The 121,896-nt window shown below is 44.9% G+C and overlaps 1 protein-coding gene across 3 annotated transcripts; it reads right to left on the bottom strand.

The window, feature by feature from the left end:
- Nucleotides 1-291: 291 nt before the first annotated feature.
- On the bottom strand, nt 292-74,481 carry ZHX2 (zinc fingers and homeoboxes 2). Of its 3 annotated transcripts, XM_059481109.1 has the most exons (4): nt 71,616-71,765; nt 71,480-71,520; nt 6,638-9,331; nt 292-1,543 (listed from the first exon to the last, which is right to left on the bottom strand). In XM_059481109.1, exon 3 carries the CDS (start codon nt 9,144-9,146, stop codon nt 6,642-6,644), a length of 2,505 nt encoding a protein of 834 aa, XP_059337092.1. In that variant the 5' UTR covers nt 9,147-9,331; nt 71,480-71,520; nt 71,616-71,765; the 3' UTR covers nt 292-1,543; nt 6,638-6,641. The 3 variants fall into 3 exon arrangements, with proteins under 3 accessions (XP_059337092.1, XP_059337106.1, XP_059337100.1); XM_059481123.1 differs by lacking the exons at nt 71,480-71,520; nt 71,616-71,765 and adding an exon at nt 74,440-74,481; XM_059481117.1 differs by lacking the exon at nt 71,616-71,765 and having other exon boundaries at nt 71,480-71,562.
- Nucleotides 74,482-121,896: the final 47,415 nt, after the last annotated feature.

Raw genomic sequence — 121,896 nt, 5'->3', positions numbered from 1 at the left:
CAATCAAAATAAAAGGTGTTCCCCAAAGGCTCATTCCCAGGCACTGTCTGCATCCTTCCTGCAGGAAACAGCTCACTGACAGGGGGGAATACACATTAGTATTCATGGAGTTCACTTTAATACAGTTAGTATTTGCCAAATTCTGCAAACCCAGTAAAACCCTCATTGCAGCTCTAAAGACAAAGTCCTGTGCACAAAGTTTGGGCTGAGGTTGGGTGGGGTCTGGTTTTCTTGGGTTTTATTTATTTATTTTAGAGTAAAACAAAAGAGTTGAGAAAAAAGTTACCAAAATTTTTAGCCTTTGTTTTATTGAGTTACAACAAATGAGCAACAAGTTAGAAAAGTTGGATTTATTCAAACTCCCTACATCCTGTTTGTGCAGCACAATGAAAGGTGGGCAAGTTCTCCAACCCCTCAGAGGAACTCACTGGGCAGCTCTTGCACCCAGGCTCCTGCTCCCCTCCGCTCCCTCCTCACACATGCACAGACAGACATCCCCACACAAATCCAAATTAGCAGTATTTGAAAAAAAGTGCACTCAGGAACCTAAGAGTGATCTAAAAATTTAGTGGCAAGGGTTAATAAGAAAGTTCTGTTGTGCACTACAACGTCTAAAGCTGGAGGGCAGCTGCTGGTTATGGTGTCCATCACTGCACCAGCCAAAGAAACACAAATAAATTTGGATTATGAAGCATCTTCATTTCCTCATTCCAACCCCTCTGGGAGTTGGAATGCATGTTTAAACAAAAAGTGCTAAAAAAACCCCAAAACCAAACCAACGATCAAAAAAAGGCATTCTAGCCAAATCTTCAGAGACCCACAGCTGGGGCTGGCTGGTGAAAAGTGAAGTACAGGAGCTGGAGAAGACTTGCCTTGTAGGAGCATGGAAAAGCAGAGATTTAAATATTTCAATCAATAGCAGGTGGCCATAGAACAAAACAAAAAAGTCAAAACAACAAGAGAAAAAACAAAAACAACAAACCCCACTGCTCCAGAACATGTTTAACTGGTCTGAAATGTAAACTGGAGTGGGGATCTGGGCTCAGGTGTTGATCTGCACCAAGACAACTCCAAAAGATTGCAACTCTTTCTTAAAACACTTCAGGAAAAAAAATCTCCCTCCTCCACAAAAGACACTTCCCTCCCCCCAACCAACACAAAATTTCTCAATTGCATTATATGCAAGAATAACTTGCACCTATTAAAAAAATTAACAAAATTTTTATGTTGTACAAATCTGTTCCAGTAGAGGAAGAGGCTGGGCAGGAAAGTGGGTGGGAGAGAAACTAAGAGAAAACTATGTACAAGGACCCTTTCCTCTTTCTTTCCTCTCTTTTGTAATGCAGTAGTAGGACTTTGGCACTATCAACAATTCCATGGTGATGCTCCATGAGAATATTTCTTCCCACTGTGCCTCCACAAGCGCGGTTTGAGACTCAGAGTCACAACACACTCTCTCACCCAGGCAGGAAAATAGAGTTGTCTTCTATTTTCAGAGAGCATTTCCCCTTCAACATCAGGACAGTGCAGCTGAGGAGTACCCCTGCAAAAATCACAACAGCAGCAGATTATTTTTTAAAGCACTATGAACTGTTTGAGCTGTTAACTATGATGAGACCTGGTTCACATCCCGGCATATGTGGTAACCCTGTTTTGTGTTAACTGCACCCAAGGCCTTATCACAGCCTCACCTGGTAGGGTGCTGCATTTTTGCTGCATGTAACATCCAGCTAACAACCCCCTAGAGACTTCCAACAGGGATATATGGTCCAGCCTTGGCTCAGGCAGATTCTCACACTGACTCAAGTGATGCCTGCACGTGTTTGGAGCAACCACTTTGCAACCACAGGACAGACAGTGAACCAAGAAGACTTCAGCTCTTTCTCCCCCAGTAAATCCCCTCATAACACTCCATGTTTTACATGATTTTAGAAAATGATACAAACTAAAAGACAATGGAAGAAGTTGGATGTGCCTGTGCTCTGCAGAGCAGCTTCCTGGTTCTGCTGTCACTCCTGTACCTACATAAAGGCTGCACAACTGGACCAGAGATTAAAAGATGACCCCTCAAAACCCAACCTTCAAACAGGCACCAGTTCACACCTATCGCCAGTTCCTAGCAAAAAGCAAGGGCTCTCTGACAGGGATTATGCTCAGTTTTTCCACACTGAGGTGTGAACGTGCAAGAAGTGCAAACATCCTCTTCAGCCACCCTGCAAGCAGTGCTCACTGAAACCTGAGCTGACTGGTTATCTCACACCTCTCAGGGATGTTGCTACCTGCTCTGTTATTTCCCACAAAAGCAGTGGGCTCTCTCTATCTGGCATCTGCAATGCAGTCAAGCCCAGGGACAGCCACAGGCTTGCACCAACATCAAGGGGAAAAGTCCTTTCCCCACCCTTGAGACCTTCCCACACAGGCCCCTGTTCATCCTGACTCACTGGAAAATTTTAATTGCTGCACTGGGTTTTGCTTCTCCCTCTGAAATCCTTCATTATATTAGAGCTTGAGTCTCTAATGCATCTCACTCATTTCAGGGGAAAAAACATGTCCTCCCTACTTCAGCCTCATTCCCTCCAAGTTTTAGGGTGACCTGAATTCTGCAAAAAACACTGGTCAAGGTCAATCCCTTGCTGAGTTACTTCAGGATGCTGACTTGGAGCCCAGCACCAGTGGCAGACACTACTGTGAGCTTTCTAAATGAAACCCTAAACCCCAAGAAAAGTGAGAACTTGGGCAGGAAGTGAGAAACCCCAGTGATGTTCACTATTGGTGGTTTTGAACACTGAGGAACGCACTGGGTCCCTGGCCAGCAGGTCATCTGAGCTCCTGCAGCAGGGCACAGGGGGCTGGAGATGCCAGGAGGACCCAGACCAGCTCTGATGCTCAATCATTGATGATCACGCATTCAGCAGATGCAATGGATCACTGCCTTCAGACTTTTTTCCTACTGTGCAACCTTCACACATGGTTTGACTTTGGCAAATCTCCACAGAGCAGTGGTCACAGCCACCAAGATCTGGGGTGTTCAGCCACCTCATTCCCACCATGAGCTACAGGCTCTGGTGCCCACATCTTGCAGGGCTCATACTTAAAAAAGGAGGTCATGAAATAACTCCAAAAAAAGTTTACTGTGGAAAGGTGGTGATGGGGAAAAAACCAGATCATTCTGAGAAAAAACAAAAGCTCTGATCTTGGGAAAACCCCACAGGGAGACAACACTAAAGAAAGCCAGCAGAACTGGCCCTCTCTGGTCCTGCTCTGCTGTCTGAGCTGTAGTTTGCTGTGTTTAACTCAGAACAGTTTCTGTTTGTCAGTTTGTGCACAGCAGGAGGACAAGGGACCCAGTTCTGACCTGTGCTGTGGGAAGGGAAGGCAGGAACCTCTCTGCTGATGGAAAGGGAGCTACAGCTCTCTCTTGACAGAGCAGCTGGGCCTCACTACAGGAGGGACACAAAGCTTCAAGACAGTCTCAGGACACTTCCAGAGATGGCTTTAGTGCACCCTGCAGCAGCCCCTCAGCATCTGGGAGGCCTGGTACCCTATGGGCACAGGTCTCCCAGCCTCACTGTTCAAGAAAGCTGACCTGCTCCATGGAATAAATCCAATTCTGCCAAAAGCTTCAGATACAGACTTAGGAACAGAGCCTCTCCTTAGTCCTGGGATGGCATTGCAGAGCCTGGCATGCATCCTGCTCTCACAAAGGCCCAGTCCCTTGTGAAATTCCCTCTAGCTGCAGCAGCAGCAGAATCTGTCAAACATGGATCAGTTTGGGAAAATCTCAGTTTTTTAAGGCATAAGGTCTGTGTAGGCTGTGACACAAATGCTCTCTAACAGTTCCAAAATCTCCTAAAGCTCCACACTGGAAAAGAGTGACTGAGATGGTCTGGAAGAGCTGAGGTTTTACAAAAGCCACACACGAATTCAGTCAAGAAGGGTATGGAGGTCAATTGTCACAAACCATTCATTTTAGACCACGTAGATCAAGCTGGCAGCAACCCCAGGAGTATGCAAGGAGCAGCTCCTGCCTGGTGCATGGCTCAGCAGTGAGAGACTCACCCAGCAAGTGCGGCTGAGTGAGAGACAAGAGCAACCCCCTGTCAGCTCTTCATTCCACCTCTTACACGTGGTACCTGAGGAGCCTGTTAGGAAAAATCAAGCTTTTATGACAACTGACAGAAACAAGCTCTCTGTCAGGTCAGACAAAAGTCTCTGCTTTTGAGTCATACCCTGGATGTCACTCGGGATAACACCTTGTTAATTTAACACCAAAATTTTAGCTGAAAATTCCTAAGATTGGCTGCCCAATGAAAGCTTAGAAAAAGTAGTTGAGATTATTCCCCGAGTCCCATCAGTGTGGGGTATAAAGATTCCAAATTTTGCGTCACAATGGCTGTGGCAATGCCTCCATGTGTGCACCACAGAGCAGCACTTGCATTCCTCAGCTGAGACTTACAGGCAGAATACAGGAAAATTAAAGACTTTTTTAAGTCCCCAGACCAGCACACTGAGAAAGTGGCATGAAGCAGAGGACAAAAGGGCCCTCTGACCATTACTGCACACTCTGCAGCAGAACTCCTGCTCCAGTGCACCTTTTCTCAGCAGGTGTATTGAACACACAACAACCTGAAAGCTCCTCATGAAAATGATCACTCAGCAACCATTTAACTGAGATCAAAGTTCTTATAAAAATTCCTCTCTGATAACACTTGAGCACTTCCAGAGCCCTGAAGTTTTATAGTCAACACCTGTACCAGGGCACAGAGGCAGGAGGGTCACTCCATCCCTGGCACTGCTCACAAGCACAAAACCCAGGCTGCTGCAAGGAGCTGGTGCAGATCTTGGTTTCATAGTACAAGAGGTTTGTAAGGAACAGGGGTTTCAGGCAACTCCCCCTGCTCCTGCCTTCTTTTCTACTGCCCCTCTAAGCCCCTGATCTGATCCCTCTCCTCAGAATCAAAATTTGTAGCTGGAAGGGGGGAAAGTTCTGGAATAACAACCCAGAGAAAAAGAATCCCACAATGCATTTATTCCTCACACATTTGACTTTAAAAGGCAGATCAGATCCTGGCTCTCCCCTCTTATGTGGCTGCACAACAGTGGCACCCCAGTGTGCCTCTGGCTGATGTTCCCACATCCTTCTTCCTTTAATCCCTGCCTTTGACACACAGGTAACACCTGCTCCTCACATCCCTAATTACCAACTTTTCCAAGGATAATGCAAGACAGTGCCTTGCAATGCAGTCTGAATCTGTAAGATTTTGTTATAAAGGTGCTGTCATAACATTTCTCAAGATTAGCTAACAGAATTCACAGGTAAAAAAATACCACTGCAGGGTTGTTTTTTTTTCCTGAACTCAGAGAATGTCCAGGAGACTTTGGGACAATACTGCACAGGGAGAAAGTGGTGTGCTAGCCAGCAGGGCTCACTGCCAAAAACTGCACTTCTGCAACAGGTGCTTCAATCCAAGTACTGGTAGCTACAATAGCAGAAGTCTTAAAGACAAGTGTGCAGGCACTTCTATCAGTCCTGGCTTTTGTATTTATTTATTTATTTAAATTCTTATTTTTTCAAGAAATGCTAAAGTATATTTTACTCATTAGATGCCAGATAATTATCAATTTTCTCAAACAGGTTTCTCTCACTACAGTTTTTAATGCAGGATGCTGAGTTTTCTGTAGGATAAGCTCTAAAGTTGTGGTTTAAGGGAACTTCAGATTCAGGTATACTGAGCACAAAATGTTACAGGTTCCAGTGAACTCAATTCAATATGCAGGAATTACTGACAGTGCTTGTTCCAGATTTACACCTGTGCAGCTGTGATCAGAAACAGGTTTCAGCTCTCCAAATGATAAGTCCTTTTGCATTGGGAAAGATCATATAACCCCCCCATCCCCCCCTTAAAGCCAGGCCTTGCAGCTTGCTTTTAAATTCAAGATCCAGTGAAGAAGAGCTGCTAAACACCCACACAGCTTAGTCTGGGGCATTTCCTAAGCCTCTAGTGAGAGCAAGCAGAACAAAGCTAGACTGAAGAGAGTTCTCACTTGCAAGAGGAATAAAACACATTTGCATGAGCCACTTCAGTCCCACTTTTTTTTTTTTTGCTCACTTTTGCATAAAGAGGCATCTGTGTCCTAGGCCCTTCCCCCAGTGACCTTTTGTTTTCAGCATGGCAGGATGCTGCAAAGGAAGGACCTGAGATGCAAAAACAGGCACAGCCTCTGGTCAGTGATCTCTCAGCAAGGGGGTATTAGCAGCTAGTGTTACCTACTATTTCTTCGTGTGGCTCAGCTAGCATGTTTATTATGTAAAGTACATATAGGTTGTTTAAAGACAAAGTTTTAAGCTTTAATCACTTATTGAAAAAATAAAAAAGAATTTTGAAAACCTCCCTTATCCAGGACTTGACCCATAAGGAGACAAATAACAAGGCAAATGGCACTAACCCCTCCTCTATCATGCAGTTGGCTTTAATTTACAGCAGAATGGGTCTCCCTTTTGTTCAGGCATCCAGCAGGCAAAAAAGCATCCGGCAGGGATGGGCTCCAGGGATTTACACTGAACGGGGGCTACAGAATGCTGGAAGCACACCCTGCCAAAGGCAGGCTCAGAGCACCAGGGCACCCTCAGCATTACCTGTCTATACGTGGGAATTGTCTCCAGATATACTTTCAGAGTCCAAGTCTGGCAGCTCTTTGTGGCCCTCTGTGGGGGCTGTTTGGCTCCAGCTGTCCGTACAGTCCGAGGCAGCGTCGTCCTCGCCCACCGTCACCTCCACCCAGTTCACCTCTGCTGGCTCCTCGTTCTCCTCGCTGCCAGGGCCCTCGTGGCTGTTGCTGCACTCCAGCCTCTCCACCCCCTCTGCCTGATTCCCCAGCAAGGAGTCCTTCAGTGGCTCACAGTCTCTTTTTGCTCTCACCACCGGTTTCCCCCCATTCTCTTCATTCAGTTTTTTATGCTCCTGGTAATGCTGCCGAGACACCTCATTACCATTCTTTGGACTCTCAATGTGTTTTGAGCTCTTTTTCTGGCTTTGCTTGTTGTGACCATCACCAGCACACTGCTGCTGATACTGGTCAATCCATTTAAGTGACCCTGTTCTCAGTGAAGACCGGTTTTCCTTGAACCAGCGAACGATTTCAGTTCTCGTGAGCCCAGTCTGAGATGCCAGCTGGTCATACTCCTGGGGTGATGGCCACTGGGTCCTTGCAAATGTGCTTTTCAACAGATGAATTTGCTCTTGTGTTTTCTTCAATGTGGTGGAAGACCCAGATAAAGCACCAGGGAGCTGAGAGCTGGTCAGAAGTTCTGCCTGACTTATTGCACCATTGGGAGTTCCCTGATCCTTAATTTTTCTGTATGATCCCATCGAGTCCAGGACAGCTTGCTCCATGCTGTCCCTTATTTTTCTCCTCTCAGAGAACCATGAATCTATCTCCCTCCTATTCAGCTTGGTCTCCACTCGAAGCCTGTCCAATTCTCCCTGGGTAGGAAAAGAGCATTTTAGGAAACTCTCCTCAAGGGCCCTAAGCTGCTCTTGAGTTTTCTCTTTGAATCTCTGGGGAGGAAGATCTGTGTAGGGGTGAAATGACCGGCCATGTCGACCAGCTGAAGGTGCTATTTGATCTTTCCCTAAAGCATCACCAGGAATTTGCACAATGCCCCTCTGACTTCTGTACCTGTGGTCACTGAACCACTTCTTGATCTCACTCCTGGAAAGCCCTGTTGCCTCTATAAGCCGGTAGACTTCTGCATCATCAGGAAACTGGCTTGCCATGAAACTGGCCTTCAGCTCTGCTATCTGCTCCTTGGTCTTTTTCCTCTCACTGGCTGGGGTCACTGGAACAGCAGTCACCTTGGCAGGAATCTCAGGCACCTGGACTACATGAGGACGCTTGGCCTCTGGGGCACTTGATAATGTCTGTATTGTCCTCTTTTGGCCCTGGTTTGGGGCAACAGCAAGGGTAATTGGTGAACAGGAAACAGTTGAACCATTTGACACGGGAGTCAAAACCAGGCCAGTCTGGCCCAGTATCTGACAAGGCAAAGCTGTCTGGATGATGGGCTGTGGCATTTTTGCAGTTGCCAAAGGAGCTGGCAGGACAGTGATGGTCTGGGGAACTGCCTGGATAGTGCCATTGAACATCTTCTTCCTTGCTTCCTCCACTTCTTCAGGAGACCAACTTATACCGTGCTTCAAGCGCTGCGTAGCAAACCAGATTCGGATTTGTTCTTCAGGATGTTTGGATGCTGCCGTCAACCACGACAGCTCTGCTTGTGTTGGGTAAGGAAACTTATTAAAGGAGTTGATCATGGTTGCATTAGTGTCCAGTGCAGAGTTGTATTTGGTACTGTTCAGAGGGACCGGGACCTTGGGGACAAGGTTGATATTTGGTGGCAGCTGTACAGAGGGCATTACATGGGCTAACACATCATGGAGCAGGTCTCCATTTATACAGGCAATCGCTTCAGTGGCCTCAGTGATGATGCGGGGCAGAGCGCCATCCACGTGGTTTTCTGTAACTCCCTCCTCTGGCTTTTTAGATCCCTTCTTGGCTTCCCCTTTAGACTTTCCCAGCTTCATCACAGGTGCTTTATTTGCACTGACTCCCCCATGAAGTGAATCGTCACACTCTGGGTTCTCCAGCCCACTGCTGGTGACAGTGACATCGCTAGTGGCAGCCTCGATAGACTGCTCCAGGACAGTCTGATTATTGCGTTTAATTAACTTCAGTTTAAAGTTGGTCTCTCCCGGGTGGTACTTTGTGTTGTGGTCAGATAAAGAATCGTATTTTTTGGTTGTGAAGTTGCATTCAGCACAGACATACAGGGGGTTGAGAATGACATTTGGATGCTGGGTGTCAACGTGCTCTGTGAATTCATTTAGGTTTTGTGTCGAGTAAGGGCAGTACTTACACTCATAACCACCCTGGGGTTTCTTAGACTGATTTTCACCTGCGGGCTTCGCCTCCACCACCTCGCAGTCTTTGACTGAGTTTTCTGAAGGCCAGGTTTTTTTGGAGTCCTGCTGTGCTGCCCCGGTCCCTTTGTCTTTGGGAGCCTCTGCACCCTCGGCACCTTCCTGCTCCACGACCTCAGAGGTTCGCACCATACAGGGAGTTGTGGACTTTCTCTTGCTGGCCATGGCAGCTGCTGGCAGGGTGCTGCTGTCCCAGATGGTGGCTTCTTTTGACAGGGGGAGCAACGAACTCAGCAGATCTTGCAAACAGCTCCAAACTTCCCTGATTATTTGACTCTGTTTTGTTTAAAGACTTTCCATCCTGGCTGTGACCCTCAGCTTCGCCAGCAGACCCGTCAGCTGCATGACACCTGTGAAACAAAGCACATGTTGTTAGCCACTGATCAATAAAACACAGATTTAGCAGAAAGCCACAGCTCAAGGTGTGTGCATTTGCAAGGCATCTGCGTCAACATGCAACATTGAGTGCAACATTGTCAAACTCTTCTTCCTCCACATCATCATTTTAAGAGTCAACAATCTCCCCAAAAATGAGAAAAGTCATGGGTAATTTGCAATGAAGTGCACCACAGGAGGAAAATGACTGGAACAAATAAGATGAACAGACAGAGAATTTTAATTTCCACTAGACTCAATGTGTTTACTTAGGAAAAGAAGAAGATAGTACTATAAATACTGCATCTTTTTATAGAAGCTGCAATTCTATTAATTACTATTTTGAAGCCTGCAGATTTGAAATTGAGTGTGATTTATATTAAACTTAATTACTTCCCACTGTCACTTACCTTGTAAATATGACTACTAAATGATTATGGTTACTAATGATGGGTGATTTCTAAATAAAGCTATAGGATCTGCCTTGGTTGTAAAAGTAGTGGCAGAAAGAAGAGTTAATGTAAATCAACAACTTGCAAAGGTCTGTGTTTTGAGAAAAGGTGGGCTCAAAGAAACTGCAGCAGGAAACTACAGCAGATTTGTGGAGGCCTATCAAGTCTTTTCCAGATGAGAAGTTCCCTTAAAACACCATTTCTCACTCAACATTGACAGACACAGCTATCAAAGGCCACAGAAGCCCTCAGATTCCTTTTAAACAGGGTCCCTTTCTGTGACCCCAGATAATGTCCCAACTTGTGCATGTCACTCCCTACAGAATTAAAAAAAAACCAAAACAAAACATTTTAAAGCTTTATTTTTAATGCTGAAGCACTTCTGAAAGTTCCCAAACGCACAATTCTGTAACATGTATTTTCTGAAGGATAGGAGAGTCATCAGTCAGAACAAGCAAAAAAAAATTACACTAGCTTTTTTAGGATCTACACACACTCATCAGGACTGGATGAAGGTAAAAAGAACAATTTACTTGTCAAAAGAACTTAATTAATAAATTAAAAAAAAAGATAAAAAAGGTCACTTCCCTATTTGACAAGATGCTTTTTAAAATTTATCACCAATTCAAATTTGTTATTCTTCCTGGTCAGATGGTCTCTGGTTTCATAATATGTCTACAGATGTAGAAAGTATTGACAGAAAACTCAGATTTAACAATCAAGAAGCTCTTGGAATTGAGTGGGAGACAACACTGGTGTTCACAAACTGGAGGAGGATGGAAAGGGGAGATTTGCAGAGTGGGTCAGGCCTGCACTGAGTTCTGCAGAAGTGCTCTAAATCGAGAATTTGAACTAGAGATCCAATGTATCCCTATCCCTACTCCTTGCAGGGGGGACAGACTGGATGATCTTTAAAGATAATTTCCAAACCAAACCATGACCTCATGTCTAACCAAATGCACATTTGCTTATTGTGAATATTGTAAATTATAAGCTGAATCCTGAAACAAAGACATGGAGATCTAACAGAATAAAATATCACTGCAGTCACATCTGGACACAGCCAACATCAGCAGAGACTTTATAACCAGCTGAGTGCTGTCCCTGTAGCTGCTCCTCTCACTGGAGCCTTGGCTTCATGACAGAACCTCTGAAAGCAGCCACAGCTCCTTGCTTGTGTTTGCAGCTCAGGAACTCTGCAGCTCTCCAGAGCACAGTGCTGCTGCTCTGCCTGTCACAGAGCACCCCATTCCTGTACACATGGAAACTCAAACCATACCCTGCCAGGGGAAGCAGCCCCAGCTGGGGATAAGAGCAGGGATGGCAGCTCCCAGCTCTACAAACTCAAAATCCAGCAGGAAGCAATTCCCCGTACAGGGAATGCTCAGTGTCTGGATTCACCACGCAGCGCCTTTGGGTAAGGCTCTGGTGACACTCAGGCTGTGAGACAGCACACACCCCCTGGAGAAGATCCCATGCATGTTTCCTACAGTGCAGGTGCCTCTGCATAGCTGCCCACTGCCTTGTGCTCACAGCCACTGCCCCCCCCGCAGCTCCCAGCCCTGCCACACCCAGGCACGCTCCCGCACACCTGGGGAAGCACCAGAGCACCTGGCTGACCTTCGAGGGTGCATCTGAGCTCCAGGAGCTTCCCTGGGCAACAGAGCACATCTGCTGAGCTCTGTGAAACAGGCATGGGGCTGCCCACAGGCTTGCTTATGGCTCTGCCTTGGTCAGGGTGACCCAGTGCCACTCTCCCTAACCTAGGTCCACCAACATTGTCACCACCATTCCTCAAAGCATTTGCCTCTGAGCTAACATTTCCTTTTCTGCTTCCTTTTTTTTTTCCCTTCTGCCTTTGAATGATAAACAAACAGAAGAACAGTGAAAGCAATGATGCCTGGTTTTCTGTACATTTGTGCCTATTTACCCTTGAACTGGATCACACTGAACATTCTCTATCATTTCCACATATTCCTTCAAAATTCCCCTTCTACTTCGCCTCACAACTGTCCTTCCACAGCTATTCTGGCTGTGATCTGTGACTCGCTGTGTCCCACTGCAGGTGGGATCCCAAGCTAGAGACAAACACACGCCTGTCCAGTGCCCATCTTCCTGATCACTTATTTTCAACTGTGCTTGCAGAAAATTAATTTGCTTTGAGGCTTCTTCCCTTACACCAAATTTGGCTGAAACAGACCAAAAGATGAGAGAGACAGGGCCAGAATGGGCTCTGCAAGCCCAGCTGGTGCTGTGAACAGGGTGAAGGTGATCAGGTCATCTCACTCTCCTCTGTAGATCCCACACTTGTGATACTGACTTTCTGAGAGGAGGGAAGGGAGGTGCAAGGCAGTGTCCTGGCCAAGGTAATGAAGATGGAGCATGGCTCCTGAGATGCTCCTCTGAGTCTTGCTCTGCCTCCCAGGCCACAGCTGCACCTAATGGTCTGCTCCTGATTTAATGCATGACCTCGTGCAAAATTCATGTGGCAACATCAGCAAAAGGAAGAAAATTCAAAGGACATCAAAGACAGAGCAAGGCTTATTTATATTTCACTGAACTCCCCCCACCTCCACAGGAAGAAAAAGCTAGGAACATAAAGGAATGTGATGGAAGACAAAGAGTGGAGAAGGAGAAACATCTAGGTTACAGCTTTGAATCAATCAAAGGTTTCTTAAAAGTCAGACTAAATGTTTTGAATTCCTCAGTCTCTGGAAGCTCAGCAAACTCTCTGCTGCACCAAGCTCTCATCTCTCATGAGGACAGGAGAACTGTCCTCAAACAAGGATGCTCTGATACAGAGGAAGGGCCAAGGTCCCTTCAAAACATATCTAAGTGCGTGGAAAGATGAAAAAATCAGTCTTCTACAGTTTTTCCAGAAAATTTCACAGATTATTTCTTCTCTTCCTTCTTCCTTTCCACAGAGTGGTTTTCTGCATGTCTAATTGCTGGCTTTCTAACCCTACACTTTGGGTAGGTTTTTCTGCCACATGAGAATCATGCTGCACCACAGAAATCAAGCACAAGTCAAATGCTTCTTTTGAGAGGTCAATAAAAGAAACAAATGACTTTTAGTCTACAATGTGTAGTCTTGGGCACTCATAACTAGCTACAGTCTTTGTCCCTTTGACCCACACCCTGAATGATGGGGAGGAGGAGAAGATCAACAGGTCAGGTCTCCTTTCCTGAGCAAGGAGAGTTCATTGGGATCTCCAAGCAGTAGCTCCTGCAGGACCTCAGTAAGGATGTCATTTGGGATAAAGCAAGAGAAAGCTCCAAAAGAGGACTGGACCTCCACACCCAAAGCCACGTCCTTAGGAGATGCATCATGTACATTTGCAGGGACTGCCACAGCACATCCCAGAACGTTAGAGAAAGCAGCAAGAGCATCTCACAGCTTTCAAACATGAGCCACTTGCCAGAAAATCAAAGGCCCAGCACACAGCTTTAAATATGCAGTGTGGCTCCTGACAAAACTGATAAAGGATGCCACCTCAGCTCCTCCAATGCAAGGCTCAGCCACTGGCACAGCCTGGTGGCAACCAGAGCTGCAGCTCCCCCCCACCCCGAGCCCTGTCCTCAGGAATGCATCCTCCCAGGGCCAAACCCACATCTGATATTCAGTGCAGGGCTGCACCATGGCCAGGTCAACCTCATCCCTAAAGCTGGCCCTGTTCTCCTTATATTTTGTTATGGACAGGACTGTGGACAAGTAACCTGTATTTTTGGGCTGCTGCCACTGTGGAGAGTCCGCAGCAGTGAGGTGCAGGGCGATGTCAGCAGCTGCCTTGGGAGCTCACTGTGTCCTCAGGGGGCATGGCGAGGGAAGAGTTGTCATCCCTCCAGCTCACCTGCCACATCTCTTGTCTCCCCATACTGAAGGGTGTTGGAAGAAAAAAAAAAATCTCATTTTTTGAATTTTCTTTTTAAATTAACAAATGCACAAAGCAGCAGAAGGCAACTAGGTGAAAAAACAAAAGTGCTTGGCTCCAAGTAGAATCTGTCATTGTGAATGAGGTTTAAACCAAACCACAGCGAACCTGTGTGCAGGAACAAAACCTTTCAATCTGCTCTGCTTCAGCAAAGCCATCCAGGACAGGAGCACACAAGTTAGAAGCAATGCCTTCTTTTACACTTATCTCTCCACAAAGTGTGTCACAGCACTTATGACTGAGGGCCTAACCTGTCTTCTTTTAATTTCTGAAATTTGTTTAAATAATGAAATAATCCAGCCAGAGTCCTCTGATCAATGGAACTCCTGTTAAAACAGCTACAGAGCATTTGACAAGAGAATGAAGTGAGATCTTAATGGCAACTCTGTCCTTGACTGAGGAAATGCCAGATTTCCTATCCTGGCCCCAGACTGGGGAAACTGCAGAGAATCACACAGGAAAAACAAACAGGGTTTTTAGGCCTGGCTGGCACTGGAAAATGCTTGCCTCTGTAGCAATGCCACCTTCCATCAGCATAAGGGAACTGTACAGTGCAAGCTAAGGGATGATAAAAACAAATCCAAAAGGTTTCTCTTGCTGAATATTGAAATGTTTTCACTTTCTCACATCTTTACCTTGTGCACATAGCTAAATTTTACACCCGACTTCCACCACAACAAAAGGCAAATATTTGGGTAGAAACTGAACTCCTTTATCTGCACTGCTGTTCCCACAGGCTCCTCCAAGGTGGTGGCAGAGCAGGAATTTTCCATGGCACCTGGACACAGCTCCGTTGTAGAAAGCATCATTTAAAACCCTGTGAGCTCAAGAAGTGGTAGGGCAGGGGGGAGATAGGCAGAGATGCTGCTTGTTTTCCCTTACACCACAAAACATGAATGAGTCTGGAAAAGGCTGTCTAAAGAGAACCAGATTTGAAAGTATGTCTAATTCAAAAGCATGAAAAACTTTAATTTTAGCAGAAAGGAAAAAGCACATCAGAATTATCACTGCTTTGTGCTGCACCTTGCTTTCAGCCAAGGGCTGGAGTAAAGAAAGAGGTTGAACCTCCCAGGCAGTGCAAATGGATCTTTACTTTTCACAGATAAACCTCACTTTTAAGAACAAAGAGAAAAAACCCAAACACTTTAGGGACACTTGTGTAATTTGCCAATAAAATCTTTCTTTGTTTTTTCATCTTGCTGTGTTGTTTGCTCTGCCCTGTGCTGGCAGAGAGTTCCCAGCACCTGGCCTCATTTGAAAATGAACAGTGGGAAAACCACCAGCATGAGGATAACTGCAAATAAGCACACAAATATATAGCAGAGCTCATTTGCAAGGGCTGGCTGATGTTTGAAGACGGTGGAAACATTTTATTTTACTGCTCAGGAGCTCAGTCTCCACAATCAGCATCCTCTCTGCTACACAGGACAAGCAATAGCAAATTACACCCTTGTAATTTAACACCCACACCCCCCTTGTCTGAAGACGACATTTTATATCACAAAGGTAAAAACTCCTCCTTGGAGCTTTCCCACACCCCTTCCCCAGCTTGAGGACACAGCAGCAGTAGGAGAGGAGGAGCACAGAGCTCACCAGCAAGGACTTGTTGGGCACAAACTGTTCAGTCCCTGGCTTCTTGTGGAATACCACCCCACTTCATTTCACAGCAAGTGGATCTGAGCAAAGCTCAACAGAGATGCCAGGCTGTGCCCTGGGACAGCAGGCAGTGTCCACCTGCTGTTCCCCACCTTGCAAACACTGCAGGCTGCTTTTAAGGCACAGACACCTTGCAAACACTGCAGGCTGCTTTGAAGGCACACACACCACCTGCACCATCCTTTTTCCTGAGCTGAAGGATTTGTCACCCCTTCCAGGACGTGTGACCAACCACACCATGAGGGACCCCAGTGACTCTGCTCATTCCTGGATACCTTCAGCCATCTCCTCTCACAACTTTCCAAACCTGGGGGTCCTTGGATGCAAATGGTGTGTCCCTCTGTGTGCCTCAGACTTTAACACTGTGTGGCTGCCCAGAACTCACACTCAAGTTCAGAGCAGAACAGAAACTACCTGATATTACCTGACAGCACCATGAATCCCCCTTGACCACCTGCTCTTTGTCCAGGAAGGGGCTGCAGCAATGCAAACAGAGGCAGCACAGGGCAGAGCTGCCATCCTGCTCCCCCCCTGAGATGCTGAACTCACGTTCATTAAAGCTGTGGTAACGTTTTTCTCCTACAAGCACAAGAATGAGAGGGGAGATTCACATTTCACAGTGCAAAAAAAGAAACATGCCTAGGGTGATGTTCCTCCTTCCTTACAACTGCTTTCAGCATGCAGCTGCTACAGTAATATCAAAAAGCACATCAGCAAGCACAGCAAAAAACATGCTGTTGCTCTCCTCTGTGATAAAACACTTAAGAACATTGCTTAATTACATACAGAAGAATAAGTGGAAGCAAACCAGGGCAAATAATTCCTGCATGATTGTGACTGTAATGATTCACAAAAAAACCCAACAAACCCACACAGAAAGAAAGGCAGGGTTTGTGAATTAGGGCAGAGCTTTTAAAACAGCACTTAAGTCAGGCCAGATAGAGTTCCAACATCTCTACAGGTTTTTGTAAGCTGAATAAATCCCCATTAAAGGGGAGGTATGCAGACTGTTATAGTAATAATTTTTGCAGACATGAATAAATAAAATTGAAAGTTTGCATATGTTGGTGTAGACATCTCTAATTATAAAGAAAATCCCACATAGATATCTGTGGAATGCTGTGACCACGAATATTTTTCTACAGGCAAGCAGCAATGGATAATTTTTGTTTCTTTAAAGGATCAGAGACTCACACCTTCCAAAGGTGATCAAGAAACCAAAGTGCCTTTGGGATTCCTGACTTCCCCAGCAACAAGTTCTGTGAAACTGGATGTCAACACATGAATGGGAGCAGGAACAAACCGAGTGCACATCCCACCTCTGCCCTGCACCCCCCTACAGCACAGTCACTGAGAGACTCTGCGAAAACACAAAGATAAAACAAGAATAAAAAGTTTTGGTGGGCTGAGGGTAGAATGAAAGGGGTTTTGAAAGGCACCAACAGCTGTAGAAAATCCCAGAGAACTGCATGGTGAAATTACTCACATAAAAGCTGCCTCTTAACATTAACAGCTCAGCTGTGACATGACCACTATGTAGAGATAGAAAAACTCACTCTGAAAAACACAGGTATTTTGGGGGGAAAAAACGTCTGTGTAGGCTTCACCAGAATAGGATGTGTGGCAGCACCATGAAATAGGCTTATTTCAGTGTACACTGCTAATAGGCTGTTCTTTTGAACTAAAATGTTCTCATTCAAGCTGCTGTTAAGCCAAAGATGTGGGGAAAATGGTGGTATGAACACAAGAGGCCAACCCCTCCCCAGAAAAGGGGAAGTTGAATATTGCATGCTTCGAATTTGCTATATAAGTACCAATCTGCAATCACTGGCTTGTACTTTTTTTGCCTTTTTTTTAAATGCAGGCTTAATTCAGTTGCTAAAAACTAGATTAGGTCTGACCAGCTTTTTTTGCTTTCTGAAAAAAATCTACTCATGATTAGAAACTGCACTTTACAAACTGATTCATGCCCTGAAAAAATACTTATATTGTAGCAACAGTCACTTATTCCACCTAAAACATGGTCATAATCTTAGTGAAGGGCAGGAGATGGTCCTTCTCCAGGAGGGCACACACCAGAGCAGGAGGGAGAGCACTGGAGTGGGGACAAAATCCACATTTCCCTCCTTCCCAGCCACTGCTTTCTCTTCCAGAAAAAGGGCTGGCAACCCACAGCTTGCACACAAAAAGGGACATGTAGGTAACTGTGGTCACTGCAGCTCCCATTTCTTTGTGAGGTTGGTGCAGTCTGGGAAAAGCTTTTATTCCTTGCACTGTGAGCTCCTGCCAGAGGCACCCAGACCTGCTGGACCCCTGGCTTGGCTGCTGCCCTGCTCTGGAGTCACAGATGCTCAGGGACACAAAAGAAGCCCAAATCCCAGCGGCACCTGGCTGTGCCCTCCAAACCCAGAGGGTGATGGTGGAAGCCCTGCTGAGGCCTTGCTCTCTCCTTTGGGAAGGATGAAAACAAACTGAGCTCTTCCAAGCAAGATGATGAACAAACAACCCATGCAAGATACAGCCAGACACATCAGCAAATGTTCTCAACACCCACAGAGGGGCTGATCCTCCGTCCAACACCCTCCACTGGTGGCTTCCAGGGGCAGCAAGCATCAAAATAGCAATCATGTACCTTGTCAAAATTATCTCCTTTAATCAGTGGAGTGTTCAGTGGTTACTCCTAGGGTGGGTACTTGCATGTTCAGAAGAGAGAAATAAAAACCAACAGACTTCTTACAAGAAAAACAGAAAAGCTATAAAAGCATTCATTCTAATAAGTTTAATTACTTGTCTGTGCAACTCATTAAGTTCTCATCATTGGACTAAATTAAAGTCACTGGATATAAATAATTTTTCATACTGAGTTTTCATCCAGCATGATGTGCTAGGAGGACAAGAGACTCACAGACACAAAGTAAAAATTATCTGTTCTGCTTAGTGGGTTAATGTATCTGTCTTTTACTTTATGCAGGAAAAAAAATAATTTATCCTGTTAGAATGTTCAGCTAAACTTATTTTCAGATACACTTTAAAGAGCAATATTTTTTCTAGGAAATGGTGGATATGTTAAAATAAGTATTCTTTGCTTAAAACAGTTTTTATTAATAATTTCTTATTTGTTTAGATCAAATATCTAAACAGCAACATCTGGTCCACTTTCTCCTTCATGTCATCTGTCATTCCATAACACTGCCACCTAGACAAGGAACAGCTGTACACATTTCCAATTTAACTATATATTTTATATATTATCATATATTTTTTCTCCTCAGATTTTATTGTTACTATAGAGACACTCTAAGTTAAATTCTTCCAAAGCAGAAAGAACACGAGCTGTGACAGAATCAAGACATTCGGTTTTTTTACTTTGCTTACAAAACTTAAGCAACAGTGCAAAGTTTTCCTGCTTTAGTAGTTCTTACACTACTTGGCTCTCTTCTCAAATTCTTCTGCTCTGGGAACCACAGCACCCTGCCTTTAGTCAGATGAGTGTCAACTTCTTCCAAAATAAAATTATCAAGGCAAAATTACTCAAACAGGTAAATTGCAATGGGGAAAACAAAATAAAAATCACATGCACATTCTAGGTGTCCTTCTTGCAAGGCTGCAAGATTGAAATGAGCTCTAAATTTCTCCAAAAACACCCCAAGAGCTCTCACTTCTCAAGAAGTAGCCCCTAGAGCCCCGCATGCCTTGGCTCTGACACATACATGGCACACACCACAGCAGAAAATGGGAAAAAGCCCCCAGAGGACCTGATGGAGGGGAAGGAGAGAAGGCTGAGTCCACAAGACTGTTTTGGTGACCACTCCTAAGAAGTGTTTAGATTTGAAGGTAAAAGAGAAGAAACTTGTGTCCCCAGCATGTCATGTCTCAGCAAGACAAGCAGCACACGCACCTCTGGGAGGTTTGGGCCAACTCTTTTTGTCCAATATGGGAAGCAGCCTTTCCATCACCCTCATGCACCACAACTGCAGCACTGAAAGAGTCTATGGAACTCCCAGGAGACAAGAAGGAGCTCAGTAATTAACAGAAAACATTAGTAACCTGCATGTCTATAGCTGCACAGCTCCCTGTTTGACTCACTCACCATGTATTAGAAAAGGCAGATGGTTTGTGATTTGCGCAGCTGATGAATCACTGCACCTCTTTCCTCCCTCCCAGTGGCTTCTCTCTGTATCTTCCCATTCCCCAGTGAGACCTACAGATTGGAGGATAACACACCACAAGCAGAGCAGCATAGCGTCTCCTGCCACAGGATGGTTTTACCTGTGGCCCACAAGCACTGCTGCTCTCTCCTGTCCCATTTCCCTACCCACTCACCTACACACTGGTGAACTTAACAGCTATTGCTTCAAATTGTCTTCACTGACACTGCTTACACAGTCTGAACCTCTGCACTACTGGGAAAAGCTTTGGTACATGGTAATTTTGCCTTTTAAAACATCAAGTCTGGCTGATAAACTGTAACAACCAAAAATACCAATTTCCTGAATGGAAACTCTTGAGCTACAGTACCAGATGCTATTGAAGGAAGAAGCCCAAAAGCTGGGTTTGGGGTACAAAGATGTGTCTTGAAGCCCACCACACTGAGCACTTGCACAGCAATGAAAGGGAAATGTTTCACCTCAACACTTCCACAAGCAGGAGTTCAGACAACACCTCTTTTAAAACAGGACCACTCCTGGAAACTGCCACACGCCTTTTCTCAGGACTGAGCACCCAGTGACCTCCAAACTCAGCCAGGGGGTACCAAACAAATCTGATGTCCAAGGCACTTCAGGGCAGCTCCAATTTTAAGCACAGAGAGTCAGCTGCTGGCCTAACTCACACAGTTCAGTGACCTGCTCTATTAGGAGACAGACACCTATGGTACAGATGAACCCCAATATTTCTAGGAAGACATTTCCTTTCTCAAACCTGACTCAATTTTGTCACTACTATAATCAGACCCCAAGCTCCTAGCCAAGACAGAGACAAAAATCAGCACATGGGAAAGTTGGCTGCTGCTGCTGGTTAAGAGTGAGATGCTTGGAAGAATTCCATAGGCAGTGCTTTGTATCAGTCTGATCTCCTCAGCTTCCTGGTGATGAGCAGATTTGGTTCAACTGAAGGGCACTGCAAATATCTTGCTGTAAATAATTTTCACTCAGTCTCATCTTGCTGCATTTTACATCACCTTTTGTTGTGCTCTGCTTGCTTAAAGAAAAGTCTGTTTTAAAAGTGGCCTGGTGAAAAGTTCTACATTTAGAGGCTTTTCTTCTCTAAAAGCAGTGACATGACTTCTACCCACCATGTAAAACAAGTATTTTTTAGGTCCTATCCCCTCATGTAGGAGCCTGCCTTACATAGTTAATGACCCATGGTGATCAGAGGATCCCACTGCTCCAATATTTGGAGGTTTTACAGCTGTTAAGATACCCATCCTCACAGCAGGATTGTGAGTTAAGGCACTGCTGTTATTCCCATTGCTCAAATGGGCAATTAAGGCATGAAGAGAACATGGCAGAGGCTTTGCTAAATGGCCAAGTCAATTTACAGCTTGCTGCCACCCAAACTGGGTATCAGAGTGCAAAAATCATGCCTTACCCAAGGTCTTCAGCAGGGCTGGAAACTGCATCAAGGTTTTTGGTTACTGCTCCAATCTCCAGTAAATTCAGGTTACTCTCCCAGCTCACAAGTGGAAAACATTTAACAGCTCCTGCAAAAGCAGCTGGTACTCTTAGATTTGGTGCTTTTTTGCTGGGACCTAAGTCACAAAACCACCACAACTTTCATCAGGAGGCTCATGGGAGGAAGCAAAAGTCTAAAGATAAAAGGTCTGAACTTTTCTGTTTTCTCTCAGAAATCACTCATTGGGCCAGGTGCACATACACAAGAGAGAAGCTTCTCAGCCAAGGCTGCTAAACCTCCCCCTGTCCTTACACAAAAGAAAAGCTCCCTTCCTCTGCAGCTGCTGCAAAGCAGATCATAAGCAAACCACACCAACTCCTCCTGCTCTTCCTCTGCTTGAATCTTGAGTTCAAGAACTCTTCCCCTTTATACTTCTTCCCAAAATTCTGGAAAAAACAAGTATTTTAGGGAGGGTTCCCATGTGAAAGAGATCTTCTTGTGACAATCCCATCTCACACAGAGTCTGTGGGCACCATCAATACACTTGTTCCCTTCTCTCTGGAGGCCCTGCATGAGTTGACCCACACCATTTGCAGTCAAGAGCACACATTTGTTTCTGCTTGTTGGTGATACAAGCTGACCATTCCTAGCATGAATCACATTATTCCTTGGTCAGTTCCTCAGTCAGCTCTGAGGTCAAATGCTGAAAAAGTGACCATCTAAAAGATGCTTAGTTACATTGCTTTCTGTCATTTGAATCACATGCTGTGCTTGTGTTTGCTGAAGTTGTGTTACTACATCTCTTGCAATTCCCACTCAGACCACCCCTACATATAATGTCCCCCTCATTACCTTCAAGTTTTATCTCAGTACTTTGTTTTCAAAGTGTATTTCATTATTTCTCCTTCTCTTAGTAAGCACCCAGTCCTGATACACATACAAAGCGCTTTGTTTTAGTGTAACCCTAGGGTAACTGTGTGACAGAGAACCTACCACATGTTCCACAGAAGAGGCTGAGAGACAATAAATAAGGAGTCCAGTAAGATCCTTTTGAAACACTTGCATGATTTCTCTTCACTGCAGATTACATAACACTTTCCTTACTGGGCATTTGAGGCATCTAAGACAAGACCAGGACACCAATTTCTGTCTGCCATCAGAAACCAGAAGCCAGCTGAAGCATCACTGATGTTCCAGATGTCTACACCCTATGAAATGTGAAATCAAAAGCTGTTTGAAGTTATTCACCAAGTGACACTTTCTAATTTCTCCACTCATCCAAACACTCTCCCAATCAAATATTTAATTTCCTTAGGAAAATCGCTGATTATAAGTAAAACTTTTAATTTATCTCACCCCAAAAGCCAAACAAAACCCCCAGAGTTAGAAAGCCTTTCAAAACTGTGCTTACTTATGGGGAAAAGGCCTGTCTGGCCCCACAGGACGCTGAGGTTTCGGGTGGCTATGAACATTTCAGTGTCCCTACAGGCAGGCAGGCACACAAACGCCATTTTCCCCGCAGGTCACGGGACCAAATGAGCTTCCTCTTCCTCCCTGCACACCCTGGCTGCTGCAGTTTGTCACAGGGCAGAGCCAGTGCCCTCTGTGCACAGTAACAGCTCTGCTGCCGGGAGGATTTGGCAGGGCCACAAAGGACCTTTGTCCGCGCCAGAAGTTGAGTGCACAATGCAATCCTTCCCCCTTGTCACACAGAGCTGGCCTTCCCTGCCTGGGCTGGAAACACTGCCCCAGTGACTGCACCTCACAAACCCAAACATGTCCCCTTCCCCAGCACGGAATCCTTCTGCCCCTACCCAGGGCTGCAGGCCAGTGGGGAGCAGCCACTGCTTTTGGGAGCCTTTAATTCTGGTGAATTCTACCCAGACCTGCTGCAAGGATGAGTCTGAGTGAGTGCCACAGCTCTGCCCCTCAGCCTCTCTATACAACTTTTCCACCTAGATACTACAATACCACCTGAATATAAGGGTCTCCAATTTCCAGGTATATTCTTGTCTTCAAGAGGCCAGAAACCTGGCAGACTGATCTCATCTCATCTCACCTAACAGTATGTGATTCCTTTGTGCAACATTCCTCTGTTTGTGTTGGATCTCCCAGCCTGTGTGTGCATATATATGAAACTTTTTTGTCAATGCAGCAGCTCTGAATTCAGCCTGTCCCACCTTTCCCTCAACTGGCCCTTGAAATGGGGATCCCTAGGCCAGGACAGGAGCTGCAGCACCTTGGAGCTCTGGGAAAAGATGCCAACATGGGATGTGGGGGACAGAGGATGAGCACACCCTTACACTATTCTGCTGGAAAAAAGTGGGATTTAGCAGGATGTAAATGTCTCTGCATTTTTGTTTCACTCCAGAAATACAAAGAGGAAATGATTGCTGAATCATTCACAAACTACTTAATATCCCAATTCAAAAGAACCAGGGATTCTTCTGTAAATATACAGTGAAAGAGGGTGAAAAGGATCTTTGGAAGACCTGATATGTATTAAAAAATATTAGGAATTGACACAGTTGTAAATACAGTGAGATTAGCACAATCCAAGCCTTTGGAGACCTTCCACAGTACATGATACAAAGGACATGTTTTGTTTCTTCTACTTCTCATTTCAAGCATCAAGGGATACTGATCAAACCAGTTCCTACTTTCATAACCGAGCTTGATCTGGACCATCCATATCCTAGATGCTTTGGCACAAGATGCCCCTTATAATCCCAAACCCCAAAAGGAATCATGTTTCACATAGAGAAATTGAGGAATTCCGCCTATATTGAAGAATAAAATGCCAAGGAAAACAATGAGAGAAGAACTGGCTAAATCTCCCATTCATTTATTTCTAACCAGTGAAGGATTTGCCATCAGAACACCTAAATGTGACCAAGTACTTGGCAGTTGCCTCCTCCCATCTCCTCCCACAGGTTTTAATCCCAGTGTGCTCACTGTTCCCAGCTCTGGCATCGCCTCTCTGTCTCCCTGGTGCTGGGATTTCCCTGAGGGCTACTTCATACTCCTCCAGATGAAGAAACTGTAACAATGATGCTTGAGCAATACTTGAGAAATGCAGCAGAGGAGGAGAACTGCTCCATAAAACAGTTTCTCAATGAAGCATGTTTGTTTAAATATTTTTTAAAGAATTTTTTAAAACTCTGTTTCTTCTCCTCCTGTTTCTGGGATGCCAGGACCAGGCCTGCAGCAGCATGCCCAGGGCTTATGCTCACCCCACAATCTGCAGCAAACCCTCCTCCTTCCTGCTCTCTCCTCAGAGCTGCAAAACAGGCTCCAACCATCCAGTCACCAAAATCCAGTGTGACACTAATATTCAGTATTTGTTGGCCAAAACACGTGTGCTCCTTCCAAGGGAAGGAACAAAAACAAACAAAAAACCCCCCTTAATGATATAATTTCAAAAGACATTGATTCTGTGACCAGCTTGTGTTAATTTAGATGGTCACCTGGTTTTATAATGTTTGTGAAAATTCTTCTGTCAAAAAGAAACAGCCACCTAACACTCCAGTATGAACTCTGTGCAACGTGGCAGCTCTTTCCATGGCAACCCACCAGCAGCAAGCCTGCTTTTCTCCACAGACTTTGCTGCACAGAAAAGGAGGGCAGGGAAAGAGCTGCTGCAAAGCTCTGGCTGTTGCTGCCACCCTGGCAATCCTGCCACCCCCGGGAACCAAAACTTTGGGGAAAGGCAGCACTTCCACAGCCTCACTGCTGAAACGTGGCTTAGCCCCAGCTGCTGGGTCATTTGCAGGTTGCTTGGTTTGCTTGCTTTGTAAAGCCCAATCAATCTATTTTGTTTCCCAAACAGCATGAAATATTACCTTGGTAGTCCCCAAATCATTCTCCAAGCAGAAGGGAATGGAATTAAGGCAACTAGGCCATGCTCTCAGATGGTCTCCACATGCAACAGCAGGATGCTTACTGAGGGCATCTCCTTCTGGAGAACAGACAGACAGACAGACCTGCCACTGCCCTGGGCAGCCTGGCCAGTGTGGAGGGCAGGCAGGACACCCATGAGCTCCCTGATGTTCTGCTGGGACCAACTGGAAAACAGCAAGGCTCCCAAGCTTGTCTCTGCCACTACACATTTCCCTTCTAAACACAGCCCCTGCCCAATTCAGCACCCTCACACACAGGGGAGCTAAGATCTTGTCTTTGGCTAGTTCTGAAGGCAGCCATGCAGCCAAACCTCTTGTGTCACTACAGGCAACCCAAAACTGAGCCACAAGCTCCCCAGACTTCCTCCCCTCCTCCTCCTCTCCGAAGCACTCCCTCCCTCCCTGTCTCATCACCTGCAAGGATGCCTCAAGCACTGTGACAGCCCACACTGGAGTGGTCCTGGGTTATTTCTCCTGAAGCTTTATGAGATTTAATTACACAGCAGTTTCTGAAGTTTAAAAAAAACCACATTCCACACCAAGAGCTGATGCTATTATTTGAAGTGACCTGACCCCAAAATCCAAATAAGAAGCAGGGAAGGGGACAAACAATAGTGCCATCAGTAAGGCTGGAGATGGCAGAGACTTGAAACCAGATCTCAGAGGAGCATTCATCAGCCATGACCTCTCACATCTACTGTGGATTTTAGACATCTTTCCCACAAAAGCATTGACAAAACAGACACTTATGTGGGAGCTCATTTCCAGCAGATCAGCTGCCTTCTGCCAGGGAAACACTCACCCATGAACATTTCCTGAAGCAATTCCTACCTCAACACTTCTGTGATATTCAGGGAACTAGGTCAAGACTTACTGCAGGCTTCTCACCTGAAAGAGGAGCCTGAGGAAAAAAAAATACTGAATTACTTTTGTCTTTTCTCCCCAAAGTTCCTCTTCTCTTCATGATTTCTTTCCCTTGTGGAAGAGATCTACTTCTCCTCCAACACCTTTTGTCTTCTCTACCCCCATCAAATAATTCACAGAGTGAAGGAAGCTTAGGCAGAAGAAAGCAGACAAACTGTTCACACAGTTCCTGGCTTGTGTGGTCTCCTGAAATGCTCCAGAGAGGCAGTCCCTGCAGAGCAGGGCTGCTTTGGGCTTGCAGGGGAATTGGGCTGTATGTGATCCAGTTCATTCTGCTTCCCTGGTATGTCCTGTGGACTCACAACACTAAATTAAAGGATAAAATCAGAGGGGAGAGAAAGGGAACAAACAAGAAATCCTTAAAATCCCACCCTGCTCATGCAGACCATAGGCCTCTGCTGCCTTTTTGAAAAAAATATAATTTCTAAAGCAAAGTTGTCCCATGTGTGGTACTGCAAGAGGAGGAAAGAGAGCCAGGAAGCAGGAAAAGACTGCAGAGCCTGCAATGGAAAATCCTCACTCTGTCACCAAGCAGTTCTCCTGTAACACTTATTTTAATAAAGTGAATATGATGAAACACAGCCCAGTTGTACACAAGACTGCTGAGAAATTGGATCCGGCTGCTGAAATCAGCTCTGGAACCCCTCCTCTCCCAACCCTGCCAGTTCACATCAGCTAATTCCATCCAAAGCACCCCCAGCCAAGAAGGGACAGGAAGGAGAAATGAGACAGGATGGGTCAACCCCACATTTGATTCATCTTCAGTGCAGGGTCAGCGTGTAAATCTTTACTGGTCTCTTTTGTCACTCGCCAAGGTTCAGATGTGGCATCTCTGGCTGTCCCCTAATGATGAAAGGTGACACTGACAGACTTCAAGGGCAATGTCCATGGAACTTGGCCTTAGCTCTTGCATGAGCAAGTGATAAAATAGCCTTAATATTAGGTATAAGAAAGCAAATTTAAAAAGGGCCTCTTGTTTTTTTCTCATAATTTGCTTTTAATTCTAGATTTTATTCTTTTAAAACTGAATTCAAACAAGAATAGACAGATTCTCCTCCTTTTGTGGAATAAATCAGCCCAGCTGCTGAGGTCAGTGTTTTCAGACCAACACATGAATGCAGAAGATGTGTCTGAGGAAATTCAGTGCCGGCTGATTCATCCTTTAGAAAGGATGAAGAACAACCATCCTGGCACATCAAGTTTGTTCCTTTGAAGTTGAAACAATTCAGTGGTGGTATCAAGATGGCAGGAACTGGAGGGGGAAAAAAAAGGCAACCCTATCCAGACTGCCCTGAAATATCTTTTCAGGCTTTAGGTGCTGAACAATAAAAGATCCTCCATGGTCCATCAAGTTTGCACTGAACACAAGTGAGGTGAAGGGCATCCTTCCTCGTTCACTTCTTGCATGGTGGCTGAGCACTGCTGCCCTCCTCATGTCCCCTGCCACAGACATGCACACAGACACAGGGCAGCAAAGGAAGAGAAACACAATTATATGACCCACTGAAATGTTTCCAGATGGAATCCACACCTCAGGATTTCACAGGAAACAAAGCATAGCCTGAAACTTGTGAAAACAAAACTGCACAGCAAAAATTCACCAAAAGCACAGTAGGAGAGGAAGAGTGAAGACAAAAAGTGCACTCAGATTTAATTCAGATTTGGAGAAATCAAGAGGGTGTTGGTGGAGAAAAAATAAAAAGTCTTTTTTCCTTGGACAGCCCCATTTCAAGATGCAGGTACACATTCACACAATGTGTATCTAGCTATATAAAACCAGCACATACCATCTCTGTTTCCTTAGAGTGTAAATAGCATCAGGAAAAAAACACCTTTCAACCTGTCCCTCTGCTAGCTTTCAGTCCCAAAAGTGAGTTGTACGAAGGGCTGTCTGAAGATGCTCAGTAGCAGGTCAATCTTTCCCAGCAGGTAGGAAAGCTATAAATCAATTGCTTTAAAACAAAAAAAAAGACAAGGAAAAAAAAACAAAAAAACCAAACCAAAAAACCCCTGAGGCTTGCTGGGAAGAAGTAAAATTGGGGGGAAAAAGAGGTAAGATGAAAAGAACCTGTAATCCCTTTAATGCAGCACTGAACTTCTTCTGAAGAGAAAGCACAGTAATGATAAGAAAAGGAAAGAAAAGCAAAGAAGAAAGCAGCCCATTGACACTAGGTACCTATATATTTTTTTAATGGGCATTAGGTCAGCAGGGCATTTTCCATCTGCCCTGCTTAAACCAGAGCTTGATGATGTTACATGTGTGATTTTAATACAACATTTATCCTGGTGGGACTGTAAGTTTGTTCTGTGTGTGTGTGCACATGGGTATTTTGATGGGCTCTCCTGAGGGGAAGGGCAATTTGTAAGCAGATGATGAAAACAACAGATTTTGGGTTGCACTTCTACTGATTCTGGGGTTGCTTGGAAGGGAGAGAGAAATAACTCATCAGCAACAAAGGGCTATGAGGACTTGGAGAGGAAGGGAAGAGGAGAATGAAGAAGAAACAACTTTGCCCTCAGCCTCCCGCAGTCCTTCTGGGTTTAGCTCAAATGGCAAAGGGCAGCCCTGCTGCTCTGGAATCCCCCTGGGCAGGGGCAGCTCCCCTTTACCAGCAGGGCCCTGCTCAGGACTCCAGGCTCTGCTCCCCTGCCAAATGCACAGGAGCTGCCCTGACCCTCACTCCTGCCCAGTTCTAGCCCAACCTCCAGGCCTGCCCATCTCAGCTCAGAATCCTGGTCAAGGCAGCAATGATAAAATACATTTTTCCTATATTTTTGTTAGTCATCTGATGATTCACATGGATAAAGAGATCACAGTCTTCCTCCTTCACAAAGTCTACATTAAAAGGAAAGATCACCATTCCACAATCTGCTTTTCTTTCAAATTCCACAGTGCTTTTCCAATCTAATTCAATAAGGACTATGCAAACTAACTGGAGCCTGCAAGAGTTCCCAGATAGCTGCTTGACTAACACAGTGCAAGTTAAGGAAGATTAGTTAGAAGCTGAAGTCAATGTTTAAAACACAGATTAGAGACAGGTTTGGAAGTTAACTCAGAAAACAATACCCTACAACCTCAGTAATCTCTTCAGTTTAATTACCACAGTTTTAGGATAGGTTGCCATAATTAGATCATACATTCTCTAAAGGTGTAAAAGATCCCTGGAGAACATCACCATCAGTGCCAGCACCAGATCCTTACATACTTAACTACATGCAATGCCTTCTAGTTGCACATATCCTAAATAAACCCAAAACAGGCCTAGACTCTTTTTCTGCCCATTGATAGGCAGCAGTGGTGCTACCATGAATGGTCACCGTTTCTGGAAACCTGAAGACTTGAAAAACATCTGTTAGACCTGAAGAACAAAGCAGAAAACATCCACATCTCTATATGGAACCTCAATCACGTGCACTACAAGTGTTGCTACCATGGATGGTGCAAGGATTCATTTTCTCCTTGGCATGTGAAGCTGGAGTAGGAAAAAGAGACCCAACAAGAAGTTTAATCTTCACAAGCTGCTGTAAGAACCACCAAGGAGTTAACAGTTTCCAGTGGTTTTACTTTACAAGGGGCAAGACAGAAATAGGGATACATTTTCAAATTTAATTTTACAATCCCTGAGGATTATATTCCAGGAAATTACTCTCTTATATGACCATGGTTACTGCATGACATTTTGGTCACATTATCTCAGACTCCTTTTGGGCACATCTGTCAGATGAGATTCACCATATATTTAATGGCATGCAACACTGGTTCAAATATAGTTTGCTAAAAATATAATTTACTACAGCAAGTTAAGAAAACCTTTTTCTTATGCTTCAGGTTACAGCTTAACTCAGAAATGCCTTCACACAATACTCATCCAATTTTAAGATCTCCCATGTAGATTTCTGGAACTTTAAACGAGAAAAGAACACACACCCCCCAAGACAGATAAAACTGCTTTACATAAATTAGAGAAAAACAACATACAGTTTGACTGCACTAAATCATCTCAATCCTAATACCTTCTCCAGCATTTTTGAGTTATTCATGTAAAGCCATTTCTCTGTATGATTCCTAAGCAGGATTTCTGTGGCAAGAAGGTTTACCCAGATCAACAGTTTTTCTCCAATCACAATGTCACTGCTACAAACCCAAACAAGCCCCACTCCTTGTCCCAAAGAGTTTCCACACTATGTCCCTGCTAATGTGGGAGTCAGGAGGACTATTAGATGTAATTTGCTTTGAAGGTAAAACAAAAATGGTGTTAAAATATTGCTCTCTTCACCAGTCAATATACTTCAAAACTCTCTGCTAACACTATGATAAAAAGAGCAATTTTGAGCAACAAGCTACATGTTCTACAATTGGTGGCTCAGGAGTAACAAGCAAAACCAAGCATTACTGTCTCTGACAACAGCCCCACACAGTCAAATTTGTTTTAGGGATAAACTGAACAAATTTCAGCTCATGCAGACAGACAGATTTTGCTCAAACCCTTCAGGCAATGAGCTGGGTGTGCTTGTACCCTGCAGAGGGCAAGGAGCAAGTGGGATCCACCAAAATGACACCAACCTTGCAAAGGGAGGAGCACCCTCCTGGACCTCCAGTGAAACAAGGCTCACCTGTGGTCAATGGTTGCTGTGCTGAAGGAGCACAGAGCAATGTGGCACCACCCTCTGATGAGGAGGGTCTTGGAGAAAGGGATAAGGAGCAGCAGAGGAGCACCAGGCACCTGCAGTAACCCACCCAGGGAAGGATGCACAGACTGGCAGCATGCATGGATCTAGCCATGCTGTCAGCCACCTTTTTGATCAAGTAAAAAAACCAACAAGCCAACAAAAAACCAACTCGCCAAATTCACCCACAGGAATACAAAGCCCTCCCACCCCCAGCTTCCAACTGTCTGGAAAAAAATCCAGCCTTTGTAAAGTAGACACAACCTAATTTCCTTTGTCTTCTGTACTCAAATCTCCAATGTTCTGGGTCTGTGCTGCCATCCCAGCTGAGGCTCCCACCAGCAGGAAGACAGGGAAAGCCCCAAGACACACAATGAGATCTTTACAGAATGCTCTGGCCAGCAAACAGGACAGCTGGCTCCTTGGCTCAAGCAGATTTGGGAGTCTAAGAAGGAAAGTGCAGCTAATTACATGAACTCTTTGAATATCTTGGTTTCCTGTGAGGTGACCCAGGGCTGTCCTGCCTTTCAGAGCTCTCAAGGCTGAGTGTTTGAGGAAGAGCAGAGGCACAGAGTGCTGCCAAGGTTAATCCTGCTAGAGTTCTCTGGAAAGCAAACCAACAGCAACCTGGGAGGCTGCACAGAAGAGGGTGGCTCCTTCTGGAAAAAGACCTGGTGCCCCACAGTTGTGGAGATGACACAAAATGTGAGCAAGTCAATGAACAGCCCAGGAGCCTCCACCTGAGCAGACATTACACCAGGACCAGCTGAGGACACAAACCTGCACTGCATGGGGAAAGAGCTGATGCATTTGAAATTTCATTTCTTGCAGAATTCATAGCATTTGAAAGCAATACAAAACAGCACATGTTAAAGGAGAGGTTCAGTCAGCAGCCAGGTTTGTAGTATCACCTTGGTGCTCAGGGTGTTGAGAAGGGGTCCTGTAAGGAAAAACTTGTGGAAAATTGCAGAGTTGTGCTGTTGGTGCTCATTATGATGATGTTGCCACCACCAAATTTACTGGTGTGTTTCAGCAGCCAAGGCAGAGCACACAACACCTGAGCCCAGTGCTCCATTCCCCTGACACATCCCAACGCACAGCACAGAGTGAGGAGGAGAAGCCACAGTTAACAGGGATCTACCCATGAGCAGCCTCAGACACCTGATGGGCACAACTCTGTGTTTGCTGGCAGGCAAGTGGTGTGTGGCAGAAGCAGGGACTGTGATTTGCAGGGGTAATTCACAGCTATACCTTCCAGTTGCTTTGTTGCATGTTTTTTTGATTTTTTATTTCATATCTGCCAAGTGGGAAGCCCCAGTCACTGGCAGTGGCACAATAAGGCTCCTCTCAAAGACCCAGCACTTTTGAGCAAGGAGAGCAGGGATGCACAAGAAGAGGGAGGTGAGACAGGTATGAAACCAAGCCTGCATGGGCCTGAAGCAAACTAAGATACTGGAATGATCACATGGCTCTCCTAACCCTGGGATGCTGCTGAGAGATGCAGCCTTGAAACTCTCTGCCCTTATAAATTAGATTTTTTCAAGTTTATTACTTTTGCAACCAGTTTATGAAACCCTCAAAATACCTTCTACTTGTTTTGCTATTTAAATGTTCTCTGAAGTCACTCACCCCTCTACCAAGAAGAGCTAAATCACTGCTTCCTTCCCCTCTGCCACCACTGCAGCTTTTTGGAGGTCACCATCTCCCTTCTCTCCATTTATCCTGTCCCTGATTGCACAGTTTGGTGTGTACCAGATCTATCACAACTGCACAGTGCTGCTGGGGCCATCTCAGGGGCTGAGCACAGGGTTGTTTTCTTTTTCCTGGTTAGCTTCAGGCTTAAAGAACACACTGGAGCTGTGCTCTGCTGGGAAAGGAGATGAGCACCACCATCCCCTCGTGCTTGCCAATGCCACCATCAGGGTGAAACATCATAGCACATGCCAGGGGATGCACACCTGACCCCCAGCCTACCCCATCTCCTTCCTATGCTTGAAACCACTCTTAGGAATCCCCAAAGGTTATGGCAGGCTCTGGAAGCTTTACACTACTTCTAACACACAGGGTGTACCTCTGATTTCACTGCCACCTCTGGCAGTCAGGGCTAGCACAAGGCTGATGTATGCATCAGGAGTTTGTCCAAATGACACAATTACTCATCCAGACTCAGCTGGAAAGAGATGCTCAGAGATCCTCATGAATGCACAAAATGCACCCTTCAGATTTTCACACACAGCAAAGGAAGGTGCTTTTGGATCTTCTATTACAAAAAACAGGCAGAATTTCTATAGTAACAGATCAAGACTTACTGCTGCCACAGACAGCCCTACATGTTACACTACCAATGCAGAGATTTCTTTATGAAACATATTCATAAAGAAGCAACACTTACTAATAAGGGTGTGCTCCCTTCCACCCCATAGGCACATAAGGGCTGCTTCTCACCTACTCACAAGGGCTTTCCCCAGTGCCTTGGGAGTATTTTTAGAGGGCTGATCCTGGCTCATTGAAGTCCTCTGAAATTTTGCTACTGACTCCAGCAGTAACAAGATCAAAGAAGAAAGCTGCTTCTCCTCTGCACTCCTCCAGTATCAGAAGGATGGCCTGTCCATGGCCACTCAGAGGGTTCTTTTAATGAAGGTAAAACCATTGGAGATGTTGAGGAATACAATCAGTGGAGGGAGCCCGAGGCAAGAGCTGGCAGTGACCCTTTGCACAACACAAGGCACAGAGGACCCCTGTGCAGGAGCCAAAAACTCAGCAGGAAGAGCCCAGACTTTCATGCACACATAAGACTGTGGGGATGTAAAAGCCCAAGGATTCCTTTGTTTGATGTCCCACCTCCAGAGGCACCAGTTCAAGCTGTTACTCTGTTATTGCACCATGATTATTTTAAGGATCCAGACATCTGAGACTCTGCTGTGGGAAAGCCAGGGTTGAGCTGGTAAGGAAGCCTGGAGTGACTGTCTGAGTGTGGGGAGGCAAGGGGAGCATCCCTCTGCCACTGGAACCACCTGTGGTGAAAGGGCTTTGGTGCTGTAGGTGCAGCTGCCAAAGCAAATCCTGCATGGTCAGACAGGATAACTTCCTCAACAGGACAGCAATGTCACATCAAGTTGGGAATCTACTGAATGCTTTATGGAAGAGCTAAAAAACCCCCAACCAGTTTCTCTTTGCATTCACATATATAATAGTTAATACACACTCACTAGGAAAAATTACATGTATACTGTAAGTAACATAAACCACATTTTAATCCAATATTAATAACAAAGACAATAAATGCAAGGCCATTCCCTGTCCTGCTAGAGCTCCAGTCTCCTCCTGTAGCAGGTGCTCTTTCCAAGCATTGCATCCCCCTTGTCCTTTCCTACACACACTCAGAGCAGCATCTGAAATGCAGCTGCTCCAAGCACAGCAGGGTTTGATTCACTGCTGCAAGCCTGCCTGGGTTTCAGAGCATGGCAAACACAGAGATATCTGGTTTGAGGCATGCAAGAAGAGTGGGCTTGGAGAATGCAGACAGGAAAACGTGCCAGATTGTTTATACCTGAGTCATAACTAATGCTGACAATGAAAACTGAGTCAACTCAGAGACCACCACTGTGCTCAGTGCCTATGGGATGCTCCAGCCTAATGCCACTAACAGGGAAATTGGCACAAATGACCCATACAAAAACATCACAGTTGTTTCTGTGAAACTGTTGGTGATGTGATACCCCCATTGTATTTGCTGCCTTAGGAGACAGAAGCACATTCACACAGCAGATTCACACGTCCAGGTGCTCCTGCTATCAAGACCTTGGGCTCCTGATTTCCAAGAGACATCTCCATGAGTGAGCAGCCACTGAGAAAAAAACACTACCAAAAACTACTGATGGTAGCAAAAAGAAGGAAACATCTGAAACAGGGGGAGATGGAAAGCTTCAGGAAAGTTCATTGCCATTTTTGTCACTTCCAATCTCTCTCCTTCAATTCACTGAACTCTATTCTATCCCTTGATGTTCTTGCTTATCAGGCAGACGTGGAAGCAGCAGTGCACCTTTGAAATCCACTGGGAGCAGTGAAGAGGAAAGCTGGCAAAGCCTGGTTTAGCTTTAAGGGGAGGGGATGAGGGTTTAAGTGAGGGGAGAAGATCCCAGGCTTGGTTACACAGGGATTTGTGACAGACCACAGACTTGCAATGCAAGGTGTGTACATGGATCCCAAATCACATGAAAAAAACCCCAAAATAAAACTCCACAAGCCTTGGGCTTATTTTGGTGGAGTCCTTTTTACTGCTGTATCTATGAGCACTCACTTGGGCAAGACGTGCCCTTTGCTCCCACACAGGGCTTTCTGCACCTTGGATCCACCCTTATCCTCAGGGGAGGGAAAGTCAGACCTGCCTGAGTGCCTGTCACACCTCTCCAGACTACATGCAAGTCCCAAATTACTGTAAATTGAAAATCTGTGCAGCACATTGCACCCATACAGGAAGGCTGAGTAGTTGATGCTGAGCTGAGGACCTGACAGGCAAACTCTCTCACAGCAGTCTGTGTTCACTGCAGAGCATTTATTTCCCCTCATAAATCACATTTCAGCTTTTCCATACAATTCCTTTGCACATCTACCCAAACAGAAATACAGGCTCCCACCTTCTTTTTCCCCCTCCTGATGAACAATCCTGATTTCCCTCCTGGGGAACATCTTTCCAGACCTGCCACCCATCCCAGCACCCAGGAGCATTGACCATCAAGGACTCCCCCAAATCTCTCAGCACCAGGCCTGCTCCACCACACTGACTCCTGGCAGAGCCATCCCTCCCCAACAGCCCACTGGTCCCCTCTGCTCAGGGACAGGGACAGCAGAGCCGGCCTGACCTTCCTGGCTCCCCCATCTGCTGCCCTGTCAGTATTTTCACTATCAGCCACCCATAACCATTTCTCTTAGCATGGAGCTCAAGCAGGACTGCTATTCTGGAGCACTTGTCTCTGTATCCTTTGCAAAATTGGGCCATTTGATGAAAATTTCAGGTAGAAATGTTATTTCTGTACCTTCTTGCAACAAGTCCTATTTCAGGTACTTAACCCACTGCCTTTTAATACTCAAAAGCATCACTGCTCAGACCTCTACCCTTGCCAGTCACCCTCAACCAAAGCCTTCCCAGCTCCCCCCAAGGAACAGTTCCACAAGTTCCCTTTGGTCAGGGCATTTGGTTCAAAGCTCTCAGTCCCCCTTGTCCCCTGAGGCAGCCTGATCACATCTGCTAACAGAGCAGTACTCACCTCCTCCACTCCCCTGGCAATGCCAGCTTCATCCATCTGCTTGTCAGCTTCCCCCACAACAGCCCCTGACTGTCCCCACCCCATGCTGCCCCTCCAGCATGGCAGGAGCTCCCACCTTCCCACTGCAAAGCCTGTCCTGGCTGCTGCCTTGCAAGCCCAATGGAGACCCACATTTGCTCTGAAAGCATGAAAATTTGGGTTTTGCAGTGTGTCAGGTGCTTGGTGGTAGAAAATGAAAAGGATTCCTTCCCAGACCTCTCAGGAAGCAGCAGCTGAGACAGGTGGCTGCAAGCATGTGCTGCTCTGTGGCTGTCACCATCCAGAGACCCTGCCTCCATCACAGCTCCGGCCATATCCTGGGATCACCTTTGGATTAGATGAGTTTGCTATCAGCTAGCAGAGGGATTTAATAAGACATCAAAGAACTTAGCAAGAAGTATGGGATGCAACTCAGAAGGTTTTTTTTAAAGAACTGCCTAACATACCCATAGTACTTGCTGTATTACTGCAGCAGTAATATTCTCACTCTTGTTTTGGTCATGACAACACACCTCCAGTGTAAACAGGAAGGAAAGCTTAATTCTCTTCCTGACTTGCTGGAACAGTTTAGACAAATCTTTAGCACCTTAGTTTACATGCCTGGGGACTGGTTTTGCATATCCTTCTGAGCTGTTAAATCCCAGATGCCCAGCTGTGAGCAATGAGTAGCAGAGATCAGCTGTGCTGCCTTGGAAGGGCCACCTGACACCGTGTGACCAGAGCAGAGTGAAGAGCAAGGACATCCTGCAGCCTGGAACACTGTTATGGACCACTACAGAAACTGGATAGGTCATCTTTGGTCAGGGTGGCATTGCTTTGGTCAGGGTGGCATTCCTCTTGGTTTCTTTTTCCCCATCTAGTTTATGGCTCAGAGTTGAATGGGGAGAGATAGACAAGTGTGAGGGCTATGCCTGTGACCTGCCTCAAACATCTGTCCTAAAGCAGGTGAAACATCTCTGCAAATGGTGCAGTCTTCCAACTGATGCTGGAAGTGGTTAGACAGCTACTATAGAATAACTGCTTAACTTGTAGGCAGCTGGAGTGAAACACATCCTAATCCATCTCTCCAGGTTTACTTTCACTCATTTATAAAATGGGGTAACAGCACCATCCCAGACTCTCAGAGTGAGAGGCTGAGCTCATGGATGCCCAGGCCTGGGCCAGCCACCACAAATGGTACATGATGGAGGTACACATAGCCTCACCCACCTGCACAAGTCACAACCCTCAACACCCTCCCCTGCCCTCAGGAAATAGAGGTGTTACCTTCCAAATAAGGTTTCAGTACAATATTAAGGAATGTGATGTGAATAGAGACTAAGTGTGCAATGCAATACTGAAGTTAATCACAGGAAATAGGGGCTGGAAGGGAATCCCACGAGAGCGACACATTTATTTCATTATTATATCACAGACGACAAAGCATCCACTGAGTCCCTCAAGGCAGAATTCTTGCATAAAAAGCATCCCCATTTACCAAGTATGATAGAACCTGTAACTGTTCTATAAATAAAGGTTATTTACAAAGAGCTGTTAAATATTTATTTTTCTCTGGAGACTGAGTTCTCTGTTCATTTGTCTCTGCTGCAGAATCATTTGGTATCAGGGAGCAGAGGAGCTCACCTAAAAAAAGACTAGGAATCTGTCCAGAGCCTGATCCGGACACAGCACCAGCCTCCTCCACAAGCTGGCAAGGAAAAGCATCCAACCTGACACAGAGGGAACACGAAGCAAACAAAACAGGAATGAGCTCACTGGGGAGGCAGAGGTAGAAGAAGGAACACCAGTGATACAGCAGTGATTAATAAATGCTATCACACTGCTTCGTCCTTACAGAGCTGCCTTGGCACTGCACATTGAAAGAAGTGACAACCTTCAATTGTGAAGAGTAACTGCAGATTTGCATTACATTTGCTTTGTGTCTTAGGAACAAGAATACATCTCTCACAACCAATAAATTAGTGATTTTTTACTTGGGTGTTTTTATTTTTTTAATTTTTTGAAGCTGACAGATCAGGGTGGGGGACACATGACACAGGCTCAACCAAAAAAACCCCATGGCTCTGAAATACACTTCTCTGCTAACCCTTTGTAGTAGTAATTGTAATAGTTCTTACTCCAGCTTGCCAAAAGCTGTTTTAATTAAATATTAAAAAGCTATTTGTTAAAATAACGTTTCCATAGCAACTAGAGAAAGCTAAAATACCCTGGTGCTTCTGACTCACAGCATATTAATCAACCAGCAGCTATTATATAATGAGCACCTCCCTGCAAGCACCAGCAGGAGCCACGGCAGCGAGTGCCTGAATGCAGAGCCGGACTCTGTTCTGTGTTTGCTGCCTGCTCCCAGCACAGACCTGGGGGTTACCTGGGCTCAGCCCAGCAATCACATACCCAGACATTCTGGGGAAGCCATGCTGGAGTCCCCAGGGTCAGTATGTTCCTGTGGGGCACACAGGGGGTGGCACTGGGCAAGGGGAAGCTCTGGTGATGGTCACACAGACAGTGGCTCCCCACAGGCCTGCAGCAGTGAGGGGCTGAGGGGGCTCCTCCCCAGCAAGCCCCAACCACCCACCTCCAGTGCTTGTCTTGCAAATGCAGTGCTCATACCACATCTATTTCTGTCATTTATTTAAATGTTTTTTACATTATTTGCATTATTTTTTGTAGCAAACACCTTCCTACTATTAGGCCAACTGTGCAAAACTGAGTAAGTGATTAAATCTTGCAGGGACAAGCAAGCTCTGCTGCTCAACCAGAAAAGCTTATTTCACAGATTCAAGAAACAAAACAAAACAAAGAACAGCAAACAACCACTCCCCCCTCACATCTGATGCCCCCAAAAGATGAAAAAACCCTTCTGTACTCTATGCATGCAGCACAACAATGGCAGCCTCAGCCATCCAGCAGGCAAAGCTGCCTGACCTGGCCCTCCCTCCCTGCCAGCCTTTGGGAGGCTTTGCCCCAGGACACAGCTTGTGTTAGAGCAGTGCAGAGTCTCCCATTGCCTTGTCCATAGGAGCATCACCTCATGGTCTGAAGGGATGGCAACAACTGCAAAGGGAGTTGAGCAGTTGAGGCCAGAGCAATATTATCTCAGGGGAAGAGGTAATAGAAGAGGTAATATAAGAGGTACTGGGATGGAGGAGTGCAGCTACACTGGTCAGATGGAATTGGAAACCACGTTCCTCCTCCTCAGTGACTCAAGTTTTTGCTTTTAAGCCCCCTTCCTCCTTTCTTTCCAATGGAAAAGAAATACCTAACCACGCAGTTATTAACCAAAGGGAATGTAATGAATATTACAGCATCTGTATGCCAGCTTTGGTTTCCTGCTGCTTTGTTTGGGTGTCACAGACTGTGGCTATGACAACCACAAGCCGTTATTGGACTGATGTCATTTGTGACATCATACTTAATGGAAAAGAAAAGGAAGAAGAGACAGTATCAAAAATAAGAAGAATGGAGCAAGATCCCAAAGGACCACCACACTGGGGCTGCTTGGAGAGCCGGGGAGAAGCAATGCCAACCTTACCAAAGCCCAGGCAGCACTCAGCTCTGGGGAAAACCTGCCCTGGGCTGTGATAGGAACTGCCGATTTGCAGTTACTTGAATGAAATCCTCTCACCCCTTCTCATCTTGGAGCTGTAATGGAGGCTTTTGGCTAAGCCTCATCTCCCCTGACTAAATTTCTCCTGCTCTCCAACCAACTTCTCCCCCAAGTCTTTATCCTTCAGTTACAACAGTATTCCCTTCCTTTTAAAAAATAAAACAGTCTGTCCAAAATTTCCAGACAGTTGCCTGATCAAGCACTGGAGAATGAGGGCTGGTTTTGTGAGGAGGGCACTGCTTGGAGAGCTGGCTTTGCTGGTGACAAGTACAAGTGACAATTTCAGGGCTGCCACAGCTAGAGCCCCATCTCTTGCCCCATGTAAGAGCAAAGAGGTAACACCACTGTTGCATTTGGCAAAGCAGTTTCTGTACACAATTCTGGCACCTCTAACACACTGTTGTCATTTTATCTGCAGAAAATACTTCCAAATTCACTGCTCAAGCTCCAAGAAACAAAAATAACCCCAAATTCATCTAAACCTCATCTGATACGAGAACAGTTTACTGCAACAAGTATGTATTTTTTCGAAGTTATACATCCAGAAGTCTCAACATAAGTGACTTAATTTCTCCAAGCTACTACTGCCCAAAGGACACTTTCTCTGTCCTCCTGCTCCCCCACCAGACCTGCTGTGCCTTTGTAGTCCAATACTGCAGCCTGCCCTGGGCATTCTGTGATCTGCAGCCACCTCACCAACCTGTCCTGACACAGGGCATCCTGGGGAGGGAGAGCAGCCACACAACCACCTGAGGATGCTTCCCCCAAGCACCCACAGCCTGGAGGAACCCTCCGCTGCATCCTCCCAGGGCTTGGCTCTCCACCAAGGGATGACTCTGCCATCTCTGCAGAGAACCAAACTCCATCAGCTGAATTCTGCCCATAATAAAGTGGGTATTGCTTTTAAACAGCAGGACAGAGATGCTGCCTCACAAAGGGATGGTGAATTAAAACCTCATGGGTGAAGCAACCACCACTCACAGCTTGTTCATAACTGTCCCCAGACCCACTGGAAGTGGCAGGAGCTTCCCAAACCTTCCCTAACAGCTCATAACACAGCTCTAGGTCAAGGCCTCTCTGCAAGGATGTCAGTCAGAGCCACCCCAAACCTCTGTTGACACCCACACTGCCACCCCTCACAGGGGACAGGCACCTCTGGGAGCAGCCTCTGGCAAGATCCACCTCCAGCTGCTGGCAGCAAAACAGAGAAAGGGAAATGACAAGAAAGCCTCTTTTTCCTTCTCTCCATCAGTTCCCTCATAGAGCAACTGAAACATTTTGCAGGGCAATACTGCAAGAGGACAGAGAGAGCAGACACAGAGGAGCCAAGTTCTTCTAGCTCTGGGTTTCCTGAGCTTCTAAGCAAGAGGGAAGTTTCTCAGTCAGCATTGTGCCACTGCAGCCACCTCAGGCTCCCCAGGTCCTGTCATGCAGCCAGAACAGAAGACAGGCAAGTGGGAACTTCCAGTCTCCTTTCACTGCTGAGCTGTGACTGTGCCTTGCTGCAGTAACTTCAGAGCCATCTGAGACCCTACACCAGCTGCCTGGGGAGCTTCCAAGGAGGCCACTCTTGGCTTTCTCTCTCTTCCTCTTAACACAGCTATAATGTATCAGAGGCACCTGTGGATTACATGCCTGTATCAGCACTACTGTTTTGCTTTGATTTAATGACACAGACAGCATCTATGTGGGACCAGCAAGTCCTTTTTTCAGGAGCAGAAGCAGGTCCCCATGCTCAACCCCTTTGTGGAACCAACCACCACAGGGGTGCATTGGGATGTAGATTCATTAGGAACTGAGAAAATGATTCCCAGATTTCAACACTGCCTACCTAAAGTTTTGGTTCTGAGATGAGCAAAGAGCTTTTCTAAGATGTGGATATACTTTGAGAGTATATATATACAATGCACACTTCCGATTTTTTTTCACTTAGATTGGTATCTATTCATCACTCTGAAGCCAACACAGCTGTAAAAAACAGAGGCCAGAGCCCACCCTGTGCAATGCTTTGTAAGTGACTCACAAAAAATAAGCCCCACAGCTCAATTAGCAGGTTTTGTGTGGCAGTCTAAACACCAAGGAGTTAGAAGAAAACATTTGTGATTCAAAGGAAGAATATGAACCATGAACCTTCCTGAGGGAGATCAATACAAAACACTGTCATCATTTCACATCCCTTTTTTCTCCAGTTACTGCACTCATTGCCAGTAACCTTCATAAAGGGCTGAAAGAAGGATTCAATTTTTTTTGCTTACCAGTTTCTGAATGCCTGATAGGTGTTTATTAGGGAATTTTCACCAAACCTTTACCAAACATGGATGGACTCAGTTTTTCTCCTTTAACAAAACCAGCCCTTTCTTTTTCAAACTGATCTGAATTTGGGGTTTTATTCTGCTCTAGCCCAAATAGATTTTTGTTGTTGTAACAGAAAACAGGCTTAAGCCACTGAAATGAAAATAAAATCAAAAGTCTGCTGATGTCCAAGTAACCACAGATTGCCATCATCATAGAACAGGCTAAAAACAGGAGTTGAGCTGATTATAAAAGCCTCAAAAACCCCCTTATTCTCCCCCTATGCTAATAAAATTTACTTACAGAAAGCAATGAAGCCCAGAACAACAGCATCCAAATTTCAGCCCTGCTATCAAAGCTCAGAGTAGCTGCCCCAGGAGCCCACACTGTGCCAGGCACACAGCCAAAGGCTCCAACCAGGATTTCCTGAGGTTCCTTTAGACCAGCATGGGCTGGCCCACCTGGAGAGCTGCAGAGGAGCCACAGCTGCTGGGAAATCCCAACCCACACCCTCCAGCAATGCACAGGGAAAGGCTGTAGGGCAGCTGCTCTTCAAATACATATTTTCAGGTTTTTTTTGTTTTTTTTTAAAATATATACAGAAGCTCCTGGCTAAGGTGCTTTGAAGCAAGTGTGCAGGTGTCTCTTGTGATATAGAATTTCCTTCAAAGCTATTTTATCACACAAGGGAAGACACAAATAAGTTTCCTATTGTGATGACAAGGCTGTGGTGCTGTCCATACACACAAAAACAACATCACAGCCAATCTGGGCTCTTTTTCCATTGCAAAAGATGCAAGCTCACTTCCCAAGGAATGCCTCAACTCTTCAGCAAGATTCTGTCTTTCCATAGCTGCTAAAGCTTGAAAAGAACAAACAAGCTTCAGATGGTGCTAATGGTTCATTCTGCTAACCATATTCTGAGTTAAATGCATTCATGTGGTTTGTATCTGTAGTGAGATAATTATTCAGCCTATGTGGTAATACAATGCTGACTTTATTTTGTGGGCTGCAAAGAGGTGCCAAAGGCACTCAACTAGTTCCAACAGACTGGATTTGCTTGCTGTAAACATTTCTTGAAATGTCCTTAAAAGAAAAAAAAGTAGAAGATTCTCCTTCTGTTTGGGCAAGTTTGGATTTCTCATGTAAAGGAAAATGGAAAGAAAAAGCTACTCACTCACAGCACTTGATTTCTTACATCCTGGGACTCTCTCTGAAGATGAACAGTACTTCTGATATTTACAAAAGTGGAAAAAATCATGTAAGTCATGAAGAAAAATAAAAGAGCATAGCAGCCATCCCCTCTCCTTTACAACTGGTGATTTAGTTTTTTCACCAGCACCAGGAATTCCAGCAATTCCCTTTTCCACTGACCACCACTGACAAGCAATTTGAAAGATTTGGTTCTCCAGCCCTTCTACAGTAACATAATGAACCTTGGGACCCTGTCAGGAGGAAAAAAATCCACATTTCTTAGGCCAAGCAGACAGTGCAGAGCGCTCACACTGATATCCTGGGATGCCACCACTGTGGTTTGCACTGGAAATACCCACAAAACATCTGCTGCAGCTGCCATGCTCCAGAACAAACTCTTTGGCTATTGGGAACTTCTACAAAATGCCATCAAAATTGTCCTTCTCCTCATTAAAGGGAGAATCTGCTGAACCTGCTGAATCCCAAAGCTAAAGTAGGCTTTCCTCATTTTTGCTTTATTTTTTTTACCCCTAAGAAAACAGGACAGGAAGGTTTTGCTTCAGCAGCTGCAAGAGCAGAACTGAACAGAAAAATATTCCCCTTTGGCAGTGCCTTGTATACACACCTAAGAAACACAGTGCCTGCAGGTCTGCAAGAATGGCTAAAGACATAATAAACAGCCAAGGGACTGCTCTGAGTAAAAGAAATACAAACAGAAAACCACCTCACAAGCCCCCTGGGAAAAGAGGCAGCAGCTTATTGATTGCCTCAGTAGGACTGTGAGCACAAGCTGCACTTTCAGCTCAAGCTGAAATATTTGGGTTTGAAACTCCAGCCTCCTGTTATCTGGCCTGAGGAAGCTTGGCTGACAAACCCAAAAGAAACCACTTGGAGTCCTTTGCTGCTTCCCAGCAGGTTAGGTTGGTATTTTTTGGATCTTTTGATTTCCTGAAAGAGCACACTGGCTACTGGAGGAGCTGGGGAGCCAGAAACTATTACACAACCATCACCATATTTTAGGAGCTTAGGCTAGAAAAAGCTGCATGTTTATTCACAGATAAAAGGGAAACTGCTTCCCGCTCTGCTCCATCTAAGAGTAAGGCAAAACCTGCTAGTTTCACTGAATTGTAAAAGAGAAATAAAACACATGGGATAGCTGCAGATTTTGTGCTATTTATACCTCCAACACTTTGGGACCCAGCAGGCCACCTTCTGCTGCTCTTCCTCCCTCTTTTGGGTCAAATTCTCCATTCTCACATGGTAAGCTTAGGATGAAGCTGTTTCTGTATTTAATGGGTTTAGTCCAGTCATATTTTACTAAAACTGCTATCTGAAATCCTGCTTTTTCAGTGCTGTGTCCAACACACAAAAGTGACCCTACAGCTTGCCAACAGAACTAAATCCAAACCCATGAATAAAACACTTCTAAATAACAAGGAAAACACCTACAGTCCAACACAGTCCTGTCTTTCCTTGATCTCAAACCTCTGCTTAGAATGTTAAATAAAATAAATATGTATGTGTATGGTGCTGTTGCTTGTTGGGACTGTATATTGACCCTCACAATTTTTGGTACTGCTCCTAAAGACCCAGCTAGTGAAGCTTCTCCAAGGATCTTCTTCACTTTTGGAAAAATAAAGCAGAAAGAAATCTTCAGGGTTATTCCATCCAATCCCTTGCTGTTGTAATCATCCTGCACATTCCTCTTCAGAAAGTATACAAAAAGTTTCTGCCCCTCATGGCTATGAGAATATGATTTGGGTTTAATGTAACAGCCCAGAAACAAGTTGGTAATATATGTGTGTATATATATACACACATACATATTTCAGATCTTTCAAAGTATTTCACACTTCTGGGAGATCTGCTACTGCTTTTGAACGCTTGGAGTCAGGCAACAGTGAAATGAAGGAGTCACAAACATGTTTGATATAGAAACACCAACTTTTTCAACAGGTAGGTAATTACTATTGAAAACTCTTGCCTGAGTTTGCTTGTCTTGAGCATCCCTGCTGTGGGCAGCTCTTGAGCAGCCTCCCTTGGGGATGTGCTTACTCCAAGGCAGCACAAGGCAGGAGAAGCAGCTTTCCTTGCCATGAAAACACCACTTTCCTGGAATGCATCACAATGCTGGGATCAGGCAGATTCAGACCAGACCTCCCCTCTGCACAGGAGGCATTCACACAGCCATCACCATTTCACCCACATGAACTGTGCCACACCAACACCCACAGAGCAATGGACAAGAGCTGGGGAGATCTGTATCTGCTGGCTCCCTGTGTTGTCATGGTGAGTACATGTACAGAACAGTAAATGGTGCTTTCTGAGTTACCACACACTCCTGGTTGACAGGAATTGCCTGTTTGTGTGTTTACGTGGCCCACAGCATGCAGTGAGTAACTCCAGCTATCCCAGCCAATCTTCATTCTCTGCACACTGAGCAGGAGACTCAGCCACCAGCTGCTTCATCATTCTACATTCTTTCCAAAAAAACACCTCATGGCAAAACAAAAGAAAATAAACAAAACAGCTTTTACATACTTTATAAACAGCAGCACTCCACATGGTTTCTGCAACCCAAACACTAGAGCACAAACCACCTGAAAATGGGATTATTTTGCTTTATTCACCATGGAGTTTTTTATAAAAAAGAGATTGTCGAGATATCTTCAGAGAGCTAAAAGGCAAATCTTGAGCTGCTGTTAGACAGGGAAGAGACATAATGGTACTTTTTAGATGCTTGACAGAAAAGTTCCTTTGAGACTCTCTCAACCTACAGAAATTATCAATTTTGCAAAAGCGTATTTTACAGAGAGAAACTGAATTGGAAGCCCTGTAAGCACTTGCTTTCCCAAGCTTGAGATGAAGGGAAATAAACCCCACACTCCTCTCAGTTTCTCTTCCTGAAGATGCAGTTGGGTGGTTTAAATCCTGGGGTCAGCCCAAAGCATGCCCATGGAGCAGGCGTGCCAACTCTGCACAGCTCCACCAGCTCTGGTGTTCTCCCCACAGCACTGCTGATCCATCAAATGGCCTGACTGCCTCAAAGCCCCCAACTGGTGGTACAGGCAATAGGTCAGGAAAAACCTCCTTCACTAAGCTAATGTGCCCAGGATGCTGCTTTCCTTTGCTGCTGGCTCAGCCAGGCAGGAATACAGCAAGGATGCATTCCCAGGAAGCAGGGTGGGGCACTGGCAGCCACCCACCATGTCCCTGCTCCTCATCCCTGGTGTTTGCACCACACTAGGCATTTATTAACTTTTTAGTGTAGCTTACACCTCTATTTCCCTAAAAAACACCATGATCAAAATTACCACCTTAGCAATGTGAATTACTCCTAACAGCAGCCTAGCAATGCTGCTATGGAATTAAACATGCACAGCTGTGCTGGAAATGGGGGGTTTGCAGCCTCTCGACTGCAGACTGTTATTACAGCATGATTAGCAGATACAAATGTTCCTGAAAGTCATCTCTCTCACACACTGAAAATCACAGTTATCCCAGCAGATCCCAAGAGCCCCAACAGCTCCTGGCTGCTGGTTCAGTCCTTGTTAAGCATTCACCAAACCTGGCAGAGCACAGCACCATGGACTAACATGCTCATGAGCCTCCTTGCCTTCAAAACCTCTTCCTAAAGCTATTAAAATTAACCCATCCCTGCCCCCATCCCTACAACAGACAAAATACAACTGAAGGTCTACATCAAAACCCTAAATATGCAGTGAAAAAGCCACTAAAAAAGCCCCAAAGTGCTCTGAGGTCTCTGAGTAAGTGCACACACAGTGCAGACAGTGATGCTTGGACAAACCACAGAGTACCTCCCACAGCACTCCATCCCCAGAGGTCTTGTTCCTGTCCTACTTGGCACTCAGCTGTCCTTCTCCAGCCTTTTGAACAAAGTTTAAGAAGAGGGGAGTATTTCCAACCCACATCAGCTGCTGCTGGCAGCCCCTGAGCTCCCCTGGAAAACCACCAGTGCTGACCTGGAACACACAGAGCAGGAGGCCCCTCCCAAGAGTCATCTTCTCCACCTCATCAGTGTGATGACCACTCACACAAGGTCCTTATCCACACTGCACAATTTTCAGGGATCTGTGAGCAGAAGCTCTCCCAGCCAGTCAATCCAAGGCTGCACCACGCTGCAGCTCTCCAGCCTTAGCTTCCTCCAGGACAATTTCTATAAACTACAGGAATAGACCAAACCCCTCTTTGCAATGCCTTCTGATATTATCAGCTGCTTTTGAAAATATTAGAAAGCATAAAAATAAGGAAAGAGAAAACAACAGCAAAATAAAGAGTAAATAAGATCAAAACCCAAATTAGCTGTCTTAAAAAAAAAAAAAAAGAAGGAAAAATTTCATCGTTTTAGGCACATTTCCACTGTGCAGCACTGTCCCAGAAACTATTCCTCCCCTCTGACAGATTTAGTAGATTTCAGAAAACATGTTCTTCTCTGCCAGCTTGAAACTGATCTCACATTCCTCTGGGGAGAAGCAGATGGCCGAGCCAGGCAGCCTGGGCAGCCATGGAGGCCACCTTTGCCTGGCTGCCACCCCAGGGACTGCTCAGGGCCAGGCTGTGCCCATCCCCAGTTCTGCTGAAGCCGGTGGGAAGTGCTGTGGCTGCTGGCACCAGCTGCAGCTGGCCTTGGCTACAAGGTGAGACAGGGGCTGGCAAGGGTCCTGGCCTGGCTTCCCTGGCACTGAATGGACAGACAGACAGACAGATAGACAGTGATCCTGCCACTTCTCATCTCAGCACCCTGAAAAATATGCACATGAACAAGAACATTAACCCCACAGCCCAGCATGGGGAGGTGACCACCCATTTTGTCCCTGAGCTCCTACAGCCTTTCTGTACCTCCCTGTCCAATGCTAAGTCTGGTTCATGGAGAACCAGAGCCCTGAACCAGAATGAAAGAGAATGGGGAAGCACTGCTCAAAGCAGATTGTATTTGCTTTTCAACACATCCCCCAGTTGCAGATGTCAGCACAGAGAAAGGTAGATAGAAAGGCTTTCTTTCCTCTCTCCTTAACTGTTCCTAACTTCCTTCAACAAATCAAAGTGTTTTCTTGAAGGGTGAGAAATCACAGTCTCATACTATTTTAAATTGGCAGCAAGGGGTTTAGAGCAAGGAGAAGAATGTTTGATTGCATAAGACAATTCAGCCAGATAGAGAAAGTGATGTCCTGTAGGGTTCTGGCTACAAAAAAGTTAATTATTACTACATTTGGCTTTTAGTGAGATTAAACTATTTCACATTATTCCTCTTAACCTTGCATTTCAGACTGTCACCCTCTGGTTAGTTACCTGCAGGCCCATAGTAATGAAGGTGTTGGAAAACACTCTCAGACCCCTCTTCTGCCAGGGCCATGACTGAGAACTGTTTTCCAACACAGTGGTTGCTGCTCTGCTGTCGGACACTTTTTCTGCCCAACATATGTACAGCAGTAACTTTTTACTTTTAAACAACAAATCTGTGGGCTGTTAACCTGCTAATTAATTTTCAACACTATGGGATGTCCCCTTATACAGTCACAGAATAATTTATGTTGGAAAGAACCTTTATACCAAGTCAACCACTAATCCATTTCCCTAAGTACCACATCTGCATGTCTTTTAAATACCTCCAGGCATGGTGACTTCCCTGGACAACCTGAACCAGTGCCTGATCACCCTTTCTGTGCAAAAACGGTTTGCTAATATCCAATCCAAATCTCCCCTGGTGCAACTTGAGGCCACTTCCTCTCATCCTGTCGCTGTTCCCTGGGAGAAGAGACCAACCCCACCTGGCTGCAGCCTCCTTTCAGGGAGCTGTAGGGAATGACAAGGTCTCCCCTGAGCCTCCTTTTCTCCAGGCTGAACACCCCCAGCTCCCTCAGCTGCTCCTCATCTGATGTGTACTTCAGACCCTTCCTCAGCTCCATTGCCCTTCTCTGGACAATCTCCAGCACCTCACTGTCTGTCAAACTGAGGGGCACAGAACTGGACACAGCACTCAAGGTGTGGCCTCACCAGTGCTGAGTACAGGGGACAATCCCTGCCCTGGCCCTGCTGGCCACACTGTTTGTGATCCAGGCCAGGATGCCACTGGCCTTTTTGGCCACCTGGGCACACACTGGCTCATGTTCAGCCACTGTCTATCAGCACTTCCAGGTCCTTTTCCTCTGGGCAACCTTCCAGCCACTCTTCTTGCAGTGTTGCAGTCCCTGTGTTCAGATCCATCCAGGTGCCACACATGGAGATATTTCCATTTGATGGAGATACATGGTGTAAGTTGTATACTGGGGACAGAGCCAAAAATCACTGACTCCTTCCACTACCCACCAAATACCCAAGCTCATAACAACAGCAGTGTTCAGAGCAGGAAAAACCTGCCCTGAAGCCCTCTCTGAAAGAGAGAACTGAAGCAAACACAACAGAAAACATGCTACCCCACATCAGTCCCCATGGTCTAAATGCATGTGCCAACTTGGGAAGGACAGGGGTCATCATTTGAGGTTGCCTGGAAGAGCAGACAGGTGGGGAAAGTGTTGTGAGCAGCAACCCATCAGCACAACTTCCCATGTGGATAATGCCAGACTGCAGCCAGAAACTTCACCAGCTATTGTCACTGCTCAGATCCACTGTCACAGCGACACAATTCAAGGCCTCCCAGTATGACTGTCAGGTCTGGCCCGGTCTCTCCAGTTTCAGCCTGATTTCCTCACCACATGACAGAGCCCAGCAGCAATCACTCTTTTCCCTTGCTCTTTATTCATTCCCTCTTTTGTTTCCCTCAACCCTCCAGCTGAAAAGAAAAAAAAGGGAAAAAACCAAGACTGATCAAGACCAGACAGTGACTAGATTTTGTTGCCATAAAAATAAATACAAGAGGAAGGGGTTTCCTTTTTCCAGCTGTTTAGACCATTCCTACTTTTGGCTGTAAAGCACCAATGTATTTGTAAATTCCTGCCAAACACAGCAGCCATTGGTGCAAAAGTGGCGCAAGAAATGACATGAGCACAGGATATAAGCATAAAGCAAAAGATCACTTTGCTCCTCTCAAATAATTGTGTTTGGGCTTCATTTGCTCATGAAGACCAGCACTGTTAGGTGTTATTGAGTCTCTTGTTTTCAGTAAGAGCGTCCATGTCTCTCTACCTGCAAAGTTCAGCGAGAGGTACCTGGGTCAGCTACAAGTAATCACAGAGCCACAAACAGACCACAGGAAAGGTTGCCCAGGGTCCCTTATACTCCTTCTAGGAATATAGGTTCCTGCTAGGTCCTGAGCTTCAGCTGCTCTCCTCACTGCAAACTCCTGGAGGTCCTGTTTGATGGGAGCATCTCCCAGGGCATATTCCTGCCCGCTGCACTTCTCCCAGCTGCTCAGCCCCAGCCCTGTCTCTTCAGTATCCCCATGCTCCAGTAAACGGAGCCACAAGGGGAAAGTCTGCAGACACTGACACGTTAAAAAAAGTGACTGATCTTGTGGAAATCCCCACAAAGCAGCTGCCTTTGTGGCCTTTTCTCCCTATCCTGGGGATAGGCAACACAGCCCGGGCAATGTGTCTGCTTATTCTGTTAAGAATCAGTAACTCTAGGCCCATCCTTCCCCTCCAGCTAGACTTTAACTTTTAAGGCTAAGAATACAAAGGGATGGAATGAAAGTCTCCTACAGCCTGTCAGTCTTGCTGTCCCACAAATTTATCCTATCAATTTATCACCTTCACTGCTCTGATGACTGTATTGAACATAAATTTGTTTTGTGTCTGGGTACACAGCCCTGAACAGCCTGGGATGTTTCTGGAAACCAAAGCAAGAGGTTCACTGAATGTGTGATTCCTCCAGATCTGTGCTGCATTGGAATAAAATGAAGGTTTGGATCTGCCTTAGTTTGAGAAGTGGGCCCATGGGAATCTCATGAGGTTTAACCAGACCAAGTGCAAGATGCTGCATCTGGGTCAGGGTGACCCCTGGTACCAATCCAGGCTGGGGAGGACCAGACCCAGAGCAGCCGCGCTGAGACCTGGGGCTGCTGTGGATGAGAGCTGGGCATGACCCAGCAATGCAGCCCAGAAAGACAAACACGCTGGGTTGCATCAAAACCTCGTGGGCAGCAGGTTGAGGGGAGGGATTCTGCCTCTCTGCTCTGCTCTGGTGAGACCTGACCTGCAGGGCTGTGCCCAGCTCTGGGGCCCTCAACATAGGAAGGACATTAACCTGTTGGAGCAAGTCCAGAGGATGTCACAAGGATGATTAGAAGGATGGAGCACCTCCTCTATGAGGAAAGGATGAGCGAATTGGGATTGTTCAGCCTGGAGAAGAGAAGGCTTCAGGGTGGCCTAATTGCAGCCTTCCAGTGCCTGAAGAGAACTTACAGGAAAGATGGGTCAAGAATATTTACAAGGGCATGCAATGCCACGACAAGGGATAATGGGTTCAAATTGAAGGAGAATAGGTATATTATGAAGAAATTCTTTACTGTGAGGGTGGTGAGATACTGCCACAGGTTGCTCAGAGAAGCTGTGGTTGCCTTGTCTGGGAAGCATTCAAGGTCAGGCTGCACAGGGCTGTGAGCACCCTGCTCTAATGGGAGCTGACCCTGCCCATGGCAGAGGAGCTGGAATGAGACAATCTTTAAGGTCCTTTCCAACCCAAACCCTTCTGTGATTCTACTGAAATACATCTGGAGCACCAGATATTTCTTACAGCTTTCTACCCCACTCAGGATTGAGGATATATTCACATTTCTGAGAGAGAACCCTGCTACTACTTGGATACAATTTTCCCACTCCAGCAGAAGCAGGTATGAATCAAGAAGGTAAAGTGCAATTCACATCCTGCTGTTCAGGAAAAATGCACTTTCATCTTTTAAAAATCAGACAAAATCAGATTTAATACAAAATGTATCTTATCCTTCCACATAACCAGCAACATGACATTAAATTTCTTCTGTCTCATGATATATTTAATGAGGGGGAGAAAACCAGACAAGTGCACTCCCCCTTCTCCAGTACTCCTTGTTATTCTTCCAGAACAATTCTTCAAAGGTACTGAGATCACTGTATGTTACCTCCTTTTTGAAGGATCAGATACATTGCATCAAAAAGCATGCAGGAAAAGTTCTAGGGCATGAAACCAATTTTTGCACACTTTTATCTGGGTCAGCTTTTCTATTGATTCTGCAAATACTGTATCATTTTTTTAAAGTTAAGGGATTTTTTAGTTTAAAAAGAAGAAAAAGAGAACATCAGAACTCAAGTCAAACATCCATCTCAGCCAAGGACTGGTTTTGTTGGGTGACTCCAAATCATTTTTTAATAATAAAATCCATCTAACGGTGAAAGGGATCTGGATTGATTTCTAAATTCAGTAAATGCCCTCTTCCCATACTGGGTCTATTTTCATTAATACCACTAATACCATCTTTGCTGTTAGGTGTACAAAACTTAGCAACAGCTGACAACATCTAAGAAAGCTAACATGAAACAAACACATCAAAACCACTCAGACACATGTTTTAGCATTAATTCCTCCCTTCCTTTCTCTGCTCCTCTGCCAAGTTTTCCTCCATGGTTATGAACTATTTGGCACAGCCTCCAGCTTTGCTTTGTGTTGTTTCATCAACCAATGTGTGTCTTGAGGTGCTCTGAAATAGAAATAATAAGTAAGAATTGGCCTCAGGTGATATTCTGTATTAGGAAGAGATGACTTATTGCAGATATCCTGAAGATCTGAATAAACTTCATCTGTACACACACATGGCAGATGGAGGAACGACCCCTCCCAGAGGACTCCTACCAATGGGTGACAGTTCCTAGTATGGATAACTCAGAAAATTTGCTTACAATTTCAGATGACAGCAGAATATAATAAATAAAGTAGTGGGGAATTTCAATTAGGTTGGTGAAAATAAAGAGCTAATGAACTGTCTCTCGAGTGCTTTTCCAGAATGGAATGTTTTTACTTCTAAGATACTTTTTGCATATTTTCATGGTGGTGTGATGCTGGGAACTCCACCACATTGTCCAAGAGCCTCATTATCAAATACGCTTCTGCTGGAAGCTGAGTGCCTGCTTTGACAAAATCTTGTTTCACAGGGATCTGGGCACATGGGAAGAGAGCCTGTGCACTTCCAAGTCAGAGCTCTAGAGGGGTCTAACTAAGATAAGCATTTATTCCCTGGCTCTGAGACACTTGGCTGGCATGCTCAAGATCCAGAGGATTGTCTGCACAGACCCATCAACCATTTATACTCACTCTTCCCAGTCTGGAGAGTTCAGATGGAAAGATGAGTAATCATTTCCATCACACCCACTGTGTGACCCATACAAAACCCCCAGCCTAACTGATTTCTGACACACAAATTATGAAACTCCAACACTTTGTAGCCATGATTTTACCCCATTAAGCCTTGTCCTCATTAGAAACCTTGCCAGTCCTGCATGAGGCTGCTGGATGCTGCCTCCAGCATTGCACACCAATAATCAAAGAGCTGCAGACCAGTGAGCTGCCCTCTCTGCAGCAGGGCTGGAGGTGCCTTTGCCCAAGGATGGCCCTGCTTCCAGAACCCCACCCTGCTGTACTCCATCCATGGCCCAAGTGCAGTTATTAATATACTTCTAATTGCAGGAATTATTGCTCTGTTACACTATGTCTTCTCTCTTCCCCCATGCATTAACTGGTTGCTTGGAGCTTTGCAATCCTTCAAAGAAAATGCTTTGAAAAATAAGACTGAGGAGGCTCACGTTAAATTGGGAAATGAGCACGCCTTGCTGGCTACCCTGAGAAACTAGGACAGGCTTCTCTCCACCAAATCTCCAGGTATCTCTGAGGCAGCAACAGTCGGCACAATTCTTAAAATACGCACAGGCTGATTAAAGGCTGGCTTGCAGCACTCACCAGACCTGCAGCATTAGTGCAGACTTTTAAAATCAAATAGACAGGACAATTTATGAAAGAAACCTTCTCCAAATGCAGGACTGTTTCCTGGACCTCCTTACTTGCTCTCCCACCTCACAACACACCTAAAGCTCCCCTTGGGAAAGCCTGAGGTACCGAAGTGGGCATGAGCAGAGGTACCCACACCTCAGATGTCAGTCCACATTCAAACCAGCAGCTGCTTCAGTGTTAAAGTTGGGTTGTAATCCACACTTTTCCAGGGCTCCTGACAACCAGCCTCCATCCTGCTCCATCCCTTGCTGGAAGATGCAGTGCAGATGTATGAGGGGAAAGCAGAGGGCTGAGCTGGGACAGCGGGCCAATGGATCTCCAAAATGTCACAGGAGACAGCTGCAGAGCAGACTTTAAATCAAATATCCCTTCCCAACAGGCCCCTTTCCCTGGGGGAAAGGTTTTCCCCTGTGTGTCACACCCCAGGCCCTCTCATTCATGTGAGGGCCTCACACTGCAAAGGCTTCATGAGCAGAGAGGGGCCGAGCGCTGCCGGGCCCTGCCCTGTGCTCGCCTCAGGGATGGAGAAATCCAGACTGAGCAACAGCAACATCCCATCCCCTCACAACAGGGGAACAAGGACTGCTGCCCTTCCACTGCCTGCCCCACCTTCCTCTCACGTATCAGAGCACCCCCATGCCAAAATGAATTTAATATGGTGCTGTCATCCTGCCTCTATGGATGAAGCAAAGCAATACTAATAGTTTGGATTTACTTATGTCAGTTTGAATTCAGGCAAGGTTGCAAGTCTGAGCCCAGCACACCCCAGCAGCGCCAAGTGCAGACCCCAGCAGTGGCAGAAGGTGCCCTGGCAGGTGTCACCCTGGCCATCACTGCTGGCTGCCCTTTCTGTGCCAGGCTCAGGCTGTGGCACTCCAATGCCATGGGAGGAGGAGGGCTCCAGCTTCCCTCAGCACCATCACCCTGCACTGACACTCACCCCACAACCTCAACCCTGCAATCCAGCCAGCTCAGCTTACTAACACCTTGTCATTTAAATATTTAGGGCACTTTGCCACAAATGCAGGTGCTTTTGTTCCTCTGCTCTTTCACGTGGACTTCACTAAACAGCTTTTGGCCACCTGTGAACTGTCACAGGGGACAGTTCAGCATCTTGAACAGAGCTATCAGGCACACAGGTTAATGGATGAATGTTAATGTACAAATATGCTGAACCTAAATGGACTCTCTCAAATGAGATTCAGAAATAACTACAGAAAATATGGTCAGAGGTCACCAGAGAAACCTACTGGTAATGCAAATTCAAATTTATACAGAATCATAGAATAGTTTGGGTTGAAAAGGACCTTTAATTATGTATTCATTACAATTAAAATAGATTTTATTCCAGTCCTCTGCATATACACCTCTCAGTGAAGAAAACATTGGCTCTAAAGGATCTCCTATAAAGCAAATTAAGTAAACACCTTTAAACAACCTCAACAACCCTCCAAATCCAGGCAAGGTAGTTACAGCTCTTTAGCCTGTACTTCATGGATCTTCACAGCAGTCTGTGGAATCAGTCATAACTTTCCCATTTGTCCTTTGCAACATTATGACAACTTCTGAATAACTGCGAAGCATCACAGCTTCCTCAACTGGAACATCCTCCACTGTCCCAAGGCAAACTGCACTGTTTTGATTTAATTTCTATTTATATGGCTGTGTTTTCCAGATGAAATGTGTGGTCTGAGCAAAAAACACACCCAGAGTCTTCACTGCCTTCATCCAAACTCAGCCACGCGCTCTCACATGTCCCACTGAAACAACCAGGGCCCCACCTGGTACCCCAAAATCCCTTAGAGCACTCTGCCCTTCAGGAAGCTCTGTAGTGCTCTGTTGAAAGATGAACAGTACTCAAAAATTTTATACTTCATGGAGGCTGCATTTAAAAAGATTTTCTACTGTCCTCACTGGAGTTACACATTTTGGATGTGTGACAAAGCAGACATAGTGTGCAAAGAAATATAAATTCTGACTGCACAAAACTACCCTAAAGCTAGAACTTCAGCATTGGATACAGACTGAATTTGACCCCTTGAATCAAATTGCTCAGATCTTCTCTGCTGCTAAAATAAAGGCAGAATTTTGTCCTGAAAGATTCCTGGTGCTCCTCAGTTTGCAGCACAGTTTAACTAGAGACCTGTCAAGTTTCTAGTCCCCACCTCAAAGAGCCTTGTCAAGTCACACAGTCAGCAAAAAGCAGCCAGGGCAGGGTTTTATTGTCAGGGAATGTAAACAAGTAACAGGCAGTGCTGTTCATATATCTCAGGTTGGTGCATATAATTTTAATTAAAGCATTTATGTAAATACAGATGCAAATCAGGTTCAGCATAGCATCTGACAAATTACTATCAAAGACCTGAGGCTACTGGCAAATTATCAGCATGAGCTCTCATGATGTGAAGGTATGAAATCCAATCTTGGTCCAGACACTGTATATTTTATTTGGCCTAAACTGACAGTAAAACACCATACTGATGCATATGAAAGAAGTTAAATAGTCTTCAATTTGAAAAAAGAGCACTGAGGAGGTAAACCAACAACCTTATAATTTGTCCTTTAGACAGCCTGTGTCTAGCCAGAAAAAACCCTTTCTGCAACACCTACCAAAGAAACTCAAAGCATCTCTGAAATGTTAATTAATCCATACTCTCCTCAAGGGATATCTATTTTAAAGATGGTTATATGGAGCCTGCATTCATCTCTCATTTGCCAAAGTCTCCCAGGGGAAAAGCCACAGAGATCAAATCTGGACCTTGGCTGTGCTCCTCCACATTCTCATCACAAGACTTCCCCTTCACAAAAATCACAAGAACTCACTCACACCAGAGAGGTGTGAACCTCTCTGGCCTAGATATCACTGCCTCAAAGTAGTGTTAACTTCAAAACCTTGTTTAACTTGCAAAGATGATTACAAGCCAAGAAAAATAAAGGAAAACAAATCACAAGAGAAAAAACACCCACTCCCAACATTTGAAAATTGAAGCAATCTTTAGATCATACTAACAGAATCTTATCTTTGTAAAATGTAAAGGTATGACCAAGGTAATCTTCACAGCAGTATCAGCTGCAACTTCTGCTACTTCTTCCCTCCAGGTTCAATTTCCATCTTTAGGGCCTTGCAAGGGAAGAGCAATTCTGCTTCATTCAGAACCACCCAGCAATACAATGCTTGGAAAGAGGCAATAGCTCCTAAGGTTTTAAAGCAGACTTAACTTGATTAACATCAATGATGTTTAAGTACATGCTTAACATTTTGTCTGCAATAGCCTCACACATTTCCCAGGGTATGAAATTCCCACTGGCACTGACAGAAATGAAATCACATTTCCAATTTATTTGGAACAGATGCATCAAGTTCCTTGGAAACAATTGTTATTACTGGTGATGAAGAAGGAGAAGGAAGCACAGTAAGGTTTGGAGTTACACAGGTACATTCACAGCGTGACAAAATGTGACATATCCATGTCATAGCATTACTATGACAACAGTGTTTGGAAGATGTGTAACCAGCATTTTGTAAGCATATGGTCACATACTGGCCCCTTCCTGTGCTCAAAATGAAAAGCAAAACAGAAGGACAGGAGCTAAAGGCATGAAGCCACAGACTGGCCAGTTTGCATTCCTATGTCCTGATATCAGTTATAATGACTGTACAGTCATTCGAATACTTTGCTTATAGATGTGTTTATTTGTCTTTAGCATCTTGCTTCCAAAAAACCCAAAAAACCTCCAAGAAACATATAGAAATAGCAAGTGTTGGTTTTGAACATTGGGACACCAGTGTGAATTCCTACAGTAACTGTGATTTCATGGCTGCAGGGAGTGTGTGGAAGAGGAGAACAAGAAATGCTGCTGTAATTAAGGAAATGGTACTGAGGTTGCACCTCCTGTTATCTGTTGGAACAGGCTAAATATGAGAGCTTTATGCTCCTGGAAATTGGACATCCCTGCTTTCCATGGCTATTAAGAGAACTGGTGCACACTTATATATACACATATGTGTGTGTGTGTGTGTGTGTGTGTGTATACGTATATGAAACTTGCTGGAGAGCAGTTAACACTGCAAGTTCTGCTTCTCCACAGCACATCTCCATCTTTAATGGAGTACCTGCTTCAGCAAAATAATTTTCTGGGTCTCCTTTTCAAGAAGAAAAAGTGGCAAGTTTCACTGAAGAGGGAGGAGGGGTCAAGACTGTTACAAAGGATGAGACACCCCCCGACTTATTTTGGGAGAAAACCAAGCCAAAACCACAGCCTTACCATGTACTGGTTCTAAGACAGAGCCCAAATACCTAAAAGAGACCAAGTTTGCCATCTTGACAATTTCTTGTTGATAATCTCAGTAGACTTTTTCCTTATCTAATGACTTAATCAGGCAATTTCAACAGATTGAATGATTGCACTAGTTCTGTCAAAAGCACTAAGTGACTTGCAACATACAAGCAAACAGATAAATAAGAGACTTGCAGGTCTGATGTGGCCCCAGCTGGCACATCCTTAGGGAATTGTTTGGAAATCAGTGGTCCCATACTGTACTGAGAAGCTGAGCCACTCAGGCAGCAACTCATTACCCAGGGACATGGGTGCACCAAAGGAAAAGGAGAGGGCAGGAGGGTATAACTCCAGCCAGGCTGCGGGAGAGATTTTAATTCCCTGCCTGACCTTGTATAAACCATTTTTACTCTCCAGAGCTTCTTCACTTAATTCTTGCAACAAAACTTTTCTGTATCACAAATACTGGTATGGTAAATACCCAAGAGGATACAAGGTGCTTGTATTTTAAAAATATGAGATCAAATAAGCACCAATAAGCCACTCACTCATCTGCTTCTCCAGTGAGGCTTGGAATAACCCTGAAGGCCTGAATAACCCTGTTCTTCTTGAGCAAAGAAATGTGTAACTAAAATGCTGGGGAGGAAGAGCAGTATTTCATCAAAGGACCTGTACTAACAGTAGCAGTCTAGCAACATAATCTCTTGAAGGGAGCCAAGGATTAAAAGTTGGTGTGGAAAGACACAGTAGATAGTAAAAATACAACAGTATCCATCTTTCAAAACTCAAGGGGTCTTGAAAGAGGGTGCCAGGAAGCGGGAAGGGAGTTGCTCTGCCCAAGAGGTGAAGTTGTGCCTTGTTTCCTCTGTCTGCATATTTTTCCACCTTTTATTTTTGGATCTCGCAACACTATCCAACACTAGATGGCACATAGCTGGAATAACAGCCACGGTGCCCTGCTCCAGAGCACAGCAGCAACACTGGGACCACCCTGCAAAGAAGGAAGGTAAGAGAGAACATGGAACATTCAAATGCATCTCTCACCTCTGTTTTACTTAGGAGGATTTGAAAACATACCTTTAGGAACTTACAGGAACTGACTTCCCAGAAGTGCTGCAGTAGCAGAGGAGCCCCTGTGTGACCCAGAGGCTGTGCAATGGGCAGGGCAGTGGTGCAGAGCCCAGCACCAGTCCCTGGCTGGCTGCAGAGAGGGCGGCTTCCCCAGCACAGGCACGCCTGCCTCGCTCAGGAATCACACCTCTGCAGGCTTGGCCAGGACAGCTCTGCTGGCAGGAGTCTGTAGTGTAGGCACGGCTTAACCCCGAGCTATTTTCAGCAGGAGGTGGGATGGGATGCAAGCTAACTTCCCAGTATACAGCACAGCCTGTGTCACAATACAAAATCCAGCCTCTGTGCTTGCCACACAGAGCTGCTCCGTGCACTGCAGGTGGGGACCATCAGTTGCTGTCAAGTAAGAGCCAAGATGCTGATGCCATGAAGTAAATGGTTTTATAAAACCCCCAACAGGACAGTTTTCATTGATACACAAACTGTAGATGAGCACTGTTGTAAGCTCCATCACATCAGGTCAGTGCAGAAGGACACACCTGTACAAGCAGGGCACTCAAAAGGCCAATTTAGAGTTCTTAAGCCCAGGCAAGCACAATGCATAAACTGCATCACTAGAAAAAATGTGGAACTAAAACATCTCCAAGGAGATTAAACTCTTCTGAAAAGGCCAGGTGCAGCAGGTGTCCCATGACAGCCTGATAGCAGACTCAACCAGAGCCATTTTATTTGGCTGGTTGACCTGTTCCCCTATTTCTGCCCAGGTTCTGGTTCTGCCCTTTTGTCTCTTTATTTTAGGCCTGGATAACATTTTCTTGTGTCAGAATTTACTGTGACCCAAAGCAGCTAGTGGCTGGAGTAGGCACCAATCTAAACACACATGAAAACTTGAAGTAACACTTCCAACCCTGAGTATCACCCCTGAGGACACAGGCAAACACAGTTATAGCTAATCAACAGCTGGTTTCTGCTAAAAATGCTAGAGACCTGCAAGTCCCAATGAACTCCCAGTACCCCATGGACCACTTAGATGCCAAGATATCACTTCAAAGGCTAGACTTTAGAAACCACTTTTCATAAATCTGTACAATCATTTTTATCTTGACATGACTACATTGCCAGAAGCAGAAAAGGAATTATGATTTGTAGCATTTTCTAAAGCACAGTCCAGTTCTCAGTCTGAAAGTGCTGAAATGAGGAATTTGACCAACTCTACAAATACATGCTTTCTCCTTGGAGACATAGCTCACAGGCAGAGGATACATCTGGAATTCCTCTGCTGCCAGCCACTGGTTTAGTTCATGTTATGATACCAAGAACTGAAAGTTGTTTCTGCTGAGAACCCCTCCTTCTTCCAATTGTTTCATAGGATAGAGTGAGTTCCTATGTTAATGGAAGTGTTAATTATCACTGTGTTTTCCCACATAATTGATACCTGATAACCAATCCCTTTGGCAGTGGTAAGACATGGCCCCTAACATTCTGAATTACACTGATCTTTTCTCTCCTCAAGAAAAGAGATTTTACATCTCTCACCTGTGCTTCAGCCTCAGAGCTGAAGGAATCATGCCTGTTTTGGATGGCAGACTCCTCCTAATTACCAAGGAAAAGGTGAGGAAAAGGCTCCCAAAGCTCAGGTTTTAATAAAACCTTTAACCCTTGTGCCCACGCTGAGAGGCATACCTTTGTTGAGGAAGGGAGCAGCTCTACAAAAGGAGAGGTAATGGCACTCAATGGTAACTAAAAACCAACAATGATCTGCTCTGCAGTCTCCACTGCAGCTTTTTCCAGAAAAGCTGCACCAGCCAACAGCCAGAGACTCAATTCTTGCATCTACCCATTTTCCAGATTTTGGAGGAATTACCTCAGTAAAGAGTCACAAAAGAAGCTTAAGATCTGGGTGTTATTCTTGTAGCAGGAGAATCCCAGAAATCTTCCCCAAAGACACTTATGCTACTTTTGGGGGCAAAAGCAGATGGCATTCAGTATGCTGCTGGAATATTCCAGGAGATCAGCATGACAAGCGAGTCCCACCAGCACCTACTGAAATCATACAGGATGCAGCAGGACCACCGAGTTGTGTCACCACATTCACCTTGCCAGAGCTGTGTGAAATAAACATTAACTTAAACATTGTTTCAGTGAAGAGCTTTGAATCTCCACCCTGGGTCTGCCTTAACTTTGCTCCAGCAATTGAAAGGAATGGCTCCAGGAGACATACCAAGCATCTGTTGCAACTTAATATGATGTGGGATTAAATATTCACTGTAAAAAATAACAAGAAAGTTGTACCAGAGAATGTTTCTGATATGGATTTATTTTGCCACCCGGTTCCACTTCTGCACTACCTGCAACCCCAGAAGGTCAAAGAGTATTGAAGGCTGGCCATTCCTGACACACCCTGCATCTTCCAGACACAGAGGACCTTTTTCACTCTGAAGGCCAGCTGGATGTGGGAAAGATCTTAAACACTGTACAAACTGGTCCTCATTCCTGGAGTCATACCTGCTCTCTTTAAAGCATATCTGCCTGCTTTACCAAAAAATGCCTCCCACATGTATTTACACCACTGCTCACTCTGCAGATGGCTGTGGGAAAGAAACAGAGATTTTAACCTGCCTGGTGCACCACCAGCTGAGCTGCAGTTGGGATTCAGTGGACAGACTCCTTATTGCTGGTAGACTTAAACGATGAGATGAACACAGTTTTATCTCCAAAATCTGGATGGAGGGGTAAAATAGCTTCCCTGCTGTTTCTTGGTACCAGAGAGAACTAAAACAACTGGCTCCTTCCCAGGGAATTCACTACTCACTGCTCATCTCTGTGATGATGCAGGAGCTCTGTCTGGAAGGGACAGGAATTACTTGTAGCAGTGGCTTCAGATGAGGCTCAGTGAGTGTCCCCTTCTTTCACACTAACCAGACTTCAATTAAAAGTATCATTATAGTTTTGGGCAAAACATTTCCATCCTCTGCTGGCTTTCTATTGCTTGGCTCCTGGCAAAATGTTCAACTTTTGTGCCTCAGTTTCCCCACCACTTAAACAAGAGTAATAAAACCTCCTGGAGGTATCAATTCCACCTTGGTGCTTGTATAGGAGGAGGATGCAAAGGAAAGCACTACAAGAACCCGAGATCATCAATAAAGCATCCAACACTGCCACTGATGCTTCAGCAAACCACCAGCCCACTCGACCTCTAGGAGTGGGCCAGATGTGAGCAGTACAGCCAGATGTGCAGCACTAGCTCAGAAAGCCAAAACACAGTAAGAAGTTGCCAGGTTCTTCCTATTCATGAGCTTTTTAATAAAGCTCCACAAAACTTGGAGGCATGTTCTCTGCTGTTGCTCTTGCCCTTTTGCACAGCGAGCAAGTCATAAATATTTCAGGGGAAGAGTCCAGAAAATTTGCAAGACTGGTCCTAGCCTTTTACAGCATTAATGAGCAGACCATTAATAGTTAATGAAGCAGCTGCTGGTGATCTCAGAGGTAAAGGCAAGATGAGAACAGTAGCATTTGCCCATTACTACAATGTGATAATGTGAAGGAATGGCTTGATCCTTCTATCAAATTCTCCCCATCACAGCAAGACCCAGAAGCTGATCACAGGACTTCCAGCAGAACCACACAACCCCTTGCCCCACTGCTGTCACCCAGCAAGGATGGAGGCTGCTGGAAGTGGTCTGAACCAAGTGCCCTGATGCTCTGTGCACATCTGAGGGACTGCAAAGGCTTCAGTGCTGTGTCTTAAACACAAGACTAATGCTCCAAACAATCAGGCAGGACCATGCAATGCCTATGTGCAGGTGTGTGTGCACCCCATAGCCACACATATGTAAAAATGCCAATAAAAAGAGTGGGTGTTTACGCCTTTTAAAAGTCTCAACTGTTTGTTCAAAGCTGCACTTTGAAAACCAAACTCACAATACAACTGGGCAGCCAATTTCAAAGAACAACTTCTGTGATTTCAGCCTCAGATGCAGCGAGGACTTTGGTGAAAAGGTATTCTTGCTGTACTTACTCTTTTTGTATATCTGAACTGACATCCCCTGGCTGTATCTCTGCAGACAGGAAAGCACCTTGCAGACAAGAAGTCACCTTCTGGCAACTCTGCTTGCCAGGAGCTTTACCAAGGAAGGGCATCACTGGCCAGGCTGTTGGCGCAACTGCAGTCCTGCAGCCCCTTTGTTTTGAGAATTGGGTAAAAGTTTGGACAATGCCAAACTCAAATTTCCTTCATTTTATCACTGCCAGTATCACTGATTTTTAAAGGATTCGTGAGGTTTGTTTCCATCTTCCTCCACATTCATGTGTATGTGGGTCCATCAATCCCAGCACAGTAACTTCCTACTGGTCTAATGAAAACAGGGAAGTTGTGGAGAGACCCTCCACCACCTGTGCTCTGGAGGGTGGCCAGTGTGACCCAGTGCATGCAGGAATTCAGCACCACAAATCAAACACACTAAAAGTGGTTTGCGTCAGTCCTTGGCCCCGGGAATAATCAGCCTCCTGGATTTCAGCTCACATCACATATGGTTTGTCAGTTTAAGCCTTTTCTGTGGTTTTCTACTAGGGGTCTGCAGAGAAAGCAAGGATTGATAGCAGAGAGGCTCCCTGAAGACCCCCAGATGGATAGGGACAGCCAGACCCACCTCCTTCAACAGCAAGCTAAGCTGGGCTTGGATGCAATCTGAGTATCTCCCTTTTATGTAAGTGTCCTTAGCACAGAGTGCAAAAGTTCATCTGTTCCAGCCGTTCAGGACTGGCAGTCAAGAGCTTTGCATTCAAAGGGAATAGAAAAAGGAAAAGAAAAGCTTAATCTCAAAGTTACAGTCTTAATTCCACCCTGCAAACCAGAGATGTTTTAGTAGTGCAGGAGTCAAAGACAACGGCAGCACTGGGCCCTTTGTTAAATAATTAACTACGATTTGCCTAATCCATCCATCCCAGGTTCTCACTGAAGAGACAAAAACCATCCCCATCAACACCCCACTCTCACCCAAGCAATGAGCTTCCTACAGCACCTCCTCGATAATCCTCTAGTTTTTAACAAAACTGCTCCTTGACTTTTCTCACCTTCAAACATGATTCTGCCTGCTGCTCTCAATGCAGATCAAAGGTGACCTTAGTCGATCCTTACTGTGCTAAGACATAAATTTATTAAGTTAAATTTCAAGTAATTATGTTATTCTGTAATTTTATTAAAAGCTATCATTTGCCAAACATGCTCTGGAAAATAATTACTACTCAGACTTAATAATAAAGTACATAATTAGCAATGAATGTATACTGCCTCTTTTAAAAATCCATAGTATGTAATGTTCCTTCATGCTTTGAGTGGGGGGTGTTTTAAAGTGATCATAAACATTGGTTTAAAGACTTTAATACCTTAAACTAATTTAAATCACACTAAGGATGAAATGTTACATAGGAAGAACCCTGCCAGATTCAGATGTGTGTTGGGCTGTTCCTCACTCACACACTCTATTTTGCATAATTTAAGAACAAATATTTTAAAACAGCAGACAAGTGAAAAAAAATCTTTAATGATCAGAACAACCTACCCAACCTCACACGTTTCTTAATCAACTTCCTATTATCTGCCTGTTTCATTTAAAAAAGAAGGAAAAAAAAGTTGACATTTTATCTTCTCCTCCAGCAAAACTGTGATGCTAAGTGTGTGTTACATTTTTGTTTCCAACCCTTTGAGAACTTATTTTTTACTGGTTTTACAAGACAGCAAAGGGACATGAGCCATTCATGCACTAGCCAAAAATTATCAAGCTGCAACCCCAAACAAGCCAAGGGGCCACAGAAGAAGCTGAATGTTCCACAATGAGTATCTGTCAGCTGCAAAGAACAATACTAAAGGGTTGCAAATCACAGTCCCTTTCCACTGCTGTGCAGAGCAGCAGTCAGGAATTTGAGCAGGAGAAGGGTGTCTCAGCCAACCTGTGCCAGAAGCTCAGCATGGAACACATTTGGGAGATGCTGAAGCAGGGCCCAGATGCACAAACCAAGCAGTGACCTTGCAACACACAGAGCAGCCTCCACCCTGAGACTCAGTAAAAGGATCAGGACAAGAGAGAAGCAACAAATAAAACCCCTATCTACACAGGAATTAACAAAATACAGGCAGATTAAAAAAAAAATAACTAAAGCATGTTAGATGAAAACATGAACCAGTCTAAGCGGTCCTACTGCTTGTGCCAGGGAAAGGCAAATAGGAAAGGATGCCTTGACTGCAAGGCAGATAACTGAAAAATACAATCAAATTCCCACCTTGGCCGCAGAAACCAACACAGAGAGGAAACTCAGGTATGAATTCAGGTTTCCTGTGCAAATACACCATTCAAAATGCATCAAGCTACAACTCACACCACTCCACACAACATACCTCAAAGCCAAAAGTGTGGCAGAGCCCAGGTGATAATTCCCATCCCTCTTGCTGTCTGCTACCATCTGTAAGTAAAGCAGCCACAAATCCTTTGCCACACAGTACTGCATACCATTTACACCACCACAACTTTTGGGATGCAGCTTGTGTTAAATACCCAGAATCTCCTCACACACTTTTCCCATTCAAGAGCACAGTTCAAAGCAGATCCCTGTCTCCATCAAGCACCACAATAGGCTTTGCCCACAGATGGAAAGGTGCTCTCCTTGTCCTGTGAGCACCCTGCCCCAGCAAGCTCCTTGTTGGGATGCAAATTGAGCCCCCCAAAAAAATGTCACGGTGGGAATAGACTGGTAGGGGGAGAGGTGAAGGAAGAGAGTACCACAAAGAAATTAAAAATACAAATCATGTGCTCAACAATGATCTTCCTTCTGAACTGAGCATGGGGCACAGACAGGGATTTGTACATTTTTTTTGTGTGTGTACACTTTCTTTAATTTAGAAGAACCTTATATTTAAGTCCCCCAGAATTTTTGTGGGAGAGTAAGCAGCAGAGGGCTCAGCACAGAACTGGAGCCAGCTGGTAAAGGCTGTCTGGTGCCTGCTCACCTCTTGCACCCTAGGGCAGTAAACTATGAAGTTGAAAGCACACACCCTTGAGCACTTTGTGGTGAGAACAAGACCATTCACTACTCACCAAGAGGCAAGAACAGAGCAAGGAAAAAGCAGTTCAGGTTTCAGGAGATTAACTAAATCCACCAACTCAGTGCTCTGATTTGCTGCTGGAGAAGAGATGGGGCTGGAGCTAAGATCATTCCTATGTACAAGCTCTTTTCAGTATAAATAATATATTGTGACACACCTCTCCTGACTTGGACATGTATGGAGTGTTCGCACGCTCTCCTGGACCATCACACAGAGGGTAAACACATAAAAATAAGTTGATAAGGCTAAGATCCAGGATAACAGGACAAACAAACAGAATCTAAGGCACTCAAGTATATTTATAGTTGAAAGCAAAATCCTTCGGAGAGCTAAGATTTTTTTTCCTTTATCTGATTAAGTGTGGATCTTGAAACTTGTGTTTGCCTTGAGCAGCATTTCCCAAACCACATCACCCCCTCGACATCACCAAGGCACACAGACAAGATGCCAACAGATACACAGAGGAGGGATATCCTGAGAAAACTATTTTAGCAATAGTGAAATTGTAAGGATGCTCTCAAGAGATGCCAATTTAAAAGTAGTAAAGAAAACAGTTCACTCCAAACACATCATTCTTTCTTGTCACTCCAATTGTTTTAAAACACGTGTAGAGCCAACTCCTCTCTTATGCTGAAGAATCCTAGACAGGCAGAGAGAAGTAGAGGCTTCTTTAGACAGCACTTTGAATTTTTCATCACCATGTACACCTGGAAGCTTCCTACCTGCTGTAGTTGGGCAAAATCCTGCAGGTCCTTAGAGGCCACCAGCCCCTGTCCTTGGCACCCTGGCATGGGCACAATGCATTTGCCAACTCTTCCACACAGCACTGGCACTTTCTCCTCCAACCCCTGGCACTTTCTCTGGTTTGAAAACCCCACGTGAAGATTTTCAACATCATCAGCCAGCTTTTTCAGCTGGTTTCTCAAAGAAAACTAAACCTAGCTCTCAAAAAAGTCCCACAGTGGAGCTGGTAGCTTCCTGGCAAAATACTTTACCTGAGCACAGGTTGGAAGGACCTGTGCCTTAGGTTAAAGCTCAGGTAAAAGGGCTACTGTCTCTCAAAAAAAAAAAAAAAGAAAAAAAAAAAAAAGAAAAAAAAAAGGATGTAAAGCCCTAAGACAAGAAAAACAGATCCCAAAAATCTGCAACTGCAAGGTCATGACTGCTGGTACTGAATATTACTTGATGGTTATGAAAAGCAGCATCATAATGGTGACAGGCTGCAAGACATGATGTAGGGATGCCAGATAGTAAATAGATAGTAAATACATGAGTGATAAAGGACTCTGTAACCACCTTTGGCTGAGCAAAAGGAGGGCACTGGTGTACTGGTCCCAGGGGTGGGAGCAGTGACAGTCATGTGGACTCCCAGCCAGGCAGCCAAGTGCTCTCCCTGGGAGGGAGCTGAGCACTCAAACAACTTCCTCGCCTTTCAATCACATGGAAATGAACAACACTCCTCACAGAAGGCCAGGAAGGGGAATCTATTTGGAAAAATGCAGAAAAAAACAGCTTCAGGGGAAACTAGGATTGTTTGGGATAACCCCATCTTCCACAATTTTCAAGAAAGCTGTACCAAAGCCTGGAAGACAACAAGCACCAAAGCCTTTAACAGCAGTGTGCTCCCAGCATATCATTTAAATAAATCAGTTTCTGGAGAGACAAAAGACAAGGAAAAACTCCCTGTGGTGCCTGACAGTTTGTGCTCAAGAGGATGCTGAAAAAAAAAACCCCACAACAAGACATATTTGCTTTTGAGGTGGGTGTTAGGAGGAGGGGAGGGGAAGGAATATCCCCAGAAACACTCCAGGCCAGAACCATCAGGACTTTCCTTCATTTTGTGTGAAAGTCAATCAGCAGTGCTCTGCCAGCCCGGCAGCAAAGCCTGGAGATGCTGCTGCTGTCTGCTTCATACTGGCTCTCACTGGCATGAGAGGAGGCAAAAACCTCCCTGCACCAATTCCCAGGCCACCACCCAGCACACTCCGAAACCCTACAAAACTTAATGGCTTCCAACTGGTGTATCCTCTTGGATTTTTGTCCTGCTAGTAGGATTTAAGAAGAAGAACAAGTATTTTCCCACTTCTGCTATCTAAGTAAAGTGCAACATAAAGTAACTGAAACTAATAAGCATGAAATTAGGTTGAGAAATGTAAAAAATAAATGTCCAAAACTTAGAGTGAGAAAAGTGAACACACACAAGAAAGGCAGCAGGAGGGATACAGAGATCTTGAGACATACTGATATTTTATTAAATTTCTCTGAGAGTGCCTTCAGCAGCAGCTCAGAACCTGCTTTTTTTGGGTGGTATTCAAAAAAAAAAACAACCCAAACAAACCACAAATAACAAGATTCTGCTTAAAATGAAAGGAATCACATTCTTCCCTATACAGTTTTGCTCAAAGGGCTTCTTCCTCCACTTCCTCCATCAAACTGGACAAGAGGTTAAGTAACACTGAATCTGAAGCTTTCTTAGTTATGGCCACTGACTCAAAAGGAGCAAGAAAATCTCTCTCTATTTGTTTGTTGGTGGAGGGTTTTTTGTTTGTTTTACGTTCCAGTGAATGATATAAGCAGTTTTAACACTTATTAAAAATTGTGGGAACAACATACAATCAACTACAAAAGAGAAGCCAAAATAAACAGGTAATTTGAGGTTGCAAGTTAAAAAAAATATTTAGTATTTAGGAGGGGAAATAAGGTCAGGACAGGAAGAAGGGGGGGGAAAGAAGGAAAATCCAAGATTTCAGACTTCTCATAGGCTCAATAAATAAATGAAAAGCAGTGCAAGACATTCCCATCCTACCCAACCCACTGCTCACACAAAATTAATTGTCCCCTCCATCAGTGCCAACTGAGACCACACTGCAAATCACAGCATCAAAATGCTACAGATTAAAAGCTAACACTGAAGATTTATGTCTCTAAATGTCACTTCATAAAGGAGGGAGAGAAGTAGAGGGCTGTTTCTCTGCAAAGCCAAAGTTACGAGTTTTCTAAGTGGCAAGGCAAGCAGCTTTGCTTTTCATCTTGCAACATTTATCCAGGAAAGAAGATGAATTTCAAGCTGTGGAAGAATTTACCAAGTGAACTGAAAGCCACGGTGGGCAGGTAATATTGCTCTTGAGGAAACTCTGTGACTTGCACAGAACAATTTGCATTTGCCAGGATGTGCCCATCCCTGTGATCCAGAGCCTCCCCTGCCTGCAGCTGCAGAGGGGTTGCACTGAACAGGGGCTGCACTCCAGCAGTGAGGCTGGAGGTTTCCCAGAGCACAGGGTGGATGTGCAGACACAAGAGCTGAACAAGCCCATGAGAGCAGGCATGTCTGCATGGGCACATCTCACACCAGGCCTGGACCACCAACACTTGCCATGCATTGCACCAGCCCAGGGCGGGACATGCACTGAAGCAGCTGTGCTGGCAAACCCAGGCATGAAAGGGCTGTTACACCAGCAAAGGGACATTACTGCCAGTGTCACCTACTGAGACAGGGCTGGGATGATAAACCCATTATCAGCACACTCACACAAGGAGCAAGTCCTTGATGTGCTTGTGGGATGCTGACCAGACCAAAGCACCTAGTACCCTGCCTAATGAGGTATTAAACATATACAGCCTCACTTTGTACCAAAGCCTGTAGAGATGGGACAAGGGGCAATGGTTTTAAACTGCAAGAGTGTAGGCCTAGATTTGACATCAGGAAACAGGATTTGACATCAGGAAACAATTTAAAGATCCCTCTCAACCCTCAGGCTGGGCAATCCCAGACAAAGGCAGAGGCCTACAGGCTTTCAGAGCTTTTGAACCATGCAGATGGAAACTGCATCCAAGGCTGAGCCTGGACTGCATGGTACTGTTCACCCTGCAGTCTGTGTGGGTGGGAGCTGTGGAGATCTGTAAATTCCTCCCAATAAACCTGTAATAGTTTGAGAGGTAGGCAAGTGGTGAGCAGGCTCCAGTTTGCTGCATCAGGTCCCCACTGGACAACAGTGTGGAGAAGACACAAACTGCAGCTGGTGCTGGGGAGGCTTGTTCTCAGAACAAAGCTTAATTCCCTACCCCTGCCCTGCTTTCAGCACCCAGCATGTGCCCTTGCCTCCAGCCAATTTGCCAAAGGTTGTCAAAACTCACTGCAAGCTCACCCCCTCCACTCCTGACGTGTGACTTCTAACCATTCAGGTGTTCTAGATCCCCTTCTTCCCCATTTGATTCCCAACCCTTCCTCCCCTGTCTCCCCTCGGGATGGCAAATGCTCCCCTCTGTCCAGCACTGACAGAGCCTTCCCACCAGAGCCCCACTGGGGCACTGCCCACTGCAGGCCACCTGCAGTCTCATCCAAGAATTCAAGGAGATGTTGCACCATAATCCACCTCCTCAGCTAGCAGAATCTCCCAGGATGACTTTTTTGAAGTCCCCTCCTCGCTGCCAACACCTAAACCTTCCCTCCTTGCCTGTGTGTTCTCTCTCTGCTCACTAACAAAACCAGGCCATCTGAGCCTTCTGCAGTGCTAAATACAAAAATCATTTCACACCTCTCCCTCAGTTTCACCAGCAGACTCACAATACCAGTCATTCTACATAAACTGAGCTTATGGACATTCAGTTTTCACTGTAGGAACTGGTTTGGGGTCCCACGATTCCGAAAAGATCTTGCCAAATGCACTGTCTTATTTTCCAACTCACAACATTTCTACGACAACCCCCAGTGCTACTTTTTAAAACCAAAACAACCAACCAAACAACCCTTCTGCCTTGCTCAAGGCATGGTGGTTTTGGGGAGAGGGCTGGCTTGGTGATTTCTGAACTGTTTCTGGAAGGCAAAGCTGGAATTGAACACTGCTCCCTTCATCTTCCAAGCACCCAACTAATTTTATTTCCATTTTTCTACACCTTCACAAACCAAACTCTCAAATATTACTCCATATGAAAAGTATTTGAATCATTCTGGAAATCAACAGCTCTTTCAGCTTTTCAGAAAAAAAAAACAACTTACTGCTACCCTGGGAGTGAACTGTATCATTACATCGCGTAAACTTCAGATCCATTTTTGAAGGGTTGATAAAATAAACTAACCACAAATATTAGTTCTAGCTGATGTGACACATGTAAACACACCCTGACAGAAGACCAGCAATAATCACAATGGCTTTAACTTAAAGCTTTATAGATTATTTTAATGCCAAAGTTTATTACTTACTTTCAGTATGAACAAATAGCATCATGTAGATGTGCAGTAACCTTTAGGGAAAGAACATACTTGCTGAATTACCCTCACACCTGAAAGAAAGTCAAACTACAATTACACTCCATGCAAAATGTAAATGCAGATTTACCTGACAGCCATTCTGAAATCTCAGGGAATTCAGCTGTGACACTGCATGTTTCTGAACAAATTCTAATTAAAATACTTTTTCTATTCTTTTCAGAGGATGTTTCCATTCCTTAAGGGGACACAAAGAAAACTAATTTAGACATAGATCAAAACATCCCAACCAGAAGACACTCCAAATAGCATTTCTGAGAACCATCCAAGTTAGGGTAAAACAAAAAGAAACAAAACCTGAAGATGTCACACATGCAAATACAGTGATGTCACGTCTGGCATTAAAATCTTTGTCTTTTATGAGGATCAGCAAAACCTGCTGTGTTCTCATTCCAGCCTGGAGCAGTTTGAAACTGGTTTGAAAATGCAAAAAGAAGCCAGTAACTTTACTGTATGTAATGTTGGCTTTTTTCGACTTTTAATAAAAACACAATAAAACTTTCCCCTCCCCACAAGAAAAAACACTACAAACTTGGGCTAATTCATATAATGGGTTACTCATTTTACAGATATTGACAAGAAATTTCTGATTGTAACTAGAATAAAAAGGAAAGAGCAAGTGGAATTTTGAGAGAAAGTGACTGGAAGGAGCGTGCTACTTTCAGACACTGACAGCGGGAGATGTCCTGTGTGACAAAACTCTGACAGCTGAACTCTTGGGTGGACAGGCAGGAAAAATGTCATTTTACAGAGGTGAGCAATCACAAGGTCTTTGGGCTGATGACTGAGCTATAAACACCTATCCACTTTTTGGCACTGAGTTTATCACGGATACAAGAAGAGAGGACAAACATGGGACAGCTCTTGGCCATTGCTTTCTGTAGAAGCCTGGGGGGATAAACATGCATATGAGAGAAAAGTAAAATAATGACCAGCCAATTCTTAGCATTTATATTCTTCCCAATTGCTGGCCAGTACCTTGCTTTTCCTCATCCAGAAATCAATCTGCAATTCTGTTTCAAAGAGCTGCTGAGTTCATACAACATACTGAAGCCACATCTACATTAGAAAGGCTTCACCGCTACAGAAATGTATTACCCTGGCAAAGCACTCTGGACACAGATACCTCTTAAACAATAATATTGCTCATCTACTGCTCTAATAAAACCACGGCAGCACACACCACTTCTAACACACGCCATTTCCCAGTAAGGCTGCCTGAATGAGCTTTCTGCTAGAGACATCAGACCTCCTCTAGTTACATCTGTGCCTCCACGAACCAGCCGCGGCCAGGAGGGAAACACCGCTCACAAAGTTTCACCAGTAGTTTAAAAATAAAAGGCACCTCGCTGCAAGCCTTGTGCGGTGACCCTGAGCTGTCAGACGTGCAGCTTCCCAAGGCAATGCACACTGTGGCACAGCTGCTCCCCGCGCTGCGGGACCCGGCAGGCAGGAGCGGCCGATGCCCAGCGATCCTCATCACCCTTCCCACCCAGCCAGGAGTCCTATTCTTCCCTCCCATTCCTACTTCTGCGGATGTTTTCTCCCCTTGTGCTCTCCACCTTCCAATCCAAAACTTTTGCTGTGTTCCCCCTGCGCGGCAGGACGTTCGCAAGTTCGCAGGGTTTCCAAGGAGCACCTGCCCCAAGAAAGGATGGGGAGCCGCCAGCGGAGAGAGGTGCTCGGGCAGCCAAGGGGGAGGAAATCAGAGCCATGCCCCGCCTCCCGGCCGTCTCCCTCCGGAGGGATTCCCAGGCTCAGAACTAACCGGAGTGCTGAGGGAAGAGCTGGGTACAGGGATCCCCCAAAGTCAGACAGATACTTCCCTGCGTCATTTCCAAGTTATAGTCCTAGCAAAGAGGGGGGGGAAATCAGTATCCTTTCCTGTCGCCTTCATCGCAGAAGGAGAGAAGGGAAAAAAAAAAAAAAAAAAAAGAAGACGGGTCTATGATGTCTTTGGAAACCGGCTAAAACAAACGGGAAAGTCACCTCTCATTTAAAAAAAAAAAAAAAAAAAAAAAAAAAAAAAAAAAAAAAGTGGATATAAGGTGCCAAAGCCTGCATTTCCCCAAACCTCCCCATTCCGGAGAAAATAAAATGCCACGGGAAGGCAGAGCCTTTCGCTGGGTGGAGGAGGGATGGAGCGGGGCGCCCGGCTCTGCCCCGCCGCGGTCCCGGCTCGGTGCCGCCGCTCCCCGCAGTTACCGGCAGCGAGACCCGCGCCACGACCGCGGCGTCACGGGTGGGAGGGGGGCTGCCAAAGAGGGGAGGGAGGGCAGGAAGAAGGAAAAAACATCAAAAATTAAACCAGAAGAAACCGCTGCCAAGTGCGGCCGCGGGCGCGGAGCCACGCGCGGCGGCGGCGCCGGGCCCCTCCCGCGCCCCGGGGCGGCTCTGCCCCCCCGGCCCGGGAGCCCGCGGCTCCTCGTCAGGGACTGCGCTGACAAAATCCCCTGCTCGCCTCTACGTAACGCCCTGTCGAAAGCGGACGCCATATTTTGTGTTGCTGATGTCGACATAGACAAACGTAGACATGTTTCCCCCCCACTCCTGCTTTTCCCCCTTCGCCCAAACTTGCGATCGGGAGGCGGCGGGGAGCGGAAAAAGGGCGAGGGGAGGGAGGCTGCACGGCCAAAAATGAAAAACGTAGCCAAAATAATTACCAGCCCACCCCGAACAGCCCTCCCGGCTTCCACCCCCGGCGGTCTCCCCCGCCCTCCCCCCCCACCTCCCGGCCCCCGCCGAAGTCCAGGGAACCGTACAGTTTCTGCAGGAGGAAAAGTTGGGTGCGAGCGGTCGGGGCGGGAGCGCCGGCGAGCGTCCGTGCGCAGGGAGGGGGCGGCTGGGGAGCGCCGCGCACCGGGGGAGGGGGCCCCGCCTGGGAAGTTTCCTACCTGCGCCCAGGGCGGCGGCACCGACTGTCCCGGGCGGAGCGGCACCGGGGCTCCGCTCCGCGCCGCTCCGCTCCGTGCGCCGCCCGCGGCCGCGGGACCCCGCGCCCCCCGCCCCCGCCGCGCCGGCCCGCGGGGAACACGCGCGCCCCACCACGCGCGCACGCACCGGCTCTGCCCCGCCGCGGAAAAAAAAAAAAAAAAAAAAAAGAGGGGGAGAAAAAAAAAAAAGGAAAAAAAAAGGAGAAAAAAAAAAAGAGCCCTCGATCGGCGGGGATCTACGCCAAACCCCACATGATCTCTGACGTCAGCCTGCGTATTTGCATACGATACCACCGCCGGCGCGGCCGCCGGGGTCCCTCGGCGCGGCGGAAAGTTGCGCGCGGGGCCGCGCCCCCCCATGGCCCGCCCGGTCCGGGCGCGCCTCCCGCGGCTCAGCCCCTCAAACCCTCCCGGCACGCACCCCCTGCCCCGAGCGGGGGCTCCGCCGGGCGCTCCGCTCCCTGCGGTGACACCGCCGGCCCGTGCCCGGCCCGGCCCGTGACATCGCCGGTCCCCGCCGCGCTCCCCTGCCCGCTCCGCGGACGCAACCGCGCGGACCCTCCCGATCGTTCAGGTGGAGCCGGGGGCGCAGCGGGGGACCCTGGCCCCGGGCGGTTCGAGCGGTGGCGGCGCCGAGGGGGATATGGACCCATGATAGAGGGGCAGGGAGTGAGGAGCCTCGGACCAGCATCCCGTGGGCTGGAGCTCCCCGTGTAGGGAGGGCAGCGTCTGGACCCTCGTGCCAGGACGTGGGGACGGGACCAGCATCTCTGCATCGCATCCCTGCTGTAGAGGCGGCGGGGGCTGACCCCGCGGTGGGCACGGCGACGGCAGCCCCAGGGTCTGATGAGGCTGTGCCATTGCCGTGGGACTGCCCCTCGGAAGCGGGACAGGTTACCTGGGGAGGTGGGACGCACTTCTTCATCTTCGGCTTGCGATACAGGCTTTCCAAGCCACAGTCTTTCGGGTGGGCTTCAGGCGGTGGTGTTTTTTTTGTGTTGCTTTGAAGAAGGTGGTGTGTATTTCCAAGGGATGCTACCGCAATCTCTGCTCCTCTGCTGCAACGCAGGAATCCTTTCCCCAATTTAAAACTGCCGTTGAACTCTTTGCCTTTCTTCCAAAGAGATGCAGACAGATAGGATCCAGGCTGTTTTCTGTTTACTTAAATGAATTAATTAAAAGAAATAATTTACCGATTGTATCTTGCTACTAGATAGCACACCTTCCAACAAGTCGTGGCTAATAAGACTTAAGAGTAGCATAATCTCACTGTAACTTCAGGGATGTGCTATCTAGACGTGGTATCTTTGATTAGATCTCATTAGATTAATCTTTTAATTCTAGTCTTTGTGCTCTACAGGCTTTAATTCTCAGCTTGCTTCGGCTGTCACCCTGCCCCATGACCCAGCAGCTCGGCCGGGCTGCAGCCCTTAGCCCGGCTGAGGGACTTCACTGGGCATGGTTTTGTTTCCCTTCCCCGTGTCGGGCTGGGGACTGGCTTGTGTTGGAGTGTCAGACGAGGAACTCTAAGTTATTGCAACTGAATAATCGCAGAAGAACATAAATATGTCAAAGCAGTGTCAAGAGATTTCTTTGCAGGGATACCCTTATCTGAGTAGGCGTGTTTCTGACTGCCTGACTGAGTATAGTCTCTCTCTGTAAGTACTTGATAACAGGATGGATTCCTTCCTTGCTGCCACCAGCCCCGAGATTCCTGTTAACTTCGCTTTCCAGAGGGAGGCTGTTAGGCAGGGACAAGCTTGGGTATAATCTCTGCACTTGGGGCACGGAAGGTGCCCCTTAAATCTTGCTGATACTCATCAAACTCTGGTGTTCGTCCCGAAAGCTGTTGGTGGTTTTGATATTTTTTAATGGAAATTTCTTTGTCTTTTAAATATTTATGGATATATTGTGTTTAACTCTTCAGTAGCTGTCCACCCCTAAAAATGTTTCTGAATTTTGAATACTCGGGTGCAAAAAAAAGAAAAGTTATTTTAGAGCACAAAGATTTTCTTCCAGGATACACATTTTTTTTTACTGTCTTAAATTCCTTTTCTACAATCTAGAAAAGAGACAAGCCTAAGTGTTTTAGTAAGACTACTATACTTTTGAGTATAAAATGTTCTTGAAAGGGTAGATCAATAGAAAAGCAGGTGAAAAATCATCTGTTTGCTGTTGTCCTAAGTGACACGTACTTTGAGGCCTGTTTAGATTTTCTTGCATTTCCAAATGCAGAAGGTTCTTTGACTGATTAGGCGATTCAAGTGCAAAAAAGGGCTGTCGGTGGGAGCCAGGTGTGGGATTTCAGACCTTAAGCCCGGGTTGTAACAAAGGCAGTTTTAACCTGTGCCAAAGAGATCTCTGCACCAAGTAAGGCCCACAGTGAGGCTTAGCCCACCTTCCCCAGAATTGTGGATGGTGCCACACAAATTACGATCTGGAAGGTCATTAAAAATGAGGCATAATTCACTGTATTTAAGATGAAGATGATGTGGGTTTAAAATTGGAGCAATTGTTATTACTATCCTATATGAATAAACTACTGACAACTATTTGAGCAGGTGTGTGTTCGATGTTTCTGGTAGACAAGCTGCTCACACGGTGTCATCTAACTCCAAGAATACCTGCTTGTGTCTGACTTGGCATTTCCCACACGGAGGCACAAAATACAGTGCACAGAGATAGGTTTTGTGAATGTTTTTTGACCTGGTCATCACATTCCTCCTCTGAATCTTGGGCAGTGGGACAAGCAGGCTGTGTGGCATCTCTACCTGGATGCTGTCGTTCAGGAGACTTGTAGTTGGTTGGTTAGCTCTGATTCTGTCAAATTTATTTGGAGTTAAGTGAAATGATCGAAGATTTACTGAGAGATGGCAGAACGGTGTTTAAGATTAGAGTTTATAATTACAAAAGCCTCGATTCCTTGGGAAGTCATGCAATTCAAAAAGTATCAGTGATGAATGCAATTGGAATACTCTTACAAAGTCTCAGTATTCATTTATAAAAACCTAACATTAACATGACGCGGGGTAACATAGCAAAATGGAAATTGCTTTTGCAGAATATGCAAAAGGAAATTTGCAATTTTAAATTTCTTTTGCATAAGGCTTCTCCTTTTAATTAATAGCACAATGAAAGTCACACTGATTACAAAGCGCAGTGAACATGCATGCACAATTTCCCAGCAAAGTGAGGGCAGAGTACTTGCTTGCTTTAAATCTAGTGCCCTCTCTGTTCCTTCGTGCACCATCTCTGGGTTTAAGGTGACATCTGCTCCACAAAGTCCTCAGATGAAGTTGCAGCCTTGTCTGTGAAATAATGCCTTGGTCAGACATAATGAACTGCGTACTGATGGGTAGTTTTCTTACAGTGTGGATATGAGTGTCTGACATATGTATTGTCACGTACATTTCAGTCTTTTTCAGTTTAATGTTTTTTTTCTGACTGTTTAATCCTGTGAAATTGCAGGCTGAGTCAGCATTACAGATCTAATTCCTTGTCTTGGAGGTACAGCTCTGACTTTTGCTCTGAAGGTACTGCATACATATCATAAAAGGGAATGTACATCCTCTAAGCACTACAACGGGCATGCAAATAAAAGAAGTCTTTTCTGTTGAGTGCATGGCTACATGTTTCTCATTTTTATGCTGGCCTAACTCTCTGAGATAAGTGGAGTTTTGCCTACAGGATGTAGCAGCAAACAGGGAGGCTGTGAGCTTTGGAATGGATGTGTTTGCTTCTCCCAGGGCAGTGAACCAGCCCTTGGCTGCTGGACCAAGTTACTGCCTTAGAGCTGGTTTTGGGAAGAACCAAACTCAGCTTCTGTTGTTAATTTTACAGCTTGCTCCCATCTCCTCTTCCACCCAGTTCTCCTAACCCTGCATGGGCATAGACATTTACTGGCTCTCTGTTTTTAATGCCACCTCAGTAATGGAATCAGGCTTATTATACAATCAGAAGGAGAAATTAAGGTAAAAACAAAAAAGAAGTCAGCAGACGAACACTGCTACCGTTTTTCCCTCTCTTGCGGAGACGTTGATCCTGCTGAGGGCAGGAAGTGGTGCTTGACTGGTGGTGTGCACATCAATGGCTGAGAAACAAAGCTCTTTAGCCTGATGGGGTTTTTTCACCAGCCCAGCAAAACAGCTTCCCAAAGCAAGCTCTCTCCTTTGCTAAAAGGCTTTGTCGCTCCTATCAGTGTTCTCAATCACCGGCGTGTGCAAATGCAAGCTGAAGTAGTAAGCACCGATCCGATGTGCTGTCTGCAAAATGAGATGTTAATATGAATGCACAGAAAAGGAAAACAATATCAAGGTCTGATCCAATTATAAGGGCTGATATTATGATTTGTAGTGTCCTTAAGCTGGGGGAAGCTGTCACAAGGCAAGATACCTCCTCTCGGAAGAAGGGCCGATGGGGACGATTAGTTGCTAAGCGTGGATGGAGAGAATCCCCTGAACACAACCTCCCCAAGCATTTGCACTCATCGCCTGAGCTTAAGATGGGTCCTGGCAAGAGGCACGCAGGCATCTGTCTTTTTCTGTTTCAAAAACTCCAGGAGAGCTGATCACTTATCACGGGAACCATCTGGCTTATTCTTACAGAGATCAACAGTTAGTCACTGAATGAACAAGGAACAAGCTGCATTGAAGTCTGCTCTCCCCATTAAATATGAGGACTCAGCCCAAGGTCTCTGAAGCACCACGTGCTTTGCCTGCTGCAGGCAGAAGGGAGAGAGATTTAATTCTGCCTTGAGGTTGCTGGGCTGCTGTCATGTGTTAGAGAGCTTCTGTGGGGAGCTGGGGATGTCGGCGTCTCTGCAGTGAGCTGTGGTGGCCACGACGATGGGACCCGAGGCCTTGCTGCCTCGAGGTCACCTCTGCCAGGGATGGAGAAGCCCGAGGAGGGAGCAGGGCTGCACCATGGCTGTCTGGAAAGCTTGACACCGTCTGCTCTGCCTCCCGTGCTCACTGTTGATCTCAGTTCCCAAGTGCCAGGGCAAGAGTGGGGATGGGTTATTGTTCTGGGACAGTTGTGAGGATGCAGGACCAGGCCAGCATAGGCTGCTGAGGGTCAGTGCTGCTGGGCTGTGAAACCTAGGGAGCCAAGGTGTTTCACTCTTATCTTTGAGGAGTAAAACTCCACCTTGTCCCTGAAAGGATGCAAGCACATCTGTGTGCTCTTTGTGCTTCATTAAGAAAGTCCATAGAAATAACAGAGGCAGCTCCTTGCTAAAAACTTCTGAAGTCAGGCTGTCACTGCACTGACTTGTGTTGGGCAGTCAGTGTTTTAATGGAGCCTTTGGCAGCCTCTGCCTGCCCTCTGCCATTCCTGTCAGGTCCCTGTGAGGGGTGGCTGGCTTTGAAATGCACTGATGCACCAGGGGGGCTTTGCTCAGCCACCGCTGCTCTGGGCCTCCTGTAGCCAAGCAGGCTCTAGACTTTTTTGGACTTATCAGTGACCTGACAAGCTCAGTGAACTTGGAGCAGCAGCTTGGCCTTTCTTGTGGATGGCTTGCAGATCTCACGTGAGTGCTATAACCTTAGCTGAGAGTGACAGTTCGGGGATTTTTCTTCTCTTTTCAATGTTTTTTAATTTTTTTCTATTGCTCTTGCTAATTACTAAAGCAATTTTTAAAATTTAAATGAGGGCTTCCTCCCTCACAGCCCATCTGCTGTGAAATCACAGCGCACATCCTTTGTGACAGTTCAAGCATTGCCATGGCAACGTGCTGTGATGTGATCAGCCCTGAGTTATGACCTCACTGCGGGACCAGGCAGGCCAGGTTGCTTTGGCAGAAGGAATAAAAACCAACTTCTGTATTAACAAAAGTGGTATCTCAGTTATGAGCTAGTGAGATTTGTCCTGGACTAAAAGCCAGGCTAAATCCCTTTCTGGAGCTTTTTACAGGACTTCAGTGCTAGGGCTTGGCAGGGGCATCCACTTGAGAAATCATCTATTTGTTTCCATAGAGAAAGTTACTTAATTTGAGAAGTCTTTCCCACCAGTTTATGGCACTATTTCAGTAGAAATTATTTGAATTTTTAAGACTTTTTTGTATTTTTTTTCCCTCCCTGTTTATCCATAGTGCTGAAGACTGAACTCTCTTTTTCCTATTTGGAGGCAGGTGCTGCCATGGCCAGTGGCAATGCATACTTCACCTGTGCTCCCCCGTGGCTTTGTCCCGACCCCATCCAGAAGATAACAGGGCTGGGATGAGTAGTTTGACTTTCTGAGGCATTCATCTCTCACCTCCCTGCTGAGCCTGGCGTGAAGGGTGACAGGGCTGCAAGCCTTTGTGGACAACTGGAGTGGATTAGTGACCAAAGACTGCCCAGCAGGTGTCATATCCAGTGTTATCCATTTCCAATTAACCAAAGACCTGGTTCAGAGCCCCTGGTTCAAAGTAGGGGATTATTTAAATTTTTTTTTTCTTGTGTGACTCCTGCTGATTTTGGATCAGACTTTAACTGTCAAACTGAGCCTGCTCTTCAGGAAGCTATTTACACATGAAACTAATTCACCAAGACAGCTTGTATATTTATCTCTACTGTAGAATGTGTTTCACAATGTGTCTTTATCTGTCCATTATATAGAATACAGCATCTTTAGACCGATGGTGCAAACAGAATTGATGGGGCTCTTTGGTAATTCTAGAGGGACTGGTGATACAATTTGCCACCTCTCTGGAGACCTGGATGCTTTGCAGGCAGCCTAGTTTCTCTATTTTATTTCATGCTGTTTATGAGGATTTAAACAATACATGGCTATTAAATTACATGTATTAGCTGAGGGAAGGGAGGGAGGGACTCTGGGGAAAAGGATGTAGTTCCAAGTGGCACACTCGGCACAGAAGTATTTCACAGTATTAGACTTTCAAGTGTTAAGATTTTGTGGTCAATTTATCTGATGGTATTAGCTAGGGGACCACAGTGGGTCTGCCATGCCAAGGTCTGTGGGGTGATGGAAGAGCACACAGCCCTTGGTTGCTGTAGGACTCCTGTCCCTTAGGGCAGAGCTGGTACATAAGGCTACAATCCTCACATATCTGTTCCTCCCCTGTCCCTTTCTGAACAATCAATGTAGCCCAGTGCATTATTGATCAGGCCATTTAACTTTGCACTGATGACTCTGCTTTACCTGTTGAGTCAGAGAGCTGACAAATGGTTGCTGTAGTTTTGTCTTTAAGCCATTTTGGAAAGACAGCCTTGAAGATCTCCATAATTTTTAGGCTCATAACCAAAAGGGGAACAGAGGGGGAAGGACTCAAGTGTCCTTCCAATAATTGTCTCCCTCCAAAACTGTCCTTAAAAATACTCCCTGGTTTAGCCTCTTTATGCCATTTTACAGCCTCCAGCAAGTTTTTACAGCTGAGCTACTTTCCAGCCCCAGAAATTGTGGCACAGCCCCTGAACTATTGAAGTGCAAATGACTTGACCGTAATCTAGGAAGATTCAGGAGAAACAGGTCAGATGTTACACTAAACACTTATGGCAACATATTTCAACAGCAGGAGGACAGAAGCAAGTTTTACCCTGGTCAGGTTTAATGTGAAAAGATAAAAATCTATTTTCTGAAGGTGAATATCAGGTCTTTGGCTGCGCAGGCTCAAAAATAACAATCCTTCTGTAACTCTGTGTAAACCAGAGCCTTAAATAATATTAACTTCATAAGCTTCACAGCACACTCATAGTATCAGCCCCTATGGTTATCTCAATTTATTGGTGGGAAAGGAGAGCTTGAGAAAACTGGAGACAAGGTGTCCAGCAGCTTTGCCTACGGCCAAGCATTTATAAAAACCAGTGCCAGCACTGGGGCTCCTGGGACTTTTGGCAACCCCATGCAAGGGACTCATGGCACAGCCAGATCCCTGGAGGCTAAAGCCACTGGCTTGGCTGTGCTGCACGTTGTTCACCCACTGCTGACACCACGAGGAAGGCTTGGCTGGGTTGCTGCAGGTTGAGGTAAATATTTATGAGATTGACCTGGATCTCAGCAGTGGCAGTAGGAATTTTCCTGCTTTCACAGAAAAGTGCTTCTATACCACTCTCAGAAATATAACAGCAGTATCATAGTGCTACAGAAACAATTTGGAGTCTTTATCCTACTGGGGCTCAGCCAAGAGTTTGTATCATTTTCTTAGTGAGACACCTGCCCTTAGGTCCTCAGCACACAGATTTTCCCTGCATGCTGGGTTAGCTCCAGGATTTTATTTTGCTGCAAGGCCATGCTAGTAAAAGCTTCTCGAAGTTTTGGAAAGCTGGATTTGCAAAGCTAGCTCCTGGATAACATGGTAAATTGCAGGTTAGGCTGTGTGTATTTACTGCAACTAAAGGGAAATGTTTTTTTCTGATCTTGAAAATCCCAAAAAGGCAGCTTTATCGGGGAAAAATATTTTGTCACAGTATCCACCTTAAATGTCACCCTAGACCAGTGACAAATTTATGGTGACATTTTTCAACTGAGATGGTTAACTCATGTGCTTCCTGTAAAATACTGATTTTCCTGCACTTTGAGAGTGTCTGGAGGAAAAAAGATATTGTATATAAAACCTGATTTGTAAAAACAATGTGCCTATTGCTTCAGTCTCTGGGAGCATTTACATTAAAAGACACAAATTAAATTAACATGATGCTGCCAACAACTGTGTTTTATCCAGGACTGAGCAGACAGGACAGGATTTAGCTTTTTAATGGATGGGTGGCATTTTAGGGGGAAGCTTGGAAAAGGTGGGGGGGACACACTAACAGAGTAAGAGATAAAGGTGTATACCTTTATGAAGGCATGTTCATGCATTTTGCTGCCTATGAACTGTAAATTATCATTTGGTTTCAGAAAGACTCTTTCCAATATTAGGGGACGAAGATAAGAGAACCCTTTGTCCCAATACAGTGAATTTATTTGCAAGAGTTTTTGGAATTCAGTAATAGAAGGAAAAATAAATGTAGATTTTCTATATGTTTTCTTTAATGCTCTAATATTGGTTTCAGAGAAATGCTGGGATCTGTTGTCTGGAGGGGAGGTGGGAGAGGGATTAATTCCTGTCCAGGTCCTATTCACTGCTTTTACTTTTGTCTTAACACATTAATGAAGTACATTTAAAAATAATTAGTATGCTAAGGAGGGTGTGATGGATACCAAATTTGATGCATAGTGGTACAAATGAAGATTAATATTAGTCATATCTGTATGATTTAATGAAGGATATAATGCCACCTGCTGTGTGGTGGAATCAAATTACTTTTTTTTGGTTGTTTTTGACTAGTTCTGGAAAGAAAATTAATTTGAACTAAGCTAATTTCCCTTTAATGTCTTGGATTTGTAATTAAAGATTCACGTGTAGCAGTTAAGCATAAATAGTGTGTAAAATCACACATAGGAGAGGCCTATGATGTTAACCCACCATTCCCCAGAGGATACAGCACCCAGCATCTTCTAGCTGAGATTAGTAGTAACTTCATTTTCTTCTCGGTGGACTTGCAAGACATCCCCATGCATTTCCCTGATTTTTTACAGGTACAAGAGAACATCCCTTGGCGGCCAAGTCTTGGGCTGGTACTCACAGAGCAGTGCCAGAAGGAGATGTACATCCATACACTTGGTGTGTGGACCTTGCTGGAGCCAGTGCAGGGCCAGGCTGGGCTGGGACTCCTCTTTGGTGGCTGCTGCCCCAGCATCTCCCAAGCCAGGGGTGGCATCTGAATCCCAAGAGAAGCAGTGATGCTTGGAGAGGAGTCTCTGCTGGAAGCAGACCACAAGTGGCATCAAAAGGAGCCATTAAAGCCCAAGCTGTGGCTTGGATCGGTTGCCCCTGTGGGCCTTTCTGGGGACCTGGAGTTTTTGGCTGATGGGTTGCTTTGCAGCTCAGGATGGCCAGTGCAGCCAGAGCTGCTGTGCTGGAGTGTGCTGTGCCTCCTTGCTGTGTCTAAAGGCTGCATGGCCTAACTGCTGGATGGCATATTGCACATGGCAGACTGGCAAGCAGTGGTAACAAAATGATTTTGTCCCCCAACAAAGTTAATTGAATGAGATTTAGTGTTGCTAAGAGATTTGGACCGCATCCCTCCAACTTCAGGAGATTAGGCTGCCAAGCAGGAGGCACTGCAGAGGGGCTGGCCCCATGCCAGTAAACAAAGCTTTATCAGGATGATATGTTAATATTTGTGTGTACTGTAAAATTAAAAAAAAATAAAAAGGGAGGGGCAGAGTGGTGGACTGCCTCATCTGCTACTCTGGCATAGAAAGTCCCATTGAAGCTGATGGTAACACGCTAATGCTTCTGCAAAAAATGTTAGTGATTTCAAAACAGCTTGGTTGCAATGGAAAACAGATGCCTAATGCAGTCCACCTTCATCTGTGGTTCAGCAGATCTTACATGGGAAAATATTTGTCTAATGAGAAGGCCCAGAGGCCTCAGTTGACATCAGAGTTGAGTTTGGTGAGGGGCTTCTTTGGGATGCAGCAGTGCTGACTCAGCAGGCTGTGGATGGATACAGATTTCGCTGCCTGGGCACCAAGCTGGCCAGGCCTGGGTTCAACTGGAAAACTCTGTGAGCATGTGAGTGTAAGGCTGCACTTGAGGTGGCAAACCATGATGAAAAGCTCAGCATGCAGGGAAAAAAGTGAATAAACTGATCAGAAATGCAGGCAGTGGTGAGACTCTTGGTTTCTTTCACCTGACACAATACGGACAGGGAAAATGCCAGGAGCACCACAGGGGATCTTGCAGACTGAGAAAGTGCTCCTGAATTTCATCTGGACTTTGGACAATTAAAACATCAAAGCTGGTGCCAAAATGTATTTTTCTGAATTAATTGCTGGAAGGAAGTTAATGGGAGAAGATAATGGAGTAGATGCTGAAAGTAAGAAACAACAGGATGGTCAGGAGGGAATTCCCTGTTGGCTTAGCTGGTGATGTGTGCCATGGTTAGAAGAAATGTTTTCTGGATGTGGGTGTGTGTGAGATGTTTGAGAAGGCCCCTGGCACTACTCCTGACTTGCTTACAGGTGTTCACCCTGGGGATTTGGGGGAAGTGGATCTGAGTGTGCTGTGTGCTGGAAGGACACATGGATGGGTGTGGAGTGTCACCACTTCAGTGACAGCTGACCTGAATCTTATCAGAATCTGTAGTGATATTTTCATCTGAGGACCACTGCAAATGTGGCACATCTGGTGACCACAGCATCAAAGTGTAGCATGGACTTCTTTCACCATATGAATCCTTCAGGACCTGCACAGATGTTGGGAGAAAGGGGAAGACCTTGGGGTTTCGTGAGATAAAGGACAGCACAGCCCACAGAGCTTGACAGTTTTAGCTGCAGCTGTAACACAGGAGCTACAGCTTTCCTTTTTTGCCAATAGAAGGTAAGGCCTGGGCTGTCCAGATCACACCTTTCCTTCTCTTCCAACTTACTGCCTGCTTTCTTAAGCACTTTGCCTAAAATCCTGGTCTCAGTGAGGCAGAATGGCAAATATCCCATTGGCTCTGGTGGGACAGGTGCTATTTCTCAGCTACAGTGACACACTAGCCCTCTTCACTGGCTAAACTCTGAACCTACACATCCACAAGTCACATAAAGACACACTGAGGTCACAGGAAATCCTTATTTTTGGTATAAAGGACCATCTATAGGCTGACTCAGCTAATCTTTAGATCACTGATAGGAAGCGTAAGGCTTGGGAGCCTCAGCCCAGAGACAAGTTCAAGTCCAGCCTGATTAACTGCTGTTCTCTGTCTCTAAAGCACAGATCAGATGTGTTTGCATGGGTTTTAGTAGACAAGTTTTACACCTACAAGATGTTTCCTCTTTGCCACCCCTGATCTGCCAGCACTGAGGTGAGGTACACGTGTGACATTTGTGCTGTTTTATAGCCTGCAATCCCTGAAAGACCCAGACTCCAGGAGAGGGGATGAGGAATGCATCAAGCATTTATTGGCTTGGCAGCTGATAGCTAGGTGAACATAGGTGCTTGTGTATGTCCCATTATCTGGCTCTGGGAATAAGGAGATGATTCACTCCAAGTGCTTTGTCACAGCTCCACATCAGAAGGGAACTATAGAGAAAACTTATCTCAGGACTGCCTTGACTTTTTCAGATTTGAATAATTATGTGGATCCAATTGGTTGTAAGTTTCACATTCCTTTAATGAGGCTTTTCCATCTCAATAGTCAGTTGTTTGCATAGGAAAACTCCCACTTCATATTATTTTTTATTGCCCTAGGCTGCATGTGTCTAATTTTTCCTGTATCCCAGAAATGCTCTCTCCAGCATTTTGGGAGGATTCAGCTTGAGTGCTGCCCTGCCTTCTTGAGTGCTCAGGAAACACAGAGCAGCACTCTGTGCTGGCATACAACAACAGGAGCTAAGAAGCCTAAAGCTAAACTCAAATTCATCCTGGTGGAAACTTTATTATAGTGGATGAACTATATCACTGAAGAAAAGCTGGATTTATCTCCAAACACCACATCTCCCAACTCCATAGGAGTTCAAATGAGCTAATCCTAACAATTTTAAATGATGTAAGGCAGCTTTCAGTCCAAAAGCCTTTTCTCCTGTCAATTTTCTCCTGTGACTTTTCTCCATTTGTGTGTCTTTCCATGGTCAACTGGCATCAGTAGCAGAGAGGGAGGAAAATAATAACTACAGCAGTCACTGCCAGAGCAAAAAGGGAAGAGTGCAACTTTTTTTTTGTAATGTCCAGAGAGGGAAAAACCATGAGCACAAAACTTTTGTGCTGAGTTTAATCTTTACATTCCTTCTAGTAAGGACTGATGTTGTATTTAAAAAGTTAATTGTTAAAAACAGACCTTATATTAAAAGTATTAAAATAATATTGAAATTATTTTCTCTGGCTTAAGAAACACCAGCAGAAGGTTCTTTGTTCATATTTTTCTTTTTTCTCTGGGTTGCAAGGATTGATTTATTCGTTCCAGTAAAATGCTGGTACTGAGACCATCACCAGGGCTGGCCCCTTGCAATAACAGCTCTTCATTTCTCTCCTCTGTCTTTAGCTGGAAAGGGGCTCCTTGGCTGCACAGGGAGCTCCTCACTGACACCCTCCTTCTGCTGGGGCTTCAGGAGCTGATGGAATGAGGGGGAATGGAGGAGCTAAACCTCCTTCTCCTCTGGTTTTGATGTCATTTACGAAGAAGGTATCGGAAGTTCTTCATTTCACATTTTGATCTCATTTCCCATTCGGCAGCTCAGTACAGATGTGGATTTTCCAAGCCATCTGATATGTTTGGATAATAAAAGCCTGTTAGGTCTTTTGGGAAAAAGCTGATATACATTTGCCAACATTTTTGTAGATGTTTTCCAAGCACAGTTTTCCAGCTGAACCCCAGAGGATGGGCAGACTGGGAGCTGCTGGAGGGCTCTGTGCTTATTTTCATCCATTTTTAATGTGCTTAAAAAAAGAAAGAAAACAATGCCCTTTCTTTGTGACCAACATCTTTAAAATGATACAGTTCTTGGGGGTTTTGTACTGAAGACTTTATAATAAAATCTTAATTCACATATTTTAACCTAATTTTCTGTTTTTCTGCCAAAACATTGAAAAAGTTGCACTCTCTTCCCCATGCATGAAATGATGAGATTTTCACATGCTCTGAATCAGGAAAAGCAAATTAAAATCCTATACTGTGTTTTTTCGAAAGCCCTTAGAGCTGTCAGCTCCCTTGGGGAACTCCCAGGACATGATCTACAGTGCATTTTGGGCCATCTTGCAGACCTATTGTGACATGGTTATTTCTCCAAGGAGATGTACCCTGGTCCTCTGTGCTGCACGTTCACTTCCCACTCCCTTCTGCCATTCTGAGTACCTCTACTCTTTCTCTGAGAAATATCCTTTCCTTCTGAAACTGATCTTTGTCCTTTCAAGTTTCTTCTCTTCCTTTGTTGTCAGTAGTTGTACAGAATAAAATAGAGGAATGTAAATTCCTCCTTCATCTTTTCTACCTTCTTTCTTATGATATGTCCTCCCACTGAAAGTCAAACACAGTCTTTAGAACTGCTCTTCATGAGCTGGAGAACTTGCACTCCAGGCTTTGCATGGATTCAGTGCATGTGGATCTAGAAATCAGCATGTCCAAATGAATCCAGGGTCAGCACACACTGATTTTTCAAGACTGAAGACACCATTGCTTTATAAAGCTGTGTGCAGTGAGACCCTCCTGAGAAGTCTCATTGGCCTCAGATGTCAAATGTAAACTTCAGCCTCGTCACAGTAGAGAAATTGACATAAAAGAAGTTATCTCTTCCCCAAAAAGTGATTTTGTTTTGCTGTTATGTGTGAGCTGAAAAGCCTGCTGTGCCTACAGGAGGAAGGAAGATTTTTTCTTAGAACTCTTATATCATTAGAAGATTATTCTCCTAGAACCTAAAAACAACAAAGAAAGTTCAAACACTAGGCAAGAAGACTGCTACAGGTGACATAGATGTAATTTGCTGACATTTTGATCAGCACAAAAACACTGAAGATCATGATGCTCTGGCCCTTTTATTCTTCCCTCAGCTGTTCAGTTAATGATGGATTAATTGGTAGCTGTCAAGCTTGAGCTGAATGTACTGAAGGTTTTTGCAACACTGCTCTGTCCACTTGAAGGCAAGTAGTATGGTTCAGAAAAATGTCACTTAGAAAGCAATTTCCATGTATTCACAGCTTACTCAAAGTGTTATCATTTTAACCCGATGCTTTCTATGCTGCTTGATCTTTCAATGCTCATCTATTTATTTCTCATATCTACTTTATTGTGAAGTCCCAGAGAACAGACTGTCTCCTTTATTGTGTCCATGCAAAGTGCCCACTGCAGTCTGGCTTTCCTTCTTGCAGGAGCTCACTGCAAGGTGCTGCTGCAATTAATGTGAGCATGGAAAGTTTGAGTAACCTCCTTGTAGCTGCTCTGAGTGATGAATGTGTGTGAGGAAGTCTCTGAGGATTTTTCCTATAATAAAGTATTATTTTTCACATTAACAATTCCAAGTTAACTGAACTTTGACTTGCACTTTTCAGTCCATGTTTCCCAGAGTTTGTGTTCACTAAGCTGTTCTGCTGCTGAGAGTGAAAATCTGGCCCCTGTGAGCCTTGCACAGTCCCAGGAAACAGTGGCCAACCCAAGCTGGCATTTGCTGCTAGATTTTGAGGAGCAGATTTATTTTTTTGTTTACACCTCTATAAACTTCCAGATCACACTATAGCTTGAGCACATCTCTTCAAAAAGCATGTAAAAGTATTTCAAATAAATGAAGATGCATTTTACAAATAGATATTTTTAGCTGGTCAAGGAAAAACTGCTTATCAAAGGACAATACTCCTTTTACAGATGTATCACAGTGGTGGGGGCAGGCGTGGATGTGGTAAAGGTTAGTAGCTTTTTTGCTTAATTTGCAGCCTAACACTTAAGATAAAGTGTTGAACCTTGGAGAATTGGACTCTGAAAATAATAACCCCACTCCATACTGGTTTTGGTAAGTCACTCATAATCTCATGCTACGTGAGAACCTTGTGTGTGCAGTGAGGACTGCAGGCAGGAGTGGGAGAGGTCTGTGCCATCCTGCTGCCACTGGAACTGCTGTGCCACCCTGCCCTGGGTGCTCCGTGTCAGGAGGAGGGAGAGGTTCTGAACTTCCCTCAGGCAGTTCCTAAGGCTCAGCTCCTTATCTGGTGGGCAGGGCTATGTCCTGTATCTGACAAGGTCTCTGCTAACTCTCTTGTTTTGCAACTTATCTTACCTGCACAGTGAAGCAGCTGATTTCAGCAGGTTTTGATGCTTCACTAAAACATTAACAGTGCAGTGTCACAGTGCAATATGTTGGATGACTCTTGCAATGATTATTCTCTCAGAACTTCTCTCTGAAAGCATTTAACAAGGGCAGAAGAGCATGGTGGAAAAGCAGTGACGTTTGAGAGCTGTGGTTGTCTGTAGGATTTGGTCTTGACACCCATTTAATGTCCCTAAACTGTGTCTGGATCTCTGTATGACCATGGTAAGGTGTTGGTGATGTCTGTGCCCAATGTCCAGGAGGAATGATGCATCTGCCTCCATGGATATCAGAAGGCTAATTAATTACTTTATTATATTACACTATATTATATTACACTATATTACATTCCATCTAAACTGAATCTGCACAAGCACCCAACTCAACTCAGCTGCCCAGAATCTCGTGACTGTCTGCTGACCAAGAGTTTGGACACGTGCTTGGCCCTGATAGGCCAAGGAGACAAAACACCACCACTTTGGATAAACAATATGGAGATATTGCATTCTACTTTGGCACAACAGAGGAGCAGCAAATGAGATAAGAATGGTTTTGATCATTCTTTTCATTGCTTCTCTCAGGTTCAGAGAATGTGAATCCCAGAATAAGGGATCCAGCAGAACCACATCACTTTTAGCCATTTCTCATTGAAAGGCTGAGACAAGCTGAGATGAGAAAGCCCATGGTGATGCAAGCAGTGGATATGGTTGAGTGAAGCCCACTTGGATGTCCAGTAGTACAGAAAGTTTGAGAAACTTTGGATTAGGCCATCACAAGGATATGGCCCAAATCACTGGCTGTGAGGAATCCCAAGTGATATGTTGTGATTGCTTCCTCAGTGTTTGATTTACCCCACAGAATTTCAAAGGAAACTGTATGTGTTGCAGAGAAGACAAATCTGAGTTACTGGAGAAAGGGATTAGCTGTTTCTAGGGCCTGGGGCCAGGGCTCTTCATCCAGATTAGCCCAGACAGGTTTTTTTTTCTTGGGTCTAGAATAAAGATTATACTATAAAAAATCCAACAGATGCTTAACTGTCATATTGTGAATGGCATCACTGTAATTAAATGCCTCAGCCTCTTGCCTTAAACAAGTAGTTTCTATGAGAATTCATCACTGAAAAAACAATTTTAAAACCCAAATGGTGTGATATGGAAAGGGCAAAGAGGAAGACTGTGCTTTTCTTCCTCCTAATCTTGATTCAGCACCTAAAACTCCCCCTAGCAGTACCTGCTGCCTCATATGTCTCATATGTGGGGATGATGTGGGCAGCTTTCCCTGGTCTTAAGCCCCATGTCCTCTCAGGAGCTTTATGGTGGGGTGTGAACACCTTAGCCTCGCTTTGCAGAGGGATGCATCAAGACAGAAACCTTAAACTTCAATGGCATGGCTCAAGTGCTGCATCACTGTGTACCTGTGAGCCTTGTGCTTAGGTGACCTGCTGTCCTGTGAACTCAGACCTCCCTTGGGAATTCACAGTGGGAGTGGGAGCCTAAGGGTGGGATTTGCAGACATTTTAACAAGCACAATAATTTGCTGACATTTTAGTCAGCAGATGATTCCCCAGGCATAGGGAAATGCCCACGTGTCATGTTCTTGTGTGAAGCCTCTTTCTTCTAGTAGTTCCTAGCTGTGAGTGGGGAAAGGCTCAGCTCTTTTTTCTGACGTGTATAAAGTGCTCTTTGAAGGCACAAAGGCTGTGGTCCCTGTTTATTCTTGTCTGCCCATGCACATCTTCAAGGCAGGCACTGATCCTTGGGTCTTCAGAGCAGCCTTGGTTTTCTTGCTGAAACTGGATGTTCCCAAGCCCTCCATCTTCTTGCACATGGGTGTTTTGTCTCTTGCTGAAACACACCTTGAAAATACAAAAAGCATGGACAGCTTCTGGTCTGAAAATCCCCTATGGAGCTACATCCCCATTTTGGGACTATTAAAGAGCTGAGTGTTACAGTTGAGGCAAAATATAAGTGCCAGGAATACCTGGATGTTAGATGCTGCTGTTAGAAAAAGTAGGTTAGAAGCTCTCATTTCCTGCAAATCTGTATCTAAAATGACTTTCCAAGGTGAGGAAAAACCAGTCAGGCTCAGTTCCTTGTAGGTGCCTCTTGATTTCCTTCTTCACAGTGGTTTTTTCCTCTCCTTTCTTTCTGTCACTATTCAATTAGATCCAAATCCTTCCAGCTTCCCCAGAGAGGCTATCCCAGGTCTAACACTCATGCCTCCTCTGGTTCAGTTAGAAACAAAGGGCCTCAGGCCAAGCATCTCAGCTTGAGACCCTCAAAGTTGTTTGGGTTCCCAGTGCCCAAGGTGAAGGATGGCTTCCTATCAGTGCCACCTTCCTATCAGTGCCACCTTCCTATCAGTGCTTAGGAGGGAAGGGCTTTGGCACACAGTTAAAACAGTTAAAACTTTTGGTGAGAAGTGTTTAAACACTTGGGCAGGATCTTTGGGATCGCATGCAAACTTGCAAACTGGGGAAAGGCCCCTGACCTGTAAATCCCAAATTCAGCCCAATTTCCAGCCTCTCCAGGTCTTTTTGAACAGCAGCCTGCCCTCCAGTGTATCACTATGCTGGTTTGGTGACTGCATCCTTGCAGAGAATGCCCCCAGTCCCACCAGTCAACCCATTAGGGGAGACAAGAAGCAATACTGGTCCCACCACTGGTGTGAGGGATGTGTCCAGCTCCTGGCTGCCAGCTGAACTTTGCAGTGCTGCTTACACCCCCCTCAGCCTGGTGGCACAGCCCATTTTCCACCCACCTTATTGTTCTCTTATCCAACCCACATTCCACCACTCTGATGGTGAAGACACAATGGGAGACTGTGTCAAAAGTTCAGGGGTGCAACAACACTGTCTTCTCCTTCTCCTTCTCCTTCTCCTTCTCCTTCTCCTTCTCCTTCTCCTTCTCCTTCTCCTTCTCCTTCTCCTTCTCCTTCTCCTTCTCCTTCTCCTTCTCCTTCTCCTTCTCCTTCTCCTTCTCCTTCTCCTTCTCCTTCTCCTTCTCCTTCTCCTTTTTCTCCTGCTGGTTACCTCATCACAGAAAGCAGATCTCTACTAGCTTAGGCATGGTTTGGCTTGTACCTGAATTCAATCAGCTTTGCACACTGCCTCCACCCTCCAGGATGTGGTTCCATCTCCTTGCCTCCCCTGGAGCTGACATCCCTCCAACATCTCCTCATGCTGCTGTAAAAGTAGTTGAACCTGGTACTGAGCAACTGACTCTGAGACATTCCCTACAATTATCTATACCACTTGTATTCTGGAGAAATACAGATGATGACATTCAAGACGGAATAATTACGTAGTGGAGTCTTGCAATATTTATGTGAAAGGTTATTACAGCAGAGCTCCAAACGTTAGCAAAATCACCTCAGGAAAACAGGATGCAGGGTTTGCATGTCGGTCTCCTGCTCTCATAATGCTCACTCATGTTTATGTGCAGACTTATATGGGTTTTTATTGCTAATATCCTTCTCATTATTAGCCCTTTTGAGTTTTATGGTATATCTTTTTGGCGCAAAATCAATTGAGAGTTTCCAATTACATTTGCAGAGAGAAGGTGCTGTTTACATGTTGCTGTGTAAATATTGGACAGAGAGATCTATGTGGGAGCATCAGGCACGGTGCTGGGTCAGAGACACCAGAGGGTTGTTTGCAGGATTCCTGTGGCCAAGGGGACAGAGTTTGCTGCCAGTTACATCATCTCTCAACTGGATGGAACAGCAGGACTGTAGCTGTGGGAGGGACACGAACTTCAAACACAGTTTTCCCTGAGGCAGTGTGGGCTGGGAGATGCAGGAGCTCCTATCCAGTATTTAGTTGAAGAAGGGGAGAAACACTACAGGCAGTGCTGTGGGTCTGTCCTTGGTGAGGTGGGACCTGCCTTGTGCAGAGCTCTCCCTGTGCACTTGTGAGACCTCGTTGGGCACACAGTGCAGTGTTAGGCAACATGCCACATGAATCACTGTGCAGAGGCTGGAAAAATGTAACAACATATGGAGCTGAGTTTGAGGAAGGAATTGAAAACAAACGTCATAACTTGAGCATTTTCCTCCCATTACAGCTATTCACATGTGCTACTGATGCTTGATATGGGCCTCCCTGCTCACTGGGGAGATATCTGGAAGTTGTCACTGGAGCCCTTGCTCTCCAGAAGCCTTTCACCAACTCTGTTTGCAGCTGCTTTGGATGAGGAGCGAATTCTGTGCTGACCTGAGTAAAACACAGTATCTGCTTCCCTTCACAAGCTTCATGAACTTCTCTCACATCTCCATACACTCTGAGCTAGATTACATCTAACCCCAGCAGCTGTTAAATACTCTACACTGAGGGTGTTCAGCATGACTTGACAAAGGACCCCATAACCAGGCATGGACCCTCTAGAAACCAGGTTCTGGTGGGCAAGGACAGGCACATGCACATCTGGTTAAAACACCATCAAGACTCCAATGTAGTCCCAGCAGGCAACACAGCTCCAACCAGGAGATCCCATTCTTTCCCCCAGGAAGTACAAAACCATGCAAGCCAAGCAGAAACCAAGCAGGTGGCAATACTTGCTCTGGTTAAGAGGACACAGGTCAGGGGGAATATGTTGTGCCTGCTGGTACAGACTTCATGTGTGGCACTGGCTAAGTGTTCTCTTCGGGCCCTGGGTCTCCAGCTGTAAAAGGAGAGAGGCATAGTGCCCTCTGCCTTAGCTGTTTGCACTTTGACTTTTACAATGGGCATGTTACTGTACCTGAGGAGATTCAAGACTTAGTCTGGGAACAGAAGCTGCAAGCAAGTTAAATCATCTTAGAAAAAAACAACTTCAATACAGAAAGGTAAAACACAACAGTTAGAATAGAGTAAATTCACCTGAAAGCAGGAACTCAGCAAGAGGTTGGAAGGACTAAACCCACAGCATTGCCAGCATTACAGATATGTCTGTCAAACAATTCCTGTTGGGGTGTCTCTATTGGTCAAGCTGCCACCCAAGCTGAGAACAGGCACATCTGGCTCACTTGTCTCCAGCCTGGAGCCCTGGCAATCACAGAAGCAATCCTTGTGATGTAGGAAGACCATGGCTAAACTCTTAATTTCCAGGCTGTTTTTTGCATCCTCTCTCAGGGCATTCATTGCATTCAGCATTGCATTCCACTCATGAATGGGGCTGGCAAGAAAGGGGTGGGTTCATTGACCTCTCTCAGGGGTTGGTTTTAGGTGTGGGACTCCTTGGGAGTAATTCACTAATTTCATCATTAAAATTGTGCTCAATGCTCTTGTGATGTCCATTCTCTGTCTCCTGAATGTGAAGTTGATTATACAAAGCCAGCCAAGACCCTTCTCAGTATGTGAACCTCAAAATGCAGCTCTGTGCCACATGGTGACATCATTTAATCAGTGTCTGTCAGATGGCACAAGTGGGGACAGTGTCTGGGACTGCCGCGGGGCCCAGGGCTGGGGAAGGGAGCAGGAGGGGGCTCCCAGCTTGGCTGTGGGTGGGCAGTGCAGGGCCAGAGGTGTTTGCCAGGCTCTGCTGGTTCCTGGGGCCCTCTTGTGGAGCAGCTGCCTCGCTCATCCAGGGTCAGCATTAGCTCCTGTTTGGAACAGGGCTCACTGGCTTCTTATGAGTGTCAGAGTGGCTTTTTTTGAGAGACAGAGATTTCCACTTAGGTTGCTCCCCAGACAATGGTGTGGCAGCTCCAGTTTTACTGGGCCCGGCCAAGTTTCCTCATTGAACTTCACAACTGGGCTGGATCTCAGCTCCTCTGAAGGACCTGGGGGATGGACAGTCCTTTTTGCAGATAGGTGGAAGGATTCATTCTCTAAAGAGAACTTATTTGTCTGAAGCTGGCCCTTTTAAAAATGCTACTCAACAGGTGTATGATGAATCCTCTGGAGAGATCCTACAGTTATCAGATGAGGAACAAGAACACATTATTTCTCTCCACTTCCTATAAAAGGAGTTGGAGGTGATGAGGTGATGCCAACACCTGTGTTGGAACTATCTGTCACTGGGTGAACTGAATCCCAGCATTGTGCCTGGTAGCTTGGTGGGATCTGAGCAAACTCTGCCCCTCATCTCACTCTGAAGAAGAGCCCTTCGGGCTGGAGGCCCTGCTGCAAAGAATTAGGTGTTGTTCTTTCAACTACTGCTGTATCCATGAGTATTCTTACTTACTATGGGCTCTGAGCCAGCATAACTTAAGTGTTAGTTTAATGCCTAAATGGGAGTGGGATTCACTTAAAGTTATTTAGTAAATGCTCTGATGGAGCTAGAGGTGCACAAGAATTAGCTGCAAAGTTGGTTGCAGTAAATAGAAGCCAAGGTGGAATCTGGCCAGGGATTCTCTCACTCATTTCCTTATCCCAGAGCACTTCACTGAGCTTAATGGGCAAAATGTGGCCAAGATTATTCTTTCCATAGTCTAAGTTTTCAACTAAAAATATCTGTAATCCAAGCTCATTTTCCTTTAACACAGATAGGCTTTGGCTTCTGCCATCTGGGACATGTACAGACCTGGTAACTCTGATCATGGTTGTTGCATATTTTCCTTTGTTTCCCAATATAAATTTCTGATTTTTCCTCCCCCAATCACCTTCTGTGTCACCTTGCGCAGGGAGATGTACCATCTTGGCTTTTTGGAATAGGGCAATATTGACTTTTCTGGTGTCCAGCTTATTTTCAAACAGTTGGAAAGACTCCCAACACTTTTTGCTGAGTTGGCTCAGCCATCCGTGCAGCAGCAGCTGAACTGCCATGAATTATAGCGAGATATACTAAAGATTCCTGAAACTGAAGCCATTTTACCCGGTACCCTGTGTTGCAAACGATGGTAATTCATGCTCAACAGCTTGTGAAGCAGCTGCTGGAGTCTGACGTTTGGGCTGTGGTCTGCCAGCAGGAGAGGTGGTCCTGCTTCTTCCCCACCTCCCCAGTGCAGCTGCCTGCACGTGCCAGAGCTGCAGGAGGGAGAAAGCTGACTGGCACAGAGAGCCCTGGCCTACCAGAACTGCAGGGATCACTTTCCTGATGAGTGGGCAAACATCTCATCTAGAACAGAGGGATCCTGTCTGATAAATGGGGGGCTCTGGTTTAATTCTTGTGAGAGCAAACCTGGCTTTCACAGAGCTGTCTCTGCTCCTTGCCTGGCTGTGCTGGCCTCAGGTGTCAAGGCTCTGCTGGTACAAAATGAATGGTTATTGCACTAGAGGCCTTCAATCTGCACGTGCAAATGTGATATAAATGGGTCTAATGAGCATGGGGCTTGTAATGGGTGACAGCTTAAGAGCTGCACTATGAAAATATGGTCCTCTGTGTCCCATTTTCTTTAGTTGGCTTTCATTTACTTTCTCATACATGTGGGGGAGATTAAGAACAGAGCACTTACTACTCTCCAGCATTTGTGCACGGCTGATGCCTTCCCTTTCTACACTACAAAAGAAGCAGGGGCTACCTCAGAGCTCCACTGTGGATTAGCCAGTAGGCTACAAGAATGACAAGGAGATTCCTGGTGTTCTGCAGTGCTGCAAGTCAGATCAGATGATTTTTATCATAATCTTAAATCTGTGCATCTCCAAAATAACCAGGGCAGACTGTGAACAGTTTTGAATGGTACTCTGCATATACAGCGTGTCTCCCTTCCTAATGACTTGTGAGCATCAACAAAGGGAGCACTGACTCAAAAGGACCAAATACCAAAATGTAAGTTTTTCTGAAGGCTGGAAACTCCCTTTGCTTTCTGCTTCACATCTTGCAGCAGGCACATGAGAATGTTGTGCTTTAATGTGCATCTGGAGACATTTCACATAGGGAAGGACAAAGTGAAGTGTATTTCACTGAGCACTTTGCAGGTATGAATGAGGCAAGAGCAGTGTTTAGTTGCTCTTATGCCACATACTTGCAGTTACTTTTCCCTTTCAAAGACATGATTTCAAGCTACCACTAGGTCTCTTTCCTAGAAAGGCCAATTTGGGGAAAAGACTGAAGCTATGTGGTGCCTTCCCACCAATGCCAGAGCAGCTGTTCCTCTGATTGCCAGTCATTCCCCTGCCTTTTCTTCCAGAGAAACACAAACTATATTACAAGCTCATATTACTTGCAACTGTTCAGACAAATGCCTTAAGAGGAGTGGTATTGCTTTTACCTCTGTGTATGCTAGTTTAGGGAGGTTGTTGATACAAAAAGTTGCCACCATCTTTTCCAGTAATGAGGGAAACCTGGATCTATCAATGGAGATTTTTCTTTCAGATACCCTGCTCCCATCCCTGTGGGCCCCAGTCAGCCTGTGAGCTGGGCAGATCCGACTGGAAGAATGGTCTGGCTGTGCAGCCATTAAAGCAGGGCATCCCAGCAAATTTTAAGGCATGAAGTTCTGGAAGTCTGAAGCCCAAGCTCCTGCTCAAAGCAGGACAACTTTAGTCCAGGTCTGCTGTGATTTGGCTGTCTGAGTATTGAAACATCCAAGTACAAAACCTTTCTGGGCAGTATTCTCCACTCTGCCCACACAGTCCAGCCTCAGCCTCCCATAGCTGTCCCCTCGTAACTCCCCATGTAACTGCTGACCTCTGTTAGATCATCCCTTAGACTCCTTTTGATCAAACGGAATAAGCTCATCTCTTCCTGGAGTTTCTTTACCATGATAAGTCTTCTTCTTTCTGGTTTAGAAGTTTATAAAGAATCCCTCTCTCTATATTTTGTTGCTATTCTGCTCATTAATGTCAATGTTATTAATTACATTTAAACAATGGTAACTTGTCATTCTTGTTGGTAATTATGTCATGACCCCTAGTAGTACATTCAAATACACATTTGCAGTGTATAAAGGCCCTTGCCAAATTTACAAGGCAAGTAAGAGAAGCATAGTATGAACTGCTTTTGTGATCCCCTTAATGACCACAAGACTTTTCCTCTTAAAATGCCTCCCACTTGCAAAAACATTAAAAGTGGGTTTTCCATTAGGTGTTAAGTATTTATGTTGAATTCACTTCCTGGAATGTAGAATTTGTTAAAGTGTCTTAAATTTTTTCTTTACAGATTTCAGTTCAACATTGAGATGCCATTAGTTGATCCATTGCCAACCTTCCATTCAATAATTACCCCCCCGCCATAACATTTTTGCTTGATCCTATCAAGCTTGGATTCACTTTGATTGGATAGAATGTTCATTGGCAGATGCTAAGAGGAGGCCCATAATTCTATTTATGTTCATCCCTTAAACTATTTTTGCCTTTTAAGGGATCTAATAATTTCAGTTCTCTTTCACCCATGGTTCTAGCTTAATTTAGTAAATTTTTATGCTGCATTTTGTGAAAAAATTGAAGACCTTCACTCCTGAAATGAGCTGCTCTATTTTTACTGGTAAGAAAACATTCTGCAGATTGAAAGGTATTCACAACTTTTTTATGATTGAGAATATTAAAGTTTGAACCAGCCATGCAAAAATAACCATTTTTTTGTTTTATAGAGTAAGAACAAAATCTCCCAGGAAACCCCTGCAATATGAGGAACTGTGCTCCTTGCAGTATTTCTCATCTGATCAGGTGAAGATTGTGCATTGCAGTAATATCTGCATCTGAGCTCATCAGACCCTCTTCATACCCAACAAATAGCAACAGACATGTCTGTGATGCAATTCTTGTAATCACAAAGAACCTGTCTAAAGTAGCTGGTGTGAGGTGTTATCTTCTCTCCAGTGACATAAAGGGATGTCATTTGTCCCCATACCTGCACCAAGTGCCATCTGAGATGCTGTGCTGCATTTGACAACACCTGCAGGCGGTGGCAGATATGGTGTGGGACCCAAAGGAAACCTGCAGACTTCTGGAACTGCAGCTGGACACAGGCACTTTAGGTGGCACCTAAAGGTGTGAGGGGACTGGATCAGCACAGCCTGCATCCATCAGTGTGGTCCATGGTGCTCTGGGATATCAGCCTTGGAGATCATGCTTGGCCTCTGACACTGCTCCTGGAGGAACTGGACATCTCATGGGTGCAGTGTCATGTCATCCAGCCCTGTGCAGATCTCCTGGGTGTCCTGGAGCACATCAAACATGGCACAGTTACATTTGCTCAAAAAAATCAACTCCTGGAGCAGACTGCTAGGTGAGTGCAGTACTAGTGCACATGTGGAGAGCTAAACTTCTGCCAATGAATCTGGAGGTGAATTCCACTCCAAAAGTCAGGTTCCTCTAATTTCCAATCTTTGTCACCAATGGTTATTATTTAGAGTCAGGTAGGATTGACATCCTCACACTGGTCTTGTTTCAGAAGGTGTCTGTCTGCTGGTAGAGCTCAGTGCAATGCAGCAGTGCTGACATATCCATTCCACTGGAGAGATGCCTGCAGTCATTCTTGGGTGGTGACTCACTGAAAAACTCCCACAGTCGAGACTATTTGTCCGTTCTAAATTAAACATCTTACAGTAAGAGCAGAAATCCTCCCTTAGGATCTGCTGGAGGCTCTTACATGGAAAGGTATGTCTGACTAGTCAGCTTCATACCTGGGAAGGGCTCTCAGTGAAGACAGAAGGACTATTTGTAGCCCTGGTTGAGCAGGAGTGTTGGACTGATGACCCTTCCAACCTCAGCTGTCCTGTGACTCTGGGATGCAGTTGTTAAACAGAACTGGACTCTGCCAGCCTGCAGTGGGGTCAGTACAGCTGAGGTTTAAAATTGGGTATCCACATGAATAGTCTCTGAATCAGGATTCATAAAAGCCCAAGTGGAAGAACATAAGGCTTCCATGAACTGGTACAGAAGGAGCAAGACTGTGCTGGCTTCCACTTGGGTGCTGAGATCCTGCTGGTTTCACTGAGTCTTCCATCTCTACAGAGCAGTTAGTAATGCAAATGCTTGTTTGGATCTGGATCTGAAATCAGAAAAGATGATGGCTGGAGCCTACCTATCTCTTGCTAATACTGTTTTTATCCATCACTACTAAATTAGTTTCTACATTAAAGCTGTTTTTACATTTTTTCTCTCTCAGATTTTAGCAGATCATTACTAAATCTTGCTCTTTTGGGATAATCCAGTCATTAAAATTAGGTTTAAAACTGAGATTTAGCACAGAGCTTAGTGCAATCCATGTCTGACTATTGTGTGATATTTAAAAAGGTTTCTTCTGAAGTGCATGGGACTTGCTGTGCTAAAAAAGCCAGGAGAGTGAGTGTAGAAGCCTAAAGATAAGGGAGCTAATGTGCATGTCTCACACACCGATAGCTGAATGGCTGTGGGCCCAGCCAAGGGCTACTGGTATTAACAAACAGGGGGTGTAGGTAATACCACACTGTGAGAAAGAGCAGGATGTGGCCGGAGATAGGGCAGCACTCTTCTGAGACCAAAGTCCTTGATCCGGCTCCTGGAGATAAGCACAACACAGTACAGCACAAGTGCAGAATGAGGTTGAGAAAAGGGCATGGACTGTAGGGGGGGATGGAGAACACCTAAAGCCTGCTAACCCACTTCCAGAAAGGTCTGGAAAAACAGGCTGCACATGGGAACTATTTTGCACAGAAATTGAAAATCTTATTTCCAGGGTGGGGAAAACTTGTGTCTACAAGGGTACTCCCAGAAACCCCAGTGGACTAGCTCCATGTGTGTGCCCCAGGACCCTGGACACCCCACCTGGATCGAGCTGGAGCCACAAGTGGTGATCTCTTTTCCCTCTTTCTTTTCTTTGTCTCTCCCCCTTTTTAATCCCTTTCTCTCTCTCTCTCTCTCTCTCTCTCTCTCTCTCTTCCCTTTCACCCTACCCCATTTTCCAAAACCTACTGCTGTCTGCTTATCACAGACTAACATATCCATGCCAAGTGTGTAAATCCAGTAATGGAACTTTGTAAACTTATGTGGATCCTCTGAGTTTTGTTGCTCCTTTTGACCACATATGAGCATCTATGAATCTTGCATGCTTAAAAGTGGGATGTCACAGTGAGCTAAAGGACCACTGCTCTGAGCCAGGATAGCAGCTCTAGGACAATTTCTGACCAGCTCACTGAGATCCTTTGCATATACAATTATAGCTTAATATAAAAATGTGATTTGTGTGTGGCCCTGTAGTCTGTTTGTCATTTTGGCTTGCACACAGCTGACAGAAAAGACCAATATAATCTGCATTTGATCCACAGCATTTTGCCTGGGCTCTAACAGTGGTCTGGAACCCTGGAAGAAAGGTGTGGTTTAGTAGAGAGACTCCAATGAAACAAACACTGCAGACATAGAAATAAGAAAGCAAGTTAATAAATTAATTCTGATAAATTGATAAATTAATTCTGATAAATTGATAAATGTTTGTCTCCAGACAAAACTTCCAAATTAACAGGTACCAGTATTAATAGACAAATAAGCAATGACTTCTTAAATAAAAGGATGTGGAAAACAAAGCTAACGCAATTGGAATATTGACACAGTTTCACCTGGTAAGTTTTTCATGTTAACTTTTATAACATTAATAATAAAATCTCTAGCCAAAATTCATGTTTAACCAAGTCATGACCCACTGAAACTGGTGTGGGGTGCTGCAAAGCTGCAGTATCAGTTGGTTTGGATGAAACACCCCTGCATGAACAGTGAAACTGTCTGCCTGGGGAGCTTCCTTCTTTGGGGAATTTCACAAATAGGTCAGCGAAAGATGAGCTGGGAGGCTTCTTATGCAGGATTGCTTCTGCTTCAGTGTTGAGTCTCCTGGGTTCCTGAAGCCTCTCTGGGAAAGTCACTCTCTGCAGTCTGCAGGAGTTTTTGAGCTGTGGTATTTCTTTGAATTGAGGTATTCAGTGGTGCTGGAGCCCCCAGACTGATAACCCAGTGAAGGCCAACGCGGTTGGTTTATAAGTCCTGTCACAGTCTTGATATTTAATGAAAAAAATTGAGTTAAACATTAAATTTTCTTTCATTTTACTGCCATTAGACTTGAAGATTTACAGTAGCATGCTGTTCTCATAATTTTTTCCAGTAATTGCTTGTATACTCCAGTGTACTTTAGTTCTTATGCTTGTATACTTTCAGTATACTTCAGTTCTCCTTTCTTACACCACTTTCTCCATATTATGCTTCTGTAATCATAATACCACACTGATGATATTGGTTTTGATTAGTCAGATTAGGATGTGAGCATGCAACATGCAGAGGAGCTGTGAGCAAGAGTACAAATATGAGCAGTGCAATGGAATTCAGCAGGGCTCTTTCACATTAAATACCTTGAAGCTGTCAGGAGTTTAATGCTAAGCCTGAAAACACTTTGACCCCATGGTCTGAGCTTTTCCTAAGGACTCTACAGCCTTGGGTCACACTGGATTCAGGGGACCTGCCTGGACACTGGGATCTCCAGGCAGTGGCAGTGGGCTCTCATGGAGAGGAGAAACTGAGGAAGGAGTGTAATTCTCTGTTTAGACAGGGCTACTTCTAAGTAACATGCAAAATCCGTTTTGTCTGAGCTTGGTGTGCTTATGGCAAGGGAGTTGCAGCTAGATGATCTTTAAGGTTCCTTCCAAGCCATTCTATGGTTCATTCTGATTCATTTTATGATTCTGTGATTCAATGACAAGAGATTTTTCTGCAAGCTGTGTACCCTTTCCCTGGCACTTCTGCTTTCTCTTTTACCTTGTCATGCTGGTGATGTTTTTTCAAGTTGCATCCATTGCACTTCTGTTTTCTTTGATCTCTCTTTTTGTTGCTTAAATATGCAAGCTTACAGAAGAATAGCAAGTAAAACTCTTTTGTATGTGCTTCTCTTTTCGGTGATGGCATGTGCTTTTATTGGGCTGGCAGTGGCTTTCATTTCAGCTATCCTGTCATATAGAAGTCTAGCTTTTTTTCTTACAACCCCTAGAAGATCACTAAATTGTTTCCACAGGCTTTTCATCTAACACATAATACCAAGGTTAAAATAATCAGTATTGGCTGTTTTATTGAAATATAGAACAATATAAAAATTTATTTAATTTTTCCTTTTGTAAATTCTTTACTGGATTACAGCTCTTGTGGAAGTTATATATACCTAACAGGCCTATTACAGCTTATAAATTCTAAAGCTTGTGTAAGTAGTATAATAAAATATAATAATACTGATAATATCTTGGAATTTGCAACAAAACCCCTTCAACACATTCAGTTTAAGAAGTGGTCACAATTCTTAGATTTATTGTAGGTGTTTATAGCTCTTTGTGAATTTCTGTGGAGGGAAGGATGGTTATTCCTGCTTTGCTGATACTACAAAATGCAAAAGTTTCTCAGGGTTGAGGTTCCACTTCATTTTTTACATAATTCCTAATTTGTGCTGGATGTAAAACTGAATATTTTGTTTTATTATATTATTGCTTGGGACTCTCACTTTGCTCTGATTGATATTGCTGGAATTTCCAAAGTCCAAATTATAGAGTAGAGAGAAATATTCACAGTGCTGAAGGGACGATGGATTTTGCTCTGACTCATTTGAAACAATTTTCTTTGCCCTGAAATCTTTGACAGATTAAAAAAGGTGATCTAGCTAATTCTCCTCAGGAACTGAAATTATAGAGTTGTCCTGATTTGTGCTTGTGAAAGACCTGCCTTGAGCCCTTGCATTGAGCAAGAGGAAGGTCCAACCATCCAAGATGAGTTCAAAAGCAGACTGCAGTAGTGAGGGGATTTGGCATCATGTAGTTCCAGAGACCTTTTGCAGGTCTTCCCAGGCACATTAATTTTAATCTATTAAAATTCTGGAATAGGAAAAGTATTCTTGAAATTATCCGGAGAGAAAGTCACTGTCCCTCCAGTCTAATAAGAGAAATCACCAGCTGCAGAGGGAGGATCCAGCAGTCACTGATAGCACAGATAGATCCTAGAGAAATCCTAGAGACATCTTCCTTTTCCTTTTCCTCATCAGGATAGTATGACTGATTTTCTTGCTCTGGACTTACCATGTGGTGGTTTCTGTCTTGTGTTGCCTCCTGTCCCCATGAACTGCAGGAAAAGAGAGAGCTGGAGGCTGCTGCTTCTGGTTCCCTCTTTCTGGACCCATTTTGAGTGATTGTGTCCAGAGAAACTCAAGAGAATTTTGATGTGGCAGTTTTCTCCTGCTTGGTAGTTTGTCTGCTGCTGGAAAAGATTAATGAAGGCAAAGCAGATTTGAAGAGTGTGCAGCACTACCTGGGCTGTGCATGGAAACAGAACACTCAGCTGGGCATGGCAGCACACAGTCTGCCATCAGATGGGACAGACTCTGGAGTCTGGGGAAGGGGAAGGTCTGTCCCCAGGGGACCTCAGGAGGCTGTGTCTGCATCATGGCATGGCAGTGGCACAGCAGGTCCTGGCTTGGTGCCAGCCTGCATGGTCTGGGTGGCCCAAACCCCTCTGTCAGTGACAGGCTGCAACAGGAGCTGTGGGATGGGGTCTTGAGGTCTTGTCTCTGAGGGATTCCCAACCCAGCTCCATTTCACCCACCAGGGAGCTGAAGGATGTCAGATTTGTGTGAGCTGAAAAATGACTGTCAGCTAACTGCATGGCCAGTGGTTAAGTTTTCACATGTCCCTGCAGGGACAGAGCTATTAAGTAGATAAAAGGAGACTCTTTCATGGGATGTCTGTCTATCCATCTACATTGCTTCTCTCTGGTTTTGTTGGCAAACTGCCTTCTCTTCAGTGCTAATTCTACTCCTCCATTTATAATTTTATGCTTGACTCAATATATATTGTTCTTTCAGAATGAACACTATCTTTATTCCTCATTTGTCTTTCAAAATGCAGTTGGAGGCCTGAGGGACAGTCACAGTGTGCTTGTAAGCTCTGGAGGAGAAACAGTTCCAAGCCCAGGAAATGGTTGCTGCAGAGACCCCTCAAGTCCTTGTGGGAATAGAAACTGCTCCATCTCACTGGAGCTACCAAGGGAGAATTACTGTGCTCCTGCTTCAGTGAAAAGCTGGCACACTCCAGTATTTCTACGTACATCAAGTCACAAGTGGTTCTGCTTGGTCTGTATTTTTAATTGCTTGAGTAGAAATAAGCTTCCCTCTGGTTTAGGAGGATCCCCAGCTGGATAGAAGCCCCCCTCTCCCAGGCAAAGAACCACCAAAGGCCTTTCCTCACTGAGCCACTCTGCCAGGGTTGGGAGCAGGCAGACATTTACACAGCTGGTTAGCAAAAGTCTGCAAAAAGCTCCTTTTATCCAGGCTGCTGTTCAGCTTTGTTAGTCCCAGCCTTGGCTGTCTGCAGTAATGCATTATCGATTTTCCCCATGCATGCAGTTAGAATTTTTATTGCAACTGCTACCTTGCTGACTTGTCCATTTGTAGTGTCACACATGACAAGGATTTTGAAGGACAGCAACAGCCCAGCTGGGAACACATGAGAGCTGCATTCACAGCAGTACAGCTGACATAGCAGGAGTGACACTGCCAAAATTAAATCACCACTCCAGGAATACTTGGCAGCCCAAGCCCAGATTGGAAGTACCCAACAAGTTTGCTGACATCACAGGTACCTTTTTGTTGTCCTAAAAAAAACTCCAGAAGGATGTGGAATCTCATGTCATAAAATGTGACATTCTTCAAAGTATTGTTCTGTGATTCATTTGTTTTGGATGTGGTAGCATCTCTCAGTATACTACACACTAATTAATTTTCTCACAGTGGAGAATTCCATCTTCTTTATAATTATTTGGAGATGGAAAAAAAATTCCAGTTCTGTCATTTAGTAGGGCAACTATTAGGGAAGGCTGAGACCACGGGGTTTTAGCACAGTGTGATCTGAAGGCTATCAGTGTCAGTGAGTTCATTGGCTTATTTATGCAACAATTCAACCTTCTATCCTTTAGTTTTAGAAGTGATATCCCTAGTAAATATACTTCAGGACTATGGTAAAAGTGACTTTCAGAAGTGTGTCCTTCTGAGACAGGTTTGTTTCATCACATAACAGAAGCTGCTACCCTGTTCTGCCACTGCTGGGTGTGATCAACCTTTCCATGCCTAACTCTGTGCAAGTTGGGTGTTATTTTCTGACATGTTGGTTAATTTTGGGGTCTTCTAATGGGGCAAGGCACCAGGAGAGAGCTGGCACTGGGATCCATGTGCTCCTCTGTGGACTCTGCCCATCACAGTGACTACAACATTGTTTCCTCTGCGTAACACAAGTGAACTTCTGAGCATTTAAAGTTGGTTTTTATAATTTGAAAATCCTTTCCCAGCATTTATAAACATATTTGATGGCAAGTAGTATGGGTGGAGATTAGGTCTTGTGTTGCAAGGAAACTCTGATTTTCCTTTCTGAACTGGAAAGGAAAAACTACCCTTCCCAAGTGAAATTCCAGGAAAGCAGATAAATGAGAAAAAGTGGTTGGTCTGAATTTAAGTATTTTTAAACTTTTGTAACTGAATTTTGTTCAAAAGTCCATTTCAGGGGAAAGAAAATAAAAACTGCCATTCCAAAAGGACCAAATAGAATACATGAACTTCACAATGTGTTCAATTTCTTTCTAGGGCAAATGCTATCAGAAGAAACAGATTTTGGAAAATGCATAAATTATGACAAACCCTGATGTTTTGACCCCAAAAATTCTTCGTTGAGATCTTGTTAACCAGCTAGTACTGTCAGTGTACCTGGGGCTGAATATCCTGACAGACCTTCTGGAATGTGGTGGCCAAATGCACCTGTAGAGCCTAATCCTGAAGTCAAAGCAAGAAAACAGTAGCAGAGTTATATCAGACTGGGACACTTTGGAAAAAAACCCTGTTTACTGTTTTAAAGGAGAGTTTAAAGCTGTTTTCAGCTGCTATGAAGGCTGGATCCTCCTTTTCAAATTTTTTTGGGACTGTCATTCTCCGTTTCCCTCTTGTAACTTTCTGAACCAACTTAAATGGCTGCAGTAGAGCAGGGATTCTATAACAATTTCATTTTTATTGAAGAACAGAGATAGAAAATTTAAGCAAGAGAATGAATAATTCCATTTCTAGTGGAGTATGCTGTATCTGTTATTGTCGTGTTGCATGTGATACATGATGAACTCTGTGTAACTTACAGGGATTTTAGTACAGGTACCTCAGCCTGCCTGAGAGAAGCCAGTTTGAGTCTAAGACAGGAAAATGGAGTTTAAATCAGCTGGATAAACATGGTCAGGACTCTGTCCTATCTGCTGCTTTGGGTAGGTTGAAGTTGTGGGATGGAAACTGCAACTTGACTGCTTCTTTTTGTGAACAGACTGGATTTCTGCTGCAAGTATGAACATAGCCTTAGGAGTATGTAAAATTCAACAGTATTTAATTCTGAAATCCCATGGGTTTTGTTTCTTAGTGTCAAACTTTTCCTACTTTTCTTAATGTTTGTGCATGTGTATGTTTGTGGGCTACAAGGAGAATGTCAGCAGCAGCAAGCCCAGATTTTAGCTTTGGTAATCAATTCTGAAAATGATTATTTATTTTGTAGCACCTGAAAATAAATTAGGTTTTTGAAAAGAAATTGTATAGAAAAGGAGATTACAGTGCAATGAAGGATTTGACAGTTCAGGGAGAAGAGAGGGGAAGAAAATGGGTTATGGAAATTGGAATATGTGGTTACTGAAGCTAGTGTGGGTGGCTAGAAATAATTTTGCATGTGAAGTGTATGTACAACCCTTTTCTGAAAAGCATGTGAAAAGAGTGAATTTTTATTTTAAGTGTAAAAGCTTCTCTCAGAAATGGTATTTGAGACCTGTAGATGAACAAGAACTCAGAATTATTTACTGAGGAAAAGAGTTTTGGAAAAAGTGAAGGAAAATGCACTCTTCATGAGCAGTCCTCTTTGTCTGACTCTGGAGCTTTTGTGTCTTGCAGTGACATTTCTCCTTTTCTTTATTGGACAAATATGTGAGTTGCTGAAGCCAGTTGGAATATTCCTTTGGAAATACTGCTTGAAAAGAAATCACTTCATTTTCAAAATAAAAAATGAGGAGAAAAATTTCTGGTTTTAGTCAAATAAATAAACAAAATCATGTAAAGGCCAAATAATTATTTCTTTATGGTTTATGATAAGTGTAGGCCTGGATGCTTTTGTCTGTGAATTGGGTTGAGAGCCAAAGATTTCTTGCTTCAGTGGATGAAACCTGGATCTTATTGTGTAAAACAACAACAAAAAAAATCTTTCTCTGGACTATTTTTGAGAGTACAAATATTTGGATTTCCTGATAATGCAAATTCTTATGCATTCTCTACTGAAATGGGTGGACATGGTCATGCAAACAACCTAGCAACAATTGTGAGTTCAGTGTTTGCCTGACATCATTAATTGCTAATCAGACAAATTCCTTTACTTTATTGCAAGATGTGACTTGGATGCCATGAAGACCATAAAATGTGGTGCAAAACCTCTCAGCTGTTTCTTTTTCATTTTGGACATGTTGAGATGGCTTTTGAATGTCAGTGGGCTGAAGTAAAGGAGAATTTTATGTGCAGAGCTCTTGTGTATCTCTGGTCTGCCTAAGCCAGGCAATATTAATTGTATGGGAGGAAATTGAGATTCTTTGCCCATTTAGAGATCATCCATCATTTTCAGAATGAAGCATCCCAGCAGTTCTCACATGAAAGTTAAGAAGGGAAGGAGACTCAGCTTAATAGTATGTGATTGCAAGATAATGAAAGGTGCTGGGGCTCACTTAATTACCAGAGGTTTATCTGCCTGCCTGGGAAGGAATGTCTGCCATGCAGAGTGCTGAGATGGATGGCCAGCAGTGTGCTGGGAGTGAGTGCCATTCCCATGGGAATGCTGGGCTGATGGAGCTCACTGATGCAAGGAGCAGGGCTGTGTGTGCCTGGGGCTGGGCTTGGCAGGTTTGAGCCAGTCTGGGCAGGGGTTTAGCTGTGCATGCCCCTGGAGGAGATGGAGCTCCTGAGCCCTGGAGCGTGCTGTGGCTCTCCCTGTGTGCATTCCAGTGCATCCAGAGCAGGAGGCAGCAGCAGATGCAGGCTCACCAGCACCACTGTGGGGCTGAGGGGCAGGGACAGCCAGGCTATCTCAGCTTGCAGAGGTGCACCTCACTCTTTGGTACCCCTCTGCTCACACTGAGGGGTCAGTGCAAGGCTGAGCTCACCCCACACCCTTGGGGCAGAACCTGTGACTCAGCCTCCCTGGAAGAATAAAAATTTTATTTCTATGGCTCTTATATCTCAACACATGTATAGCTGAAAGGTTGAAGCTTCTGTTTCAGATGTTCTTCTCTTGATTAATTATACAGCCTTGTAATGACTGATGAAGCAATGGAGCCATTTGACACATCTGGCCAGACTTGCTGAGGTGCAGCTCTTAGTTGTGTCCCCAGTACAGCTGTCCCATGTTTGAAGGTGCAAGGGCCACATTTCCTCTTAGGAGACTTCCAGAACTTTGGTGCCAGACTTCACCTCTGTGCTCTGGGCATGCAGAGCAGCCAGTCTACTCCAGGAGGGGAGGTTTTGGTCAAAGTGCCTTTCCAGGGTCCTCTGTTTTGAGCTCTCCTGCTTGACAGTGTGAGCTCTGCATTGCCCCTTACAATCAGGCTTGTACCCTTTAAATTTTGGTGGCAATCAGTGTCCTTTCTATTACTTACTAAATGTTTTGAGAATAGATACAGGGAATCTGCACACTGAGTCCAAAAACACAGTGTGCTGAGTGTTGCACTTTGGGAAAGGGCAATGCTAAGATGAAACCAAATCAGAACCTTTTTTGTCATTGTTATCCACAGTGAAGAGGTTTTTGCTGTTTCTTGATGCATGTTGCTGACAGTGGTTTAACAGGTGTGATCCACCCCCATTTGGCTGTATTTGAAAAGTGCACACTGGCACTGCAGGTTGTGGGATGTAAAATAAATCTTAGATGGTGATGGTCCCTGTATGCAGAGCTGGGTCAGGCTCTGGAAAGAACTAGTGACCCATTTTATAGCTTCTTAATGTCTATCAACACACAACTGGCTAGCTGTTGGGGGAAAAAGATTTTGAATTATAGAAAAAAGTGTGTTACACTTTGTAATATCTAGACATGAAGGATCTTGACCATTGAACAGTGCTGAAACCTCCCAGTAACTGTAAAAGGCATTACTGCTCCCCATGTTGGCTATAACGGAAGTATCTGAATAAATAGAATAATAATGAACAGCAGTTATTAAAAGATAATAACTATTAAACTATATTAAAAGATAATAAGAATCACAGCTGCTGTCATTCAAGAGCTGTGTGGTTCTTGAAAGTTACAGTCCCCCCACACCACCTCATCTGGAGATCCACAACTCATATGAGGGTGAAATCTCCTAGTCCTTAGCAATGTGCACAACATGGATTTCTACAGCCAGCTGCTGGGAGGAGCAGAAATGTGCACCCCACATCTGGGTTAGATAAGGAGATAAGGATAAGGCTCTCTTCTGGAGCCTGGAAACTGCTTTTCTTCCTGACTGATGCTGCAATGACCAGGATATTCCATCTATTAAAACACCTTGATGGATGCAAAGGGACTAAATTAAGTGTTTCAAATTTTCAGACATAGACAAGTAAAATTTCTTCTGCAGACAATGTAGAACTAACAGGGGCAAGCAAGATATCCCGAGTTCTTGAATTTTTACACTGTGCTTAATCCTTCATATGACAAACCCATTCTTTTTAATCCTAACAAGAACAAATTTTATAAACAGGTAGCCATGAACCTCATCTCTGCGTTGGAAAGAAGCTGTGCCTATTCACTGTGCCTATTCATTGTGAGCCACAGTTTTATTACTGACTTGGGACTGATATTACTGGCATTTGACATGACCACATGGCAATACTGGGTGCCAGGCCCTCTTCTGATTTGCTTTTGCAGCACATATTCAGCTTCCCTCTGGTTAGCTCAGGCCCAGTTTGTGGCAGTTTCCAGTCCTGTGGTGCTGTCAAGGTATTAAAACATCACTGCAAGAAGCAGCTTCTCACTGGTGCTTATCAGTGGAGCACATGCCCGAGATTCATGTGAATCGTGAGGAAATGGTTCCCACTACTGAGTATATTAAGTTAAAGGAGAAAGTGATTTCCATAGTAACCACATATGGTAGGTCAGATGGTGACTTTCCAGATTTACCACCAGTGGTTTTGATCCTGAATTATTTATACAGTGAATTTAGCTTCTTCAGTCTTCTTGGCATGTTGCCTGTGGATCTCCATGTTAACATGTGGGAGAAAATGCAAGTGTTGTATGTGGTGCCAGAAAGGCTTAGACTTGATGTTTTTATTCACAGATGAAACATTGCTATTCTCATGGTAAGTATCAATGCAAATAATAATGGAAAGTCTCTAATCTGCTTTTTACTAGGGACTCTGCAGTACACACTAATTTGAACAATTTATAGGTGGAGCTGGTAGCAGTTGTATGCCTGTATTGCCAAAGAGTTTTTCACCCTAGGGCCTGCTTTTCTTACTGAAACTCCTTGAAACTTAAAACCCTTTGGCTGAAATTCATCAATTCTCCTGTTTCTATGGATTGTGATTTTTGGAAGGAAATTTCATTCAGTTGCAGTCTAAATTTGGGGGTTGAATATTGCTTTATTCACATCAAAGTTTTTATTAAATTGTTTTCTGAAACTGGGCTACTTCTAACATTGGGAACAAGCACCCAAAAGCACAACAAAGCGATTTTAGGATAATGATTTACCTAATTTATTCTCAGAAATTATAGCCAAATTGGGTGAAATGGTAATTTTTTTCTTAATTTAATTATTTATTGCTTTACCAGCCCTCTGAGGTTGTTATGTAGCCCAGCCTTTCAGGTTTTACTAAAAACAGACCTGTAGTAATGAGGGATATATATTTTATAACCTTGTGGGCACCCCTTGTAGAACCTGGTGTAAGACAGTCCTGAATCCCTTACTGTTGGTAATTATTTCCAAAACTCACTGTAGCAGAGAGCTCTGCATGGAACAGTTTCCTGCTAATGTGGTTGAAGTCCCAGCCAAGCTAAGGCATTTCTACAGCTCTCCAGTGTGGCATTTTGGTTTTTGCTGGCTGGGATGGGGTGTTTTGGTCAGTAAGGGGTGGCTGAGAGCAGGTCAAGGTGCTTGGCACAGCATCAGCACCCTGGCCTGAGACTTCCTTTGTCAGAATTTGGCACTGATAAACGTGAATATCCTTTATCATATTTATTTATCATACTTTGTCATATCAGACACCATCCCTGGGCCACAAGGACTCGCTGCACAGCTCCAGCATGCCAGTTCTCTCCTTTGCCCAGGAGTTTTCTGCCAGGGACACTCCCAGCCAGGCTCTTGTACACAGGGAAGAGGGGGTAAGTAATTCCCTCGAAGGAGCAGAGGCTGCTGAGCTTTTCTGGATCACTCACCACCACAGGAAAAAGCAGTGCCACCATGGAGATCCCACAGGGATGGGCAGTGGCAGAGGTGAGGGATGGACTGGTTTCTGCCAGACAGCAAAGCCTTGGCCTGGGGAATCCTGCCAAGGAAAGTACCCAGGATGAGAATGCAAAGTTCACAGTCCCAACCACTGTGAGCCTGGTTCATGGTTCAGCTGTGGGCAGGAGGTGAGCAAGGAGACAGCACTGTGGAGTGGGTGTGCTGGGACACTGTCAGAGCCCAGGACATTCCTCTGGCTGCCCTGGACTCAAGACTCTGGCAGGGGGCTCAGAGACCTTGGCACAGAGTCAAAGACACCTGTGCCTTCAACTTTAACCCATGGAAACAATTACCAACTTTGTGTGAAGAGTTACAACCCACAAGGGTTTGAGTAGAATGACAGTGAATTTATCACAGGGTGAAAAAGTAGAATTTTGGGGTTTTTAGCATGGGGGTTCAAGAGGCAAGATGGAGGAACCCGGGCATGTCCTATCTTTCTCCTTCTTCTCCTTCTTTTTCACCATCACACCTTCTGCTGTGATGGTGGCACTTTTGGATTGGTTTAGAGTAGAGACAGACTGTCTAACATAGGTGATAGATATTGGAAAATTATTGTAAATAAAGTACATGTAGTTTTTAGTATAAAAAGATAACACTGCCCTTAGGGTGGTCAGTGTGCCTCAACCTGACCTGCCAGACAGATCTCAACAGGTCAGAGAAAGGATGTTAGAGATAAGAGAAAAAAAACAATCTTGAAAAGCAGAACCAATGAATCTCAACTTCATCTTCAAGTGCAGGGCTGGGAAAAAAGACTTTTAATACCTCGGGAGCCATTCCAACAACAACAAACCTGAGAGGACCCAGCTGTGGGGAACTATCACAAGGGAAAGCAGCTGCTGAGAAATCAGGGATGAACATCATCTAATTGTGCTTCTCTCCTTAACTGAGGCTCACAACAATGTTTGAAGCCAATAACCAAATTGGAACCAAAAACCAGCAAGGTCTATATGCTGCCTTCCACCCCTTACCATGAAGCTGAAGGAATCAGAGCCACATGACAAGTTTTCAGTGTGCAAAATTAGCTTAAGACACAAATTAGATGATCTTTAAGGTTTCTTCATACCCAATCCATTCTATGTGTCTGAAGAGTGACATGCTTTGATTTGAAGCACATAAGAATTGTTCTGCAGAGCTGCTGAATTGCTGATGAAAATGTGTCACTGAACTCTTCTGTGCTTCAGCTTCTTTCTTCAGTGATGGAGAGATAGAAGGTTGATCCATAATGGGTTGAGAGAGGATGACCATACTCCTAATGCAGGTATCTGAAGCTAGGCAGGATGGATGCAGACTGACACTTGTTTTTCAGATACCCTTTCTGTTCCACAGTCTCATGTGTTAGGTTACTCTTTTTGACTATTTTCTTTTATAGTCACCACTCCTTTTCAAAATAATCTCCACCAAAGCCAGGGTCCAGATGAGTTATTCAGTGGGAGGAATACAAACAGAATAATATGGATTGGGAGAAACCTGTAGATTTCACCTGGCCCAATATCTTCTTCAAGCAGAGTTGAATTTGAAATCAGAGCATGTTGCTCAGGGCCTTGTCCAACCAAGTCTTCAATATCCCCAGTGGTAGAGATTCCCCACCCTCTCTGGATACTTTCTCCACTGCTGAACAGTGCTCACAGTGAAATATTTTCCCTTTGTGTCTCTTTAGAATTTCTCTTGTTCTGGCTCGAGCCTTGTGTCTCTTGCCTTGTGTCTTTTCACTGTCCACCTCTGTGGAGAGATGGACTTCACCTTCTGTCCCTTAGACAGCTGTGGGCAGCAGTAACATCTTCCCTGAGCTGCTGCCTCTGGCTGAGCAGGGCTGTCTCACTCAGCTTCTCCTCCTGTGAGGAGGGGCAGTGTGCCTCAGTCCCCAGCCATCCTGGTGACCACTGTGGGACTTCACCTGGTCTGTCAACATCTGCATCGTGTTTGGAAGCCCAAAGCTGGCCACTGTGGCTACAGCAGTGCTGGAGAGAGGGGAAGGATCTCCCTCAGCCGGCAGGCTCCAGCCTTGCAGCAGCTCTGGATGAAGCTGGGGAGGTGCCCTGCTGACTGAGGGTCACTCGGTGTTCACCAGCTCCTGTGTCCTTTCCTGCAGAGCTGCTCCCGAGCTGTGAATGAAGCTGGGGAGGTGCCCTGCTGACTGAGGGTCACTCGGTGTTCACCAGCTCCTGTCTCCTTTCCTGCAGAGCTGCTCCCGAGCCAGCTGTGCTCCGGTCTGCACAGCTGTGTGGGGCTGCCCCAAGCCAGCACACCTGAATGCTGTAGAAGTGGAATAAATATCCTGGCATGTCCTGGAGGCTCGGAGGAGAAACGCCCCCCAGAGCATGGAGGGCTGATATTTGGCTTCTGCCACCACAACAGCTTAATGTGACCAAGGCTTAATGTGACCCTGTGTTAAATGCTGAAGCAAAGGTGCAGAATCGCTGCTGGTTGCATGTGGGGAGGCTCTGTAATGCAGCACTGTGAGGTTCTGTAATGCAGCACGTCCCGTCCAAGCTCTGCAGCCGTCCTCGGGCTTCTTCCTTTTCTCCACTAGAGGGACCCAAATGCAAATAAAAGCTCCAATTTATCAGCTGGGGAAAAGTGTCTGGGGTCAAGTATACCAGCATTTAATGGAAAGCAGTATTTTCTCCTTGCTAGTGTTTGTATGAAGGACTCGAGTAACCATTCATTGTATTAAGGAATTGAGTAACCATTCATTCATTCTCACAGAGAATTCCAGCTAACATCTGGGATCCCATTCCAGAACTGGACTTTTAGGCTTGAATATCTCAAAAATAATAGCTGAAGTAGCTGCAGGCCAAAGAAAAACCTTTGCCATTGCTCAGAGTGTGTCCTTTTCTGGGCAGTGCATATTTCATTTTCCAGGTGCATTTTATCAGTGACCTCTGCTGTGGCTCCCTGACATTGCTCCTTTCTGCCAGATGACAGGAGAACATGGTTTCTGATTCAGCTGACAGAGGGGATGGGAATGAAAAATCACTGCTCTTCACTGAATGTTTGCAACCTATTAGAAAAACGCTCAGAGGGATGGGGATGTGGATATTCTATCCCAGACCTTTGGAAAAAAAGGCAAAGGGGAAAAAATGCTGAAGGGACAAAGACAGTAACTGATGTTTTTTGTCTCATAATGGAAAAAGCATAGGATTAACTCTTCCTCCCTCCCAAACAAGATTGACTAACAAAAGCTGCTTTAACTTCAAAACACTGCTGATTAGCTTCAAGTCAACTGAATAAATTTTCTTCCTGAGGAACTACATACTAAGGAAGGATGAGACAAAACCTATATTAAAAAGCTGAGTTCCTCTTTTTTTTCTTCCCTCCCTAACTTGGGAAAAAAACCAAAAAAGCTAAGCACATGAGTGTGGTTTAACTTTGTGCACCACTGGCTCTACAAAAACCCAGCCTTGAACATCTTCTAACTACACATGTATTTAGTAGAGGAACAAAGTTTTATCACTGCCTGGGCTGCACAACCAGTTTGGCTGCAAAAAGCTGTGACCATTTGTCCTGGTCCTGCAGGACTGCTCAAGGCTTTCCCTTAGCACATGATCATGTTTGGAAACAGTTTCATGAAGGAGGCTCTGAACAAAACCCTCTGGGTTTAATGAGCGGCCACCTGAGCAAGCAGGGTGGGAGGGGAGCAGGCAGCTGGACTTTAAAGCAGCAGCTGTTTGTGCTGGTGTTTGTTGTGTCCCTCTTGATGTGCTTTTCTGAATTGCCAGGCTCAAATCTGTCCCTTTCTCACTCTTCTGTCACTGGAAGTTTCCTCCTGCACTCCTCCAGCAAAGGCTTCTCTGTACAGCCGCTTACTCCTCTTGTTCTCCTTCTTACCCAGGTTAAAAGGGGAAGGTGTCAAAGGTTGCCAGAAATAATCCTCTGGGCAGTGTCCTTCCTGTCTGCCATGTTATTGAAACCAAACCTCCTTTCTGTCCATCCTGGCAAGGCAGGGAAATGATCTCAGCAGGGAAATACAACCACAGAAGAGGAGGAGGGTGCTCTGGGCAGCGGCACAGGGGCTGTGAAGGGACAGAGGGAGGGAGGCTCCAGCACATCCACCCTGTGCTCAGGCACAGATCCACCACAGCCCTTCTCACCTGCCATGCCCTCAGCCACAGACAGACCCAGGCTGAGCATGCTGGAGGGTTCTGAGGCAGGACTTTGGGCAGTGCCTTCACACAGGTCCTGCTCTTCTCCCTGCTGGCATTCAGACCCCATCACTGCATCAGAGAAGGACTGGTGGGGTGGCTGATTCAGTACACTCTGGATTTAGAGACAGATTCAGTCAACAAAACAGGTATTTAGGGTTTGTGCAGTTTTTATAAATTTCTGGAGCAAATAAATATATATTTGATGCTGGTAAGATTGCTTTTGCCAAAAGAAAAGTGCTGTAAAAGTGTGATATCCAGTTATGTGATTAAACTGGCAAAAATGCCAGGCCTCAGTACCCAGACTCACTGCTTCTTCTTTTGTTTTCCTGCAGGTCTTTGTATTTCTCTTCTGCCTTATCATTACCTGTCCCACACACTTCTCTCATAATCTGCTGCTGACAGTTTTCTATTAGACATAATTTCCTGACCGTCTTGTGTATAACTTAGACATGCTGTAAATTTTGAGATTTATGTGGAGTTGTATGAACTGTGCTCTTGAGACACTTGAAAGGAAAACATTGAAATGAACAAACTTGGCAGAAGAAGTGCAGTTGGAGAGCTGTGAGGTCAATCCATACGAGGTAGTTAAAGCCAGTCAATGTGAGTTGGTTAAGATGAAACAGGCCCTGAGCTCTGTCACTGCTTGGGACTGAGCCATTAGTGACTGTACGTGCTGTGAGGTGGATTTGGGTGGATGCTCGATAAGAAAACTCCCTGATTTGCAGCATTCTTGCTTGAAATTCACCAGTGTCTGGAGGCCAGGTGAGCTTGGAGAATCTTTAGCAGCCAGTACTTTGCAAAAAACTGGCAGAGTTGGAACACTTTCAGGCAACAAGAATGAACTCTTCTTTGGAGGCATGCCTGTCTCTGTTCAGTTTTGGTTTTTTGGGGGATTTTTTGGTCCTTCCCTTCCCTTCCCTTCCCTTCCCTTCCCTTCCCTTCCCTTCCCTTCCCTTCCCTTCCCTTCCCTTCCCTTCCCTTCCCTTCCCTTCCCTTCCCTTCCCTTCCCTTCCCTTCCCTTCCCTTCCCTTCCCTTCCCTTCCCTTCCCTTCCCTTCCCTTCCCTTCCCTTCCCTTCCCTTCCCTTCCCTTCCCTTCCCTTCCCTTCCCTTCCCTTCCCTTCCCTTCCCTTCCCTTCCCGGAAATGTGCTGGTTTGCAGAAGAATTTGGACTTAGCAGTCACAGATGTACAGACAGACTGATTCTTCACCAGTAAAAACAAGCAAGTCATTAGTGGTTTTGGGATAGGGCTTGTAATCCTAACAACCCCCTAGATCTGCAGAGCCTCTTGGCATTGGTACAGGTTGGTACTGACACAGTCCTAGTTCCTGTGCTAGGGCTGGTCTTGCCTGATTTTACAGCAAAACACTTCCCTTGCAGTTGGACTGTCTCAGTTCTGTAGGTCCCTGGTGCTGACTTTGCTGACCTGGGCAGGAGAGAGTGAAATGCTAGTGGCTGTCTCTGTCTGTGGAGTCCTTTTAGATGCTAAAATGGGAGGGTTTTTAGTCTCTAAAATGGAAGGGTTAAAAATGATCCATTTTAAAAGAACAAAAATTATTAAAATCAGGGTCTTCTCAAGAGCCATGGCCATGCTGAAGCCTTGGTTTCAGGTAGATGAACACGTGTTCATGTACATCCCTGTGCATCTCTGCCCTTGCTGGGTCAGCAGAAACTCAAGGGGGGTTGTGGAAAGAGTCTGCACTTAAATAATTGATCATCCATCACAGATCCTTGCTAAAACAGCTGACAGACCTGCAAGAAATGTGAAGAACTCTCTTGGTGTGTCCTATGGGTCAGCTCTTACACATGGAAGTGTGGTTGGAGGCTGCTGGAGGCCCTGGGTGTAGGGTGAAAGCTGAGCTTGTGGCCGTCTGAGTAATGCAGTGTAATTTGACAAGGCGGGGCTCTCTAACTTTCCTGGGGCCTATCCTCCACCCTGCACAAAATATCTCAGGCACTAAATTTCTAGTCTTCTGTAGCATCTCAGAAGTGGAGCTGAAAATATTTATCACTGATCCATTCAAAGGTTTTTGCTGAAAAAAGAATTTATTGAGATGTTTAAAGACTTGGAAGGCTTGAGATGAGTTATTCCTACTTAGGTTCATGCCATGAGTTAAATCTTTGGAGCAATTTTCATGGTGGAATAGTCATGCTGCTTTTTCATTTGCAGGCTGCAGTGTGAGGTTTTCCAAAATTTTAGGGTAGTTTGCCTTTGTATCAAAACTCTAGATCTTTGAAGGTTTTGTACAGAAACTTCAACATACCTGTGACTGGTTTATCACTATGAAGTGCTTTTGTCATGGCCAGGGGTTTGACTGGGTTTTTTTTTGAAAAAAATTAGCCTGCATCAGACATCTCCTTGTCAGGAAAGGTTCAAAACAATCAGACCATGGAAAGAGCAGCAACTCAAGACACTCTCATGACAAAGACTTCAACATTAAAACAGCCAGTTAGTAACACAAGCTCTGTTGTCAAGTGGTTTTATTTCTAAAACTGTATATCCAGAGATAAACATCACTCTCAGAATGGATGATATCTCACAGAGAACAGCAAGATCACTTCTTGGGGGGAGACAGACACGCACAAAGGAAGCAAGCAAGCAAGAATCATTCTGTTTAGATTTTCTGATGTTCATCAAAATGAAACATATTTATCATGTTGTTGATTGCCAAGTAGTTATGTTGGCTTTCATTTAATGTGGTTTCTAGGATTGTCTCCTTTTCAAGGGTCAGCAAATGAAAAAGGAATCTTTAATTTCGCCTTTGCTGTAATCAATTTAGAGCTTTCTCTTGATCTTACTGAGAATAGGGTGAGGCCAATATTAATTCCATGTGATAAATAAGTAAAAGAAGAGTTCTTTGAAAATGGATTTTGAGCTGGCATTGTTTTGAAGCTCTGACAGAAAATAGTCAATGGTGACTGATGTGCTGAGGCCAGAACCATTGTATGTGCTGTCCATTATATTCCTCATTGCCAACTGAAAGCACAATAGTATTCCTGGTTTTGAGATCCTTTTTACCTACTGCTATTCATAGACAAGGAAAAATCATTGCAGCTTCTCATAACTGAATGCCAGGAGAGATATCAAAAATGTTCATTTTGTTGCTGCTTTAGATTACAGAATGAAATTAGTTGCATATGTAATAAGGCTACTGGTGCCATGAGAAAATGATTTGTGACTCATGAGAGAACTTCTTAGCCAAAAATATACAAAGATAATTGGGAAATGATTTTTCCCCCTATGTGGCAAGACATGTCAGCCATATATTTCTCACCACATAATTGGCAGGAAAATAAAGCAGTTTTATAGTCTTGTATTGTGCTAGAATATGTTGGTTACTGTAAACCTTTGCAATCACTCAATTACAAGGTACCAAAAAGAAATGAGATTCAACAACAATAGTTCAAGACTTTACTCAGCTCATAAGTATCTCCAAAGTTCTGAAAGTATCCCAGAACTTTTCATATCCACTCATCTATTACTTTTCCCCTGAAAATGGTGAGGCTAAAAGAAGTTGGCTCAGCCCAAATGTTTAGGTCTGTGTGCTTAGATCAATTAAGCATTATACATGCACTGCCTGTTTGTCCAGAGATTTCCACAGATTAAAACATGGTCATTAAATAATTTTAAAAGTACTAATCTTCCAACTCAGACATTGCCAGAGGCATTTCCCATATTTTAGTAGAGTAAGAACAGTCTAATTTCCTCTTTGAGAGAGGCAGCCTCTTAAATGTGTAGGAAGTACCAGCTCAGTGCTAATATTGCCAGCCTTTGGATGATGCAGGAGGCATTCTCCTAGGAAGGATGTTTGGACTGATGGAGTTTTGTTTGGCATTGCAATGCTTTGTTACCTGGAATAACAGCATGTGCCTTCATCAGGAGGATATTGTCATGATTAGCCCATAGAAATGTGACTAACAAGTAAACAAGATCTGTAAACGCATGTGGCACAGTGAAAGCTCAGAACTTAATGAGATTTTAGTAATTTAGATTTATAATAAAACTAGTCAGTTTGAGAATTATGGCCAACTGCAGCGACATAGCAGGCTTGAAGTCCACAAGATCATCTGTTACAAAATAGAAATCATATTTTCCCTTATTAGGATAGACATACATAGTTATTTAAACTCACAATAATACAGCAATCATTTGCTGGGCTGGCTGACAAAGGATAATAAAGGAGAACTAATC

This window comes from Ammospiza nelsoni, chromosome 1 (genome assembly GCF_027579445.1).
Source record: "Ammospiza nelsoni isolate bAmmNel1 chromosome 1, bAmmNel1.pri, whole genome shotgun sequence".
Classification (NCBI taxonomy): domain Eukaryota; kingdom Metazoa; phylum Chordata; class Aves; order Passeriformes; family Passerellidae; genus Ammospiza; species Ammospiza nelsoni.
This window is presented reverse-complemented; position numbering and strand designations above follow the sequence as displayed.

Bases quoted from the DNA above. Each gene is read 5' to 3' on its own strand.
- ZHX2 (XM_059481123.1), bottom strand. From the start codon at position 9,146: ATGGCCAGCAAGAGAAAGTCCACAACTCCCTGTATGGTGCGAACCTCT.